At 59.3% G+C, this 125,583-nt stretch overlaps 6 protein-coding genes across 11 annotated transcripts; 4 read left to right on the forward strand and 2 right to left on the reverse strand.

The window, feature by feature from the left end:
* The first annotated feature begins 6,445 nt into the window (after positions 1-6,445).
* Positions 6,446-36,533, forward strand: SLC38A10 (solute carrier family 38 member 10). Of its 2 annotated transcripts, XM_083874646.1 has the most exons (16): positions 6,446-6,669; positions 7,528-7,645; positions 10,669-10,714; positions 11,773-11,866; positions 12,926-13,069; positions 13,998-14,122; positions 17,104-17,206; positions 17,867-18,049; positions 19,726-19,837; positions 20,016-20,122; positions 24,938-25,091; positions 31,305-31,475; positions 31,768-32,226; positions 32,758-32,832; positions 33,428-33,607; positions 33,841-36,533. In XM_083874646.1, exons 1-16 carry the CDS (start codon positions 6,571-6,573, stop codon positions 34,962-34,964), a joined length of 3,294 nt encoding a protein of 1,097 aa, XP_083730772.1. In that variant the 5' UTR covers positions 6,446-6,570; the 3' UTR covers positions 34,965-36,533. The 2 variants fall into 2 exon arrangements, with proteins under 2 accessions (XP_083730772.1, XP_083730773.1); XM_083874647.1 differs by lacking the exons at positions 6,446-6,669; positions 7,528-7,645; positions 10,669-10,714; ... (1 more) ...; positions 12,926-13,069; positions 13,998-14,122 and adding an exon at positions 16,927-17,022.
* An 8-nt stretch (positions 36,534-36,541) lies between these two features.
* On the reverse strand, positions 36,542-37,131 carry NDUFAF8 (NADH:ubiquinone oxidoreductase complex assembly factor 8). Of its 2 annotated transcripts, XM_083874649.1 has the most exons (3): positions 37,031-37,131; positions 36,801-36,911; positions 36,567-36,714 (listed from the first exon to the last, which is right to left on the reverse strand). In XM_083874649.1, the coding sequence occupies exons 1-3, from the start codon at positions 37,109-37,111 to the stop codon at positions 36,694-36,696; spliced, it is 213 nt and encodes a 70-aa protein (XP_083730775.1). In that variant the 5' UTR covers positions 37,112-37,131; the 3' UTR covers positions 36,567-36,693. The 2 variants fall into 2 exon arrangements, with proteins under 2 accessions (XP_083730774.1, XP_083730775.1); XM_083874648.1 differs by having other exon boundaries at positions 36,542-36,911.
* Positions 37,132-37,446: 315 nt separating this feature from the next.
* Positions 37,447-41,281, forward strand: TEPSIN (TEPSIN adaptor related protein complex 4 accessory protein). Its single transcript, XM_083874485.1, has 13 exons — positions 37,447-37,499; positions 37,714-37,786; positions 38,010-38,101; positions 38,188-38,281; positions 38,420-38,487; positions 38,578-38,656; positions 38,761-38,832; positions 38,998-39,198; positions 39,285-39,456; positions 39,689-39,802; positions 39,918-39,996; positions 40,079-40,213; positions 40,494-41,281. Exons 1-13 carry the CDS (start codon positions 37,458-37,460, stop codon positions 40,950-40,952), a joined length of 1,680 nt encoding a protein of 559 aa, XP_083730611.1. The 5' UTR covers positions 37,447-37,457; the 3' UTR covers positions 40,953-41,281.
* A 2,117-nt stretch (positions 41,282-43,398) lies between these two features.
* Positions 43,399-54,105, forward strand: CEP131 (centrosomal protein 131). The gene is made up of 26 exons (XM_083874756.1): positions 43,399-43,584; positions 44,193-44,278; positions 45,071-45,185; positions 45,300-45,418; positions 45,522-45,635; positions 45,731-45,904; positions 46,095-46,212; positions 46,970-47,086; positions 47,705-47,873; positions 48,006-48,106; positions 48,217-48,399; positions 48,720-48,914; positions 49,022-49,159; positions 49,417-49,542; positions 49,620-49,736; positions 50,576-50,605; positions 51,021-51,123; positions 51,338-51,539; positions 51,759-51,866; positions 51,965-52,082; positions 52,209-52,283; positions 52,368-52,510; positions 52,794-52,971; positions 53,060-53,202; positions 53,779-53,839; positions 53,926-54,105. The coding sequence occupies exons 1-26, from the start codon at positions 43,414-43,416 to the stop codon at positions 53,992-53,994; spliced, it is 3,273 nt and encodes a 1,090-aa protein (XP_083730882.1). The 5' UTR covers positions 43,399-43,413; the 3' UTR covers positions 53,995-54,105.
* Positions 54,106-57,549: 3,444 nt separating this feature from the next.
* AATK (apoptosis associated tyrosine kinase) lies at positions 57,550-76,291 on the forward strand (the record flags this gene model as incomplete). Its single annotated transcript, XM_083874795.1, has 14 exons — positions 57,550-57,634; positions 67,594-67,727; positions 68,604-68,745; positions 69,632-69,711; positions 69,824-69,942; positions 70,392-70,479; positions 70,555-70,688; positions 71,210-71,294; positions 71,908-72,029; positions 72,135-72,284; positions 72,370-75,349; positions 75,468-75,636; positions 75,827-76,054; positions 76,219-76,291. The coding sequence occupies 14 exons, from the start codon at positions 57,550-57,552 to the stop codon at positions 76,245-76,247; spliced, it is 4,545 nt and encodes a 1,514-aa protein (XP_083730921.1). The 3' UTR covers positions 76,248-76,291.
* A 1,384-nt stretch (positions 76,292-77,675) lies between these two features.
* On the reverse strand, positions 77,676-117,897 carry BAIAP2 (BAR/IMD domain containing adaptor protein 2). Of its 4 annotated transcripts, XM_083874460.1 has the most exons (15): positions 117,793-117,897; positions 109,891-109,966; positions 107,658-107,744; positions 100,114-100,175; positions 99,800-99,871; positions 99,385-99,522; positions 89,918-90,070; positions 88,258-88,485; positions 87,403-87,604; positions 86,673-86,874; positions 86,510-86,578; positions 86,164-86,326; positions 84,504-84,538; positions 82,137-82,186; positions 77,678-80,288 (listed from the first exon to the last, which is right to left on the reverse strand). In XM_083874460.1, the coding sequence occupies exons 1-14, from the start codon at positions 117,862-117,864 to the stop codon at positions 82,159-82,161; spliced, it is 1,587 nt and encodes a 528-aa protein (XP_083730586.1). In that variant the 5' UTR covers positions 117,865-117,897; the 3' UTR covers positions 77,678-80,288; positions 82,137-82,158. The 4 variants fall into 4 exon arrangements, with proteins under 4 accessions (XP_083730587.1, XP_083730586.1, XP_083730584.1 ...); XM_083874461.1 differs by lacking the exon at positions 82,137-82,186 and having other exon boundaries at positions 77,676-80,288; positions 87,403-87,484; XM_083874458.1 differs by lacking the exon at positions 82,137-82,186.
* Positions 117,898-125,583: the final 7,686 nt, after the last annotated feature.

Here is a 125,583-nt window from a genome sequence, read left to right on the forward strand (position 1 = left end):
TTTGGGGCTCTGCGAGGTGGGGGTGTAAGTGTTGTTGGGGGATGTGCAGTGAAAAATTGGGGGTCTGTGCAATGTTGGGGGGGCTGTGCAATGTTGGGGGGGCTGTGCAGAGAGATATGTGGGGCTGTGCAGTGTTGTGGGGCCATGCAGAGCAATGCGTGGGGCTGTGCTGTGTTGGGGGGCTGTGCAGCATTGGGGGGGCCATGTAGTGCAATGTGTGGGGTGCCTCTGCAATGTGGGAAAGGGACACCGTGGGAGGGGACAGAGCCATCCGAGGGGCTGTGTGATGTGGGGGGGCTGCACAGAGCAAGGGGAGCCCGTACCCAGGACCACACAGCGGGAACGGGAGCAGGAGCAGCACCGGGGGGTACCGGGAGCACAGGCCTGGCAGCAGCTGCCGCCGGGGGGTCCCTGCCGGGGCACCGCGGGGTTTGGCCTTTTTCGGTTTTTTTTCTTTTTTTTTTTTTTTCCTTTTTTTGCAATAAATGGGTGTAATTGATTGAAAACGCTGAAATAAATCCCAATCACTCGTAACCGCGATTAGATTACGGGCGGGCGATTCATTAGCGGGACGGCAATCGAATTAGGGGGGAATGGCTGGGGGGACCCTCTGGCACCGCAGGGACAGAGCTGGGACACACGGAAACGCCACGGGGACAGACAGACAGACAGACAAGGACACGGCCCAGCACAGGCGCTGGTGCAGCAGGACGTGTGGCGGCAGCACGGAGGGGACACACGGACACAGAAGGACACAGGATGGCACACACAGCCTCCTCATCCCTGTCCACCTGGAAAAGGCCAGGAATGGGCCGTTATGGGTTATCCCAGTGCATGGAATTGGTGCTGAACAGGAGCACTGTGCAGGTCCCCGTGTGTGGCTGCTGGTGGTCTGGGAGCGCTGGGAAAGAGTTTTCTAATTGAAAAAGAAAAGCAAAAAAACCTCACCAAAAAGCGGCTCTCAGGCTCTTCCTCCCCGCAGTGACGCTGGTGGGAGTGGGAGTGGGAAGGGGCTGGGGGAACCCCCTGGTGCTGGGTGGGAAAGGGTTGAGTCCAGGGGGTGTGGAGGCACCAGAGTTGTGTCCCTGGGCACGGTGGGCAGATCTCCAGTGGGTAAACATCAAACCTGGGCAAGGCCTTTCCCTGGGCACTCATGAGTTGGCATCCCTGGGGGCAGAGCCCCCTCCCCATGGGCGGACCCCCCACCTTGGGCAGACCCTCTCCTGTGGCTCCATTCCCTCGGGAAGACCCTCTCCTGTGGGTCCATTCCCCCTGGGCAGCCCCCAGTGGGTACAGACCCCGCTGTGGGTGTGTAAACCCCGTGTGCAGCCCCCCCACCCCGTGGGGATAACTCTGCTCTGCGAGCTTGATCAATGAAGTGAGGCCAAACGAGCACAATTAAAGTCAGTTTAATGAGGATCCCCCCACATGCAGCCCCCAGCCCTGCAGCTGCCTTTGTCCACCGCTGCTGCTGCTGCTCTCACGGTGCCTGTCCCCCCCCTCAGCTGGGGCTGGGCCACCTCAGAGCCCCCTGAGCACCGCGTCCCCCTTGAGGGGACCAAAGGGGACCTTGAGGATGGGATGTGGTAGCAGAGGGCACAGCACAGGGGACACATTTTGGGGGTGCAACCCCGGCAGTTTTCCTGAGCTTTATCCTCCCAGGAGCTGCTGCACCCCCTTGGAAGGGAAAGGAGGGTCCCTGGGGCAGGAGCTGGGAACAACCCCTGGCTCTCTATAGACCCCCAGCCTGGAGTGTCCCCTCTGCCGCCCTTCACGGCTCATCCCAGGGCTCCCCACGGCTCAGCACAGCACAGCTCCGGGGCCAGGCGCTTTTCCAGCTGGCCACAGCCTTCCCGGCGCGTCTCAAGGCCGTCTATGTCCAAGGGTCGTGTTTTCCAGGCGGAGGGACGAGGTGGCTCCGCAGCGCTGTCCCCTCCTCTCCCAGCCCGGGGATGGTGGGGACAGTGGGGGGCACGGAGCCGCAGCCGCTCGGGGGTCCGAAGGAAAAAGGCAGGAACTTAACTCCCATTAACCATCCCATTGTACCGGCCGTGGGAATAATCGGGTTTGCTAATGCAATTGCTGCCGCGATGCGAAAATCCGACTGGAAAATGTATTAGAGCAATTATCCGCCTCCCTCCGCAGCCGGAGGAGCATTAATATTCAATTTTGATGTGGAAGCCCTATTATGTTAATGACTTTGGTGACAAAAGTCGTTAATGTAAAGTCGGGTCCTTTATGGCGCGGCATCAGCGGGGCGGGATGGAACGGGGGGCAGGGGGCGAGGAGCCGGGATTGGGCTGCGAGGGGAGCCGGGATGAGCCTCCTCCTCACCCTGAACAAGCCTCACAGCCCGGGCCGAGCCGCCGGGGCTCCCCAGGCTGAGCCGGGGCGGATTATCCGCGCTGCAGCGCATCCGGCAGCGCCGCTCCCTCCGCCGCAGCTGCCCTCCTTTGTTCTCTCCCCGGGCCCCGGGAGATGCACCGGTGTTTCCCTTCCTGCCGGGCTGGGCTGGGCGCTGTCCCGGCCATCGGGTGACACCGGGGCTGTGTCCCCGCCCGGTGGGTTGCAGAGCCCTGGGCAGGCCTGGCTGGATGGGAGGATGGAGCCTGAGCTGTGGGATGGGGATGGGAGATGTGGGGAGGGGGATGAGGAGCAACCAGCAGCAGAATCAGCACCCCCAGGCCTGACCATCAGCAGCCACCACCGTGGCTCCCAGTGGGGAATGTCAGTGCCAGGGCCAGTGTGACACTGAGCTGAGCTGTGATGGTGTCCTGGAGCTCTGGAAGGATTGGGGACCAACAAACATGGAGCTGGGAGCTGCCTGTGACCAAGAAAACAACTGTGACCTTCACCTCTCCAGCAAAGAACTCATCCTGCTGCTGTGGGCTGGGAGTGCCTGGTTTGCCACGAGCGTGGCCATGGCAGGGGCTGGCCTGGAGCTTGGGACAATTGGGGACCAGGATATTTCTCACCAAGGAGGGGACAGCAGATCCCAGACACAACCCAGGCACAGGGTGGGATTTCCCCGTGGTCCTTTCCTGGACCCCTTGGGAGGCTCCTGCTCAGTGCAGTCCCCTCCGTGTAGTCGGTGCTGGGCACGGCCCTGTCCCTACACATGGCTCTGTCCCAGCCCTGCAGTTTCCCATCTGCACAGGGGCTGCAGCAGTCGGGATTTGCTGCCCCGAGCCCCCAGGACGATGCCCCCACCCCAGAACGGGCGAGTACCCCCAGGCATCCAATACAAAACAACCCCGCTGCCACCTCTGTCTGTCAGGGCCAGCCCTGACCCACAACACAGCCCGGACAGGGGTTTGCAGCCGGGGCTGGGGCCGCTCCACCGTGTTCCCCGGGGCTCTACCGGGGCAGGAAGGTCCCCTCGCTGTCCCTGGTCTCCTCGCTGTCCCCTCGCTGTCCCCTCGCACGTGGCCGGGCCGGGCCGTGCCCCGCGCTCCGCCCCGCGCCCCCCCCGCGCTCCCATTGGCCCGACGCCCTCCGTCCCGCGCTCCCATTGGCCCGGCGCCCCCCGTCCCGCGCTCCCATTGGCCCCGGAGCCCTCCACAAACAAAGGCCGGTGCCCGGCGGGGGGCCCGGCGCGCCGCTCTCATTGGCGGGGCGAGGGGGCGTGGCTTCCCAGCCAGGCCACGCCCCGGGAGCAGCGCCGGGTGTCCTAATATGGAGGTGGGCGGGGCGCGCTCATTCATGCGCGCGGGGAGGGGGCGTGGCCAGCGCGGGGCTGCGCTTCCCGCCCGCGGCGCGCGCGGCTCGTTCCCACGGCGCGGGTGGGGAAATGAATGAATGAATGAACGAGCGGGAGCGCGCGCGGGGGCACCGCGCCCCGGTAAGGTCCGGTAAGGCTCCGTACGGCTCGGTAAAGACACCGTGCGGCTCGGAACGGCTCGGTAAGGCCCGGTGCCTGTGTTAGGCGCGGGGAGGTGCAGGTGCGGAGCGTGTCCACGCGCGGCTGTGGCGGTGGCGGGGCTCGCGTGGGGCGGGCGCGGTCGTGGTCGGGTTCTGGGTGTGCGCGTGGATGTCCCCTGGGTTGTGTCCCCGGTGCTGTGCCCGCCCGCACGCCCCTCTGTGCCTGGCACACCCACGCGTGCTTTGTTGTGAGGAGCGAAGGGGGATTTCCGGGGCTCCCTGTGGCTCTGCATCGCTCCAGCCCAGCCCCTGTGGCAGCACCGGCGTCCCAAATGCTTGGGGACCTCCCATCCCAAAATCTGTCCCATGGTGAGTACCCATGGCTGACAATGGATGGACACCAGGGTTTTTCACCTCTCCCTCCAGCACAGGTTGTTCTGTTTGTCCCACGCTGCTTCAACTCCCCCACATGGGTTCAGCCCCTTGCCTCCATCCTCCTCATCATACCCATAAATTAATTCCCGATCCCATTCCCAACCTGCCAGGCCCTCGTGGGACATGCAGTGGCTCCCAGCCCGTGCTGCAGATACGTTCTGAACTTTGGTCCCTGAGCAATTAAGGTGCCTGAAACTGCACTTCATTAATGGTTGTTCCGCAATAAAACCCATCAAACTGCCCTTATTTGCAATATAAAACTGCAATTTGTTTTAATTTATGTTTTTCAATCCCTGCCGGGTGGTTCCTGGGATCTTCCAGGCATCTGTCACTGGAACCAATCGTTGGGAGTGGGGTGGCCCTGGGTGCTGCTTCCTGGGTGAAAGGGGGGAAAAGGAGTGGGGTGTGGGTGGGTTTATCCCAGATCTGGAGAGGGGGATCCCATTCCTTCCCATTCCCCGTGTCCCCCACAAAGGGAGGGCAGAGATGCTCCTGTGGTTCCAGGAAAGAAGAGCATCCCTGTGCCATGGGAGGTTCACAGGTGCCCCCTGAGCTGCCACTGAGTCAAATTCCTGAACAAGAGTGGGGTGGGTGGGAGCAGAGGTGGGCCCAGCTGCTTACCTGGGGCAGCATCACCAGTGGGAGGTGGGAATGTGGCTGAGCTGAGCTCTGAGTGTGCCAGCACATCCCTGCGGAGAGAATGGGACACAGCAGCGGCCCCTGGACATCCCCAGCGATTTGTCCTCCCATAAAGCAGCTCAGGATCCCCGCGGGATCAGCCAGCCCCGAGCCCCCGTTTCTAATTACAGTAATTGTGGCTCTGGAGTCCTCCGGGGCTGCTTGTTCTCCGTGGCTCCAAATCCAGCAGGGAGGAATCTGGGCCATGGGGCAGGACTGGGAAGGGCTCTGAGCCACGCGGGATTCCCAGCGGATCCTGTGGTGGGAACTGAACTCTCCCAAAGGCAGCAGGGCCCTTTGCCGGGTCTCAGTGTCCTCTGCTGGCAGAGCAGGCTCGGGGTCCTTCGTGCTGGTGGTTGGAGCTTTCCAGAGAATTCTCCTTGCTCTCTGCAGGTTTGTGATGGGAAACTGGTGCTGCTGGGACAGAGCTCAGCTCCTGCTGGAAGCAGATTTGGGATGTTTGGGGCTGCCGATGATACCTGAGGAGCTGCAGGAAACTCCATTTCCTGGGGATGGACATGGACAAGCCCTGGGACTGTGACACAGGAGCGTGGGGCGGCTCTTTTGGTGTCCCCATCCAATGTCACAGCGACTCTGCACATTACCCAAACCCCCTGCTCCCAACTCAGACATGGAGAACCCACCAGAGGCCTTTTCCTGACCCTCAATGACATTCCCGAGGAGATCTCACATCCCACCCCGAGGACACGCACGGACACAGCCACCGCTCTGGCACAAGAGCCTGGAAAAAGAATAAAATAAAAAAAAAAAAAAAAAACAAGCAGCCGGAGCTACCGATCCCGCGCCACACCTGGAGGGAATTAAGCCGCCTGTTCACCTCCCTGCAAACCTTTTGTAGAGCGAATTCCTGCGGTTTCCCATCGCAATTTGCTGCAAATTATACGAGCGCCGCGTTCCGTTCCGACAGGAACGCTCCCTTGGCGTGTGCCACACTGAGCCCACTGCATCTTTCCTTCTTTTTTCCCTTATCCTGTGGGATGCGGGGGGCACGTCCGTGCCCCCCGCATCCCACAGGATAAGGGAAAAAAGCTGGGGAGGGCTCCTGTTAGGATGGGGAGCAGATGTGTGAGCACAGCTGGATGTGTGGCCAGATGTGCACACAGGAGGGGATGCTGGGCTGCCCTCGAGGGGGTCTTTTAGGTGTACCCCATCACCCCCTCTTCAGGTGGCAGCGCTGCTGTGAGATGCTCGGTGATGGATGTATATATACACATATCTCCGTGCTTTTTCCACGCGTGGAGCGTGTCCTGGTGCATTCCCGCATCGCCCTGGCCGTGCTCAGCTCTCCAGGGGTGCCCCCAGCCATGGGGACCCCCCTTTATCCTCCAGCACCAGCGAGTTCAGACCTCCAGGGCGGCCAGAGCGTCCCCTGCTCCGCCACAAGGACACGTCACTTCCTGCGGCGGCGGCGGAAGCCGGAAGTGCCGCTGTGGCCGGTGCCGGGTCGGGGCGGGCCCGGTGGGGCCATGGCGGGCACGGCCGGCTGAGGGGGACCGGGGGCACCGGGCGCTCCGAGCCGGCCGTGGGGCTCGGGGAACGGCCACAAACCGGGTTCCCCCGCCGCGGGGTGGAGCCATGGCGGCGGCGGCGGGGTCCAACTGGGGCCTGATCATGAACGTGGTGAACAGCATCGTGGGCGTGAGCGTGCTCACCGTGCCCTTCTGCTTCCGACAGGTGAGGGGCCGCCCGCCGGGCCGCCGTGTCCCAGCGGGGTCCTGCCGGTGTCCCCCGGGCTGGGGCGGGGGGTCAGTCCGTGCCCCGGCAGCCTAAAGCCCCTGCGAGCTCCTCCAGCCCCGGGGGAGCCCCTGCCGGCTCCTCCTTCTGCTCCGAATTTGGGGGTTGGTTCCCTGGTTGGAAAGGAAAGTCAGTTGGAAGGAATCGTTTCCCCCAGCTCGGGTGTCTCGTGTCCCAAACACTGTTTTTCTTAGTCGTGAAGTCTCCAGCTCAAAGCTTCTGCAGCAAACTCTGGTTTTTTTTCCCTGTCCTGTGGTTTCCAGCTGATCCTTTCTGCCTGTCATGTAAGGAGAAGGGAAAAATTAAATCAAAGGATTTAGCCACACCATAAAAGTGAGTTGATTTGGAGGCTTTTCCAGCCCCCAGCTGTGCCCCCACAGCCCTCCCTGGGATCTGGGGCTGGTCCAAATCACCTGCTCGGTGCCCTGTGGTTCCCAGCCCTGGGAACAGGGAAGGCAGCCAGGCAGGAGCCGGGTTGGTGCTGCCAGGTGGTTGTTGATAAACAAACCTGCAGCAGAGGTGGCACCTCGGGCTCTGTCTGTGCTCCCTGAACCCACCAGGGGCTGTGGAGGGATGAGCCAGGCTGGAAATTCTGCTCCCAGTTCACTCCTCGCTGCTTGGACTGGGAGCTGTGGGGAGCAGGAGTGTGTTCCACATGTGGAACTGGCAGGAATGGGACAGAACTTACTGAAAGAGGAAAAAAATGTGGCTGGAACAGCTGGGGGGAGCTGAGGGAGGCTGGCTGGGCTGTGAGGAGGGGCCTGACCCCCCATCTCCTGCTGTGCTCCGTTGTTGCAGTGTGGGATCCTCCTGGGGGCCGTGCTGCTGATCTTCTGCTCGTGGATGACTCACCAGTCCTGCATGTTCCTGGTGAAATCAGCCAACCTCAGCAAGCGCAGGACCTACCCCGGCCTCGGTGAGATCCCAGCTCTGGGGCTGCCTCCCAGCCCTCCTGCTCTTCTGACAGCACTGTGGCCTCCCAGCTCACATCTCTCCTCAGTGCTGCTGTTGGAACAACAAATGTTTTCTTGCTGCAGTTCCCAGTTTCCCCTTGTTCTGCCTCAGCCTCTCCCCGGGGCAGTGCTGGGGTTGGATCCTGCTCCTCCCCACAGCCCTGTTGTTAATGGGTGCTGAGTTGTTTTGACTCCTCAGGGCAGGGGAGGAGGAGGTGATCCAAACCCCAGCTCCTGGGAGCCATCTGGGATGAATTGTGGCTCTGGGATGAATTAATGATGGGTCTGGGCACGAGTTTCCCCACCCAGCGCTGCCGGGACGGCGGGTCCTGCCAGCCTGGCACGGAGCTGGGAGCTCCTTTATGGCTCAGCAGAGAGGAAACCGAGCGAGGTTCCAAAGGGCTGAGAAAATAAAAACATCTGGAAGATCCCTGGGTGGGTTTTGGCAGAGCCTGGCCGCCCTCAGAGCTCGGCGCTGGCGCCGGGATTGGCCTCTCTGCTCGTGGCCTCTCTTGGGATTCTGACTGACTTGGGGAGCAGGGGGGGAGGTGTTTGGGTTCCAGTCCTTGCTGCTGGCGTATGGAGCAGCAGGAAAAGTCACCTTTTCCTCGTCCTGCCTCACTTTTCTGCGGGAGGAGGGAGCAGGTTGGCGCTGCCCTGGCACAAGGGCTCGCACCATCTGCTGCCAGATGGGTTCGCTCCTCCCTCGGAGCGCCCGAGGTGCTGCTCCCAGGAAGCACCTCCCGGCTTCTGCCGACTTGTATCTGCTAGAAACTGAAAAGATGGAGAAGCTCCGTGGTCTGGGAGCTCATTTTGGTGCCAGAGGGAAGGGGGAGCCCCCGGCCCAGCTGCCGGAGCCGGTGCTCCCCGCCCCTCACAAGCCGCCTTTGTGCGCCGCTTCCCGGAGGACACGGAGTCCCCTCCACCTTGGAGCGTGTCCCGGGGGGAAAGGGATGCTCTGCCCGCCCCGGAGCCAAGGGGCTGCAATACAGAGAGGGCCAGTAATGCTCTCCAGCAGGAAGGAGGGCTGGCAGCAGCGTTCCCAGTGCCCTGGGAGAGGTGCCACGGGCCGGGAGCGCTCCCACGCCGCATCCCAATGCTGCGAGGTCGGGCAGCTCCACACAGACCCCCTTTGTCCCCACAGGCTGGGCTTGGGGACATCTGCGGGCGCTCCTGGGAGGCTTTGGCAGCGCTGAGCTGCTGAGGAGGGTTGTGAGGGCTGTGCACATTCCCTGCAGGCAGACAGTGCCTTCCGGAGGAACGCTGGGCACAAAGGGTGTCCCAGGCTGGGGCTGGCGCTGGCTGGGAAGGGGAAGGGCTGCAGGGAGATTTGTGGGTGAGGAGGGAAGTGGGAGGCAGTTCCCAGACGGATTTTAACCAGGAGATGAGTGAATCCTTTCCCTTCCAGCAGCACTTGGGTTGTGCTGGGGCAGCTCCTGGGGGGCAGCTCAGCCCCGCAGGGCAAGGGGCTGGAGCTCTGTCCCAGGAACCACACTGGGTTTAAAAGGCTTCTCCAGGTACTGAGCAAGCTCTGCCCAGTTTGGGGCATTCCAAGATCTTATTCCAAGGATTTGACTGTACCGTTTATTTTACAGTCGTCACCTCCTAAAGAATCCCATTTTTCCATTGTCCCCAGGTGGTGACACCTGCCCACAGTGTTTTGAGGCTTTTTCTCATTGAACATCAATTCCAAAGAGCCGGGGAGATGGGCTGTGTCCATATCCAGAGGCTGGAATGTGCTCTGGAAGGATCGGCAGCACCATTCCTGCATTCCCCCCCACCCCGAGCTCAGCCTGTTGCTGTCCCATCTCCAGCAGGGACGTTTTCCTCTTGCTGGCTCTTCTTTCTCCTCCCAGACCCTTCGTCTGTGGGCCTGACCCCCCCCAGGGCTGTTGCCTTTTCCCTCATGGTTGTGAATTCCCAGCGGAGTGGCCGCTCCCTGTGCCCGGGCACGGTGCCTGGTGGCTGCTGTCCCGCTGCCCTGTCACTGATCCAGCAGCTATTTTGGGTGCTCCCCCACATCTCTGCTCCAGGCTGTGGGTCCCTGCCGTGCCTTTTGCTCATTCTGTGGGAGAACATCTCGTTTCCTGAAATTTTAGCTCGAGCGGAGTCCAAGGAAATCAAGAGTTGAGGCTAATATTTAAAATAGCAGAAGAAGCTTCCAGAAAGGATTCGAGTTTTGTTTTCTGGCGGGCGCTGGGAATGTTGGGCTGTGCCTGGAGGGAAGGCAGGGGGGACTCCAGGGTGGTGGGTTCATGCTGGACCTCACTGGCAGATTTGGGCACTTGTGGTCTGGGTTTGGCACCGGAGCTCCTCATTCCCGTTCTGCCCAGTAAGAGCTAAAAATAGAAGTCAACTTTTCTTGGCATTGTCTTTTTAAGAGAAAACCCAGTGATTTGAGGACTACTGAGCATTTTCTGCTCCAACCCAAGGATGGGAGGGGGGAAGGCAAAGCCTTGGCAGCAGCCCTTTGGTGTGGGTTGGGAGCACTGGGTATTCTGGGAATGGGATTGAACGTTCTGGGCACCAGCTCAGCTCTCCCAGCCAGCCATGTCGGGCAGCCCAGTTCGAGGGGGAAGATAAAAATAAAAAGGGGACTTGGATTGGAATTCTGCACCACTTTAACTTTCGCCACACACACAATCTTGTACAGGAATATTTTCTCTCCCATTGCCTTTAATGGCTGCCATGTGTGGCTGCTGCTTCACACCACTTCTGGTTTTAAATAGAAAAAAAAAAAAAAAAAGAACCTGCTTGCTGGCTTTCCCTCATCCCTGTTCCTGTCTTATGTGGTTTTCAGTTTCCAAAGGGAAAGGCTGAAAAAGAAAGTGGGAGGGTGAGGGAAACAGCCCCAAAATACCAGTGGTGGGTTCCTGCTGCACTGCCCTGTGTCACTGTTAGTGTCTAATTGTGAACTGACATCTCGCCCTGTTCTGGACCTTTCTTTGACTAACTTCCACTCTTTTTTTTTTCCCTTTTATGCCAGCATTTCATGCCTATGGAAAAGCAGGAAAAATGCTGGTGGAAACAAGGTAAATCTGCTGCAGATTCAAAGTGTGAACAGTTTGGGTGCCTTTGGTGAAAACTTTCCTGAGCCTTGCTGTGCTCTGCTGGGATTCCACAGGAGGCTGAGTGAGATGCTCTGAGCACAGCTCACAGGTGTCACCTCCGTCCCACCCATTCCCTGGCACTGGGAGCACAGGAGGTGGGGATGAGCTGCTCTCCTGCTCTGCTGTGAAATCACAGCCCTGTCACTGGTGGCAGCTTTCCAGGGGTGACATCCCTGCTGTCGAGTCAGTGGGAGGGAGCGTTTCCTTCCTTGGATCCCAGGATCTGCTCTGCTCCTGCCCTCTGTGCTCCCTTCCCTGCCAGGTGCCTTGAGGGGGAATCCTGCTTCCATCTCTGCTTCCTCCCATGACCCCAGTGCAGATGTCAGGAGGTGGCACAGTGCTCCCAGCCCTGTTTTTTCCAGCAGGGATTCTTTTCCAGGCACGTTGAGCCCTGGGCCGGCAGCGGTGCCGGCTCCTTCGCTCTCCCCAGCTGCAAACTTCTGCACAGCACTAAAAATAAACAGAATATTCCTCAGATGTTACTTGTCCATGAAGGCAGAGGCTGTAATTGCCACAGGGATGTTCTATAATTGGAACTGGGAAGGAAAGTGGTCCAGGAGTGGGAGGAGAAGCAGTTCATGGACAATCTTTTCATTAAAGTGCGGTCCATTGTGTGGAGTGATGTTGGAGAGCCCACTAGATACTGAGGCTCCTGCATCAAGGTCCTGCTGTGGGTGTGGGGCTCTGAGAGCCTCGTGCTGATTCTTTTGAATTTTTCCAGGAGTTCAAGGAGTTCTTGTTATCTCCAAGATTAGTTTTCCTTGGGTTTTTTTTTTTTTCTTTTTTCCCCTGTGGCTCCCAACAGGAGTTAAACCCCTGCATGGATTGTGGGCAGGGCTGCATCTCCGAGTGTTTGGTGTGGATGGAGGTTCTCTGGTGGCTGTTTTGATTGGGATGGAGTGCACAAGGGGTGTCCTGCTCTTCCCAACGCTGAGGATGGAAGTGTTGCCCTCCTAACCCATCTCTGTTTGTGTTTGCAGCATGATTGGGCTGATGCTGGGCACTTGCATCGCTTTCTACGTCGTCATTGGCGATTTGGGCTCCAACTTCTTTGCCCAGATGCTCGGACTGCAGGTGAATGAATCACTCCTGCCCTGCTCCCAGACCGTGCCCTGAGCCCTGTGTTCCCTGGATACAGCAGAGCTCCTGCCTCAGAGTGTGCCCAGGGAGTCCTGGGGGGCTTTGTGGGGTCCCCTCAGGGAGAGATCCTGGTGCATGGAGCCTGCAGCTCTGGGAACTCTGGGGAGCTCCAGACATATGGCAAACAATCAGCTGTGTAAAACTCCAATAAGGCATTTCCATCAAAGGAATTCTTTTAAACTTGGTCCCTTATTAATTCTGGAGCAGATTCCTGGGGGAGATAACGCTTCCTGCCTTAATTCCTGCCCCAGTGGGTAGTGACAGGCAGTTCCTCTGCCTGAGCTCTCCTCCCTGTAGCTCAGGAGAGATTTTTGTCCTGTCCCTGGCTGTTTTTGTGGCCAAAGTCTCTGTGTTCCTGCCTCCTCAGCCGTGTGATGAGCTTGCTGCTGGCTCAGGATGCTCAGAGGCAAGAGGTGCTCCTCGGAGCCGGCACGAGGGCCGTGCAGGGAAGCAAAAGGATTTTTGGTAGAGTGTTATCTGTGCTGCCTGATGCTCCTAAGCTCAGATTAAGGGGCTGTGAAGTTAAAAAAGATGCGTTGAGGCTGCAGCCAAATTAGGTATTAAATATTTCCAAGCATTCCAGAGTGTTCTGCTATAATAAATACCAGTGTGAGGCTTTGATTAATTTTCTGGATTGGAGTTTCCAACACTTTCAATTTCTCGTCTCCCCGAGTAAATTTAGGTTTTATTTAATTGCATGAAAATGCCTAAATAGCTTGTGCTGGATTAGCATTTAACCCCCCCAGCCACCCCCCAAATTCTCCCAACTCGGACCTGTCACACACTGCAGAGCAACAGTGGCACCCAGTGACTGTCTCAGCTCAGCACAGACAGAGCCCACAGAGCTGAGCCTGCAGCATCTTCAAACACCTCCAGATTCAGAATTGCATTGTTTAAAGTTGCTTTTTACCCTGGAAAGATGAACCATGGCAGGGTTTGCAGGTTGGGTGGGTGTGTTGAGTCCCCAGGTGTTTATGGAGGTCTCTTTTGCAGGTGTCAGGTGCGTTTAGGATTGTCCTGCTCTTTGCTGTTTCCCTGTGCATTGTCCTCCCCCTGAGCCTCCAGAGGAACATGATGGCCTCCATTCAGTCCTTCAGTGCCATGGCTCTCATCTTCTACAGCGTGTTCATGTTCGTGGTGGGTACGGACACCGGCCATCCCCTTTTCCTGTTGTTTTTTAATGAGCAGTTTCACCTCCCAGATTCTCCTGTGATTCCCTCATGAAGCCTCAGCCCTGTCTCAACCAAATTTCAGGACTGGAAGAAAAGGGAGCTGTGGGAATTTTTTCCATGTAACTTTTCTGGTAGGCTGTGCAGGGTCCCACCTCAGAGCTGCCTCCTCAGGGAGGTGTGGAGCCTCCCAGGAGCTGTGCCTTTAAGAAACCACAACATTCACGAGAGTTGGCTGCACTGAGACATCTCTGGGGATTAGAAACCCCATCCAAGGATATTATAAACAGACATTCAGACATATTTACCTTCTGCTTCCTGTGCAACCCAACTCCTGGCAATTCTTGTGTCCATGGCAAGAGAGCAGCTCCCTGGCCTCAGCTCCTCCCCCTTTCCATAAAGTTTTTCCTTCTCTTTGGTGAGCTGGTGTTGTTAAATGGCCCTGGAGCAGCAGGTGGGATCCTGTTTTAGGACCCTTTGTCTCTCTCTGCTGAACAGGATTTTCTAAGGCCAACGGTGCTTCCTGTTTGGATTTAAAAACACATTTAAAAAAAACACATTTTAAAAAGTGCAGAAGAGGTTGCTTTGAGCAATAATTCTCACAGTTAATGTGTCGGTGGAAAGTGTCCCACCCTGGTGTGTGCTGTGATGTCTGATGGCATCAAATGAGGGAGAAATGTCATAGATCCCTTGAAATCCTCCCTGGGGTGCTTGGTGGGCTTGGGAGATGTGTGAGGGGGATGTGGAGCTGGGGGATTGGGATGGGGCTGTGCTGGCAGCTCAGGCTGCTCTGGGCAAAGCCATCACACGCTGCCTCTTATCCCAGCCTGGCATTGCTGCTGCCCTGGGGCTGTTTGGGGCTGGCTCCTCACCCCTGCTCTCTGTCCTGGCTGCAGGTTGTGGTGTCCTCCTTCAACCACGGGCTCTTCAGCGGGCAGTGGCTGCAGAGAGTGAGTTACATGCGCTGGGAGGGCATTTTCCGCTGCATCCCCATCTTTGGAATGTCTTTTGCCTGTCAGTCGTAAGTACCTGCCCTTCCCAGCCCTGGCAGTTGTTCCTGCAGCGAGTTTGTGTGTGAGGGCACAGGGTCAGGAGGATCTGTAAGGGATAGATACCATCTGCTTTGGTAGTTTGTTTTCATCGGAGTATTTTACAGCTCGCAGAAGTTCAGCCTCTCATTCACTGTGACCCTTTTGTTACCCGGACCCTTTTGTTATTTCATTTCACCTGGGAATTCTTGTAATGGAGCAACATGAGACCACTGGAACCAAACAGCTCCTTGTGAGCTTCTGGTGCAGCTGCAGGAGGGATGAAATTCCCTTGGTTCTTGCAGGGAATGCTGGAGCACCAGGAAAGGCTGTGTCACCCCCACAGGACCTCCCCTGAGTACTGAATGCTGGGGGTTGCTCTGCTTCCCCAAATTTCCTGAAAAACGCTCCAAAGATCACACAGTTTTTGACTTTGGAGTGTTTTTCCTCCATTTCTAGTTCCCTGGGTTTAGTGGCACATGGAAGGAGGTGAGAGCAGACCAGGCTATTTCCACCTTTCCACTTCCCTGTTTTTGTGAGGGTTTCTGCTGCCAAGTGGAGGAAGGTGAGGGCAGGCCAGGCTGTTCCAGGTTTCCAGCAGCATTCCCTGCTGCACCAGGACAGCTCATGAGGGCTACATGCCTGCCCAGAGCTGTGACAGCTCCAACCAGAGCAGATCCAGCCCTGGACACGGGAAGGACTGGCTTCCTCTGGAAGAGCTGGGCTTCCCCTGTGTAGTTCCAGCAAACGGGTCTCGTGCCAGCAGTAAATGAATGTGACAGATAAAATTTGCTCAGACTGCTGTGTTTACACCCACTCCAAGATCCAAATCATCATTTCCCACTTACTGGCTCTCTTGGCAGCTCAGATCCTACCCCGACACGCTCCAGGCTTGCTGTTTAATGTCTCCATTACAACTGGCAAAGGGAATTGTGTTCTCTTGCAGCTTTACCTTGTTAACAAATCCCTTTAATTTTTTTTTTCCTTATGGAAGCCACACAGTACCCAGCACAATTTTCCTGGGAGTTGGAAATGCAGGGAAATGATTTAGTCTGGACCTGTGTGTGCTTAAATATGGGCTCCATGGCAGCACTTTGGTGGGAAACCCAATCTAAAGCTGTATTTTTTCAAACATCAGGAAAATACACTGTCCCCAGCCCAGGCAATATATAAATATTTATATTATATATATATATAAAATTATGCATATTTTTTTTAACATTTCTTTCCATCTGTGTATTCTCTCTCTACCTGCCCTCTATATATTTTATTCTCTTCTTTTTATGTAGTTTATCTATATAGTCTCAGCTGGGCAGATTTAATTTTGCTCTGAATCACCTTTTTAACCATCCCACACACTGCAGAGCCTCCGTTTCCCTCTTTTATCCTTACCAAGCCTGAATGTTTGGCTTGACCCTTCTCTTGGGGGCTGAAGGCCAGAACGTAGCTGGAGGTGGCTGTGGAGAGAGCAGGGAGAAATCCCAAATGGAAGCTCCAAGGGAAGCCAATCTCCTCACTCCCAGGGAGGAATCCCAAATGGAAGCTCCAAGGAAAGCCAGTCTCCTCATTCCCAAAGAGGAATCCCAAATGGAGGGATTCCCAGGGAAGCCAGTCTCCTCATTCCCAAGGAGAAATCCCAAATGGAAACTCCCAGGGAAGCCAGTCTCTTCACTCCTAAGGAGAAATCCCAAATGGAAGCTCCAAGGGAAGCCAGTCTCTTCACTCCCAAGGAGAAATCCCAAATAGAGAGACCCAGGGAAGCCAGTCTCCTTTCTCCCAGGGAGGAATCCCAAATGGAGAGATTTCCCAGGGAAGCCAGTCTCCTCATTCCCAAGGAGGAATCCCAAATGGAGGGATTCCCAGGGAAGCCAGTCTCCTCACTCCCAAAGAGGAATCCCAAATGGAAACTCCCAGGGAAGCCAGTTTTTTCACTCCCAAGGAGAAATCCCAAATGGAGGGATTCCCAGGGAAGCCAGTCTCCTTTCTCCCAGGGAGAAATCTTGAATGGAGGTACTTTGGGAAGCCAGTCTCCTCATTCCCAAGGAGAAATCCCAAATGGAGACTCCCAGGGAAGCCAGTCTCCTCACTCCCAAAGAGGAATCCCAAATGGAGACTCCCAGGGACGCTGGCCGTGCTCCCTGCCGGTACCTCCAGCCCTGTCGTGTCCCATAGCCAATATACTCAGCCTCCTTTGACATTCAGGGATTAAGGGTTAAAGGTTAAGGATCTTTCTGCTTGGCCTCAGCCTGACACACTTCCTGGGAATGGCTTGGTGCCCACTGGAGCTGGGGATACCCCTTTCCCACCTCCCTGCACGCTCCCCTCCTTCTCCAGAGAGTTCCCGGATGTAGCCGCTAAGAATTAAAGTAACAAGAGGTTAATGAGTTGCTAAAATATGCACCTGATGTCAAAAAGGACATTCCCCACGCTTCCCAAGGCTGTAAATACCCCAAATCCCAGGGAATTGGCACTCCACGAGGCAAGCTTGAAGCGGGACAGGCGCTGCTGCGCCGGGGTTTGTTTGTTTAACTTTTCCTTCAGACAGTGGGATGCTCCAACCTTCTTCCCGCTTTTCCTCTGTAAACACTGTGTTGCTTTAATTATCAGCACGGAGAGCTCCAAGAACAATAATCTCTGGCGCTGGGGCTGGCCCCGAGCCATGTGCAGCCCCGGGAACAAACGGTCATTCATTTTGCAACCCTCCCTGAACCCGAGTGTTTACATCACACGTTTCTCTCCACGTGGTGGGGTGGGGAGAGCGGGAATATTTTTGCAACACTTAAAAGTTATGAGTGTTCTGAAATCTCTTGGCATTAGCAGTATAAATTGTGGAATAGCAGCAGGTGTTTATGCTCCAGAGGGGGGAAGGTGTCGGGGATTCGTTGCTGCTGGGGTGAGGCAGAAGAATGGGTTGGGATTGGGGGTTTTCTCCTGTTTTCTGCAGGTTTCCTGAAATATTTTATCCTTTTTACAGTCAGGTCTTGCCTACTTACGACAGCTTGGATGAGCCGTCTGTCAAAATCATGAGCTCCATATTTGCTTCTTCCCTAAACGTGGTCACCACCTTTTACATCATGGTAGGAACTTCCCCTTCTCTTCCCTTGCCAGAAATCTGGAGGGGCCACAGGGATGAGGATTTATCTACAGCTGGGGCTGGTTTCTGCTTATCTGTGTTTATTCTGACAGATAAGTCGTTGTGCTGAAAGCAGGGTTAGGTGGGAGGTGATGAACCCAAGAGCACAGGGGGCACTGGGAGAATCCAGGTTTTCAGAGTAACACATTTCTTTGGATGGAGGCAGAGTGGAGGCCCAGCTATTCCTGAGCCCAGCCTGGAGCTGCTCCACAGAGTTTGGGAGAGCTTTTTCCAGTCTGTTGTGAGGGAAGTTATGCCTCATAAGGCAGCAGGTAATAAAACTGGGTTAATAATTCCTGAGGAGAGCTTTGGCCCATGAGCCAGGCTGCTGCAGGGAATAGTGACAGCCCCTCTGTTGGAGAGGGACAATCCATGGGCCTGGTGTGTCTCTAGGAAAACCCCTGGATTTGATGAGAAACTTGCTTTTAGGCAGTTCCCACTCTTGATTAACGACCTATCCCAGGTTTTGGGGTGCTGGGGCAGGTTGCCCATGGAAGTGACCTCACGCTGCCACTTGGCTGCTCCAATGGGAGATCACTGTCCTGTCCCCTCTGTGAGGAGCAGGAGTGAAGTGTTGGGAATCCAGCCCCTCTCCCCTCCCCAGGTGGGCTTCTTTGGCTACGTGAGTTACACCGAGGCCATTGCTGGGAACGTGCTGATGAACTTCCCCTCCAACGTGGTGACGGAGATGATCCGGGTGGGATTCATGATGTCGGTGGCCGTGGGGTTCCCCATGATGATCCTGCCCTGCAGACAGGCACTGAACACCCTGCTCTTTGAGCAGCAGGTAAGATCTCAGGGCTGCCTCACTGGGAAACTTGGTTTTTGAAGGGTTTTTGTGACTTTTTGGTGTCTGACGGGCCCAAACCTGCCTTGGCTCTGTGAGACTCTGGTGATAATGGTCTCTTTGCTATCCAGAGGGCAAAGCCTCAACTCCCATCAAATCCTCAGTGCCCAGGGTGTGGTGACAGTGCAGCAGGGGCCTGTGGCCATCTCTAAATCCTGCTCTGCTCAGTGGTTAATCCCTGGCACTTGGAGGTTTGTGTCCTCTCTGCAGAGGAATTCCATGGGCTGGAGTTCCCAGTGTAAAGCCCATGTCCCGTGGCTGCAGCTTCCTGCTCTGCTGGGGATTCCAGCTCTGGCACAGGCATGTTACACAGCTCAGAGCCGAGGTGGGTCTTCCCCTCCGAAAGAGGGAGAAATGTGCTTTTGGAAGCAGTAGAGCCTCCTCATTTCCTGCTGCTCCAGCTGCTGTCCTTTTGCTGGCCAACTCACTGAGCTCAAGCTCCTGTTCCTGTCCTCAGAGCCCAGCCCAGCCCCGTTTCTTCTCGCTTCCTTGTGTGCCTGCTCCTTCCTGCTCTGTTATTGTCACCCAGCACCTTTGTCAGCAGCCTGGGGCAGCCCTTTCCGCCCTGGGCTCGGATGTCCCCTTCCTCCAGCACCTCCTGGGGCCGGCCCGGTGCGGGGGCGGGCAGTGGGATAAGGGATACAACCCTCTCCCACACGTTCCACCTTTCCCAGGGCCAGCTCCTCAGCCAGCCTTTGTGACTGAAGCTGGTCTGTCTGCTGGAGACTGTGAGTCCCTTGTGGCAGCGGCGCGTTCTCCTCTGTGCATTGTGCGCGCGGAACGCGCCGATGGGATTCAGCAAATAACAGTGAGAGATTGTGGGAATGTTCTGAGGCCTTTGTGTAGCCGCATAAATAGAAACCTCTTAGGCAGGAAATAAAACTTGAGCAATTTATAGCTCTAAATCCTGCCACTTCTGCCTGTGAGAAGCCCCCGGCTCTTTTCTCACGTTGGGAGGGCCCGAGGATGGGGGGCAGACGGTCGGTGAGAGGCAGCGGGTGCAGAGGAGGAAGCGCTGGAAACACTTGGGAACACTTTGGATCTCGCCTGGGCTCAGCTCGTGGCTGGCTGGGCTCTGAAGGTGTCGCTTTGCCTTCCTCTCCCATCTGTGCAGCAGCGGAGCTGGGACTTGCTGGGGCTGCAGGGAACACTGGGGCCTTGCCTTCCACACCTCCCACCCAGGAGGTGGGATGGGAAGCAGAGAGTCTCTGGGATTCCTCCACAGCTGCCCAGCAGCACCATCTCCCTGCGGTGTTTCCCAGTCGGAGGAGCTGCTCTCATGGCATAGCACAGCAGGAGTAGCCCTGCTCCCAGAGCTGTTGGGGAACACCTCTCCCTAGCACAGCCAGAGCTCTTCCCCTGTGATTTCTTCCTCCTGCTGCACCCCTGAGCTCCTTCCCCCTGCCCTTGGCCTTGGGCTGCTCTCTGAGTTCCCTGCACAGGGGTTGGGGCACAGCTGAGGGGATCACACTTGGGATGGGCTGGAGCTGCAGGGAGCATTGCTGACAGAATTTCTGTGAGGCTGAGAGAATTTCTGGAGGGCTGAGGGGATTGCTGAGGGTCTGGGGACTGCAATAGCAGAACTAAACTCTTCCCCTCCACCCTTGCCCTCCCAGCAGAAGGACGGCACCTTCGCTGCCGGGGGCTACATGCCCCCGCTCCGGTTCAAAGCCCTGACGTTGGCTGTTGTGTTTGGAACCATGGTCGGAGGCATCATGATCCCAAACGGTGAGTGAGGAGCTGGGAACAAGGGCTGGCTGCTTGCTCTGCTCTCTGTTATTTGTTTTCCTGGCTGGGGTGACCAGACTCACACCCCATCCTGCCCGGGGGCTCTGGCAGCCATCCTGTGCTGCTGCTCTGGCACTCCTGGAAAAGACCTTTGCTGACTTTTCCTCTTCTTCCCCAGTGGAAACAGTCCTGGGCCTGACAGGTGCGACCATGGGAAGCCTCATTTGTTTCATCTGCCCAGCTCTTATTTACAAGAAGATCCACAAGAATGCGCTTTGTTCACAGGTCAGTGCTGATGCTGCTTGACATCCCCCTAAGCCCTGTGCAGAGCCTGGGAACGTGCTTCATTTGGCTGCAGCACAGAAAAACTGCTCAGCACCTCCTCCAGCCCCCGCTCCAGTCTGCCCAGTGCAGGTGGGAGCTGTTCTGGGTGGGTGTCCACCATTTAGGGATGCACAGACAGTGGCAGAGGTGCTGGCCCAAGCTGGAACACCAGCTCTTTTTGTCCCTCCAGCAGCAAGTGAAATAAGTAATTTTATGCATAAAATGCTGCTTCTAGTCCTCCTTCTGGTGGGATTCAGGTTTTGGATCCTCAGAACAGGAAATCCAGGCAGCCTGTAAAACCTTAAAGCCTCACATCCCGACCTGCCCGGGCTGCGTAAAACAAACAGGGCTCCACGATGTGGTTTGTGCTGCCGACCCTCAGCTTTCTGCTTTCAACCAAAATAATAGTAAAAAGGAACACACACATAGAGGTGTTGCTTCAGGAATTGATTTTCTGAGGGATTGGGGTCGTTGAGAGGCTGTTAGAAGTTTAACTTTTCCTTTTGCTCCAGTTTGAATTGGCCTCCTCAGGGACCGAAACAAAGTGGCTTTTTGCTGGGCTTGATCTCTCTGCTCCTGCAAATACCGTGGGCTGAAATTAACAGGTTTTGAGGTTTTTTTCCCTAACAATAATTTAATCCACTGCCTTTTTCACAGGCCTCTGCCCCCAGCATTCCCAGTCAGGACAGTGCTGGGCTGGGAATAAGGTTTTGGGCGCAGTGTGGAGTCAGCAAGGGAGGGCAGCATGTTTTCCTGGGGCCCACAGAACTGGTGGCTTGTTCTGTGCTTAATGACTTGTGGCTTTGCAAACCTACGTGAATTTTTTAAGCAGGGTGTGTATTTTTTTTTCTTCCCCGTGCTTTCCCTGACACAAGGAAATAGTCCAACTTTCCAGCTTTCACTCTGAATTCTGACACTTAGCTCCGAACTTCTTTGAGTGAAACCCCGAGCAGGAGTCTGAATGCCAGCCTGGGTTTTTCAGGGAAACAAAGAGCACTTTCAAGAATTGCTTTCTATTCCGGCTGAGCCAGAGTGTTTCCCTGCAGTGCCTCGAGGCTGCACTCAGGACAGGCTGAGCTCTCAGCCCGGCTGCTCGGGTGGGACACTGGGGCCCTCACGATGCCTGACCCCAAACCCGGTCACGAGGCTGAGGGAGATGTTTGTCCTGCAGAAATCCCCACAAAAGAGGAAGGGCTTATCTAAAGCATCAGGCCCCAGGTTACCTCTCAAGGGGCTGGCAGCGAGCTGTCCAGCCTTTCCTGAGTGATCCATTGCCTGTCAGGTTTGCATTCCTGCTCGGAGCGAGGACACACCTGCCTGCTCTGCTCAGCACCTCCCCACCTCCACAGCCCAACTCCGAGCCCACCCTCTCCTCCTCCCTCCAGGTCTTTGCAAAGGCTCATTTATTCTTTCCCTGGAGCTCTGTCTTTGGTCTCCTCCTTCATTCCTGCTCTCCTTTGATCAGGTGCTCCACTCCATCAAAGTCAGCTCCTGAGGAAGGTGGTGAGTGGGGGGAGAGGAGCCAGCCCTGGGCTCAGCTGTCCTTCCCTCCCTGTCCCTGTCCAAACAGAGTACATGGACCTTCTCCCTCCTTCAGAGCAGCAAGCCTCAGTGCCAGCTTTTACACTTCTCTGGGTTATCTTGGCTCTTGTGCTGCTGAGAACTGGCTGCTTTTATCAGGCCACTTCTGGCACCCAGTAGCATCCAGTGTCAGGCAGGTGGTGACATGGAAGGCCAGGTTTTTACAGGAGATGGTGCAAACTGAGGCTGCAAAACAGGGATTTTGCACTAAAAGCAGTGAAGAGGATTTCAGATGGAGGAGGGAAATGGGGAGATGTTTGCTGGCCAGCAAAGGCCTTCTGCTGGGGAGCTGGGAAGGATTTGGAGCTGCTGCTCAGCCAGGCTGGGCTGTGAGTGCCCTGGCTGGAAGGGTTAGGCTGGAAAGGCAGGTCCCAGAGCAGTTAAAAAACTGAGAGTCAGGCACACAGTGCTGTGAGTGAAGCAGGGAGAGTGTTCCTTTCTTGTGGTTAAGCATCTGTTCCTGTAAAGGTCCGCATCCCGCTGCTCCCCGGGAGCCCCGGGTTTGGCAGAGCTGCTGCAGGGCGTGTGAGGGTCTGTGAACAGAGACTGTAGCTGCCAACAGGAAGGTGTTGCCTTCCCCGTGTTGACACAAGCTTGTCCGAGAGGCCCCTCCTAGGGAGGCCGGAGTTGCTGTTGTCCCAGTTGGGGAAGAGGAGCTGCCGGAGGTCAGGAAGTGACCCCTTGGCTCGCTCCTGTGCGGGTGGAAAAGAGATTCCCTCTGCCCTTCCTTGGCAGCACAGAGATCATCAGCAGGCTTTCCCCAGCAGCACATGCAGGGGTACAGCCCCCCAAACACAGCATCTCTGAGGAGGGGCCCTGCAGTGACCGGGGCTCTGCATTCCTTCTCCATGACTCCGTTCCTCGGAACGCTCGGTGTCCAGGAGGACGGCGATGGCGTCACGCCACACAAATGCAGCATGTTTGCTTCCCGGGGCTGCAGGAGAAGGGCTGAGCTAATGGCTCTGCTGTGCAGAGCTGGAGTCATCTTCTGGAGGAAGGAGGGCAGAGGGAGCGCGACCGGCCGAGGAAACGGCAGCGTAAACTTCCTCTCCTGAATTCCCGTCTGTGCTCAGAGCGTGGCTCCCGGGAGATGAGCCTTGGCCATGCCGACCTGCCCCAGGGCTTTCCACAACCTCTCACCGTGTCCATGCTGAGAGGGGCTCCTGCAGAAAGCTCGGTGGGATTGGTGGGTCTAGGGGAGATCATTCTCATGGGACCAGACCTTGGCTCAGAAGTGCTGTGCAGTGCTGAGCCTCCCCTGGCTCCAGGATCTCTGGATGCTCTGGGGATTGGTGGCTCCTCTGCCTGGATTGGTTCCTCGAGCACCCGAGTCCTTGCAGCCCTCACTCCTGTTCCTCCAATTGCTTTAGTGGTCCCCTGAGCACAAACTGCTTTTCCATGTCATAAGCATCTCCATGGAATTAAGCCAAATCCTGGCCCTCTTTATTCTGGTCTTCATTTGGGGAGGGGGTAGGTGAGGAGGAGGGGGGAGCTGGGTGAGGGCGGCTCAGGGCCAGCCCAGCCTGTCTCAGGCTGCCACGTGTGCCCGTACCCGCAGCTCGGGGAGCTCGCAGCTGAACTCCAAATGTGCAACAATCAAAGGGGTTTCAACCCGAGGCATTTGAGCCCCTGGTTCCCCACTAAGATAAGAAACAACAAAAATCCTTTTAAAGCATTTAATGTTTTCAGCCGTTTCCTACAGTTCCCTCCTCTCCCACGTTGCTCCTGGTTCCTGTGGCACCAGAATAGATCTTCTTTGTGGAAAAGCTCTTCCTCTCCGCTGTTGTTTCTGGAAGGTGCCAGAACAGCCTCTCCAGGCACAAAATGCATTTGTGCCGGGGCTGTGGATTGTGGGAGGGGAGGAAGTGGAGCAGCTCGAGCCCAGGGCAGCAGTGCAGGACCTGCTGACTCTGCGTTTGCCCCAGGGGGGTGGACGACAGGATATCTGCTCTTTGTGCACCCCGGGCAAGGCAGGCAGCGCATTCTGCTCCTGTTTCCTCTGCAGCAGCTCTAAGGTCTGGCCTCTGCTCCCTGGCCACGCTGCCCCTGGTGCAGAGCAGCTCCACGTCCCGCCAGCCTTTTCCTTCCGAAGGCGTCGGGCTGTCTGCGGGGTGTGCTGGGAACGGGCCCTGCGGGGTCTCCTGGGCCTGCTCTGACCACGCTGCTCCGTCTTTCTGGGTGACCTCCCTCAGCATCTGCTCCTCCTCCCCCTCTGGAAGTGCCAATGTTTTAATTCCTCCTTCCAGTTTCACCTCTCCCCTTGATTCGCAGTTTTCTGGCAGTTTTAGTGGTAGAAGTGCTCCTTGTGGCTGTTCCTGGTTTTCCTCATGCTGAGAATCATCTTTTTGTTGTGCTTTTTGTGGACTGGGATGTAAATCTGCACAGTGAGGATTGGGAGTCATGGAATCAGGGAATGGTTTGGGCTGGGAGGGACCTTAAAGCTCAGGGACATCTTCTACTAGACCAAGTTGTCCAAGTGCCATCCAACTCTTCCTATGAGTCATGTGGAATTAGATCCCTTTTAGACCAATTTGTCATCACATAACAAGCTGTAAAAATTCTTTTGCTGCTCATCACTTTCTCCTTTTTGAGGTAGAGAAATTCCAAGAGCCCTTCCCTCCACGGGGTCCAGATTCCATCCTTCTATTTTTATCCTGTTTGATCCTTAGCTTTCTGGGAATCAGGGAGTCATTTCTCAGCAGCTTCTTGAGCCCTGTGACCAGGACCTGTGTGTGGTTACTCTTTCTTTCAAACCCAAGGGTTTTTAAGCAGCTCTCTGGAATGGCTGGGGGCTGTAACCAGGCCAGGCTCCTCTGTGCTCAGCCAGAGCTGATTTCATGAAGTTCTCATGCTGGGAATACCAGGGAATAATGAGTCTTTGCAGCAGGACTTGTGTCTGCCACATGCATTCTCCTATCCTGTGTCTTGTCCACTCACTCCACTCACTTTTGAGCCCTTCCAAAGCCCTTCCAACAGCTTCCAGCCTCTGAAGTTCCCATTTCCATGGCTCTGCACCCAAATATGAACCTCAGCCAGGAGCAACTAGTTTTCCTGTTTCTCTCTGACATTTCTCTCCTCTCCCTAACATGTGTCACTGTGCTGAGCTTGGAATTCTGTGGAGGCACCGTGGGAATGCTGTGGGGAGCAGTCCCCTTGGATTTCCTGTGCTCACTGTCCCTCTGGCACTCTGTGCAGATTATCCTGTGGATTGGGCTGGGAATGCTGGTGATCAGCACCTACACCACCCTGTCTGCCACCGAGGACACCCCAGTGAGGACAGAAACAGTGAGACTGGAGCACCTGGACAAAGAGGAGAGCAGAATTGACCAGGATTTGGTCAAACTTCCAGGTATGTGGTTGCTGCAGTTGGATTTCCCAGCCCTGTCCCCTCTTAAATAGGAGAAGGGTTTTTTTTTTTAAAGTGTGGCAGAAGCAGGGTAATTTCCAGGCAGCTCTGTGCATCTCCCCAGCTTCCTGGGGCCTTTTCCCAAGAAAAGCTGCACTTTTCTCTGCTGGAAAAGCAGCTGTGACCTCCAATGGTACTTTGTGGGAGTTGTTACTTTGGGAAGGGAAAGGTGTGGTGCAGTTCTGCGATCCCCTGGAGGGACAGAGCAGGGATCCCAATTTGGGATGAGCACCACAGGACTGTTCTCCCCCTCTGCCAGCCCAAGGACCAGCCCATCCATCACCCTCGAAGGTAAGAGAAATTTACAGGAGCTGCCTCTTTTTTTTGGTGCCGAGGGTATAAATTTCAACTCAGCTCTCTCTCTGACAAAGCCCATGATTATGCCTCAGCTTTGTTTACTGGTTCTTGTTATTTATTATTTGTTTGCTGGGGCTGCTGATGGAATTACGGCCGCTCCTCCCTTCCCCAGCTGCTCCGGAGCGAGGCCGTGGCGCGCAGGTGCCGCCTGACCCCGCTCTGCCCCTCGGCCCTGCCACGTCCTGTTCCTTCGCTTCACTTTTGTTTTCTTCTGCTCCTGCGGGGTTGTTTTCCTTTTTTTTTTTTTTTTGTTCTTTGGAGGCCTTGAAATATCCTCGCAGAGATTGAGAGCGGAAGGGAGAAAAGGGGCTGGCTCTTCTTGGAGATTATCCTCCCTCCTGGTTCTTGGCTGGGTTCCTGCCCGGCAGCTTGGAGCGTCTCCCACACCGGTGCTGCTGCCGATAACATTCACTCTGGGCTTGCTCCGTGGTGGAGTTTACTTGTGGTTTACTCGTGGCTTACTCAAGGCTGTGTGTGTGCCTTCCCAGCCATGGGGATGTCGGTGAACTCCGAGCAAAAGACGCTCCCAATCCCTTAATGGAGCCCTCAGCAGGGCCTGGAGGAGGGATGCGATTGAATTCTTCCGTCTTGGTTAATTTTGGAGCAGTAATGGCCAAAGAACAGCTGCTCCTTTCAGGAGGAATCGCTAATGACACGTGTTCTGACTGGGAAAATAAAAAATCCCATAAAACGCGGTGTCCGCTGGAGGAGTTTGCTGAATCTTCTCCCTTTCTCGGCGTGAGCTGGGGCGGTGGAGGGGGATGCCAGGCTCTGATCAACCGAGCGATCCCGAGCCCCAGCAGCAGCTCTCAGTGCTGCTGGATTAAATAATCCCACCCGGGAGGAAGGCGGGTTTAGTGCTCCTGGGTCATAAACTTCCCAGGGAGGAGCCGAGGGAAAGCTCAGCTGTCCCCTGAGCTCCCTTTGCCGGTGGGGGAAGAGGAAGGGGGAGATGGAGCCGAGGAGAGAAGAGGGACAAGGACCTGCAGGGTGGACGTGGGGCTGCCCCGGGAGAGCCACCGCTGCGATTCCTTGGATCTGTGCCTCCCTGTGCCTCTGCAGGATGTCGGCTTGACTAGCAATGAGAGGCGTTAAATGGTGCCCTTCATCCCCCGCCGCGGCTCCCCCTCTGTCCTCACCCGCCTTGTTTTGCAGAGCAGGAGCTGCCGCCTGGAACGCGCCTGCAGCAGCTGCATCCTGTCCTTGCAGGGGCGCAGGATGCGGGCTGGGCCGCCCCCGGCACCTGGGTGCCCTCCGGATGGGCCGAATTCCGCCCTCGGGGCTGCAGCAGGATCCCACGGCTTCTCCCTGGGCTTCTCCCTGGGCTTCTCCCTGGGCTTCTCCCTGGGCTTCTCCCTGGGCTTCTCCCTGGGCTTCTCCCTGGGCACTGCTGCTGGGGGCTTATCCCCTTCCCCAGGGCACAGAGTGTCTCATGTCCCTCCCCTGGCTGCAGGGTGCTGCTCCCAGCCCTTTTCCTGGGCTGAGAGCACCACTTTTCCTTTTCCAGACCCCTTCTTCCAGGCACAATTTTCTGGGTCAGAAGGTGCTCAGCCCCTTCCCCGGGCACAGGCTTGCTCTGTGCCCTTCCCAGTGCTGCCCCATCCAAGGCAAAACCACAGGGCCTTTCCCCAGCGTTGCCTTCCCCGTCTGCCTCCCGCCTGTCAGCGTGTGAGAGGAGTTTTATTGGCCTCTTTGATGTTGTGGAGCCCAGAACTGGAGAGACTTTCATTAAAGCCCTGCCCCGTGGGCCCGGGGATTATGAATATTAGAACATTGGCCTTTTATGTGAACACGTATTGACCAGCGGCCTCGGAATCGTGTTTTTCCTAACGACACCCAAGTGCCCATTACAGCCCCAGCCCGTGGTGCTGGAGGTTTTACTGTCAGCAGCTCTTCGGGAAAGGGATAAAACCCCTTCCAGCCCCGTCCTGCCGCGGCTGCGCCTCTGTTAAAAGGTTGCTAAGCTGCCTCTGAAAGCTCAGGAAGGCAATTATCCGTTTAAAAAAAAAAAAAAAAAAAGCTAATTAGGCAATTTCTCTCCATATTTAAAGCACCCTCGAGGGTCTCGGGGGGGATTAAGATTTTGTAATATTTTTCAGCTCCTCACTTGATCGTTGCTGCTTCATCTTTCTCCCTGGCGTTGTGCAATGTTGGGTAACAAAGCCCTGATTCAGGCTCCTTGTGCAAGAGCCCTTTTCCCGGTGTGCTGGGCACTGCACTACGGCCATCCCGCTGTCCTATGGGATGGAATGGGCTATATTAAATAGATTGGGGCAAAATTTGGAGACTTATTTGTTGTGCAGCATCCCTGCATCCTCTATATCCCTGCATCAGTGTGTTTTGACCCCCTAAAGCAACCTGCCTGAGCCAGGCTGGGTCCCTGCCGGCATTCCCAGCCGGAGCAGCCCTGGAGATGTGTGGAACGTGGCTCCTGCATCCTGCTTAGCTGCAGGAACAGCTTGGCTCCGCGGCGGCTCTCCCTGGTGCTTTGTGCGAGTGAGCTTTTAATAGTGCCTGTGACACAGAAAAGGAACCAGCAGCCTCTGGTAATTTGGGTTGGTTTTTACTGCTGGTGCGTCAGGAGACAACTGTGAACTAATTTCAGGGATGCCATTCCATAACCTTGTGAAATCTGGACCCGTTTCTGGGGGAGGAAGGCGCAGCTGGGCTGGGGGCTCCCCGGGGAGGGCCTGGCCCTGCCCTGCTCCTGCTGTGGGGCTGCTCTGCACGTCCGAGGGCAGAGTTTGCCCCCGACCCTCTGCCCTGCTTGTTCGGCTCCGCTTTCCTTGGCACGAGCTCCTGGATCTTGCTCCATATCGTGCCACGGAGGAATTTCAGCAGATCTGGAGCTGCACTGGCACAAGCAAATCCTGATCCTCGTGTCCCTGGTCAGCCCTGGGGTGACGCCCTGGTGTGGGTGGTGTGTCCCAAAGCTCCTCGTGCTGTCCCTAAGGCTCTCCCTGGATTTAGGGCGAGCACAGCGGGGCCCATCCCGCTGCCTCTGCCCAGGGCTGGGGCTGTGGAGGAACATTTCAGCTCCAAGGGGCTGCAAAAGCGTGTGAGGAGGGATTTAGTGCCTGCCTGGGACCATTGCAACGATCCCAACCAGGAGCGAGGGGGGAGAAGGGAAGCTTTTAGGTTGCTAATCATGAAATTTTACGGCAGCCTGGAGAGGCTGTTGGCAAACCACAACACACCCAGGCACGCACACACACAAATCAGCTGCAGGACTGCCCCGGCTTCCCCTCGTGTGAGCGGAGCTGCCGGAGAGCCGGGGGGTCAGAGCGAACCCTCTCGGTGCTGCCTCACACCCCGGGCTCTCCTTGGGAGCCAAAAAGCTTTTACAGCCTCTCAGGCCTTGCCTGTAAAGTCCAAGGCCGCTCATAAAACATGACGAGGCGCAGCGTTACTGGAAGACGCTCCAAAGGGACCTGGAGGGCAAGAAGACAGGCAGAGCCCCAGCAAAACTCTTCCCTGCAAAGCACCTGGAGCCCCGGATGGATTTCCAGGCAGCCTGAGAGGTTGTTAATTCACGCCCTGATGATGAACTTAATTTTGTCTCCCGCTGAGCAAATGATGGCTTAGAGGCAGCTTGGCCTTATTGCGGCGTGGAGACTTTTGGGTTTTGTGTTTTGTTTGTGTTTTGGGCTTTTCCTGCATTGTTTGCAGAGCGGGGAACGTGCCTCTGCCTGATTTATGATGGAAGCTGCCAGGGACACTCCCGGAGCAGAGCGGGGCCTCCCCCGGCCCCTCGGGCTGCCCTGGGCCCACAGGGGGTTCACCTGCTGCTCTGGGCTGGTTTAACTCCTCAGGTTCCTGCTGGCAAGGAAGGCTTCCCCTTATTTCCTCCTCTCTTCCTTTTTTAATTCCCCCTCCCTCCTTTTTATTTCCCCTTGAACATCATCTGGCTGCCTCGGCTCGCCGTTCCCATCCGCTGTGGGGTTCTCTGGATCCTCCAGTCCTCTCTGGCCAGAGCCATCTCCCGCCTCCACGAACCAATTAACGAGAAACTTTCCTCCAATAGAGTAAATAATTTCTTGCATCGAGGCCAGGGCTGAGCTGGGAACATCCGCAGCCGTGCCGAGCGCTCCCCTCCCCGGCCTCGGCCTCCCTCTTCCCAGGGCCCCTGGCCAGGGCTGGGCACTGGTTCCTGCAGCCCAGTTTTTCCTCAAGAGGAGGAGGAGTGTCCTGCCCTGACTTGCTGAACCCTGGGAAGTCCCTCAATGGAGAAGGGGGGACCCTTGGGTACTAGATTTGAATTTCTCAGAAAATCCGAGTCTTTTTTCCCCTCCCACCATCATTCCTGAAGCGAAGGAACGTGGAACATCAGCCAGCCCCACACACACGTCCCTCCTCTGGGTGTGGAGCTCTGGGCTGCAGTCCGGGTTTCTGGAGAGGCTCAAGGTCCTGCTGGCACAGATCCCTCTGGGCCAGGAGTTTGTACTTAATTTTTTTGTGAATTTTTTGTTGTTTCCCCCCACTCCATTCCTCCCCTCCCCAGCTCAGGCAAGGCCCACGCAGCTGAAGTTGTGGCAATCCCTTCTTTCCCATGAGTTCATCTCGTAATAAATCGCACCAGCCCTGCGGAGGGGGAGGAGAAAATGGAAAGATGTTTATAGAATTAATTCCCCAAAGGAAATCACACGGGGGAGGGCGAAGGGGGGAAGAGTTGGGAATTTTATTTTTTTTTTGTTACGGAAGATAGATTTTTTTTTTTTTAAAGAGTTTGTTGGATGGAAAAAAATCTGCAGAACAACTTCACTGCTGGGAAACAATTTGATTTTCTTCTCTGCTGCTCTCCAGAGGAAGAGTTCACTCCCTGTGTGGGTTTTCTGCCATGCTGGGGGTGGAAGGGACCCTTCCCATCCCATGGAATCTGCAAAAGATTCCATATGGAATATGGTCATACCAGTGCTGAACACAGTGACTGGTTTGACTGGGATGTGTCTTCCAAAAACATTCCATCTCTTTGAGGTCAAGGTAGAGGGGAAACTCCCCCGTCTCCCTTAGGAGTTTCCCCTAATTAATGCCTGTTTAATCCCCCTCCTCAACACATCTGCGGGAAAAGGAAACCTCCCCAACGCTCCTCCAAGGGACTGTGGGAACATTTGGGTACTAAAAGAGGAGGAAAATTAAAAAAAGAGGAAGTTTTAAGAGGTTTCACAAAAAAACAAAAACGGCAGGGGCCGGGACCTGGGCTGGACCCCACCTTATGTTGTGGTGTTGGGGGGTTCGGGGCTGGATCGTGGCTCTGTCTCCTGCAATGCCGGGAGATCCGGGTCTGGATTCCAGCTCAGTTCTCCCGGAGCCGGGGGTCTGGGGCAGGGAGCTGGGGGGATGCTACCATCTGGTGGCACTGCCTCGCACCAGCAGCCGGCTCCATCCCTGCTCCATTCCGGCTCTGTCTCTGCTCCATCCCGGCTCCATCCCTGCTCCATTCCTACTCTATTCCTGCTCTATTCCGGCTCTATTCCTGCTCTATCCCTGCTCCATTCCTGCTCCATCTCAGCTCCATCCCAGCTCCATTCCTGCTCTATCCCTGCTCCATCCCTGCTTCATCCCGTCTCTATCCCTGTTCCATCCCAGCTCCATCCCAGCCATGCTTCCCTTCTGGCAGCTCCCTAAAAACCCACAACAGGGAAAACACCCAAGTGACCCCAGAATAAAAGCTCCCCCAGCCCCACCATGCTGCAGCAGGAGGGAAATCAGTGTCTGGGCTGGGTGGGTGAAGGGGAACAGGACAGACACAGCAATTCCCAGATCCCACACCTCATCCCTGTCCCCATCCTGTGCCTGCAGAGCAGAACCCGGTGGTGGAGGAGCCTGAGGATGACCGTGATAAACCCAAAGTGCCTGAGGAGAAGGAGGAGATGGAGCAGCCACAGATCAAGGTGCCTGTGCAGGTGCCCAAGAGGGAGGAGGAGAGAGAAAAGGTGGAAGAGAAAGTGCAGCTGGACCGTCCTGATCAAGGTAAAGGTGATCCTGGGAAAGGGAGCTGGATTGGGAGCTGGGGGTGTGTGTTGTGGGACTCTGATATGGAGATTCTGAACTCTGCTCTTTACCCTCCTCTCAGTCCACCTCTGTGCTGGTATTGGTGGATTGAAGATGATTTAGTGTTCCATGCTCTGGAGGCTTGTTGGGAATGTAACCTCCAGATGAGGGAGAAAAGGCAGGACTGGACTAGGGCAGCATGGAACTGGGTGTACTGGGAGTACTGGGTGTACTGGGAGCCTGCTGCCTCTGACCCTGCCTGTCCCCCCAGGGATTGCCCTGCCCGTGGGGGAAGCCCATCGCCACGAGCCCCCTGTGCCTCACGACGAGGTGGTCGTGGACATGGGCCGGGAGCGGGAGGAATCCGACGAGAACAAAGCGGCTCCCGGAGCAGCCAACGACCCTCTGCTGGAAGAGCCAGCCAGGCTAAAGCCCCAGAAGGAGGCACTGGGCCCAAAACAAGGGAAAGAAGTGGCTGCCGAGAACCAGCAGCGGGGAGGGACTGGTGGCCCCGTCCCAAATCTGGAGAAGGTCCTGGAGGCAGCGGTGCAGGGTGGAAGGGCGCCCTACAAGGAGCTGGAGCCAGGGGGAGCCAAGCTGGAAGCCAAGGCACAGGCAGCTGTGCTGGATGGTGACCCTGCTGAAGCTGCTGACGGGGACAAGCCACAGCTCCAGCTCCCCAGGAAAGCAGAGGAGGCTGCAAAGCCCATGGAAAAGGAAGCAGACCCTGGTAAGCTCCTTTCACGGGCAGCTCATCTGAGCAATCTCTTCTGGGACTGTAATACCCCCAGAGATGGGACAATTTGGTCATTCCCATCTCCATCCTGGTGCTTCCTTTTAACTCCACGAGTGGAGCACATGAGTGTGCACAGCCCCTCCGGCAGCTGCTGAGGGAAGGGAGGAATCTGGTGGCTTTGACAGCTACTGCAAGAGCTGTCAAACAGTTGTTCGCTACCCGCCAAAATGTCAGGTGCCGTGCTGTTCCTGCACGGCTCCCAAATCACCGGGGACACGGAGCCGGGAGATCTTGACAGGGAACACATTGCCAAGTGCCCGTCTAAAAGCCAGTTAGAGCTGTTCTTGCATGTTAATTGGCCGAGGTAGTTAGTGCTGGCTGGCTGCCACCAGGCATGGGATTGTTAAATATTGGGTTTATTACTTCCCTCGCAGCCGTCGGGTTGGATGCAAACGGTGCCGGGACGACGTGGAGGCGTTTTAGGGAACATCTGCACTGACAGCAAAGCTCTGTCGTCCTTTGCAGGTGAAAAGCAGGAGCTGCCCCTCCCAGAGAGAGCGGAACCGCTGGAGAACCGGAACACGGAGGAGAAGGCGGGGGGTGAGCATGTTCCCGGGGCAGGCAGGGACAGGGATGGATCTCCCCGGTTTTCTCTCTGTGGGAGGAGGGTGTCTTGAGGCCACAGCCCCTGCAGAGCATCAGGTGGTGCCTGTCCCATCTCTGGCACACCAGGCAGGGCCACTCGGGGCTCTGGGTCATGCTGGCACTTGGGCCTGGCTGCTCCTCGATGTCAGAGCCCTGGGAAGAGAGACAGGAGTGAAACAGCTCTGGCAGCACGGCAGGAGGGGTGTGGGAAGGGGCACCAGGGACACCTGAACACATCACAGGGAAAAGCTCCTTCCCCTCAAGGCCCCAGCTGCTCTGTCCCTGGGGCATCAGAGCTGGAGCTGCAAAGCCCTTCTTCCCTCCAACCTCTGCCTGGCAAGGAGGTGTCAGAGCCTGAGCTTGGATTTGTGTGCAGGTCTCTTGCTCTCATCCCATCCTCTTCCAGCTCTCTTCTTTCTCTCCTGGCAGGGTTTGTGGAGTTGGATCTTCCTGCCAAGGAGAGCCCTTGCAGGCCATGCAGAGCTGACATAGTTCTGAGGGCTTTGGGTCACAGGGGTTTTATTTCCTCTATCTTTTTACCCTTTTCCAGAAGCAGGGCCAGCAAAGCTGCTGGACCACAACGTGCTGCTGCAGATGATCAAGGAGCAGCAGGTGCAGCACAAGCAGCTCCTGGACCAGCAGGCAAAGCTGCTGGCAGTGATCGAGGAGCAGCACAAGGAGATCCACCAGCAGCGGCAGGAGGAGGGGGCAGAGGAGAAGCTAAAGCCAGGTATGGACATGGCCAGGGAGCAGGACCCCTCCACAGGGGCTCAGAGGGGCTCTAAAATCAAGCTGGGAGAGATCTGAGTTCCTTTGGCACAAGGCAAAGTCCACTTTGCACAGCCATTTCTGTAGGGATAACCCACAGCTCTGCTCATCCTTATCTCATGTCTCACAGAACGTGGTGACAGGAGAAGGGAATGTCCTGAGAAAAGCCTTTTCCATGTTGGTTTTGTCCTGCAGCAGAAGCACAGCCAGAGCCTGCCATGCCCCTCTCCAGGAGCAGGGAGGACGAGGGGCTTGGAGCCAAGGGAGACCCGGCTGGGAAGGTGCTGAGCAAGGAGCAGCCAGAGCAACACCCAGCACAGCAGCTCTCTGATTTCACCAAACAGCACAGGGACATCGTGGGGAAGCTGGAAGAGGCTGGGCACAAGCGTGACATTCCTGTGGCTCCTCCCAAGGAGTGGAAGGTGCCGGTGCAAGAGAATGACAGAGCTGTTAAGAATCCCGTGGAGAACCGGGATCTCCTCCACGGGGATGCCCAGCGTGTTCCAGCAGCCAGAAACAACCTGGAGAAAAAGCCCTTGGCGGAGGATTTGGGAGGAGAACGTGAAGCCAAAGCTGGAAGAGATGTCCACCAGCAGAAGAATTTCCTGAAAGCCGTGGAAGCAGCTACAGCTCCCATCCAAAGAGAACAGCCGGGGGCTGCCAAAGTTCAGGGAGTAGCAGGAAAGAGTTTGGAAAGAGACTCAGGAACAGACCTTAAAGCCAAAACTCTGAGTCAGGTGGAGCCCAAGGACCTGGCAGTGGTGCCGGACTCTTCCAGTAACAGGAATGTGGCAGTGAGGGAGCAGCACCCCCGGGAACGGGAGTGGCAGAGAGGGGCGCCGGCCGAGGGAGTGGGCGGGCGGCAGCGGGACCCGCCCGGCCACGGGCACAGGAAGGAGGAGGATCCCCGGGAGGGCCGTGGGGGTCCCTCCAACGGCGCCGACAGGAAACCCGGCCCTCAGGATGCTCCAGCACAGAGGGCTGAGAACGGAGCTGCCGCCCCCAGGGATCAGCAACAAGAGCACGACATCAAACCCAATCGGGAGCTGAAGCTGCAGGGGGGACTCGACCTGCGCCGCCGGAGACGGGACCTGCTGCCTCCCGACCAGGAGGAGGATGGCGAGGAGGAGGAGGGTGAGGAGGAGGAGGCTGCACCGGGAGCTGGGGGGGTCCTGATCGGGCTGAACCCCCTCCCTGACGTGAAGGTGAACGACCTGCGGAGCGCGCTGGAGACGCGGCTGAGCCAGGTGGCCGAGGGCGCGCAGCACCTGGGGCACAGCCGCCACATCCAGCAGGTGACACAGGACAGGAGCCCCTGACTGCTCGGCCTCGCCGGTGGGGCTCAGGCACAGAGAGAGGGATCTAAGGCAGCAGCACATTGCAGGATCTGCAGGATCTCCCCGGATCCCTGAGCACCACCCTGGGGGTTTCCACAGCAGCACCCCCAGTTGTGCCTGTGCATGGCTGAGGATGTGACATTCCTGCTGTCCCCTGCCTTCCAGAGCTGCCATCAGCTCCCTGCCAGGCCGCTGCTCCAAGGACCTTCTCCAGCATCTCATTCATATCAAATTGCCTTCTCCAACCATCTCCCAGCTCCTCTCAGAACCAGGAAGGGGCTGCATTGCCCCGGCTGTGCCGAGGGGACCTGGGATCCACACCTTGGGAAGGGCTTTACCCCAGAGAAACCGTGAGCTGAGACCAGTGGAGCCAATGCCCCAGTGCTGGACTGGGGGCAGAGCCTCATTTGTTTGGGACACAGTGGTGGTTTAGGAACCTCATTTAGTAGAAATGCTGCCTTAACTGGGCACAACTCGTGTTGTGCTGCCTCTCTCCCAGGGATGGGATTCCTTGGCCACACACTGGGATCATACAGAGCTCTGTCCCCGCTGCCCTCCCTGGGTGCTCCTCTCCGTGCTCTCCAGCTCCACTTCCCCTCTCAAAAGTGCATTAAGAAGCTCAACTTTACCCCAGCCCTTCCCAACCCAGCTTAGATTCTTCTGCCAGAGGTGAGTGGTTTGGGAAAAAAACGTGGCAGAGCCAGGTGGATCCATGGGCTCCACCTCCCTCTTCTCGTGTTCCGTGTGCTCTTCCCAGCCTCCTCCCGCCCTGTTCTGCATCCAGACAGGTCCCTGCTCCTCCTCTGGGAATTTGGTGAGTGAGGAAGGGAAGAGCTTCCCCAAGAGCTCTGTGTTGTTTCAGGCTCCCAGTGATTCATCCCTTGGGTTTTTTTTTGGGGTTTTGTGTTTTTACGTTCTGACCCACGAATGTACGGAATTCAATCCCAAAGCTCTCCCTGGACTGGCTGAGAATTCCCAGCCTGGAGCCCTCAGACCTCATCACTGTGGTGGGTTTTATATCCCGACCTCCAAATGTCTTTGGCGACCTCGAGTCTGTGTCCAGTGGAACCCTGCAGAGCTGGGGCGGGGTGGGACTGTCCCTGCCTGGTGCTCCCAGGGTGTCACAGCCCAGAGTGACAGGGGAGCGACCTCGGGAAGACCCCCCGGAACACTGTGGCCTTAAACCCCCTGAAGCTTCTCCATTAACGCTGTCGTCAAGCACAAGCACCGCGGCCGGGAGCCAGGGGCGGGCTCCGGGTCTGCCCTGGGGAGATGGATCCGGGCTGTGGCTCCACCAGCCTTCCCCAAGTGAGAGGGAACCGGAGCCGGATCGGCTCCTTCACCCCCGCGGGGCCAGACCCGCCTGTTTGTTGTTCTCTGTGTGAACATAAAGGGACCAAAGATGCTCCTGACATTCCCGCTCCTGGGAATGGCGTGGGCACCCCGAGCTGGGCTGGGGAGGCTGGCGGGAGCGGGTGGAACGAGAGCCCGGAGCGCGGGCTGAGCCCATCAATAAAATAAGCTGAAGCATTCTGATCTCAATTATTTTCTTTTTTTTAATAAATAAAAATAGAATCTGTGACCCTCACCCAGCACCTCCTCCGAGCCGGGGAGCGGGTGGGCAGCGCCGGGACCGGGGGGGTTCCGTCATTTGAGGACAATTGAGGGTTTTATTCCCCCCGAGCATCTCCGGGCGGGGGCGGCTCCGGGGTCACTTGGATGTCGCCTTTGCCTGCAAAGAGCCGCGGTCAGGACGGGCCGGGGCCGCCTCCCTCCGCCAGCACCGGGATGGGATCGGGGACTGGGACAGAGCCGTACCGCCCGGGCGAAGCACTCCCGCAGCGCCTGGAACTCCTCCAGACACGCGTCCCGCCGCAGCTCCGCCGGGCCCGCCGCCGCCGCCGCCACGCACCGCCCGTAGGCCGCGGCCTGCGGGAACCACACGGGACGGGAGCGGGAGCGGGGGCCGCCGGGACCCGCCGTCCCCGGGGCCGCCCCCCGGTGCTCCCCTCCGCCCCCCGGTCCCACCTGGTCCCCGCAGGCCCCACCTGGTCCCCGCAGGCCGCCAGCGCCGCCGGGAAGCGCCGCAGCCGCGCCCGCGCCCGCAGCCACACTCCGCGCCCCGACATCGCCTCACCGCACGGGCGCCGCCATGCCCGCGGCGCCGCCATTGGCTGCCCGCCCCGCTCGTCACACACCGCGCTCTCCTATTGGGTGGTGCCGCCCCAACCAAACCACGCCCCTTCTCATTGGTTATTCAGTGCGGGCGGCTCTGATTGGTGGAAATGCCCGTTGTTTATTTCCCGCCTCCTTCAGGCGTCAACATAATGAGGCCCTTCCGCCTGGAGCCCTGCCCTCTCCCGGCGCTGATTGGTTGAGTGGCAGAAATTCGTGCCCTCATTGGTGTAAAATAACTTCCGGGGGCGGTTCCTTGACGCCGCCGAAGGACCGGGCAGCGCCGGTACCGGCAGTGTCATGGCGGCGCCGCTGCGGGACCGGCTGAGTTTCCTGAGCCGGGTACGGACCGGGGCTTTTGGGGGGCGGGGGGGCACTGCCGGGGCGTGACGTCACTGCTCACCCGCGACGTCATCGCTGCACCCCCCCACTCGCTTCTACAGCGGCCTCGCACAGCCCTGACGGGGCCGGGCCTGCCCCGGGGCCTCGGTCCAGGCCCCAGCACCGGCGTCCGGGGCGGGTCCGCCCCCTCTCACGCCGCCCCCTCCTCCTCCAGCTGCCGGTGTTACTGCGGGGCACGGCCGACGACGACACGCCCTGCCCCGGGTACCTGTTCGAGGAGATCGCCAGTATCCTTCGGGGGGGCCCAGGGCAGGGGGTTCCCGGGACAGGGAAGGGATCCCGGGGCAGGGGGAGCTCCCCGGGGTTGCCCCAGGCCGTGGTGGGTGTTGGGGGCCTGCGGGGCTGTGGGATCGCGGGTCTGGCTGGGACCCTGTGGAGGGGCTGAATTCCCGGCACTGAGGGAGCTGCTGCCGCCCTCCCATCCCGGCTGGATCCCTAACCCGGCCCCAGAGATCTCCCACGAGTCCCCCGGGAGCAGCCAGTGCCTGCTGGAGCATCTCCTGACGCGGCTGCAGAGCAGCTCCTGCCACGTTAAGCTGAAGGTGGGTTCACGCTGGGGAGGTGATGGGGTGGAAGCCCCTCGCTCCAGGGAGGGGCAGCTGTGACTTGTCCCTGTCCCCTGAGGCAGGTGCTGAAGATCCTGCTGCACACCTGCTCCCAGGGCTCCCCCCAGTTTGTCCTGCAGCTGAAGAGGAACGCCAGCTTCATCCGGGAGGCCGCAGGTAACGGGCTGGGGGGACACGGGAGAGCAGCAACAGCCCCATGGGAACCCCAAAACGGCTCCTGCTGCGGGGGCTGTGCCAGGAACAGGGTCCTGCCCCACCTGGAGCAACCCCACCGTCCCCTCTGTGTGTCTGCAGTGTTCTCCGGGCCCCCAGACCCCCTCCACGGCAACAGCTTGAACCAGAAGGTGCGGGCAGCCGCACAGGTGGGTGCTGCGGGGACAGGGCAGCCCTCAGCCCTCTGCTCTGGGGACTCAGGTTCTCAGCACTCCTCTCTCCCTCTCTGAACCCCACAGGACCTGGCCAGCATTCTGTTCTCAGATGCACCGTTGCCACAGCCCCTGGCACTGCCCGCCCGGCCCCCGGCCCCGGCTGGTGAGCACAGCACCCCAGGGTGGGCCCTCTGGGGGGCAGGGAAACAGCAGGGAAGGGGACCCCCGAGTGCCTGTGCTCCCTCTGACATTCCCTGTCCCCCCCAGGGATGGGCTCCAGCCCCAGCCCCTGTGGCTCCCTGCAGGGATTTGGCTTCAGCAGTGACAGGAGCGGTTCTGGTGAGTCCTGGCCGGGTCTTTTCCTGCTGGGAGCTGGGGTAGGGCCAGGGGGTCTCTTTGTGCCTCGTCCCCTGAGCTCCCTGAATTCCCTCACCCCCTTTTCCCAGCCTGGGACTCAGTGTTGGGGTGATCCCGGGATTCTCCCAACATCCCAACCCCTCTCAGCTTCCACAGGAGAGGCTCTGCTGAGCAGCCTCCAGCGAGCGGCCGAGGCCGTGGCCCAGGCCGTGCTCCCGGCACCGGGGGGGCCCCGGCGGCTCCGCGGGGACCTCCCCGAGGACACCTACGAGCCCGTCCGAGCTCCATCCCCCGCCAGCAGCCCGGCCGTGCCGCCCCCGACTCCTCCCGCGCCGCGCGGGGCCCGAGGTGGGTCCTGCCGGGGCTCTCTGGGGGCTCCCCGCCCGTCTGGGGGGTCTGGGGAGGAGCCCAGCTGAGCCCCGCTGTCCCTGCAGTGAGCCACCAGCCCGGGCTGCCCGGGGGCGGCTGGGAGGAGGCGGACAGCGGGCACAGCTCCCGGGAATCCTCGCAGGGCAATGAGAGGAGCCGCGCCTCGGACTCGGGCAGCAAATCCGGCAGCGACAGCCGCTCCGGGGCCAGCCGGGAGCTGAGCCACGGGGCCGACAGGTGAGAGGGGCCCGGGGGGCTCCCCAGCCCTGGGACTGTCCCAGCTGCATTCCCAGGAGTGCTGCCTTCATTTTCCACACCGTGGATCCAGAGTGTCCCGGCGTTCCGGGGGTGTTTGTTCTGCTGGCCATGGGCTGCTCGGGGTGGGGGTCCCTGTCTGCCAGGGGGTGTGCAGGGACCCCAGGAGGGGTAAAGAGGTGGCCCCTGTCCCCACAAGGTGTGTCCCCAGCAGGGTGGATGCTGACAGCCCGGGTGACTGCCGGAGGGAGCTGAGCCTGGTGTCGGGACTGACGCGTGGGGCCAGGGTCTTCCTCACCAGGGAGGAGGCTCAGCACTTCCTCAAGGAGTAAGTGTCAGAGGCTCCCTGGGGCTGGGGCTGCTTCTGGGACAGTCTGAGCCCTTCCCTGGACTCTGGGGATGGGAAGGTGCTGCAGGTGACTGTGACCCCTGTCCCTGTGCAGGTGTGGGCTCCTGAACTGTGAGGTGGTGCTGGAGCTGCTGGTCCGGGCGCTGGAGGATCCCAGTGACAGCGTCCGCATGGTGAGCACGGGGGGCTCCCCTGGGAGGGCTGGGGGGTGTCTGGGGGCCTGCCTGGCTCAGCCACCCCCCCCTTTCCCCACAGAGGTCCATGTGTGCCATCTCTGCCCTCGGCTGCTCCGACCTGCTCTCCCCAGAGCAGATCTTTGCCGTGACCCGGCAGCGCCTGCAGCACCTCAGCCAAGGCAGCCCTGGGCCTGTGGCCAACCGAGCAACAAAGGTGACTCTGGGGACATCCCTGTGCCAAATCCCCAGGGTGGGGGGCTCCTGGCACATGTTTGACAGCCCCTGGGGACACACAGCTTTTGGGAATGGCTCTGTGTATGTCCCAGAGGGATGGGTTTGGCTGCCTTTCCCAGGAGCAGGGAGCCTGGGCGGGGTGATGCTCCCTCTGAGCCCTGGGAGGGGACACTGGGGACAGTCCCTCTGCCTGGGAAAAGGTGCCAGGGCCAAGCCCTTTTTGCTGATGCTGCTCTCACTCTGCCCATCCCTTGTCCCAGATGCTGCGGCAGTTCGAGGCCCTGTGCCGGGCCCAGCCCTCCCCGAGGGCCCCACGCCCACCCTCGGCCCCCTCGGTGGGCTCAGCCGGGGACCTGCTCATGGACATCCCCGCCCTGCCCAGCGAGACCTTCCTGACCCCCCTGAGCCCGGCCCCGACCCCTGCGGCCCCCACGGCCCCCGGTGAGGAGCCAGGAGTGGCTTTGGAGCCCCCAGGACAGCCCGGGGCTGCAGTGCCAGCCTGTCCCTGCGAGCAGGACGGGGGGAACAGGCTGGCAGGGGACACGGCAGCCCCCAGCCTGTCCCTGTTTGCTGGCATGGAGCTGGTGGCCCGTCCTGGCGCAGTGCTCCGGCCTCAGTCCCCGCCCGTGGAGCCACAGACACTGTCCCAGCCCCAGGACGGGGGGACAGGCACGGAGGGGACCCTGCAGCCGTCAGCCTTCGCCTTCCTCAACATGTAGCTGCTGTCGGGCCCCGGGGGCTGCGGGGGCTCTGCCCCACCTCCCTGCGGGGCCTGCCTGTCCTGGTGCCTCAGGGGGACACGGTGTGAAATGGCCTCAAGGGCCAGGGCTTCCATCAGGGGACAGTGTCCCTCCTGCTGTCCACGGTGCTCCAGGGCCCGCAGAGGGGCACGCCCTTTGCTCTTCTGAGCTGGACAGGGGTGTGGGACCCCTGAGCTGGACAAGGGTGTGGAATCCACGGGGACTGAGCTGGGGGTGCTCTGGGGACCCCAGCACGGCTATGGGTGCTCTTGGATGGCCCCCAGCTGCAGCCTGGGCTCTGTGGGGCTGGGGTGGGGGAAGGGGCTGTCCCCATGGGGCCGGGACCCACCAATAAACCCCACTCGGGTCTGGGAATGTGTGACTTCTTCCTGCGCCGCTGATGGAGCCTGGCCCATGGCTCCTCCTGGCCTGCAGCCCCACATTTTCCATGGTTCCCCACTCTTCCTCCCCATCTGCCCCCAAACCCCCAATAGCTCCACTTTTTCCTATGGCCCCCAATAATCCCATGAGCCCCCCTGGCCCATAGTTCCCCCTCCTCAACCCACCTTCCCCAATGGCCCTATGACTACCCCATCTTTCTCACGGCTCCCCCGCAGCCCCAGTTCCCATCTCAGGTCTCCAAAATCCCCATTTTCCCCCCAAAATCCCCATGGCGTCCCCCGCCCACGTGGGTCAAACCCCGCCCATTTATCCCGCCCTCTGAAGCCACGCCCATCTCAGAACTGTTCCCATTGGTTCGCACCCTTTAAAGCCCCGCCCCATCACAGACCACGCCTCCCTCATCCATCCTGCCCTTATTCCCGCCCCCTTCCTTCCCCTCAGTCAATCGCGTCTCTTCTCCCGCCCTTTCCTCCCTTCTCATTGGTCGCCCGCCGCCAGCCCCGCCCAATGGCTGTGGCCGGAGCGCGGCCGTAGGTGAGGGGATGGGGGCGTTTAATGGCGGCTGAGGGGGGTCCAGGGGAGCAAAGGCAGTTCCAGGGGAGCGAGCACAGGGTCAGGGCCTCGCTCTCGGCATCATCCCCCGAGCGCAGGGGTCTCACCCGCCTGTGGGTGCGTGGGGCCCATTACGGTGGTCCTGAGGGGTTTGGGTCTGGGGGCTTGGGGTTGTGGGGGGCTTGGTGGGTTTGGGGTCCGGGCTGGGGGTCTGCGGGGATGGGGAACTGGGGGGTCCTGGAGGGATCTGGGTCATGAGGGGCTCAGGGCCTGGGGATGTGGTCTGGGGTCATGGGGGGCTTGGGGCTGGGTTTTCTGGGGGTCCTGGGGAGGGGTGTGGGGCTTAGGAGTCATGGGGGTCTTAGAGGCCCTGGGGCTCTTGGGGGGGGCGTCTGGAACTTGGAGGGTTTGTGACCCGGGATGGGTGTCCTGGGAGATCCTGGGGGCATCTGGGAACTGGGAGCTTGGCTTGGCTGCAGTCCTGGACCTGTGGCTGCAGTCCTGGGCCTTGGGAATAGAGGAATTTGGGGGGTCTGGGTTAGAGGAATAGATGTGGGTGATCCTGAGGGGCTCAGGGATTTGGGAGCTTCAGGCCAGGGCTTGCTTCAGGGTCACAGGGAGGGCTGGGGCCATGGGGGCTTTAAAGCTCAGGAGTCTGAGCATCAGGGATTTGAGGGGCTGGGGGCTCAGGGTGCTGTGCTGGGCCTGGGCTCCTGAGCCTGTTTTCCTGCCCTGAGCCCGGCGGTTTCCATGGGAGCTGTTTGTTTCCCCAGGCTGTGGAGCCCGAGGCATTGCCAAGGGCTGTGGTGGAGCCCTGAGAGGGGAAGCCAGAGCTGCCAGGGGAGAGGGTTTAGGGACAGTGTGGGTAATAAAGGTAAAGGAATAAAGGATCTGGTCTTTTCCTGGATCAGCACTGGGGCTGGGAGAGTGCAGAGGGGAAAAGGTGGGGGAATGTGCTGCCCCAAACTGGGAGGGGCCCAGCTCTTCCTGTGCCCCCTGAGAGGGCACAGACACTTCTGAATGAACTCTTGGCAGGGATTGGGAGCTTGTGGTGAGGATCCCTTGGGAACTGCTCAGGTGGTTGGTTCTTGAGCATCCCAGCCTGATGTGGGGTGAGCTGAACCTCCAGCCTGCACAGATTGGGCTGTCCTGGGCCTGTGTGATCCTCTGGCTGCCGTGGGCTGTGTGGAGTGAAGGAGCCAGGGATGGGGAGCAGGGCTTTTCCCTTTCTTTAATCCTCTGCTGGAATCCCAGCCCATAAATGTGACAGCACCTCATAGGGTTGGGTGAAAACAGTGAGGAGTTCACCTGGAGCCTCTCCAGGGCTGTGCTTGGGGTTATTTACCAGGTGGCAATTGGCAGGAGGGTGTTTTGCCCTGTTGGGAAGCAGTTCCAGCTCCGTGTGCCGATGTTTGCCGGAGTACCTGCTCCATGCCTTCCCATCTCTCTGCCCTCTGCTTCCAGGGCTCCTTTCTCCTGCTCCAGCATGAAGAGCACCCGGAGCTGCTGCTCCGTGCAGAGCTCTGAGGTGGCAGACCTGGTCCTGACGGGGCTCCCGGCGCCGGTGTCGCGGCGCCCCGGCAGCGCCTCCCCCGCCAAGCTCATGGCGCGCTCTGTGTCCGTGGCTGCTGATGGCAAAGCCAAGAGGAACGCCCCGGTGAGCCCCTGTCCTTCTGTCCTTCCCCCTCCTGTGCCAGGGATATGGGATGGCTCCAGGAATGCCCACGTCCCCCTCGCTGTGGTTCCCCCAGCACCAGCCTGGCTCTGTTGTGGCACTGCCCTCGGTGGTCACTACTCGATGCAGGAGTAGGGAGCATCAGGATTCCATCTTTTCCTTTCCTTGCCCTTCACCTCCCTGCACCAATTTCCATCTGGAAACTCCCGATTTCCTGCTGTCTCCTGCTGGGATGTCAGGCCCAGCCTGCCCCTCGTGCAGCACCCCCTGTTCCTGCCACACCAGGGGTTCCACAGAGGGAACAAGCCCCAGGTGCTTGCTGGGCTCTGTCAGGATCCAGCAGCCGACAGTCTGAGCTCTGTGCTGAGTAATCCCTTGGCAGCATTCCCTTGTTCCCAGGAGCTTGTGCTAAGGAACGTGTTCCTGCTGGCTCAGCAGTGCCCAGGAGAGGCGGCATTGCCCGCTGCCTCAAGGAGAGCTTGGCAGCCCTGGGGTGGTGGGAACTCCGTGTCCTGCTGGGTGAGAGAGTGGGGGAGCCTTCCCGAGCTCCTCCTGGACGTGGCTGCTGGATTTATCCCTGTTCTCTGCAGGAGGATGCAGGATCCAGGGCCATGAACAACCTGCGCAGATCCAACAGCACCACCCAGGTGAACCAGCGGGTGAACAGCTCACACAGGTACAGCTCCAGCCACGGACAGGTGTCTGTCTGTCTGTCTGTCCTGTGGGTGGCACTGGGGACACACCACCCATGTGTCCAACCTCCCTGCTCCTGTGGGGGAATGGGAGCCTTTCCAGAATACCCTGAGCTTTGTTGTGCACATCAAGAGTTAAAACCTAGCCTGGAAAACCAAGATCTGGTGCTTTGGTTGTTTTTTTGATGAGGAGGTCCCTTGTTTAGGGTTTCATAGGATCACAGAACAGCCTGACCTTAAAGTCCCATGCAGGATCACCTTCCATGAGCCCAGGTTGCTCCAAGGCCCATCCAGTCTGGACTGGGACATTTCTCTGTCAGGGTAGTGCCCAGTTTCTTCTGTGGGCAGCCTGTGCCAAGGCCTCACTGCCATCACAGGCAAGAATTTCTATTTGGGGAAATGGAATATATTTCTGTGGCTGTGACAAAAAACATTCCATTTGATTCCAGCAGCCCTCATGGACCCTCCAGGCCGTGACTGGGCTGTGTGAGGAGACAAAAGTTCTCTGTTTCCAGTGTCCTCTGAGTTGGGATTTTCCATTTTCCTGTTGTTCTGTGGCCATCCCTATCACCACACACCACCCTGGAACCCAAAGCTCTGTGTAAAAACAAGTCATTTGTGGATTTTGTGGCCATGTAGTGATTCTCCAGCCCCTTTCTCCCCTGTGTCACACTGGAGCATCCAAGTGCCCTGCATAGCCAGAGTGTGTCCTGTGGCTGTGAGTTATCCCACAACCCCTGTTCTCTCCTCTCTGCCTTCCCTGGGTCTGGATAAAGCTCGGAGCAGACAGAAGATTTCCTGGCTTTCTTTGAGGCCGATCCAGGAGGAAGGAAGAAACTGGCAACTCTGAGCAAAACCTCCCCGGAAAAGAAAACCACATGGAATATCCTGGTGAGGTTGGCAGGCTGTGGGAGTGGGCGGGCCAGGTCAGCTCTGTGCTCCTGGTGGGGTTTGAGGAGGAGGGTTTGGTGCCTTTATCCTTTATCCCTGCTGATTCCATGGCAGGATGACCAGCCCCGGGCATTCCCAGGCCCCTCTGGCTCCCACAGCCTGGAGCCACCCTCGGGCATGAGGAGGAAAGAGGCCACAGTGCTCCTGGCTGCCAACTTCACTGCCAACAACAGGTAGGACAGAGGGTCCTGAGGGGTAGGGTGGGCAGAACTGCATGGAGAAAACACCCAGGGAGGGAAGGTGCTGTTTCTGACACTCCTGGTCTCTCCACACAAGGAGCAACAAGGGTGCAATGGGCAACTGCGTCACCACCATGGTGCACAACAACTACTCCACTGCTGAGAAAGGCCCTGCTCCCAAGAGCTCCAACCAGGCTCCCAGTTCCCTCAAGTGAGTGTGGGGGGTGTCCTGGCTCTGCAGCTGGGCTGGCCCTGGGGTCGTGTGTGACTCTGGGCAGGGCTGAGTGGCTTCATCTTCTGTCCCAGCAATGTTGTCAAAGCGACCTCCAACGAGGACGGGGAAGGCGGCAGCAGCTTCGTGAAGTCTCAGAAGAATTTCTCCAGCAACAACATCATGACCCACAACAACAACAGCAGCAGCAGCAGCAGTGGCAGCAGCGCTCCCCGGAGAAGGGAGGTGACCGAGGAGGAGGCTGAGAGGTGAGGGAAGGGGCAGGAGGACGGTGCCAGGAGGTGTGAGGAGCTCCAGGGGAGTTTGTTCTTGCCCTGTGGGATTTCACCCTGGGGAAAGGCCACTCTCAGTGCACCTGCAGGTCCTGGTGCTGTGGGGAAGCTGTCTGGGCTCTGCTGCACCCGGGGCAGTGCTGACCCTCCCTCCCTGTGCCCACAGGTTCATCCAGCAGGTGAACCTGGCTGCTGTCACCATCCAGCGCTGGTACCGGCGGCACTCGCAGCGCCACAGGACGGCGGCTGCGGCTCTGGGGCGCCTCATGGCTGCCAAGAGAGAGGTTGGTCCTGTCCCCTGCTCTGTATCCCAGACCACCCCACACCTGTGTCCCTCTGGCCATGCAGTTGGGGTCCCTTTAGTCCCCAAACCTGGGCTGTGAGAGTCCAGGGAGGTCTGGCTTTGCATCCAACCAGCCCCCCATGGTCCAGAGAGGTGAGGAGGGTCCGGTTCCCTCAGAGCTGTGCTGGCTGTGTCCAGGGATTAGCCTGGGCTGGGTTCCAGGCCCAAAGGCTCAGCACTACACAGCTCCAGTTTCCCCAGCCCCCTGACTGGGAGCAGTCAGACACGGGCAGTAGCAGCACAAGTCTCCCTGGATTGGCATTATCTGGGCCACACTGGTGGCCAGAGAAGGGATGCCCCATCTTGGCACATCCTAATGAATCCCTAATGAGGTGACTTGTTAGAGTGACGAGGTTTCGCAGCTATTTGTGTTTCTTTGTGTTCAATTATTTATCCCAGTAATGAAAAGCTCCGTTGCTCTTGCGTGTGATTCTATTTTTAAGCCTTGTCTCCTCGGTGGTTGCAGAACCAGATGATGACATAATAGTAATAATAATAATAATAATAATAATAATTGCATTGAGGAACTGAAGAAAATGAGCTGCTCCAAATGAGCTGTGCCAAGGGCTCCTCACCTGCACAGAGGGGAGGATGGAAAGCCTGGATATGGACTGAACCAGGTGTGGGTGCCCCTCACACTTCTCTGTGATGGATGCTGGAGAACTCTCAGTAACATTTCTGACCCTCCTCTCTGGAAGGAAAGGCAGCAGTGGATGGAGGAGGGGAATATCCTGGATCTGCAGGAGAGGAAGGACGAGGAACGCCGGAAGATCCGAGAGGAGAAGGCGCGCCTGGCCCGGCACGCTGCCATCCAGGTAGGGCCAGGCCCAGGCCTGTGTCACACCATTTATTGGCAGTGAGAGACCTCTCTGCATCTCCAGAGCCTTGGCACGGGGCAGGATCAGAGCCAGCCTTGGAAATGGAGTGCTCCCTGCGGAGATGGAGGTGCCACAGAGCGGTTTCCTGCTGTGCTCCTGCCAAGCCTTGGCAGCTCGTTCTGAGTTTGTGAAGACAGTGCTGGTTTCTGTGCAGTTCTCAGGAAAACGGTGACCACCATTGAGACAGGGAGATTCCAGGCTCCATGGTGTGCCCTGGGAATGGGACCCTCCTCAGGAGCAGGGTCCCTCTGGGGAGGGCTGAGTACCACTCCATGTCCCTTGGCAGGAAGCAACACGTCATTGTCACCCTGCTCTTGCAGCTGGTGGTGCAGATGGGGTTGGCACAGGCTGCAGGAGTTGGCAGTAGAGCTGGAGATGTTTAAAACCCCAAATTTTCTTTGCCCTAATTGGAACCATGTTCCATCAGGGAGGGGGGGTTGGGGGTGACACATCAGTGAGCAGCTGGAGGATGCAAAAATGCTGCCACAGCCTTGCAAACACAGGCTTGTGCCTTCCCAAAACTTGAGGACATCCATGGCTGCTATGTCCCCGCAGGAGCTGCAGCAGAAAAGGGCCCAAAAGGCCTTGGAGACAAAGCACTCAGCAGAAGAGGTGGTGCTGGTGAAGGAGAGCAGGAGGGTGCCCAAGAAGAAACCTAGTGCCAAACCTGCCTCAGCCAGGAATGTCAGCCCGGCCGGCAGCCTCACCAAAGCCAACAACGCTGGTGAGTCCCTCTGCTGTGTCCCCAGAGCTTTGGAACTGAGGGGAAGGAGAGGTCAAGGAGCTGTTGGCCCTGAGGAGCTGCTCCCCAGGGGCTGGCTGGGGTGAGTGCCTGAGAACAGTCTGGTTCCTGCAGAGGCCAATTCCCCCTCGGCAGCCGCGGAGCTGGAAGGAAGCAGCCTGGGAGCTCTTGGCTCTGTGCCCTCGCTGGACCCTGGGGCAGAGGACAAACTGCAGGTGGGTCTGGCTGTGCCTCCTGGGGGCTCAGCTGCTGTGCCAGGGCGACATCAGAGCTTCTGCTGGCTTCTGGGGAGACCCAGGAAACTCTCTTTCATCTTCTCCCTTAGGATGTGAGCTCCAAGGGGACGGGTAACGAGGACCTGGAGACAGCAGTGGGTGCTGGCAGCAGAGCTCCCTCCAAGGTCACACTCAATGAGCTGCTGGACACACTCCGGCTGCTGGAGGAGGAGCCAGAGCTGCTGCCCCCACCCAAACTCCTCAAGAAGGACAGATGTGCCTGGATGGACAGGGTGAGCTGGGGGATGAGACTGCTGTGTCCATCCTTGGGCAGTGTCGGCTGCCTGGTGAGAAACAGCTGGGCACTGCCAGGGAAGGTGGTGGAGGAGCTTGGAGTGGGTGATGGAGAGTTTGGAGGTGGTAGAGGAATTGTTTGGTGCATTGAGGGCTTGGACATTTGCAAGGAGCAGCAACCCTGGTGGTGGGACAGGGTTTAGCCCAGAGGATCAGGCTGGTTATGGGGTGCAGTGAGTGGACTGGGCTCCAGTGATGGGGAAAAGCCAGCACCTCTTCTCCCGAGCCTGGGTGCTCATTCCCCATGGTGAATTCCCAGCAGGAGCCCAGCTCCAACTCCCTGACTGCTGATAACCTGGAGAAGTTTGGGAAGCTGAACCACCCTCCAGGGGTCCCTGAGGACGGGGCTCTGCTCTCAGAGGCCAAGCTCCAAAGCATCATCAGCTTCCTGGATGAGATGGAGAAGTCAGAGCAGGAGAGGCCCAGGTCAGCTGCCTCAGCCACACAGAGGGAGGTGAGTCCACCTGTGCTCTGGGAATCCATTCCTGGTGGGAATCATCCCCCGTCCTCATTCTGAGTGGTTTCCACCACCTTTTCATCATGTTTTTTCTGCTGTGGCAGGGCTTTCTCTTGGAAGAGGAGCTGGCTCACGTGGAGCAGGTGTCAGCTGTTGCCACGGAGGTGACAAGCTCCATGATGAGGCTGAAGCTGGAAGTGGAGGAGAAGAAGAGAGCCATCAGCCTGCTGCAGACTGCTCTGGTGTGTCAGCCTCACGTGTGGTTCTTGGGGCTGTGAAGCACATGGTCAGGACTGTCCCTTGGTTTTACAGAATCAGGGAATTGTTTGGGTTGGAGGGGACCTGGGCTGACCTCCCTTCTCTTCCATTCTGAGGGCTGGGTATTTCTGCTGGCAGGGGTGGGAGATGTGAGCACCTCCTTTAAAGGGCTTTCCTTTAGCTCTGTCTCTTGTTTTCCTGGCCTGATGGTGATTTCCGTGTTGTGTTTGATTCCCCACAGACTCAGCAGCGGGAACTGACCGACAGACACGTCAAACAGACCGAGAAGGAGCTCAGCCAGCAGCTCAGGCTGCAGAGGGAGCAGTATGAGGCAGCTATCCAGAGGCACCTGGCCTTCATTGACCAGGTAATCCCTCATCCCAGCTCCTGCAGGCAGGCTGAGGTGGCTGCAGCTGCCTGACGCTGGCTCCTCACCCTGCCCAGCTCCTCGACGACAAGAAGGTGCTGAGTGAGAAGTGTGAGGCCGTGGTGGCAGAGCTGAAACAAGTGGACCACAAATATGGCCAGAAGATCACCCAGATGCAGGAGCAGCACGAGCTGGTGAGGGGACAGGGAAGGTGGGGGGACACGTGCATGCTGATTTTGCTCAAATGGGACCAGTACAGTCTGTCACCTTGGTGGGACCTGGACACTCCAAGGAGCTCTTCCCTGTGCACAGAAGGTCCTTGTCACCACAGAGCTTTGTCCTGGCTCCCCAAAAGGCTCCTGTTCTCTGCACTGACCAAGGGACAGTGTAAACTCCCAGGCTCTGCTTGGAGAGACCCTTCCCCAACACCTGGCACAGATTGCCCAGAGAAGCTGTGACTGTGTCCAAGTGTCCAAGGCCAGGTTGGAGAGGGCTTGGAGCAACCTGGGATAGTGGAAGGTGTCTCTGGCCATGGCAGGGTTTGGAACTGGATGAGCTTTAAAGTCCCTTCCAACCCAAACCTTTCCATGATTCCTTGATCCTGCTGGAGGCAGAGCTCTCCCAGGGTGTGGTGCTGGAACAAACCCAATGCCATGGAGGAATTTTGCTTCTCCTCCAGATGGAGAGAGCTCAGCTCACCCTGTGCCAGGCCTGGCAGGAAGGCAGCACCACTGGGCTCATCCCAGCTCAGCCATCCCAGTCTCTGCTTGTCCTTGACCTTGAGGGGAGCTTGAGCTCATGCCTGGCCACACTGTGGGGGTCCCTTGGTCTCTGGAGCAGGCTCCAACCACAGAGACTCCTGGCCAGTCCCTTGGCTTGTGCCTGTCCTTGTCCCTTGTGCTGTCACCCCTCACCCCCATGGGCTCCTGCCCAGCTCTGCCCTGCCCGTGGCTCCCACAGACACAGCTGTGTGGATTTGCCTCTCCCCCACCATTCCCCTTCTCTCTCCATCCCCTCCTTTCTTTCTCCCCAGGTCTGGCGCACTTTGGGCCCCTTTTGTGAGGTAAATGTGGTCTTTGCTCTCTTTTGTGCCTTGCCCTCTCCTCACCTGCCCTGCCCTGCTCTGGCCCTGCTCCAGCCCCTGCCAGAGGGTTTTCCATGGCGGGGAGAGGGAAGGCTGGAGAGGAAAGCACCATCACACAGGGACAGATGGGCTGCCCTGCATGCAGGGACCCTCGGCAGCCCCCAGCTCCCCTTCCCCCTCCATCAGTGCTCTCGTGTCTTGGCAGTGAGCACTTTGCCAAGGGGATAGAGGAGAAGGCACTGGGAGAGTGTGTGGCCACCACTTCTCTGGGCTGGAAGAGCACACCTGGCCAGGGCTGTGCATGTATCCGTGTGCAGCTCCACAGCTTCCTTCCCAGCTCCCAGGGCTTTTCTCTCCCAGCTCCTCTGAGGTTTTCCCTTTTGCTTCCAAACAGGAGATTAAGAAGCTGAAGGAACTCATGAGCGCAACTGAGAAAGTCCGACGGGAGAAGTGGATTGAGGAGAAAACCAAAAAGATCAAAGAAATCACGGTGAAAGGTACGGGCAGGTTCCCTCAGCAGCAGCTGGAGCTGGGACTGTGCCAGGAGAGATTGGGAAGAGCTCCTTGATGTGGGCAGCGTTTGCTTCCTGTTTCTGGTGGAGCAGATGCCAGAGGGCAGGAAAAGCTCTCTGTGCTCATCCCCCTGAGCCAGCCAAGGGCTCCAGGGGTGGGATCCAGGCCGAGCCGTGCCCGTCCTTCCCTCTGTGGCAGGGCTGGAGCCGGAGATCCAGAAGCTGGTGGCCAAGCACTGCGAGGACATCAGGCAGCTGAAGCTGCTGCACGAGGCGGAGCTGCTGCGGTCGGACGAGCGGGCGGCGCAGCACTACGGGCGGCAGGCGCAGGAGCTGCGGGGGCTGCTGGAGCGGGAGAGGGAGGAGCAGAGCCAGAGGGAGCGGGAGAGGGCCCGGCAGAGGTGTGTCACCCCGGGGGATCACCTTTCTGGGGTGCTGTGCTCATCCCAAATATCCGGATCCCAGTATTTGTAGCTCTGTGAGGAGCAGCCTCTTTCTCTCCACCAGCCTCAGGCGGGCGATGCCACTGAGCTGGGAGTGTACTCTGGCATCACGAAGGGCAGGGTGGAGGAGAGGCTGAGTGCTCGAAGGCACATCCCTGCAGTGTCTGTGTCCCACAGGTGTGAGCAGCAGCTGGAGCAGGAGGAGCAGGCGCTGGAGCTGCAGCGGCGCCGGCTCTACGTCGAGGTGGCCGAGGAGAAGGAGCGGCTGAGCCAGCAAGCAGCCAGGTGGGCAGGCTGGGGCAGCCCTGGAGCTGTGGGCTCCCTGGGCCAGGCTCCCGTGGGAAGAGGTGCTGGTGTGGATGCTGGGAGCTGTGTCTGTGCAGGCAGCGAGCAGAGGCAGAGGAGCTGCGGCGGCAGCTGGAGGCCAGCAGCTCTGCCCTCACCCGGGCGCTGCGGGACGAGTACGCCAAGGAGAAGGAGGACCAGGAGAGGCGGCACCAGGTCTGCTTTCCCCTCACCTCCAGCCCTTTGGGTGCTGCACCACCCAGCCTCGGACCCCACAGGGGCAGCCCCAGCCAGCACAGGAGGGTCCCAGGGCTGAGCTGTTGTTTTTCCTTCTCCTCACAGACAGAACTGAAGGTGCTGAAGGACCAGCTGGAGCTGGAGAAGCAGGCCTGGGAGGCCAACTATGTGAAGAAGGAGGTAATGGCAAGAGCTGTCCTCCAAAGGAGCCACCCATGGGCTCTGAGGAGAATTTGAGGGCCATGTTTGCTGTCTCCATTGCAGGAAGCCTGGCTGCTCTCTCGGGAGCGGGAGCTGCGGGAGGAGATGAGGAAGGAGAGGGACAAAGAGATCGAGCTGGTGATCCAGCGCCTGGAGGCCGACACGTCCTTGGCCAAGGAGGAGTGTGAGAGGGCAGCAGAGAACAGGTGAGGGGGAAACAGAGGACAGAGGTCCCAGGTCCTCCAGGTGCTGGTCCCTTTTCCCTGTCCCCTGGACATCTCTCCAGTGACCTCTGGAGCAGTGTTTGTGCAGGAAGGAGCAGCTCACAGGGACAGAGTTTACCTCTCACCTGAGGAAACAGCCCTGGATCCCTTGTGGGGCAGCTCTGCCCTTGCTGCTGTGCCCTGATCCCTCCTGCAGCCAGAATGGGGCTGGGCTGAGCCAGGCAGCAGCAGGATGAGCCAGACTCTTTGTCCTTCCTGCCCACAGGATCAAGAGGATCCGAGACAAGTACGAGGTGGAGCTGCAGGAGCTGGAGCTGTCAGAGAGGAAGCTGCAGGAGCGCTGCAATGAGCTCAAGGGGCGCCTGGCCGAGCTGGAAGGGGAGAGCATCCGGCTGCAGGGGCTGCTGAAGCACAAGGAGCAGGAGCTGGAGGAGATCCGGAAGGTGAGCCAGGAGCAGAGCCTGGCCCGTGTCTGGGTGTGCAGGCCCAGCTGTCCCAGGGGCACAGAGCCTGACTGGGGTGGTCTGGCAGGAGTTTGCAGACAGGCTGGTGGGGACGGAGGAGGAGAGCGCGCGGCTGAAGGCGGAGCTGGCGGAGCTGAGGGCCAGGCAGCACCTGGAGCTGGACAGGCTCCTGCGGGAGAAGGACCAGGAGCTGGAGGAGGTGCACAGGAGGTGAGGGAGCCCAGGTGTGGCCCAGGAGCTCAGTGCTGCATCCTCAGGAACAGCTTCCAGCCCTGTCCAGGCAAACCGGGAAAAGGAGCCTTGCCCGAGCTGGCTGCAGCTCAGCCACCCTGAATCCTCTGCCTTTGTCCACTGCTGGCCTGCTCTGTGCCATCCCATCCCCAGGGCTGCTCCTGTGCCTGCATGGGGGACATGAGTGCCAGGAGAGGCCAGTGGAGCACAGCTCTGGGTTCATCCCTGGCAGGAGCCCTGGCCACGATCACTGTCACCTCCTGGGGGCTCTCACACATGATACCTGTGACTGCAGCCACGTTATCTTCTCCAGAGGGGCAGGGCACAGCCACAGAGGCTGAGAGCAGCTGGGACATCCCCCAAAATCTGTGATAATTAAACCTTAGCAAGCTCATGTGGCATTTTTCCTGTAGACAATTCAGTCCACACTACACAGCACACACCAATGGCATAAAGGTGTTGCCGCTGTGTGATGAGAGGGAGAGGGAATGAAATCCCCCCTGGGGCAGGGCCCTGTTTGGCACTGGGGTGCTCAGCCCCCCATATCCATGTCAGGGTGAAGGCAGCAGTGCTGAGGAAGGAGGAGAGCATGAGCAGCCTGCGGAGGCAGTACGAGGTGAGCGAGGGCTGCCTGGCCCTGCCCTGGCCGTGCCTGTGTGGGGCACTGTGAGCTCTCTGTGCCCTGTGCTGTGCTCCTTGCAGGCAGCCGTGCAGAGAGCCAACCTGCTGGAGTCCCTGCTGGAGCAGCAGCGGCAGCTGGCCGCGGAGTGACCGTCCTGGGGGCTGGGAGTGCACTCAGCCTCTCCCTTCCCTCTTCCCTTCCTCTGCACAGCCTGGTCCCAGTGCCCTGGCCGTGCTGGGACACTTGGTGGCCTTTAGATGTTCAGGAGTTTTGTTCTGATAATAAATCTCTGCTGGTTTCTACAAACAGCTGTTTCTGTACTTGTGCACAGCAGTGGCTCTTCCATGAGGTCCTGGCTCACTCCCACCTTCCCAACCCCATTCCTGCATCCCAAAACCCTCCCTTTGCTCTGAGGGTCCCCAGCACCCCAATCCATGCCTTGCTCCTGTTGTAAACTGGAATAGCCAGTAGGATGGAGGGAGGGCAGGATGTGATCCCACAGCCTCTGCTACCTGCAGATTCCTCCCCACCCCCTGCCAGGGCCGGGAAATGCCTGGGCTGGGCCGGTGGCATCTGTTTCCTCTGGGCCGGGCGTGGGCAGCCGCTCTGCTCCCTCCCCCGGGCAGATGTTTTCTCAGCCGAGTCCCTGGTGTTTCCCATCCCTCCTGCTGGTCCCTGCGCTGGGCTGGAGCCTCCCCCTGCCCCAGGGCAGCACTGCCGGAGCCCCCACGGCCACATGGGGCCGCAGAGGGACCCTTTGTCACCCCGGGAAGCTGCACAGGGGCTCTGGAGTTTGTCCCAGAGACATCCGGCATCTCCCCGGCCCCTCCCGCCACCGCCCGGGCTAATTTCTAGGCCAGTGCCCGGTTCAGGCATGAATAAATCAGCGCCGTTGCATAACGGGGATGCGGATTTTCACCGCCTGGCTGCCCGTGCCCCCCGCCCGCATCCTGGGGGTGCCACCAGCGTGTCCCTTGTCGCTGTCCCCGGCGCTCAGCCAGGCTCCAAACATCCCCAATTAGGGATCCCTTCTCTCTCTCTCCCCCCCCGGCTGTCCCGGGATTAGGCGGATGAGCGGGGCCCGTTGGCCGCCCCGGGCAGGGCAGGGCAGGGAAGGGAAGGAGGTCAGGAGGAGCACAGGGGGCTTTTGGCAGCCGCCGAGCGGGAATCGCGGCTCAATCTGGTGTCTGCCCGGCAGGGGATTAACTGCAGCCCCAGACAAATCAGCCCGAGCGAGTGGCAGGATCCGAGCAGGGTAATCTCCCCTCGGGGAGGATCTGTAATCTCCCCCGCTAATTGGGGCGGCGGCGGCGGCACAGGGAGGGGACAGCAGGGGACAGCAGGGGACAGGTGCCACCCTGTGCCTCTGCCGGGGCTGGACCAGCCCTGCCACAGCCCCGACCTCAGGGCTGCACCTGGGGGGCTCCCGGGATTTTCCCTTCGGGATTTTCCCTTCTACAGCCTCGTTGGAAATCTGGAGGGAAACAGGACAAGGGCAGGAGATGGGTTTGGGTGACCATGATAGAGCTCAACCCTCCTCCTGGATGTGTCAAATGGGGCCTGGATGTGTCACCTGGGCACGGAGGTTGCTGGGGCTTGGTGTCCCAGCTGGGCTGGGGATTCCTGGTTTTCCCAAGGAGGGCGGGGTGGCACAGCAGGGCTGGGCAGGCACACACTCCATAACCCACCCCTGTGCCAGTGTCATCCCCAGTCCATCCCTGTCCTGTCTTCTTTCCCATCTCATCCTCAGTCTCATCCCCTCAATCCTAGTTCTCATCCTCATCCTCATTTTCCTCCCCGTCGCACCCTCTCCCAGACACAGGAGGGAAGGGGCACAGGGCACAACACTGAATTGTGTGATTTGATCCCCTCCCACTCACCAAAGCCCCCCGTCCCTTCCCAGCACCGGGAAAGGCTCAGCTCATCCCTGTCCCACCCACACTGGGGCCAGCTGGGTGTGCAGGGGGTGGCTGGGCCCGGTGGGTGCCCCCTCCCACCTTGCCATGACACAGCACAGAGAGTGGGGCTGGCCCTACAAACCACCCCATGGCACAAGGCCACCCGCTCCCATGGGGCTGTGGCTGGTCCAGAGGGCACCAACGGCGCTCTGGGAGACTCCAAATGCTGCTGGCACGGGCACTGTGCCGGGCCAGGGCCACCTTTGGCTGCTCCGAGGCCCAGGAAGGCTCATGGAGAAGCTCAGGGTGTCCCACATTTGGGTCACAACCATTTGCACACCCAGAAAGGACCAGGGACCTGGGGGTAGGAGGCCCATAAGCTTCACCCCATCTGGGGGTCTCCAAAATGAGTGATGAGGCATCAACAGTCGCCTGGTACCCCTTTCAGAGGGGCTGAGGAGGGTCCCATGGGGCAGAGCTGCTCCAGAGCAGAGAAATGCGGAGGCAAGGGAGAAACTGGCTCCAACGTGTTTATTCTCCCAGCAGCCGGTAATTTTTCCAGGCCTGTATCTATTTGTGGCAACGTGACATGTGCAAGCGTGGTGCTGTTCTGTGTGCAAGGCTTGAAAGGCTTGTAAAAAATTAATCGTGTATACGCAAAAAAAATTTTGGCTTTTAAAATATTCAAAGTGACGGTGGTGGGGATGTGAGAGCCCCGTGCTCAGAGCTGGGCCCAGCCAGGGCTGGGACAAGGGATGGGATGGGACAGGATGGGTCAGGATGGCCACCATGACCCTGAAGGAAAGTCCAGCCTGGTTCTCAGTGGGCTCAGTGACCAGCAGCACCCACAGCTTTGTCAGGGTCAGGCTGGGAGCTGCTGGGGGTGTGAAGGTGAAGCTGCGGGATGTTCCCTGCCAAGGAATTGGGACTGTTGGGTTTTGGAGCATCCCATGTTTGGAGGGCACATTCCCATGTGCTGGGGCTGGGGTGTCGAGCAGACGAGGCCGAGCTGTGACCCCGCATGGGGCAGCACAAGGGGGACCCCACACCACGGGCCTGGGGCTGCTGGGGGGGCTCTGCTCCCCCTGGGATGGGACTGGGGGGCTCTGCTCCCCCTGGGGTGGGACTGGGGGGTTCTGCTCCCCCTGAGATGGGACTGGGGGGCTCTGCTCCCCCTGGGATGGGACTGGGGGGGCTCTGCTCCCCCTGGGATGGGACTGGGGGCTGCAGGGTGAGGCTGTGCTGGGGCAGAGATGGGTGCAGGGTGTGTGTGTGTGTGAGAGGGGCTGGTTGGGGGTTGAGGGGCTGGCAGGGGGCACAGGTGCCCATCCCATCCCTGTTTCCCATTCCTGACCCCATTCCTGGCCGCGGGAAGCCGGCAGTGCCTGGTATGGGTCAACACCGGAGCAGTTCCCTATTTGAGGGATCCCAGCCCCTTCCTGGGGGTCCCATCCCCTCTCTGGGGGGCGGCTTCCCCTCGGGGGTCCCATCCCATCCAGGACCCCCCTGGACCCCCCAATCCATCCCGGCGGGACCGCGCGGGGGCGGCGGCGGCGCATCCCGGGGCTGGAGGGGGGGAGGACACAGATCCCGGTGCGGTCCCGGCTCCTCCACCTGCCGCCCCCGCCCGCCCGGCCGGTCCCGCTGCTCGGCGGCGGCGCGGCCCCTCCCCGGGGCACGGGGCGCGGGGCCGCGGGGCCGCCATGGAGGAGGAGCCGCCGCCGCCGCCGCCGCCGCCGCCGCCGTGCCCAGCGCGGGGCCAGCGGCAGCCGGCGGCCCTGGGGCTCCCGCCGCCGCCGCCCAGCCATGGGCCGCTTCCCCGCCGCCGCCGCTGCCATGGCGGCCGCCTTCCTCAGCCCCAGCCTCGCCTTCAGCTCCCACTTCGACCCCGGTAAGTGCCGCAGCGCCGGGGATCGGGGACCCGCCGCCTTCCCCCGGTGGTTCCGCCGTGCGCTGATCTCCCGGTGCGCCGGGACCGAGCATCATCCATCCCCGCCAGCCGAGCACCATCCCCTCCAGCAGGGCACCATCCCCCCCGACAGAGCATCATCCCCGCCAGCCGAGCATCCCCGAGCCCCCAGCGCCGGGAATTCACCGCGCGGGCTCTGACAGCCCCAGCCGAGCCGGGGTGGCGATGTGACAGCCCTGTGCGGTGCTGGGACACGCCGGGGTGGCGATGGGACATCCCCAGTGTGACCGTGGGACACCCCGGTGTGGCCATGGGACATCCCCAGTGTGACCGTGGGACACCCCGGTGTGGCCATGGGACATCCCGGTGTGGCCGTGGGACATCCCGGTGTGGTGGCACCGCTGCCGCAGCCCGGGCGGCGTTCTGTTCCCCGGGCTGGAGCGCGGAGGAATCCCGGGGCTGCCTCTGAAGGCATCTCCGCGATTGAAAAGGGAATAATAACAACAGGGAGGAAGGATGGGGATGGGGAGAAGGGGGAAGACGGAGCCGGGGCTGAGACACGCCGGGGGCTGGATTGGGGGTCCCTGGTGGGGCTGGGGGTCCCCGGTGGGGCTGGGGGTCCCCGGTGGGGCTCGGGGGGATCCCAGGGCACGGCGTTTTGGGGCTCGGCCGTTATGTAAGCGCCGTGTTCCGGCCGCGGCGCAGCTGCAGGAAGATGCTGCAGCCGCCGAGCAGCGACTGCGGTGCGTTTTTTGGGGCTGCGGCCGCCGCAGCCGCCCCTTCACCGCCGCCCCCGGTCCCCGCAGCGCCCCGTGTCCCCTCCCGGTGCACCGGGAGCTCTCGGGGGAGCGTCCGGCGGGCCCGGGGAGCGCTCGCTCCCGGCCCTTTGTTTACCAGCCCGGGATAACGCGTCTCAGCCCGGAGGCTCCCGGCGCCTCCTCCGGCACCGCGAAGGCGGAGAAAAGGTGCCCGTGGTGGTGCTGTTTGCTCCGGTTGTCGGTGCCTGGATCCCGCATCCCTCCCCATCCCTCCTTCCCCCGCCGCTCCCGCTCTCCCGATGCGAATCCGTGCGGGGATTTGGAGATGAGCCTCACCAGGACTCACCGAGCGGGGAATTCGTCCCCCACCGCTCGTTATTGGCTTCGAAAATCTCGTTATTTACATCCAAAATGCGGCACTGCCGGGATGGAGCCCGGCTCAGCCCTTGAGGAGATTTTTGCTTTGGTTTTTTTTTGGTTTTTTTTTTTTTTTTTTTTTTTTTGGTGTGGCCCCTTCTCCAGGCGAATCCTGCCAGCCTGAGGCTTCTCGAGGCAGGTTTTGGTTTGAAAAGCCTCCAGCCCTGTTTCCATCCCTGTCGTTGTGCTGCCAGGCCCAGGCTCGGCGCTGCCACTCACCAGAGAGCAATTCGAGGGGGGAAAAACACCAGATCCTGCCTTTGCACGGCTTTGTGGATCTGCTCCATGTGGCAGCAGCTCCTGTGCCAGCCTGGCTCCCCGGGGCTGGCTTGTGCCAGGGAGGAATTAATTGGGGAAAGCAGTTTGTAGGGCAGGATGGCACCACATGGGACAGGACAGGAGGGCCCAGGGGCTGCTGAGGGGAGCATCTCCTGCTGAGGGGAGCATCTCCTGCTGAGGGGAGCATCTCTTTCCAGCCCTGCATTCCCTGGAAATGCTCTATTGGAAGCAACTGCTGTTGCAGCTGGGCCATAGGTGGCCCTGGTGGTGTGGAGCAGTGACAGTGGTGTCACCTGGGGTGGAGGTGCCAGTGCAGCTGCCCGTGTTTTCTGGCCTCACCTGCTGGTTTTGGCTTGTCCCAACATCCCGACACAGCTGGCTGGGGAGTCATTCCCTCCCAGGTGCTGGGGGCTCTGGGGGCTCTGGGGGAGGGTCCCAGCCCTGCAGCCTCGTGGTTCCCATCTCACTTCAGCCATTCCTGGGCCAGGCCTGGAGATGCTCCTGCACGACCCCAGTGACCACCCCACATCCCCTGGGCTTCCACCCCACTCCCCACCCTGGAGAATCAGGGAAAAGGAGGGCAGAGGGTCCCCCCAGCCCCGTGTTTTTGGGTCCACCTGGCACCTGCTGCCACCCACTGCCCCAGGCCACGCAGTGACAACACAGTGACAGTGCTGGTGTCCCACGTCCAGTGCCTCTGGCTGCTCCTGGCACAAGGATGGGAAAGGACTGTGGTGGCAAAGGCAGAAAGACCCTGGCAACCCAAATCAGGGCCAGGCACGCCCTGTACAGGGGGAAAGGTGCTGTTGGGACTGGACACACAGAGGGGATTTGGGGCAGGGCAGCGGGAGGTGACAGTGGTGGCAGCACTGTGCCCGGTGTCCTGTCTTGCCACATGTTTCCCGCTGGGGGTGGCACTCCGGGCTGGAGGGCAGCAGGAGCTGGGCACACAGCACAGGCAGGAGGTGACTCCCAGTGCCCACAGGGATGCCAGGGGCAGGCAGCGTGGGGTGGCATGTGTCAAATCCCCCTGTCCTGGCACAGGGAATGACATTGGCACAGCGCAACAAGGCAGCCAGGCCCCACCTGGCTCAGTGAGGCGACAGAGCCAGGATCCCATTCCCTGCGGGTGCCACTTTGCTCCCCCGTTCTCCTCTCCTTCCTCCTGCCCCACGCACACGGGTGTGTTCTGGAACGTTGACACCGATCCCTGTCAAAGCCAATTAGGAGCAATTAATATGCCGGGGTTGAAAGGGGCCGGCTGTGAGTCACGGGCTCCCTGCCCGGCCCTGCCTGGGACACCCTGTGCCGGGGCAGCCTGGGGCTCTGCCCTCCCAGGGTTCTGGTGCTCCCCTCGCCGTGAGCTGTGGCACCCTGGTGACAGCAGGGGATGTGGGGCAGCAATGGCACTGCCAGCCCGGTGCCAGGTGTGGGTTAAAACAGGGGTCTGTGTTTAGCGTTTGGTGCCCGTAGCCAGGCAGCATCCCGGGTTTTGCCTTGCTGTGACGTCACCTCCTCGCCATCCCACTGCTGGGCTGGAAAATCCCAGGATTTGGGTCAAAGGGGCAGTTGGGCTGCTCTGGTGCCATGGCTGAGCCTGTTCCCACCCTGTGCTGCAGCGACCCGGCAAGTGAAGAGGTGCTGGGGGCCACGGCCTGGGGTGGTGGGAGGGGGGCACGGTGGGATCCAGGGATGGTGGGATCCAGGGATAGTGGGATGCAGGGATGGTGAGATCAGGGATGGTGGGATCCAGGGATGGTGGGATCCAGGGATGGTGAGATCAGGGAAGGTGGGATTCAGGGAGGGTGGGATGCAGGGATAATGGTCCTGACCTCGCACTGCAGCCACTCCAGATGCTCTCCCGCCCCAGCAAGTGGCCCCTCACCTCTGCAGTGGGAATTTTCTCCCAAGGGTGGGCTGAGCCAGAGGGACCCCACGGGGCTGTGTTGTGGGGCTGGAGGGTGACAGGGCTGGCCCACAGAGGAGGAGCTGCTCTGTGCTGACTCAGCGTGCCCAGTGGCAGGAAAATAAATCTCCTGTGGGCATTAATCCCCCCCTGGCAGCCCGGGAAGCACCATCAGAGCGTGGTGCAGCTGTCTCAGGGCTGCCACTGCCATCGCTGCCCTTGGCCAAGCCCCAAGAGCTGCCCCATGACCAGGGATACTGGGGGGACACGGAGCACCCTGGGGTGCTCCAGAGGTGGCACCAGGCTCGTGGTGGAGCTCAGAACCAGCCAAGGGACAGTGAGGGTGTGAGGATCATGGGTTTGGGACGGCTGAGCACTGGAGGAACGGGAACAGGCCTGGGATTTCCTGCAGAGCCACTGTCCCACAGCCCAACTGGGGGGGATCCTGGTTCCCAGCCCTTCCCCTGTGCCAGCCACGTCCTCCCTCCCTGCAGCCCGGTGCCAGCAGCGGGGTGAACGCCGTTTGTTTTAATTACTGGAGCGAAGGAAAATTCCAGTGTGGGCAAAGGCACTAAGTGGAACAGCACTGCCCGCCTGGCTGGGCAGGGCATCCACCAGCTCCCAGGCTCCTGTCCCAGCTGTGCCAGGGTGTCCCACTGCCAGGGTGTCCCACTGCCAGGCCACCCCTGGAGACCTTCCCAAAACACCCCTGTGGTTGTGTGCAGCCGCTGTGCCCACGCTCAGCCAGCCCTGCTGCCAGCCCTGTGGCAAAGGAGGGATTTTCCAGCCGCCCTGCTCTGCAGGTGATTTGGGCACCACGCACTGACCTGAGGGTGGACATGAGGTATAGAAGTACCAGGCATTCCCCAGCTCAATTCCCTGAGCATCCCTGATGCCCAGCCCTGCTCCCTGCAGCGCCAGGGGCTGGGGCAGCACTATATGGGCTGTGCTGGGGGGGCAGAGCCAGATTATGACCCCAAGTTCCTCCCTGTGCCATGGGACACCCCCTGCCCGCTGTCCCCTCGGCCCCGTCCTGCTCGGCAGCCGGAGCTCCTGGTTTCATAACGGCGCTGAGCATTTTGGATATAAATAGGCTGCCCCGCTGTTACGTAAACGCTGCTCGGCTCTGCCAGAGCCCCGGCGTGGCCACTGCCATGGGCCCCACACTGCCTCGGGGTGCCACTGTCCCTTGGGGTGGCACTGTCCCCTGGGGTGGCATTGTCCCCAGGGTGGCACTGTCCCCAAGGGTGGTGGCACTGTCCCCGGGTGTAGCACTGTCCCCTGGGGTGGCACTGTCCCCAGGGGTGGTGGCACTGTCCCCAGGGTGGTGGCACTGTCCCCTGAGGTGGTGACACTGTCCCCAGGGTGGTGGCATTTTCCCCAGGGGTGCCACTGTCCCCTGGGGTGGCATTGTCCCCAGGGTGGCACTGTGCCCTCAGGGTGGCACTGTCCCCAAGGGTGGTGGCACTGTCCCCAGGGTGGCACTGTCCCCTGGGGTGGCATTGTCCCCAAGGGTGGTGGCACTGTCCCCTGGGGTGCCACTGTCCTGGGGCTGCACTGTCCCCAGGGGTGGCACTGTCCCCAAGGGTGGTGGCACTGTCCCCAGGGTGGCACTGTCCCCTGGGGTGGCATTGTCCCCAAGGGTGGTGGCACTGTCCCCTGGGGTGGCATTGTCCCCAGGGGTGATGGTACTGCCCCCAGGGTGGTGGCATTGTCCCCAAGGGTGGTGGCACTGTCCCCAGGGTGGTGGCGCTGTCCCCAGGGGGTGGCATTGTCCCCAAGGGTGGCACTGTCCCCAGGGTAGTGGCACCGTCCCTTGGGGTGGTGGCACTGTCCCCAAGGGTGACACTGTCCTGGGGGTGGCACTCACTTAGAACACCAAGCATGAGAGTTCAGTTTAAATAATCAATTTGACTTTGTTTTCCATGCCTTTTACAGTATTTTTTTTAGTATTTATTACAATATGCTATTAAAATCCTAATAATTCCATAATCCAGCAAGACTATATAATTATATTTAAAAATACATATATTTATATATACATTATATATAAAATATACATATATTTATATATACATTATATATAAAAATACATATAATTCTATGTATAATTCTATAAATAACTCCACACACAACTCTAATATACTATATATAATAACAACATAATATTACTATATATTATTATAATATAGACCATTATTAGAATTACATTATAGTAATTATATTAGCATAATAATATTACTATTATTTGCCGTGGAAACAGAGGGAATTGTTGGCTCTTGGCCCTGCATCTGGGCGGGCTTTGATGGAGAAACTTGATTTTTTTGTCCCTAATCAGGCTGACACGCGTGGTGTGTGCACAGCAAAGCCCGAGCCCGGCCTGTCCCTTGCACACTCCTTATTTTTATTTCATTTCTTCACAAAATGATGGATGATTTTCTGTTATTTTCCACCTACTTATTGTTTGCCGCCGCTCCAGCCCGAGACGGTAAAAACCAGAATTAAAAAGGGCAGAATCAATCCTTTTTTTGGTGAAATACGCCGCCTTAAAAAGATAGAGAAGGGGAAGGGATTAGCCAGGCGTGCCTGGAATTCACAATTAACAGATCTATTAATCACCAGAGAGGCTGCCCGAATGCCTCTGGCTCTTCCTGGTGGGAAAGGGCTCCAGTAATGGGGATGAAGGATGGGGATGAAGGATGGGGATGAAGGATGGGGATGAAGGATGGGGATGAAGGATGGGGATGAAGGATGGGGATGGGGATGCTGTTCCTGTTTTTGGAGAAGGGATCCCTGGATCCTACAGGAGGAGGAGGAGGCTCTGGGTACCACTGCCAGGGATGCAGGACCCTGAGGCCTCCCAGGGGAGGATGCTGTGGGTACCACCAACCCCAATCCTGCCCCATGGCTGTTCCCTGGCTCAGGGGGTCCATCCCAGCCCCTGCTGCTGCCTCAGTTTCCCCCCCGAGCTGCAGAGTCCCCAGGCCCAGCCTTGTGCTCCCAGCTCAAAGGGCAGCGGGGGTTTTGTGCCGCCGGGGGGGTGTGGGGGTGAGCAGAGCAGAGCAGAGCTCCTGCGGGCTGTGAAATTGCTTCCCTGGAAGCTGCCCATGGACACGGGGATTAGTGTGAGGCCGGGGCTGTGCCTGCACCGGGGGAGTGGAGGGGAGTGAGCAGCCCGGGCCTGGAGGGGCTGAGGGACATGAGGGTTTGATGCTGCACAAATCCCATCCTGATCCTGCCCCAATCCCATCCCAATCCTGCCCCAATCCTGCCCTGCTCCCTCTCCAAATCCTGCCCCGCTCCCTCTCCAAATCCTGCCCCAATCCTGCCCCAATCCCATCCCAATCCTGCCCCAATCCTGCCCCAATCCTGCCCTGCCCCTCTCCAAATCCTGCCCCGCTCCCTCTCCAAATCCTGCCCCATTTCCTGCCCCAATCCTGCCCAAATCCTGCCTTGCTCCCTGCCCCAATCCTGCCCCAATTGTGCCCCAATCCTGCCCTGCTCCCTGTCCAAATCCTGCCCAGCTCCCTGTGCAAATCCTGCCCCAATCCTGCCCTGCTCCCTGCCCCAATCCTGTCCAAATCCTGCCCTGCTTCTGTCCAAACCCTGTCCCATTTCCTGCCCCATTTCCTGCCCCATTTCCTGCCCATATCCTGCCCTTCTCCCTGCCCAAATCCAACCTTTCCCAGCAGGATCTGGCACGTCTCCAGGCTGGAATCCGCGGTGGGCAGCGAGAGGGGATGTATGGACCATTCCCCTCAGGCGCCAAAGCATCCACCCCCTCCTGGCTGACTCTCCTAGGCCAGTGGGGAAACTGAGGCACGGGCTGTCCTGCAGCGAGGGTGCCCGGGCTGTGCCGTGTCCCGGAGCCTGGGGCAGCGCCTGTGTGCCCGAGCGGCTCTGCGGGAGCCCCGGCTCGGCCCTTCCGCACACGTCAGCCGCTCTGGCCCCGCCGGAATCGCCGGGCGGCCGCAGCATCGCCCCGCCGGCCGCACCGGGGCCATGGCCGGACCGCCGCCCGCGGCCACCCCGGGGCCGTGAGTCAGCACAGGCGGCGGGCACGGAGCGGCACCGGCACCGGCACCGGGACACCCCGGCCGCGCCCGGCCCCGCTGGAGCCGCCGGTGGGGCCGCGACCTGCGCGGGGTGGGCGATGCAACAGGCGGGGGGGGGGGCAGAGCGGGCGGGGCTGTGCCCTCTGTGGGTGCGCGGTGCCTTCAGTGGGGTGGGAGGGCGACTGCTGCACCCCACTGCACCCCACTGCACCCCATTGCATCCCATTACAATCCCATTACATCCCACTGCACTCCATTGCAGCCTATTGCACCCCATTGCATCCCATTGCATCCCACTGCACTCCATTGCATCCTATTGCACCCCATTGCATCCCACTGCACTCCATTGCATCCCATTGCATCCCACTGCACCCTGCTGCATCCCATTACATCCCACTGCACTCCATTGCAGCCTATTGCACCCCATTGCATCCCATTGCATCCCATTACATCCCACTGCATCCCATTGCACCCCATTGCATCCCACTGCATCCTATTACATCCCACTGCATTCCATTGCACCCCACTGCACCCCATTACACCCCACATCCCTCCTCTTCCTCCATGTCCCTCCTGCTCCTGTTTCCCAGGGCTGGGTGTGAGGCTAGGGCAGGTGTCCCTGGAGCTGTGGCCTGTCTGGTGCCACCAGCCCCTGGAGGGTGAGGGTGGGTGATCCCTGGCTCGGTAGGCCAGGTTCGCTGGGTGTTGCATTTTTGGGGGATGCACCGAGCTGGCTGTTCTCAGCCTGACCCCTGTGGCGAGGAAGGCCAGGGGAGGGCTTTGGTGGCTTCAGTGCCAGGGGACCTCACTCCTGCTGGGAGAGTGGGAGGCAGAGCCTGGGAATGGAGGGCAGTTTGTGCTGGTTTCTCTTGAAGTCCTGGGGTACTTCAGGGTGAGTGCAGCCCTGTGCCCCAGTGTCCCTTGTGTCCCTTGTGTCCTGACATCCCTTGTGTTCTAGTGCCTCCTTGTCCTGGTGCTCCCTGCACTCCGGTGCTCCAGCAGCAGCTGCTGCTGCAGGTGCATCTGACCTGGTTTGGGGATAATCTGGCATCTGAGATGATGCCACACTTCCCATCACTGTTGGTACAGGGAGGGAAGGTGCCATAGGTCACGGCAGTGGTGGTGTCCCTGCCCAGGCTGGGCTGGTCACGGCTGGCAGGTCTCTGGTTGTGCAGGTGGGGAAACTGAGGCAGGGCCAGCTGGATCTCACTGGCCTGTTGTTCTCCAGTTCCCCAGCTGAGGGGCAGCTCAGCTGACGGTCCCCTCGGACGGGCTCCCGTCCCCGTGCTCTGCTCCCCGTTGCCGTTCAAAGGCTCTTTTCAGTGAGTCATTTTCTCTTTTGCTGTCCCACTATCCAGGGAAAATGGTGACGTTGGCGGTACAAAGTGTGTTCACCATGGAAACCAGCTGGAAGGGGGGGGCACGCCGCCCCCTGCTCCTCCCAGGTTGGGCTTTGCATCCCAAGCTTCAGAAGATGGCTCTGGAGCTCCTTCCCTGCTCCCTGGGGCCCGTGGGGGCACTCCCTGGGAGCCGGGGTGCCCTGTGCCCACCCTGCGTGGTGCTGGGCAGTGTCTGGGAGCAGAGGGTGCTGCTGGTGCCCACCAGGGCAGCAGAACATCCCCCAGCCCCCTGTGCCCTTCAGGTGCTGGTCTCAAGGACACAGGGGAGCCCGTGGTGGAGCTCCAGGGCAGGGCAGTGTGGTCAGGGCACAGGGACAGGGATGCTCCATGTGCTGGAGCCATGTGTGTGCTATGAGCATCCCCGAGGGGCTCGGTGAGCCAAGGAGGGACCACTGGGGGTCTGTGCCAGGCTCATGGCTGAGCACAGGGCACCTGTGGGGCTGTGGGGGTCTCTGGTGACGGGCTCCGCTGGCAGTGCCACGACCATCCGGCTGCTCCCACCACAACGGCGCCGGTTGTTTGGGCAGGCTCCGGGCAGAATAGTAATGTGGCAGCTGCAGCTGGCAGCGGGGCCTGCCGGGGATGGGCAGCTGTCACACGGCCACCTCTGCTGCCACCGTGGCCACCGTGTGCCCTGCCAGCCCACGGGACAGTGCACAGCTGGAGTGGGGTGGGTGGTGTGCTGGGATTTGGGGTGTGCTGGTGCCCAGAGGATGTGGTGCCCAGCCAGTGCATCTATGTCCCTTCCCCATGCCCAGTGGCCTGGGGTGCAGTGTGGGGCTCATGGGATCAAATTCCTGTCCTTCCTGCTCCCACAGGTGTGGTGTCCCACCAGGCTTGGGATGCCACCATGCTGTGTACAAACCCACTGTGGGGCAAACCCAAGAGCTGGGGCTCAGCTGGGTGGGGGTGCCTGGGACGCTTGAGCTGGTACAGCCCCTCTGCACGGGATGTCATTGCCCTCCTGCATCCATGGGGACAATGCACCCCCCATGCCAGTCCTGCCTGGGCTCTGGGGACACACTGGGACCCTCCTCCCACTGACTGCTCCGTGCCCAAGCCCCCATGAGCCCCACCAAGACTCCTCCCCGGTGCCCCCAGCCCTGACCAGCTCGTGTCCCCACAGACGGCACCCCCCTTAGTGAGCTCTCCTGGTCCTCCTCGCTGGCCGTGGTGGCCGTTTCCTTCTCGGGGCTCTTCACCTTCATCTTCCTCATGTTGGCCTGTCTGTGCTGCAAGAAGGGGGACATTGGCTTCAAGGTGAGCTGAGGGGCCGGGGTGGGGTGTTCTTCATCCCAGGGATCCAGCGTGGGATGGAGGTGTCTGGAGGTTCCTGGTGCAGAATTCTCTGCCCCAGAGCCAGGGCTGGATGTGTCCTGGCTCAGGATAGCAGTGGTTCAGGAGGGGTTCAGCACGCTGGGGGTTGTTATCCTGGATCCCAACTCCACAGAGAGAGGATCTGTGGGATTCAGGATCCTCGGGGTCATATCCTGACCCCTCTGTGCTCCCGGCTCCGTGCGGGGCCAGGCCACTCCACGGTTAAGGGCCGTGTCCCACCCGCACGCCCCCGAGGGTGGGAGGCACCCTGACCTCACAGGCACAGAATGTGCCGAGAAAACGCTTTTTCTCTAATTGCTGAGATTTTTGTGGAGGCTTGAGGCGCCCGCAGCGGGAGGGGGTCAGGCTGGAGGGGGGACACGCCGGGTGCTGTGTAACGTCCCACACCACCAGAGCACCTCACTGTGCCGGGAGAGGGGGGACAGTGACCCCCTGGTGCCCCCGCACCGGGTATTTATTTAGGGCCGTGCGGCCGGGCCGGTGTCCGGCTCATGGCACATGGCACATGGCACACGGCGCGGTGCCGGGGGTGTCGGCAGAGCCATGAGGCACAGCCTGGCACGGAGAGATGTTCACCGTGGCCTACCTGCTCGCCCGGGCAGCTTTTGGGAGCCGGGGGCTGCCGGGGTGGCACAGCCAGGTAATGGGATGGGTGGTGGGGAGGGAGGGAGGGTGGGATTTTTGGGCCCCCCATGAGCCTGTCGGGGCAGAGGGGTGTGCAGGGCACTGCCAGCAATGGGGAGCCCATGGGGTGAGTTGTCTCTGCTCGGTGTGTCACCCTCCTGCACCCTGAACCAGGAGTTTGAGAATGCCGAGGGCGACGACTACGTGACAGAGCTGTCGGCCCAGGGCTCGCCTGCCCCCCAGCATGGCCCCGAGGTCTATGTCCTGCCCCTCACCAAGGTGTCCCTGCCCATGGCCAAGCAGCCGGGGCGCTCAGGTAAGCCAGGCTGGGGGCAGGAACCTCTGCAGGGTGTGCTTGGGGGTCCCTCATCGCTGGGCACAGGGTGATGTGGGGATGCTGGGGATCCCTCCCTGCTGTGGAGGGACAGCTCCAGCAGACAGGCAGCTGAGGTCCCTGGGGAGCACTGCAGGGTCCCCCTGTGCGAGGGTCTCTTGTCCCTGTCTCCAGCACTGCGTGTCCCAGCCCAGGGGAGCAGCACTGGGGTGGGACAGGACATGGTCACCCTGAACGGTGACACCCCTGAGTCCTGATCCCATGTGAACAAGCCCATGAGTGGGAAAGGAATGTGGGGGGTGCCCGGCTGTGCCCCCTCCCACCCCGTGTCACTCCCTGCCCAAAGAATGGCCACAGTGGGGGGGGCAGAGAGGACCAACAATGGCCCCATTGCTGCCTGCCCTTGGCACGGGCTCCCGAGGGGCCGGGCTGTGCCTGGGGGGCGGGAAGGGGCTAAATGCCAGCGCTGTGCCGGGCTGGGCTCTGCACACCCTGCGGAGGAGAAGGGGCAGGGAGCCAGCTCTGCTGCCATCCCGGTTGGGGACACTGATAGCCCACCTCCCCTGGCTCGTGGGAGGATGCCCAGAGAAGAGGATGCTTGGGATGCAGCATTCCTGGGGATGGATGCTCCGGAGCATCGTGGGGTGGCAGAGGGCCTGGCACCGGGGGGCACGGTGAGGACAGCAGGGCTTGGGTGGGGGGCACAGGCAGGGGGACAGGGGATGTGTGGGCAGGGGGACAGGGGGTGTATGGGCAGGGGGACAGGGGGTGTATGGGCAGGGGGACAGGGGTGTGTGGGTAGGGGGACAGGGATGTGTGGGCAGGGGGACAGGGGGACATGCAGGCAGCTGGATGGGCTCTGTTACAGTGCAGCTCCTCAAGTCGGCGGACCTGGGGCGGCAGAGCCTGCTGTACCTGAAGGAGATTGGGCATGGCTGGTTTGGCAAGGTGAGCCCAGGAACCCCCAGACACCCCACCCTGGTGGGACACGGGGCTCTGGATGTGCCAGGGGGGGTTGGGGGTTGTGTGGATGGAGGGATGAGCCTGTTCCTCACCCCAGGTGTTCCTGGGGGAGGTGAACTCGGGCATCAGCAGCACCCAGGTGGTGGTGAAGGAGCTGAAGGCGAGTGCCAGTGTGCAGGACCAGATGCAGTTCCTGGAAGAAGCGCAGCCCTACAGGTACCTCTGGGGTCACTGCACACTGCTGGGAGTGGGGATGCTGAGGCATGGGGGCAGGTCCACGCTGTGTCCCTTGCTCTGGGGCAGCACAGTTCTGTCCCTACACTGTAGCAGGACCAGGGCTGTGAGGAGCCACTGGCCATGGCATGGGGCAGCAGTGAGGTCATGGGCAGAGCTGGGCCAGGCAGGGGGGCCACGGGGCTGCTCCTGCCCCAGCACAGCTGAACAAATGTCCCTTTGTGACACATCCTGGGCGCTGGGACGTGCTGGTACCCGCTCCCTGTGGCTGCCCCGGCGCAGGCAGGACGATGGTTCCTGGGGCCTGGTGCCATCCCCCTGGCACTGGAAGGGCAATGGCTCCCAGAGGGCTGCCACCAACCCCCCCAGGCCAGTCCCAGCACAGGCAGGGCCGTGGTGCACAAACCCCCCCGTTGCTGTGCCCCACACAGAGCCCTCCAGCACACCAACCTGCTGCAATGCCTGGCCCAGTGCGCTGAGGTCACCCCGTACCTGCTGGTGATGGAGTTCTGCCCGCTGGTGAGTCCCTGTGCCCTCTCCCCACTGCGTCCCAGGGGTGCTGGGCACGGAGGGTGACAGTGGCACTGCCCACAGGGTGACCTGAAGGGGTACCTGAGGAGCTGCCGGGGGGCCGAGGCCATGACCCCTGACCTGCTGACCCTGCAGAGGATGGCGTGTGAGGTGGCCTGTGGGGTTCTGCACCTGCACAGGAACAACTACATCCACAGGTAGGCTGGCCTGGTGTTCTGCGGGGGGAGCAGGGGGGTTCCCAAAGTGCCAGTGCTCCTGCCCCACCACTGCTCCTCCTGCCCAACAATATCCTGGTGCTGAGTGAGTTGCAGACGGAGACTCCAGCATCAGTGATTTTGTTGAGGAGGGGGCTGCACTGCCATCGGGGGCCACCGGAGCGTCTCCACCCGAGGTGGGTCCCCACGGGGGTGGCTGGAGCTGTGGGAGGGGGACATGGGGCTGGAGAGGGACTGTTGTCTGTGCCCCGCCCAGTGCCCCAGCAGCCGCCCAGGAGCCCGGCCCCATGCCAGGCTCACACTGCCCGGGAACACCCGGGTTTTCTGCTTGGCTCGGCGTGTGACGGATGGACGGACGGACAGCCGTGCACACATTCCTGCTGTGCACTGAGAGCCGCGCCATGGGCACGCCCGGAGCCGGGCGGGGAACAGCCCCAGCCGCCTTCCCGGTGGGTGCTGCCCGAGCTCTCGGTGCCGGTGACAGCTCCGGCTTTGCTTGGCAGCGACCTGGCCCTGCGGAACTGCCTCCTCACCGCCGACCTCACCGTGAAGATCGGGGACTACGGGCTGTCGCACTGCAAGTACAAAGTAAGGCTGGTTGGAGGGAGGAGGGGGCTGGCTGGGATCCCATGGTACCCCCCTGTGCACCCACCGGGTGTACCGACCCCACTGAGCTTCCCCTCACTCTCATACACCCCCCCCCACCCCTCCCCAGCAGTGTCAGGGCACCCCTGCATTTCCTGGGGTGCAGGGGGGGTCCAGACCACCCTCAGTGCCAGCTGGTGTGGGCCCCTAAGCATGAAAGAGGCTTCTCCCCGCCCTGAGAGCCCCAGCACTACCCAGCGGGGTGGCACTGCCTGGGCTGGTCCAGACGTGCCCCTGTGCCAGGCACAGGCCCCTGCAGGCGGCTGCCAGCACAGCCTGGGGTGGCTCATTTGTCTCTCTGGCCTGCTCCAGTTTGCCCAGAGCTCCTGCAAGGCTGGGATTGCCAAACTGGGGGTCTGGAGGGGCTCAGGTGGGAGAACAGAGGGGGAAGGAGGGGAGGCAACAAGGCACAGGAGCAGAGTAGGATGGGCTGGGGGAACAAGGGGGGCAGAGATGGAGGCTGGGGAGGCTGGGGGATGGCAGAGCCATGGTTTGGCCGGTCCCTGACGCCCTGGATTGACGTTCTTTTCTCGTACTGACCCTGCACACTTGGCAGGACGACTACTTCGTGACGGCCGACCAGCTGTGGGTGCCGCTGCGCTGGATCGCGCCCGAGCTCATCGATGAGGTGCACGGCAACCTGCTCGTGGTGGACCAGACCAAGGCCAGCAACGTCTGGTGAGCGGCTCTGGGGGTGCACAGCCTCACGGGGCGGTTTTGGGGCTGTAGATTGGGGTGGAAGGAGGGTCTCCCTGCACCCCCAGCACGGTGCCGTGCCCGCAGGTCGCTGGGCGTCACCATCTGGGAGCTGTTTGAGCTGGGCAGCCAGCCCTACGACCACTACTCCGACCGCCAAGTGCTGGCCTACGCCATCAAGGAGCAGCAGCTGAAGCTGCCCAAGCCCCAGCTGAAGCTGTCGCTGTCGGAGCGCTGGTGAGGAGCCCGAGCCGCCCCCTCTGCCCTGGCCCTGGGACAGGGGTGGGGGCCGGGCTGACGCTGCCCACTCCCCACATTGCAGGTACGAGGTGATGCAGTTCTGCTGGCTGCAGCCCGAGCAGCGCCCCACGGCCGAGGAGGTGCACCTGCTGCTGTCCTACCTGTGCGCCAAAGGCGCCACCGAGGCCGAGGAGGACTTCGAGAAGCGCTGGAATTCCATGAAACCCAACGGCAGCGGCAGCGGCGGCCACCACGGCCCCGAGCTCTCGTCCTTCCCTCTCCTGGAGCAATTCTCTGCCGACGGCTTCCCCTCCGACGGGGACGACATCCTCACCGTCATGGAGACCAGCCACGGCCTCAACTTCGAGTACAAGTGGGAACACACCAAGACAGAGCATTTCCAAGCCCCGCTGGGCTCTCTGAGCCCCAGCAGCGCCGCTCGCTACCACGACCTCTATTACCCGGCCACCACGGCGGGGCTCAGCCTGGGGGTGTCCCCGTCCTGCTACGAGTGCAAGGCCTCGGGGTGCCCCGGGGTGCCGGCGCCGGGCGTGGTGCCCATCCTGGGGGCGCACAGCCCCTCTCTGGGCAGCGAGTATTACATCCGCATCGAGGGCCCCGGCGAGGGCGGCGCGGAGCTGGACTATGCCATGTGCAGCTACAGCCCGGCGGGGGAGAGCGGAGCCCCCAGGCCCTGCTGGAGAGCCCAGGGAGGCACCTACGACTCTGACGGCAGCCCCGCCGTGTCGCTGAGCATGGAGCCGCTGCTGGGACACGCTCCCGCGGCTGAGGGTTCGTGGGAATGCGCTGAGTATTATCCCTACCCGTGCCCCGGGCAGGAGGCGAGGGGCTACGAGGCGCCCCCCAGGCAGGGGGCAGAGGGGTATCTGCTGGAGGAGGAGCCCCCCGAGGCGGGCAGCCAGGACTGGCCCGTCCCCGCCTTCCAGCCGGCTGTTTTTGCCGACCCTCTGGGCGTCTCGCCGTCGGGGAACTGCTCCTACAGCCCGGCGGGGTTCGGGGGCACGGCGGGGCCGAGCGCGGCCCCTCCGGAGTGCGTGGCGCTGGAGCTGGGCCAGGACAGCCCCCCCCCGGGCGCGGGCAGCCCCTCGCCCCCCCAGCGCCGCCCCTGGGCCTCCAACAGCTCCTCCAACAACAACATCGAGGCGGCGGGCCCCGGGGACAGCTGGTGCTACCGCCGCATGATCACCTTCCGCGGGCTGATGGCCAAACCGCTGGGCAGCGTGCCCCGGGGGCAGCCCCAGCCCGGGGGGTCCCCGCCGGGCCGCGAGTTCCTCCGCCCGCGGCAGGATCAGCCGGGCGGCTCCTCGGGCTCCTCCTCCCCGCGGCGGCAGGCCCGGCACGGCCGTGACTCATCACCGCCCTCGCCCCGCGGCCCCGCCGAGCTGGCCCAGAGCCCCGCCGCGCCCCGCGGCCCCTCCGCCGCCCCGCCACCCGCGCCCGGGGCCCCGCGCGATGCCGAGGGCTCAGCCGGGGGGGACGGCCCTGCCCCGGTGCCCCCCAGCACCGCCCCGGGGCCGGGAGAGGCCGCTCCCCCCGCGGCTGGCGCGGCCGCCCCGAGCCCCGGGCGCGGAGAGGAGCGAGCCCAGCCCGCAGAGCCGCCCCAGCCCGGGGCCGGGCCCCAGAGCGCCGCCCGTGCCGCCAGCGACCCCGACAGGACGCCCGACAAGAGCTTCCCCAGCAGCAGCTTCCCCGGCGCGGCGGACGAGGGCAGCGACGAGGACACGGCCGGGCTGAGCTCGGGAGCGTTCACAGACCTGTCCGGGGAGCTGGCGGAGCGGGCGGAGGCGGCCCCGGCGCTCCGGGCCCTGCAGAAGCAGGTGGGGACTCCGGACTCGCTGGAGTCGCTGGACATCCCCTCCACCGGCAGCTCCTGCGAGGGGCTCAGCCCCGGCGCCTTCGCCCCCGCCGGCCACGGCCGGGCGCTGGACAGCGGCTACGACACCGAGAACAACGAGTCCCCCGAGTTCGTCCTCAAGGAGCCCCACGAGCCCCGGGAGCCCGAGGGGTTCTCCCAGCTGGGGAAGGCGCCCCCGGGGCTGCCGGGGGGCGAGGGCGAGGCTGCGGCCCCCGAAACGCGGCTGCCCGGGGCTGCCCCGGGGGCTGAACTGCCCGGCCTGGCCGAGAAGAGCCCCTACCGCGACTCTGCCTATTTCTCCGACTGCGACGCCGAGGCCGAGCGCGGCCACAAGGACGAGGGGGACAGCGATGGGTCCCGCAGCCCCGAGGCGGAGGAGGGTCCCCGCTCCCCCGTGCAGGACTCAGGGCGAGGAGAGGACCCGCTGCACCCGCCGGGGGCACCCGGCAGCCCCCCTGGCATTGCGGTGGCGGTGCCCGCGCCAGCGGTGGTGGCTTTGGAAGGGGACTGGGTGGGCACAGAGGCCGGGAGCTCAGCGGAACAGGCCCCTGGCACCGAGCAGAGCCCCGCTGGCACGGGGCTGGGGCTGGGGCCGGGCAGCCCCCCGCGCCCCGACACAGACACCTGTCCCCCCGGCTCTGTGACCCCCAAGACTTTCCTGCTGACCCCGGTGCCGCTGGGCCCTGGGGAACCATCAGCTCTTGGAGGGACCCGCCTGCCCGAGGGCGTCCCTGGACTTGGGGGAGCCACAGCGGGGGACAAACAGACTGTGACCCCCGCGCTGGGGCTGGGGGAGCTGGGGCTGCCCCTGGAGGGGACTGGGGTGGGCGATGCTCCGGGGGGTCCCAGCACGCCGCTCCCGGGGGGAGAGTCACCCCCGGGCCTGTCCCCAACCCCGGCTGCCCCCGAGCGCCGCGAGGAGCCAGAGGAGGAGGAGGAGGACACGGAAGACAGCGACGAGTCGGACGAGGAGCTGCGCTGCTACAACATCCAGGAGCAGAGCGAGGAGAGCGAGGAGGAGCCGGCGGCCGTGCCCATCGTGGTGGCCGAGAGCCAGAGCGGCCGGAACCTGCGCAGCCTCCTCAAGATGCCCAGCCTGCTGTCAGAGTCCTTCTGCGAGGACCTGGAGCGCAAGAAAAAGGCCGTCTCCTTCTACGATGATGTGACCATCTACCTCTTCGACCAGGTGGGTGCCCTGGAGGACAGAGCTGGGTGCTGGGCCTGGCTCCATGGTGTTTTGGTGGTGGGAACCATCTCCAGCCGAGCCTCCAATGAGGTTCCTTCCCGCTCTTTTCCCATCCCAGGAAAGCCCCACGCGGGAGCTGGCTGAGCAGAGCTTCCCAGAGCCCACCCTGCCTTCGGGGCAGCCCCCCTCGCCTTCGGGGCAGCCCCCTGCCAGTGGCAGCCCCCCCAGCCCCACCGACAGGCTCGGGGCCTCCGATGACTCTTCGGATGGTAACGCCTCGGAAGAGAGTAAGAGACTCATGGGGCTGGTGGTTGTGGGGTGGTGGGAGGGCAGTGGGTGTGGGATGATGGGGAGGCCGTTATAGGGTCATGGGGATAGCAGTTATTAGGATGATGAGGGGCTAGTTATGGGGTGATGGGGTCAGAGGTTATGGTGGAACCCTCCCAGTGGGCTCAGCCCACTCACTTTGTATCCCAGGCGGCGGCTTCGAGTGGGACGACGACTTCCCCCTGATGCCAGTGAAGCCGTCCCTGGTGGCCTCGCTGCCGGGGACGCCGGCGGAGCCCCCCGCGGCCGTGCCCGCCCTGGTGCCGGCGCAGAAACAGGTGCTGCCCATCCAGTTCTCCCGGTTCACGGTGTCCCCTGCCCCGGTGTCCCGGTTCTCCATCACCCACGTCTCCGACTCGGACATGGACTCCATAGGAGGTGAGTCCCCATTGCGATGTTGCTCCATTGGGTGCCCAGAACTGCCTGGAACTGCCATGTCCCAGTTTCCACCTGCACTGGGACACCCTGTGAGCATCCCATGTGGGCCCCATGGGCCGGGTGGGGGTTTGGGACACTCTCATGGCTCTCTCCACTCATTGCAGGCAGCAGCGAAGACGGTGACCGGGAGTGACCCGCCGGGACACAGCCGGCATTGCCCCGGCACCGGGGCGGCGCAGGATGGCGGGGCTGGCGTGGGGGGCCGCCCGTGGGGACCCCCAGACCCCTCCCGGCAATTTTTTTAGGCAGATTTTATCGGAAGGAACTCGTTTGCTGCTTCGAGTGGGAGCGGGGCCGGTGCGGCCCCCGCGGGGCCAGGCGGTGGGTGACGGTGACGGCCGTGCGCGCGTGCGGGTGGCCGCGAGCTGCGTGTAAAATAGACACTTATATATATATATATACATATATATATATAAATTATAGCGTTTCAAGGGTAGCGCCCTGACCTTGCTAACATTTGCGGAGTGTTCTCCCCAGTGAAGTTCCCCCTTGGCTTTCTTGCCCACATGTGCTCCCCCAGACCGAGGCGGTTTGTCCCCACACCCCTTCTCCCCCGGGCTGTCCCCTCCCTGTGCCCTGTGCTCAGTCTTGCACCTTGTGGCAGCTTGGCTGTCCCACAGCTGTCCCACAGCGGCCCCACAGCTGCGCCACACGACATTCCTGACCAAGGGGCCACTGGCTGCTGCCACTCTGGATGTCCCTCCCTGTGCCAGGAGTGCCACCAGCTACCCAGAGCGGTCCCCATGGCTTTGGAGCTCCCCTCCCTTGGTTTGCAGGGATCAGTCCCAGCTGGGGACCCTGAGGACTGTTGGGATCCTTGCCCATTGCAGTGGGGAGCAACATGTGGAGGGTCGGTTTTGGGGGGAATATCCCCCACCAGGACCCGCCAGCCTGACTATTTTTGTATTTAAACAAAATTATTAAAAAAGCCCAACCCCAGACCCACCCCAAAACCAAAACTTGCTGTTGACTGAACCCACATTGATGCGATTTTAAGTTATTGCTGCCAAAGAGACGTAATTGGGGAGGGGGGGGGAGGGGGGCGCGCTCGTGGTTCTTTGTTCCGTTTTGGTTTGGGTTTTTTTTTTGTTTGTTTGTTTCTTTGTTTTGTTTCTTTTTAAATTCATTCGAGGCTTAGGATAATTGTGCAATTCCAGCTTCCGGAAGGAAATAGAAGTAAGCGGAGCTGAGCGAAACCTTGAATTCAGGGCTGGTTCCTTTTGGGGTCTATAGACCAAACCCTGAGGTGAGAAATGTCCCCGCTGAGCCCCCGCCCCTGTCCTGGCTGCTGTGGAGGGGGATGAGGGACACTGTGCACTGACAGCACCCAGGTGGGATGGGGCTGGTGCCAGGGGCTCTGCTCCGTGCCACAGGATGGTCCCATCCTGGGCTGGACACAGCTCAGTGGGGGTGAGCCTGTCCCCACGCCGGCCTGGCACTGCCATGGAGGTGTCCCCATCCCCACCCCAGCCTGGCACTGCCATGGAGGTGTCCCCATCCCCATCCCCACCCCAGGCTGACACTGCCGTGGAGGTGTCCCCATCCTCACCCCAGCCTGGCACTGCCATGGAGGTGTCCCCATCCCCACACCAGCCTGGCACTGCCATGGAGGTGTCCTCATCCTCACCTTCCTTTCCCCCACCTTCTCCCCCGGCCAGCCCAGCCTGCAGCTGTATCCCAGCTGGAGCGCCCTCGGTGCTCAGGAGGCTGTTGTGGGGGCCAGGGGCTGTTCCCCAGTCCAGGTGACAGCCAGGGCATGGGGGACCCCACTTTGATCCCCAGGGTGGCCATGCCACCCCACACCCCCACTGCTGGTTCCTCCCCCCCTTACTAAGCAATTAGTGCTTATCCAAGTGTTTTATTTAAGCCCCCACCTGGCCTGTAACCCCCACCCCAATTCTCCCAAGCTTTTTCCTTATCCTTTCCAACAGGGGGCCACTCCCTGCACTGACCGGGGGTGCAGCACCCAGGGGTGCTGCCCATGCAGGACTGGGATGCTCTCGGGATTCTCTTCCCACAGCACCCACCCTCTTACCCCCTGATCCCCCCTTCCCTGCAGCCCCCCAACACCACGGGGAGGGTTTGCTCAGCCCCCACTCCCCCTGGCACCCAGGGGTGCTGGCCAAGCCCCCACCCCACTCCCCAGGTTTGGTCTATGGCGCCGCAGGTCCCGGCTCCGGAGGGCGGATGAGGACAGAGCTGTGGCTTGGGTAACTTTTTTAATAGAAAGGCTCTTCTTACACGGTCTATTTTCTCAATACGGGTCATAATTGCTGTATTTTTTATCAGTGCTGATTTCCATACAGCTCCCAGCATGTGTGTCAAATCTCATCGGGCCAATAATAAAGTTTTTAAAATATCTTAAGCCGTTTCCTGCCCCGATCATTGCCCAGCACCCAGGATGGAGCCAGCTTGGGAAGGCCACACTCCAGGGCCAGGCAGGAGCCTCTGGCCAGGGAAAGCACTGCAGGAGGGAGGGCTGAGGGAGGTTGAGTTGCTCATAAATTACGTTTTCTCATAAAAAATTATTTCAGGTTACGTCTTACAGGTGCCACCGAGCCAGGAGGTGCAGCGAGGCCCCCGGGGGCTGGCTGGAGCCAGGGTGGCAGCTTGGGGGTCCTGTCCTTGGGGGACAGCCCCTGGCACGGGGGTGGAAGAGGACACCGCAGTGGCCGAGGGGACCCCAGGCCTGTCCCCACCCCGGGCTGTGACCACCAGCCCCTCTCCCACCCACTGCCCCACCCCTCAGCAGAGCCCTTTCCCTCGCCCCTGTCCTGTCTGGCCCCCACCCATCTGCTCCAGCCCTGGAGAGGAAGAGGAGGCTCATCATGGAGCAGGGAAGCCTCGTGCAGAGCTGGAGCCCGGGCGGTCACAGGAGAAGCTGTTTTCCTGCAGTGGAGCTGGACACAGGAGAGATGAGCCACTGCATCCAACTGGGACTGAGCCCCCCTGGGCTGGGGGACACTCTGTGCCTGGTCAAGTGTCCAGCCAAGCACCCACTGCCCGGGCTGTGGGGACCAGGACGTGCTGCACCAGCGATCAGAAAGTGCAAAAAGGAGAAATACAACGGAAAAAAGCGAAAACTCTGGGTTCAACCCCTCACCCATGGGAGACACAGTTCCTGCCTGGAAAGCCTCTTCTCCCTGTTTTTGGAGCAAGGATGTGACCCTGGGCACTCAGGAGCTGCGGGAAGGGCTGCGGGAGCCACCTCGCTCGTGGGCACCCCCAGCAATAAGCTTAGCAAGTGTGTGTATATATATATATTTATACATATTTATCTCTATCTCTCTCTCTCTCTCTCATGCAGCCCTAGGAACAGAGGAAGAGCAAACAGCCAAGCAAGAGGTCCGGATGGGAGCTCCTGTCTGCAGGGAGAGCAGGGGCACCCCGAGGCTCACTCACACACTGCCCTCGCCTCCTCAAGTGGTTTTTTCCTAGCTTATATTTTACAGCAGTACCGTAATTCCCTACAATGTCCCGAGCCCTGGCGCAGCAGGAGCTCTGGGACAGGAGCTGACCCCGTCCCAGCGGGGGCTGCAGTGCTGGCACACACTGCCCTGTCCCAGCCTGGAGCACGGGGGGGGGCACCCGGGGGGTCTGGTGGGAGTCTGGGAGCTGCCCACACCTCCCACCCTCCCTTGGCTTGCAGGGGGTGTCCTGGTGTCCTGCCTGGCCTGGGGGTCTCCTATCTGGGCAGGGAGAGCAGGGGGACGTGTCCTCTCTGCCATTGCTGCCCTGCTGGAGCACTGTGAGCTCACAGAGAGTTGTTCTCCAGCTGAGCCCATTTCCCCACCCACAGCAAGCTGCTGCTGGGCCTGGGAGCCACCCCAGCTCTGGGACGTGCTGCTCTGACTCCGGGAAGTGCCACCGTTAGCACAGGCACAGGACAGGTGACATGGCAGCGCCGTGACCCCTCTGCCACCGAGGGAGTCTAGAGAAGAGAGAACTAGGGCACTAGCTTGAGCCTTTGGCTTTCAAAAGCAGCAGGATTAATTAAATTCCGCCTAAAAACGGAGTCCTGGGAAGCCGGACATGCAGCGGCGAGGAGGATGAGGAGGATGAGGATGAGGTGGCGAGTGCCACGCGGGCTCCAGCGCTCCCGGATCAGCTGATGAGCGGAGCCGAGCGGTCGTTGGTCACCGTTGGCTTCAGCTGGACGTTGGCAAAGGGGTTCCTGTGCAGAAGAGGAAGAGGAAGGAAGCGTTAACGGGGGGTGGAGGCCTGGGGAGGACGGGGCACCGGCACAGCGAGCGGCGACTGGCGACACCCCAGGACCAGCAGCGCTTGGGAAGGGGTTAAACTGGAAAAGCTCTGCCTTGGGGAGCCCCCAGCCCAGCTGTCTCCTCTCCTTGAGCTGCCCCTTCTCCATGAGCTGCCCCCGCTCCTCAGCTCCTCTCCCAGCTAAGCCTGGTGGGTCAGAGATGAGCCAAGCGCAGCTGTGCAGGGGAATATTCTCCTATGTCACCCTCCTTCAGCCTAAAGCTGGGGGTGCCACTGGGGGCCAGGGCTGATGGAGCTGCTCCAGCCTCCTCCAAGGCTGGACTTGCCACAGATGGGAGCACTGTGGGATCACCCAGGCCCCGAGCAGGAGGTTATGGCCTCACCTCCTGGCCAAGGACAGAGCTCCCTGCAGAGCCCTTGTGCTGCCTCTGGAGAAGTTCATATGCAAGAGGAAGACTGTGGGAGACTAAGGACACCTGGATGAGCTTGTCAGAGTCCAGAGCCCAGACCGGCTGACCTTGGTTTTCACCTACCTGGGGTGTCCCCAGCACCCTCCTGCTGCCATCGTCACTTGGCCAGGGCAGGGTACAAGGACTACCTTGGCATGGGGAGCATCCTCACCCCTTCTCCAGGAGCTCCCCTCTGTCGTCTCCCAGCAGGAGTTAATTCCCAGGGGGTGTGGGCAGCTCTGGGGGTCCCTCTGGCTGCCTGGGGAGCCACCAGGCACCCCCTGTCCTCCCTGCAGCCCCTCTGTCTGACCTGCCCACTGCCCCCAGGAATCCTCCTGACCCCAGTGGGAGCAGTGGCCACAGCCCCCCACGCCAGGCCCCACAGCTGGGGAGGGGTCACCCACCGTGGAGACACAGCCCTGCTACCCCTGACGTGGGTTCAGGTAAAGTTACCATGTGCACCAGGACTGAGCAGCTTTGGGATGTCCCCAGAAGCTCTGGGGTGTCCCCAGCCATCTCCCAGAGCAGGAGGAAGATGCTGGGACCTGCACCCCTCTGGGACAGGCACTCAGTGTCAGCCCCAGGCCCCCTCTGTGCCATCCCTCACCTCTCCACGTTCGCTTTTTCTTTCCTTAAAAGACAAATGACTTGCTTAAAAATAGGGTAATTAATTTCACACCTAATTAATGCAGATGCTTAGATCACTTTCCCTCCCAGGATGCCAAAATAGATTCTCAGGACTGGAGGGAGAGGAAAAGTTGCTTTGATGAGTCACCCGAGGCTCATTTAACTATTTCTGCACTGGCAAAAAAAAGAGCCACTGGGCTGGAGCCTGCAACTCCAGGGAAAACAACTCATGGATCAAAGAGAAATGGGGAAGGGGCTCTCCAGGCTCTGCAGTGCCAGCGAGGAGGGTCTCGACTCCTGGGGGAGGCTCCTGCATCCCGTCCCTGGGGCCAGGACCAGGAGGAGGCTCCTGGGACGAGTCTACAACAACAACAACAAAAAAAAAGCTGCTCAAAAAACTTTTGGTTAGTGTGGACGTGCCCTGCCTCGCTGGAGGAGGAGAGCTGGGGCCAGCAGTGGACACTGGACACACCTACAACCAAAAAGTTGGTTATGGGGAGTGGGGAAAGCGCAGGAGCAGCTCAGCACCCCGGGGTGGGGGAAGCACAGCCGCGGCAGCCGGGACGAGCAGCAGAGGCAGCCGGGGAGCCCCGGAGCTCAGCTGGGGACAGTGACAAGCTGTGACAGCAGGAGGGGACAGCGGGAAGCAGAGCGGTGGCACCGTCCCCGCGTAGCCCCCGGTGCCCAGCGCGCACACCCAGCGCTCGGCCCCGCGACAGCGTCACTTACTAACGGGCAGGGGCCACCTCAAAACCTGGCCACTTCAACATCGGGGCTGCAAGGGAAAACAGAAGGCAGGTTGGAGGACGCTGGGACGGCTTGATGGGAATAGAAGGTGGTGGTTAAAGGAGAGGCTTTAAGGCCACGAGCCGGTGGCCACCCAGCCCGAGAGCTCGCTGGTCAAACCGCACGCAGCGCCGGAGGGCAGAGGAAAACAGGAGGAAAAAAAGAAGAGAAAGGAGGAAAAGTTGTGTTTATTGAGTGGCTGGTGCTGTGAGGACGGGAAGGAAGGGCACGGCCAGCTGGGAGCATTGGGAGTACAGCAGCCGGGCACGGCGGGGGCTGCGGAAGGGAGGGGGTGGCTTCCTTCCCACCCTGTGCCGGCCATCGGTGCTTTCCCAGCGCCGGGAAAGCGCAGCCGGAGCCTTGGCATGCGGGACGGGAATGGCATCACCCCCTCAATGCTCAGGGAGAGGGGACCCGGCTCTAAAGCAGCTGTCGCTGCTCCCGCTCAGCGAAGCTGTTTAGTGCTGAGCATCCCCAGGGATGGAGCAGGGAACAAAAACACGGCCTGGGAATGCGCGGTGCAGGCGGGGAGGGCAGCACGCAGGCACGGCAGCCGAAAAAGACACCGAGGCCCAGCTCAATGCAATAAATAAAACTTTTATTCAAACAATAACTCAGTACAGGGCACAATTCTCTCTGGCTTTTTAAAAAAAGGGGTTTTTTTCAGCACTTTACAATCTCCACACAGGCTTTGCTAGGCTGGGTTTGTGGTTTTGTTTTTTTTTGTTTGTTTTTTTTTTTTTTTTGTGTTTCCCCCTCTACATTCAGTCACTCATCGTGAAATATCCTGGGTTAAAAATCCTTAGCAAAATTCGGACATCGGTGCAGGAGGGGCTCAGAACAGTGTGCCCATAGGCGAGGAGATAACCCAAAAACTGGTCCGGGTGGAAGGGAGGGGGGAGGTCTATTGCCAGCAATGTCCCAGTAAACAGGCAATGTCAGAGGTCTTAAAAATCACATCAGAAAAAAAAGCGTGAACAGCTTTGCAGTGGAGACGGCCACGGGCACTGGGAGGGCTTTGGCCGGGCTAGTGCAGGAGCAGGACCCCCAGTGTGGGGTGGGAGCCCCCTGGGCACTGCCCCTGACTCCAGCCTGGTTTGGGGATGCGAGCAATCCCCGGAGCCCCAGCCCTAACGTGAGGTAACAATACCTTGCTACAAAAAATATATATATATATATTTATAAAACAACCAGGAGTAACCCTTCCGGGGGTAGGGGGTTCCCACGGCCGGCGGGACCCCAGGCCAGAAGCAGCCCTTTCCCCGGGGCGGGGGGAGCTCCGTGCCATCCGCTTCTCCCAAAGCCACCGCGGTGGGATGGAAGCGGATCGGGCTGAGAGGGGAGGACTGAGGACAGTGCCGCCCCTCCGGGCACGGCATCCCGGGCATCCCGGATGCTCAATAACAGTACGGACACCAGAGGCCATGCATATGTGATCCAGTCTGGGAGTTTGGTCCAGGCTCGTGCGGGGCGGCTGGCGCGGCCCCTGGGGGGGACAGTGCATCGCTAACATCACACGGGAGGACAAACACCGGGTCCCACTAAGTGACAACTGCGCCTGGGGCTGTGGGCACACAGACCTGGCAGCAGTTTCTGCTCCAAAAAGGCTTCAGAAACAAGGGCACTGTGAACACCGGGGAGGGGTGAGAAGCACCATGGTTTCCTTGAAGATCACAAGAGTTTCAAATCCAAAAAAGAAGTAAGAGAAAGAGAAACGAAAGGGAAAGGAAGGGGAAAAAAAAGAGGAGGGAAAAGAAGCAGAAAGCTCTTCCAAGCAGCAAGGGGCCGCTGAGAGGCCAGGTGTCCTCACACCGTTGATACCAAACTGCCACTGCCGCTGCGGAACAAAGCACAGAGATGCCCGAGTGGCCGCGGGGCAGCACCGAGCCGGGGGCACAGCTCCCCTCCCGGCACCGCGGGACCCCGCATGGACACGGATGGGTCAGGACGAGCTCCACCCAGCCATGGACTTGGCTTGGCCCCCAGAGCGAGGCAGGGCAGCCTCAGGCACAGAGGATGGAGAAGGTGATGAGGAAAGACCCCAGGGGCTCTCCATGGCTTCACTATCCAGGTGTGAGGCCAGAGGAGGTTGGGAGATGCGACTCTCTGGAGGAGCATGAGCTGACCCTGGGACTTGCCCTCCCTGGGTCCCCCCCACTGTCACAGATGAGACCTGACCCCATCCCAGCCACTGCCAGTCCCCAGGGAGCCCATGCAGGGACCCCTGTGGGGGCACAGCTGCATGGCTTTGCCCACAGCCAACGCCACCAGTTCGCAGGGAATGTGACAGGAAGATGACATCTTACCTGCTGACAGACCTCGTCCCGTAGTCATCGAGACCCTGTGGAGAGGAGGGAGGAAGAACAGTGAGGGACCTGTGGGCTGTGCCTGCTCAGGGGCCACCAGAGGGTCACACGGACAAACCAAAGTGCATCAGGAGCCAGGGCCAAGAGCTGATGCATTTGGAGAGGAAAGATATGGAGATGGTTGGAGTGGGATTCAGACAGCAGGGAGTGAAGTTGCACCACTCTGTAGAATTGATCTGGCCAGACATGGAAAGGGAACTGCTGGGAGAGCTCTGCTCTGCCCTGCCCCTCTGAGGAACAGAGCTCTGCTGCTCTGAGATGCTGACACTGTTGGAAAGAGACTGCACGACTGAGAGACACCAGTGAAATGTTCTGTGGAAAGGGGGGCTGCCTGTATTCACTCCCACCAGAAAGCCACAGGGTTTTGGACCATTTTCTCCTTTAGCCGGTGCTGAGCAGGCCCTGCAGGGAGGGACTGAGGGGCAGACGGGGACCAGGCCCAGAGAACACCCCTCAAGGACATCCCTCCCTGAGCAAGGGCCTGCCCTGGGATACAACTGGAGCAGCTCTGCTCTCCAAGACAAACATGGGACTACTCCAGGAAAGAAGGGGAGTCTCTGGCCTTTGAGCTGGCCATGCAGCAGAGACCAGAAACCCACATTCCCACCTTGCTAGGAATGCTCCCAGTCACAAAATACCAACCCCAGCAGCAAATCCTGCTGGAAAACCCCAACAAGGCAGCAAGAAGTGGGGCTGTGCTTCCACCCTACTCCCTGCAGGGAGGAGCAGAGCCCAGCTGATGTGCCCTGTCAGAGGGTCAGTGCTGACTGCCCTTCTCTCTCTCTCTCTCTCTCCTCATCCTCTCCCCATCAGCCAGCACAGCTCATCCCACTGTGCTCATTCTGCTGGGAGAGCTCCACTACACCAGTAGCTCCTGGGTTAGGCTGATCCCATCTCTGCTCGTGTATCCTCCCTGGCTCGTTATCCAAGAAGCCCTGGGCTTGCTTTGGACACTCTGGAATCCTGTCCAGGATCTGCCCCAGTGTCCCCACGGGACTGTCACCGGCTTGAATTGGCACGTGCCAGAGAAAACACTTCCAGCTGCCTGTGAGCAGCCTGTTTCTGGTGGGAGACTCCCATGGAGTCAGCAAATGTTGTCCTTTGGGGGTTTACGGGGCTGTTTTGTGCCACTGCCCCTCGTGCCTTGCCCGTTCCTCCCCATCCATCATCTCCCTGCAGCCCTTCACCCCAGGAGAGGTGCTGGGCAGGAGGCAGGGTCCGGGCAAGGCACGTGGATCACCAGGCACAAACCAGCCAAACTTCCATAAATCCCAAGGGAAACATTGCAAGCGTCGGACTTACAGCTGTCGACCTAGTGTAAGGCTTGTAGTGAGCGGAGGGTACTTGGCAGAGGCCACTGGAATAGTCTTTAATTGCACACCCATAGGGCATTAGGTAGTCCTAAAACAACGAACAGAGGTTGGAGAGCCGCCCTTGGCACCCCCAGGTATCCACAGCACGCCGGGAACACTCCCACTCATCCCATCCTGGGACAGGGAGCTGCAGATCCCCGGCCCCCACAGCCCAGGGAGCTGCTCCAGCATCCCCCATTCCTCAGACATCCCCCCTGGAGCAGGAGGAGGCAGCGGGAGAGGCTCACCTGGGAGAAGGCGGGCACGGCCACGCTGTATGGCCGCTGCTTGAAGGTGTTGCCGCCCTGTGCTGGGAAGGCCTGGGAGGCCATGCCATAGTCTGGCGGCGGGATGGAGATGTCATCCTTGTCCAGGAGGTTGCCAGTGCTGCTGCTCTTCCCTTGCTGCAGGCTGGGGGGGCCCAGAGTAGAAGTGTCAGCTCCATGTGGAGACCCCCAGGCTACCCATGAACTGGGTGGCAAAAGCCACCCTGAAGCAGCAACCACCTCCCTGTGCTGTTATTCCTAATAGGAATTCCTAATTCTCATCCCAAAGACACAGACTCCCTCCTGTCACCCTGCACGATGTTCCTACCTGGTGTGGACCCTCTCGCTGCCATCATTGTCAAGGACCCGTGTGTAGGAGAAAGGAAACCAGCCCCTCCTGAAAAAGGCAAAGGCGAGGATGAAGCCAAACCCAGGGTTTGCCCAGGGAGCCTCCAGGCCAGGCCACTCCTGAGCACACTCAGCACACTCACATTTTGGTTTTCTCGCTCTCTCCGTAGTGCCAGCCGTCCCTGGCCTCGGGCACCAGCAGTGTGATGAGGTCTCCCTCCTTGAAGCTCAGGAGGGTGCTGTTATCCCCAGCAGCGTGTGAGAAAATCGCCTGCACCCTCGTCCGGCCGTTCCTCTCGAGCCCGGCAGCCATGGAGCTGGAGCGTGGCAGTGTCTTGTTTTCAGCTGGGGGAACAGAGACCAGTGGGTGCCCCGAGTCCTTGACCCCAAAGCCATCCCCAGGCACAGGACAGGCCCCCATCCTTCCTTATTTCAGCCCTAAAACTTTCAGTGCAACTCACGCCTTCCCCCTCAACAAGCAGGATCAGACTCTCAGCATCACCCACCAGCCACAGCAAAGGGAGCAGGTTCCCTGTGCCAGATTCCACAAGATTTTCCTCTTGGAAATCCTGTGAAACCCCAGGGCAGAGCCCTGCTCCAGCATTTCCTAACGCCCAGGCCAAGAGGCACGAGCAGCACTGACACCGAGGGGATGCTGTTGGTCTCTGTCTCCCCACACTCAGCACCCCAATAACCATCCTCAGCCAGACCCCTGGAGTTCTCCTGTGGGCACTGCTTGGCACAGCCCCTGGCACACCAGGACCCCTGGAGCTCTCCTGTGGGCACTGCCTGGCACAGCCCCTGGCACAGCCCCTGGCACAGCCCCTGGCACAGCCCCTGGCACAGCCCCTGGCAGCAGGGCCAGGGCCTCACCTGAGGCGTAGCTGTTTTTCGGTGTCACGTTTTTGCGAACTGGGAGTGTATTGGAGTAAGAGTCACTCAGCTGCTTCTGAGGCTGGGGAGGAGATAAAGATTTGGGCTGTGCTGGCTTCATCTCAGACCAGTGGTTGTACCCGTCGCTGTCAGAGCCCGAGACTCCGTTCATCACTGGCATGGCCTCCTGTGCTGACATGCGCTGCGAGAGAGGAGGGGAGGGGGACACGGGGGTGGCTTCATTAGGGCATCATCCCCCTGCAGCTCCAGGGCCATCCCCCTGCAGCTCCCCAGGGGGACACAGCTCCAGGGAGAGAGGCAAATTGGAGCTTTGTCCTCTTGGGTTTAGTTCCCACCCAAACCAAACTGCTCTGCAGGGAGCAGTGGGGTCACGTCTATGGTATTTTACTGCTCTGAGCTCCCCTGCACCTGCCAATTCCCTGCTGAGCTCTGCTGCTCAGTTCATGCCCCCACATCAGGGGGACACCCTCTTCTGAAGGGTCCTTCATCCCACGGGTCACTCCAGGCCTTTCTCCCACAGTTACTGGGGTACCTGGGTTCAGCCCCACAGCTTGGGGTCCAAGCTCCAGTTTGTGGGTTCCCCAAACAGCCCCTGGGAGCCCCAGCTCTGTCAGAGCTCAGTGTCTCCAGCAGGATGAGGTGGGACAGGCTGCTGTCCCCAGGCCAGGCTCTTTCCCACACCCCAGGATGGCCCAGCACGGAGCTGCCCATCCCTGCCATCAGTGACAGTCCCTCCAGGGGCCACTTGCCGAGGACAGCGGTGACACCGGCCTGGGCTCGTCCCTCCGGCTTTGCTCAGAAGGGCAGCACAGCTTCCACCACGGAGATACTTACTCCTACAAAAGGTGCCAGCTCCGGGGGGACAGGGAGAGGTTTGGCACCAGGGATGGGGTCAGAGATGATGAGGTTGGACTTGGATGTGGACAGAGGGCTGGGCATAATGGTGCCATTGCTGCTGGCAGCCATCTGCTGCATCAGCTGTATGGCGCGGTCCGGGATCTTGTTGGGATCCGAGCAGGATTGCTGCCACAGGGGCAGCTTCTGTGTCAGCATCTCCTTCCCCTGCAGGAGAAAAATGAGTCGTGAGGACACAGGGGTGCAGGTGGTCAGCCCTCCCCTCCCTGGGCAGCACCACATGGATCCAGGGCTGAGCTGCTCTGGGATTGATCAATGGCTCTGTGCACAGCTGAGATAACACACAGGGGCATCCTGCTGCCAGGCTCTGATGGCAGCACAGCCAGGGAGGTATCATGAAAAATGGGAATGAGGGAAGGAAAAGGTAATCTATCTTCCCAGTGTATTCCAAGATAATCTGGGTGCAGCATCTCCAGGCTGCAGGGAGGGAGCTGGTCCCAACGTGGAGCAGAGAAATAAAACCAGCCTGAAAGCTTGGCAGGGCACAGCCCGTGCTCCAGGCTGTCCCCACATCCCGAGGGATGAGCTGCTTCCTCTGGGTGCTCTGCCCCAACAGCCTCCAAGCCCCAGTGCTCCCTGCCTGCAGGACTGCCAGCCACCTGCTACCACGCTCCAAGGGGGAAATAGATGGAGCCAAACTTGTCCTTATTTACCCAGAATGTACCAGCATCCCGTTGTGTGACTCAGGGGCAAAGATGTCTCAACCCCCTCGAGGTCACTCCCAGTACAGCCAAGGGTGACCTGATGTCTCTGCTGTGCCTCATCTGGAGATAAAATGCACTTCAGTGTATCAAAACCCCTCTAAATCTAATTTCAAAGTCCCTGCATATTTCCCCAACATCAACCTCCTGATCTTGTGGAGCATCCTGCAGGAGCCACAGGCAGCAGCAAGATGGAGTTTTTAACAGGACACCCACCACGCTCTGGACAAGCCCCCTGCAAAGTCCCTCCTGCAAAATCCCCCCCTGTGTGTGCTGCTGCAGCAAGGTTTTGGTTTGCTCCTGCTGACCACCAGCCCTGAGGGGTATTTTTCCCCTCCTGCACTAAACTCACCAAGCCAAGCGTGGATCCACGCTGTGGATGTGCCAGGACAGAACTGACTAATCCCAACTCCCTCTGCTGCTCCAGTGCCAAGCGTGGCGGTGACAGATGGCTGCTGTGAGCCACGGAGGGCGGTGGTGGGGAACAACCAGAACGGGAGCACGAGGCTGCGGGAGCAGCGCCGGCGCTCCCAGCCCTCGTCTGCATGGATTCTGCTCCAGACCCATGCAGGTGGTGCTGCAGCATCCCAGGCGGGCAGGGGGCAGCTCCAGCCCTGCTCCAGGACATGTGGGCAGCCACAGGCAGCAGGGATGTGGAGCTGCCACAGGCAGGAGGGATTTGGAGCAGCTGCTCCTGCTGGGGCGTCTTCCCTGGAGTCAGCTGCTGGTCCATTAACCCCTCTCTGCCTCCCGAGCTGCAGGGGCCACACCAACTGTGATTTTTGGGATATCAGGGTGTTCTATGGGATGCAGCTTGAGCTGGGAGCATCCACCCAGTGATGGGGCAGCCAGGACCGGCTGGGGTGTGTCCCACTCACCTTGGCGTGGTAGGTGATGGCGCTCTTGGCCACCGCGCACTGTTTCTCCACCAGGAAGCAGAACCGTCTCCTCTCTTCCGTCAGAGCTGTCTTGTAACCATCCGAGACGTAGTTTTCCAGCTCGCCTTGCTTGTTGCTGATGGCTTCGATGTACTGGAAGAGAGAGAGGAGCAGGGAGGGGGCTGCCGGCAGCGCTGCCCACCGGCACGGGGCAGGGGGTGCCGTGAGAGGGGCGGGCGGCGCGGGCGGGGACCCCGGCACGGGACACACACGTGTGCCTGCACAGCCCCCCCAGCCCGCCCTTACTCATCGCAGCCCCCCACGCAGAGGAGCTGACTCAGCCCGTGGGCTGCACGGGACGAGCTGTACCCGGCGGCCGCCCGCTCACCACCCGGGCTGGGAGGCGCTGCTGGGGGCCGGGGGCTGCCCCCATGGCCCGGGACAGGCAGTGGTCCCCGCAGCCCTGGCTCAGCCCTGCCCTGCCAGCACAGCTCCCAGCTCACCCCAGCATCTCCCCTGCTGCCTGAGCTGTGCGAAATCCCTGCCCAGGATGGCACAGGGACCCTGTCACACACAGGGCCACCAGCACCTCTCAAACTCCCGGCAGTGCCTCCAGTCTGTATTTACCACAGGGGACACAGAGCTGGTGCCAGGGCAGGGCCACACACTGGCACAGGAGCCCCTGGTTGTTCCCTGGTGCTGCACCCTGCACTGGCAGACACTGTGGCTCTGCCAGTGGCAGCAGCTGGAGGCTCCTCTGGTGGCTCCTGCTCTCCTGATGTCATGGCTGTGCCACGCTGGGCTCTGCCAGCACCACACAGGCTGTACTGGGGGAGCACGGCTGCTTTGCCCTGTGTGATGGAAATGTGGCACAGGGAACTCCAGGGACCCCAGGGCAGCACCAGCCTCCCTAAACACAGAACACACCAGGTGCCTCCAACTCCCTGACCCAGCCACCTTCTCCTCCCTCCATCCCTTTGGATGGTCCCAGCTTCCACCTGCATGTGGCACCAGGGGAGCAGCCACCAAGGCTCTGAGAGCAGCACCTCTCACCCACTGCTGTCCCACACTGTGACACCTCCTTGCCACAATCTCTTCTCTAGGACAGTGGCATCATGACACTGAAAAGCCACAACATCCCCAGCCCAGGCAGGGCTGGACTTGCTTCAGGCAGCCCAAGCTTCTCTGAGATGGGAATTAAACTGGAAATTCAGGGCCCAAAGCAGCTTTGCTGCTTCTTCACGGTTATCAGTTATTTTTAGCATGCTACAATATTTATTAGAAGATACACAAAATGGAGCAAACCAACAAAAGGAGCAAGATTCAGTGACATCCCAAGACTTCAAAGGGGGATTATTTTGGGGCTGGACCTGCTCCTGGCTCCTACCCTGCTCTGAGCACCCCCTGAGAGCAAACCCTCATGCCAGAGCCAGCAAGTTTTGGGTCTCCCCACATTGCACCAGCTTAAGTGAGGGAAAGGGGGTCAGTGAGAAATGGATTCAAAACCCGATTTGCAACCAACAACTCTATTTCAAAGAGAATTTTTTCCTCCAAAATGAGAAAATCGAGAACAAATGCCTGCAGTCACGAGAAGAAATAAATGAAGAGAACCGAACTGATGCCACTGGGCACACAAGTGGAAGTGGTGGAGGTTTTGGCATCACCCTGAAGCAAAGATACAGGGCACAGCACTTGGAGAGCCGGGCAGCAGGCAGGCTGTGCCAGCACAGAGGGGCACTGGGGCCAGCCTGGCACAGCAGGAGGAGGCAGCAGCAGCCCCTGGGCACACAAAGCCCCCCGAGCAGCGATGCAGGAGGAGGATGCGCTGGGGAAGGCAGAACACCGCCTCCTCCCGGGTATTATTAGCCTGGGAACAGCACAGGGACGGAGCCCAGAGGCAGCAGCCTGGCAGCGGTGATGGGAGCTGGGGAATGGATGCCTCAGTGGCAGCCTGGATGCCCAGGATGGACCGAGCCCTGCTGCAACACCCATCTGAATTAGGGCAGCCCCACAAAAAGCTTCTATCCGAGGGGAAGGGGCAGAGCCCCATTTCTGGAAGGAAAGCACAACCCTGAAATATCAGGAGCACACACAGACCCCGATCCCCAAAACTCATCCTGCTTAATTTACTAAACTGGGCCATCAAGAACAGGAAGGTGAGGAGCAAAAAGAGCTCAGCTCCAGCTAATTGGGTTCAGCAGCACGAGGCCCATCCCGCCCCGAGTCCCTGCGGGATCCCCATCCCCGGCTCGGGCAGCGCCGTGCCCCGGCAGGCACAGCTCCAGCCCAGACACACCACAACACAGGCAGGAAAAAACCCTGATGTGAGCAGCGGGAGAGCTCCAGCTCTCAGCAGGATTTAAATACGCAGGTACAAGCCTTATTTACACCCCTGCTCCCAGGCTGGTTTTGCAAGGCTCCTGCTAATTCCTGCGCTGGGGAAAGGCTTGTCTCAGCCAGTCGGAACACGCCGCTCCGCGAGCGCAGAGCCCACGCTCTAAACTTAGTACTCAGAGCTTTATATACTTTATGTAAATATGCTCCGTGTGCCATTGATTTATCCAGAGCTTTGGATTTTACACGTTAATTCCATCGCAAAATGGCGAGCGACACTCCTTGTTCGCGAGGTGGTTTTCAGTTTGGGTTCGCTCAAGAATGACAGTGGGCTTTCAGATAACGCCCAGAATGGCAAATTTAAATTAAAAAAAAAGCCTGTTAAATATGCCAGATGCACGGGGGGAAGAGTAACACACACAAAGCACAGTGTAAGATTTTGGGACTGCACGCCAAGGAGAAGCTCTGCCTTACCCAGGTGCCCACCAGGACCTCAGGGCTGCTGCTCTCATCTCACTCCCCAGAAATGGGGGAAATCTCAGCCACTCCACACTCTAAATCACAGCGTTTCTCATGGTGTTTGGCTTTCTTTGGCATGATCTGATCCCCTATAATGCCTGGCTCAGCAGCTTCCCCACGACCCCACCGACAAGCACAATCCACTCAAGCACTGCATTGTAAATTGAAACCTTGATCGAGGTCATCAGCTTCAAATCCACATTTTCAGAATTGTCTAAATAAAACCCCCAGTTCAAAGGAGGGAAAATAAACCCCATTTGTGACCCAAGCAGGCGGGGAGAGGCAGCCAGGCCGGTGGTCGCACCCAAAGCCACAACACACACCAGAGCCACCCAACAGCTCCAGAAAAATCTTTTCTGGGTTTCTAGGTTGGAGAGGCCTCAAATAACTCCCCCGTGCCACCCCCCCGTGCTGCCTCCCGCATCCACTTCCAATTCACCGGGAGCCGCTGACCTAATTAGCGGTGTCAGCACGCGGCGGCGCCGGGCACAGGCTTTGGCACAGCCTTTGGCACAGGCTGCTGCCGTGGGGCTGGGCTGGCACAGCCAAGGCTCCTGGGGCACTCCTGGGTGTGGGGGCCCAGCCTGGCACCCCCCAGAGCTGGGCACACGAGCATTGATGGAGCCAAGCCGGGCTGAGCATCCCCCAGGGTCAGACAGAGAATTAGGAACACGAGCAGATGAAAAGGGAACGGAGCTGCTGCCAAGTCCCAGCTCGAGCTTTCTGTTGTCCCGCACAGAAAGCCAGGGCAGGCAGTCCCTGCCACTTCCCCAACGCCACGGTGACAAGAGATCAAAGAGCAGCTGAGAAATGTCAAGGCCTGGAGTCGTGTGGAGCACACGGCGCTGTCGGCGCAGGTGGAGCAGCACCGAGCTCCAGCAGAGCCTTTGATAACCACAGCCTCGCTGGGAAATGAGTTCAAACCTCCCAGCCCAGCCAGGAACGTGCAAACACAGGGAATGTGAGCCAAGGGCAGCGCTGAGCTCCACCACAGAAATCATCTTCATTCTTAGATCCTTCAGGGATCCTGACCAGGCTGAGCCCCAGGGACAAGAGGGGATGCCCAGCAGGCAGCAGGAGCTGCTTTGGGGTCACCAGCACAGCCCAGCCGTGAGTTTTGGGAGCAGAAAGGCAAAGGGAACACATGGCAGGCACGATTCCATCCAGCACCAGGAGGGATGCAGAAAAGGAGGGGTTGTGCCAATTCCAGCTCTCATCCCCAAAGAGGGATTGGTCAGGGCCAGCAGCACAGCAGGATGTGTGGGAAAAGAGAAAGGAAAGGTCAGGGAAGAGAGAGGACTGTGCTGGATCGATGCAGCAGGCTGAAATACCTGGAAGGAGTAAACACACAGAGAAGGGAGGATTTGTTTAGGCAACCACCAGGGACAATAGCTAGAAATGGGATAAGATAAAAAAGAAGTTAGGCTGATTAGCAAGGGAAGAGCATCTGAGCCAGAGAACAGACTCAAGGCAAATCTGCTGAAACCCCAGCACAGCACAGAGGCAAAATGAGCAGAGCAAACACCAAGGGATCCTCAGCCCGGGCAGCTTTTCCTCATTCCCAGAAATTGCTCCTTGGGAGGCAGCTGGCAGACCCTGGAGCAGCCCCGGGGGAGGCACCGTCCCCTCCTGGCTGCTGCAGCTCCCACACACCACCCAAGTGTGCCAGAGGGAGAGAGGGAGGGCGGTGTGTCCAGCCAGGCACAGCAATGCTGGATCCCAGCCCGGGGCTATCCGAGGCTCTCCCACAGCGGGAAGCAGAGCAGAGCTCGGGATGAGCCCTGACCCAACCTCTCCTGTAATATGGGACATAAAACACCAGCCCCACAGCAAGGAACGGCCATCACTGAGCATTGCAGGACCCCAAACACATTTCCCTGCATTCTATGGGGACACTGACCCTCCAAAGCCACAGGAGCCCCCCAGAACCACAGCAGAGCCCTGCACATTTCCCAGGGAGAGGACAACCCTGCACAGCACAGGCACCCCCCAGGCAGGAGAAGGGAAGGTTCTGGCCCCTGTTGTGCTGCCCATCAGCCTCCCCCGCTTGGCTGCAGCTCTGCAGGGGCGCCGGGACAGGGCTGCTGATGGTTATCCAAGGTGATGGAGGAGGCAGAGCACATCCAGGGGAGCCAACCCCAAGAGCCTTCCCGCTCCAGGGACGCCAGGCTGCCTCTCCCTCCCCCAGGAAAGGCTGTCTCCCCTCGTTATGGTCACATCTGCAGCAGCCCCAGCCCTGCCCCAGCCATGTGCTGTTACATAAAATTCAGAGAGCAAAGCAGCCGGGGGGGTGCAGGCTCCAGCCAGCTCTGCACCTTCTCCTGCCTAGAACGTTCCCTCCATGCAGGAACACCCCAGACCAGCACCTCAATGCACAGGTTTGGTACCCAAATGCTCCTGACACAGCTCTGAGCTGCACAGGCACGTCCAGGAACGCTTCCAGGGATGGGGCAGCCACACAGGGAAGAATTTCTCCCCAATATTCCATCTAACCCTGCCCTCTGGCAGTGGGAATTCCCTGCCATCCTGTCACTCCATCCCTTGTCCAAAGTCCTTCTCCACCTCCCCTGGAGCCTTTTTAGATGCTGGAAGGGGCTTTTCTTCTCTTGCTGGGTTTGGGCACACATCCTCCCTCAGCCTAAATCCCAATCAAACCTGGAGAGAGTCACCTGGAGTCTCTGAGCTTTGAGTCCTTCCCTCTTTGACTTTCACATAAACTCGTAACCTGGTTTGTGCAAACTCCCTGTCATCTGGAGCTTCCTGACCTACACCTAAAATTATTTCTCCTGATGGGAATATCCCAAATGAGGTTTCAATGACAAAAGTTTATAGAACCCCACAGGTTATTTGGCACAGTGGTACTTAATGCTTAAAGCATTCCCCTGGGAGCAGGGGGGGGTGAAGGCAGAGGCTGAGCTTGGCCCTCATTGCCCACCCAGGGTCACCCACTGTCACCTGGGTCAGGCACAGCCTTTCAAGACAAACACCCAGCCCCAGCATTGCTATTTAGGCTGAATTACAGCCAGTTTTGTCTCAGCCCGATGCAGAAATCCAATTGCTCACAGTGCTAATATGATTTGATAAATACTTTGAACCAACATAACTTCATTGCTGAGCTGCTGATTCAATCCAGGTCCCAAACCCATCATGACCTTGATTTTACGGCCTGATCACAACCAGCCTTTAATGGAATTACAGCACTTGAGCTTCCGTGGTGATTGTTTAATCTTAATATTGTTTTCATTCTTCTTCATCAGGGATGTGGAGTGAGCGGAATTGGTTTGTTCTCCTGGTTTTCAACACGGGTCAAACCCCATCTCAGCCACTCCAGGAGGAAGATGAGCCACGTGAGGCTCTCAGCCCTCACTCCTGGTGTGGAACAGCAGCTCGGGACTGATTCATAAGGAATAAAAGGCTGGCTCAACGTGACACTCAGCAGCAAGAATCCCCAAGCACAGCATCGCTCCTGACCACGGCAGGCAGGGTTTGGGAGCTGGGAAACCACTCCTGCAGCCTGGTGGCACTTGGAGCTGCTTTGGGCTGCAAACCACGAGGTGTTTTAACTCCTCAGCCACTTCATGCTGCAACGCTCATCCCTGTCTGGAAAACTCCATAAAACCAGCAGCAGACAGTGCCCAGGGGATGTGGGGCTTGCAGACAAACCTGGAGCAGCTCCATGCAACCAGGGGCTGTGCAGCTCAGGAGGAGCCTCCTGCAAGAGCATCACACCCCCTCAACTCCCTGTTCCACAGCTACTGCTGTGTGCACTCCCTGCTGAACTCCAGGATTTATTGCTGCTTTATAAAGGGGGAACAGCTGAATTAAACAGGTGAGAGGTCTGGGCTGTTGTACTGGGCTTTATGATGATTTAGCAATGTGGAAACACAACCACGCTGGTGTCCCTGCCCAAGGCAGAGCCTGGGTGGCCCCAAACCTGCTCCCACTCTGACCAACGTTACATAAACCCCGAGGTCCCTGCAGGACAGTCCTGCTGCCACCACCCCGTGTCTCACCCACATCTCCCTGGCAGGTGATGACAAGATGTGGTCACTCCACAAGTGGTGAAGAGGCAGAGAGAGGAGCAGTTCTGCTTCCCGGAGCATTAAATATGAAGGAAGATGATGACAGAGCATCAGACTCCTGGCTGGCAGCTGCCCCAGCAGCTTCACGGGATGTGCCTTCAGCAGAGCAAGATGTTGCTGCTGCCTCCAAGGAGGTGACACTTCCATCAACAGCAGCTTCTCCCACGAGGAGAGGAGGAACCAGCCACAGCCCATTAGGAGACTCCAGGCAGCCCTGGCTGATGGGTCTGTGGTCCCCAGGCTCCAGCCTGGCGCAGCTGTCAGCATCCCAAAGCCATCCCCAGGTGCTTGAGCAGCTCCGAGGAGACCACCAGAGGTTTGGCAAGTGGCCACAGGGGTGGCTCTGGGCCAGCTCAACAAACCAGCCTGCCTGTGGCTCTGCTTTAACCAGGCTGAGGAAAGCAAAGCCCCACAAGGCTCTGTAGATGCTCCTGATCCACTCAAACCTGGTTTCACATCCCCAAAGCCCATTTTCACCACCTCAAAGCCCATTTTCAGCTCCCCAAAGCCCAAAACAAGGCTGTCTCCTCAGCACCAACACCCACACACTTCCAAGGCTGGACCCACTCCCTGCAGTCCCCCCTCTCTCCAATGCCCAGGCAGAGGTAAAACAGCATCGAGGGTGGCCCCAAACTTTTTTTTTTTGTTTTTTTCTGCTGAGGGAACACCAGCTCTGCAGTCAGCAGAGAAGAGAGGGGAAGTGCCCTCTTGGCTGCGTTCTGCAATTTTAACTTTGTGTTTAGATCTAAGGCAAAGCAAACCCCCACCGAGTGCAGCAGAGCAGTCACAGAATCACAGAATATTCTGAGCTGGAAGGGTCTCATAGCACCGTAAGCTCAAAAGCCAACAGAAGGCTTTTTTGGAGATAAGTACTTCCTAAATACTTACTGCTGGAAGATTAAAGGGAATGAGTGTCTGATCCTGTTTCCCTGCCCGGAGAGCTGTGCTAACAGGGCTGCCCCATCCCTGCCACATCACAGCGGGAGGCTCAGCCCACCCTGCAGCCCAGCTGGGATGGATTCCCACCTCCTCCCAGCCCTGTGGGATGGGGATCCCTGCCCCGGGGTTTGGCAGGACACGGCTGGCTCTGGCAGCAGTTCCCTGCTGTTGTCCCTGTCAGCAGCTCTGGCAGGTGAGGGGGAGCTGAGGTTTGATCCCCGTGTCCCCCCACGCTGGGCTCGGGGCCTGGCAGGGCTTTTCTGGCTCAGCAGGAATTGCAAAGCTGGGACTTTGTGGAGACACCACGCTCAGAAGTGGTTTCAGCTGCTCAGCTCTGAGAACACGGCAGAGCCCCCACCACAGTGGGCTGGATGTGGAGGAGTGTGCTGGGACCTTCCAGCACCTCCCAGCCCTGCTCCAGCCCTGCTCCAGCACATCCCAGCCCTGCTCCAGCACCTCCCAGCCCCACTCTGGCTGTGCCTCCTCGGCACCTCTGGCTCCACACAGGACCCACGGGCCAAGCCACAGTGGGTGATGGTGGCTGCATCCTTCTCCTTCTGATCCACGCCACCACTTCCCAAATTTCAGTGCAGTTAAGGGTGTCACTTCCCCAGCACAAGCCTCACTGTATCTCTCTCTGCTGGACACCAAATGCCACTAAATGCCATCAAATTCACCCTCATGAGTAAAGTGCCACCGGAGTCCAGGTCTCCCTCAGCAGACACAGATCTCTGATGTGTGAAGAAACAGACTCTGGCCCCAACATAACACACACACTCCTGCCTTGGAGACAAGACTAAATAATTCCTGCCTTCAGGAATTCATCCTCCCCTTTCCAAGCACCACTTGTGCCACCATCATTCTGAAGCTCCTGCAGCAGCACTGCACTGTCAGCCAGGACGTGTTGGTGCAAACCCCTGAAGGTTTGCTTGGATCAGTCATGCTCAGGGCAAAGCTCACAGAGAAGTCTGCAGAGTGCAGAGGACACAAATTCCTGCTGTGGATCCATCGGTGACCCGAGTGGGATCGGATCCATCAGTGACCCAAGTGCCACAACCCCCTGGCACTACCAGGACATGCCCTGGGTGCTCCTCGGTGAGACCCAGCCCTGCCTCCCCCTCTCTGGGGAGCTCTGACTACCCCCGTGCCCACCCCCAGGAAGGACCCCAGCCCACAGACATCACCCCCACACGGTGACACCCACAGTGTCACACCCACAGTGTCACCCACACGGTGACACACCGCTCTGATTCACTGCAGCCACCCCCGGGAAAAGGGGCTCAGGCACACAAAATCCACCAGCAAACACCCTCCCAGGGACAAGAGATCAGGCAGGGCAGGAATCCCTGTGGGCCACTGGTGAAGGCAAAGGCAGCGGTGGATGGAGCGGGGTCAGGCAGCAGCTCCAGCCCCACTCTGTGCTGTGCCATGGGAACAGCCCTTTCCCAATGCTGGCTGCCACCTCCTCCCACCCACAGAAGCTCCTCTTCCTCTAAAGAGAGCAGCAAATCCTTCCCCAGGGGTTTGCACAGCCCGGCCACCCCCACTGGACAGCACCAAACAGCCCCTGGTGTCCCCAGGCCGGGCTCTTACCTGCAGCTCCTTGTCCGAGTATTTCTGCGGGTTCTTGCTGCCCTGGCTCTTCTTGCGGAGCTTCTTCAGCTCTGCCTGGCACTTGTCAAGGGAGTCCCCCTTGCTCCTCTGCTCTGTCTGGTATTTCTTCAGCGCAGCCTGGATGCCACAGGAGAGAGTTCTGAGCCTTGGCTGCAGCTCCTGCTGCCAGGGGGTGACAGAAACAAGCAGAGGCCCCCAGGAAATTCCAGTGGAGGCCCAGAGAGCAAACAGGGGACAACTGTCCTATGTGTGGTGACACGGGTGACACCAGGGACCTGTCTGTAACCAGGAGCTGGGGCAGGATGTGATGACCCCCATCACATGGGGGAGACCCAGGGACCCCCAGGGCTGTGCCAGACTCACACACACACACACACACACACACAGAACTCACACTCAGGTACCGGGAGTCCAGCTCCACCTTCTGCTCCAGCTGCGTCAGGAGCTCGTTGTGGAAGGACTTGAGCTGCAGGGAGAGAGAAAACACTCAGTGCCTGGGGAGGGCTGGCAGAGCCTGCCTGGGGAGCAGCAGGGAGGGCACAGGAGCAGGGCTGCACAGGCTGAGAGGGCCCAGCAGGGCTGAAGAGGATGCCCAAGCAATGCAGACCCTTTGGAGCTCAGCAAATCCATGTCAGAGGGGCTGGTGTCATCTGGGCAAGGCACAGAAAAGCATTTTCCACTGACAGGGATGCTGGGCTGGGCACTCACCATCTCCTCCAGCTGGTTCTGGATCTGCCTGTGCACCTCTGCCATCTGGAAGAGCACATCCCCTGCAGAGACAGGACAGGGAGGGTTTGAGGGGGAGCCCAGGGGTTACCATGGGGCTGGGGGAGGCAGAAGGAGGGGTCCCCAGCCAGAGCCAGGGGGGCTCCTGGGGTACCAACCCCTGTGCCCACCTTTGGGCAGCCCCTGTTCCCCAGCACAGGGACAGACACAGCCCTGGCACTCAGTGCAGGCCACAGGACACAGGGCTGAGCCCCCACTGCAGCCAAGGAATCCCAGCCTTGTTCTGCCACTTCCTTTCATTTTTCTTTTCCAAAGCAGGGCTGCAGCCCCACCCCCAGCGCTGTTCCTGGAGGAAGGGCTGTGGCCTGGCTCAGCAGAAGCCCCAGCGTGGCTGGAGCCAGACTCACACACAGGAGCATCTCTTAGGAAGGGAGCCAGCACTAAGAGCCCTGACTCTGTACCAGAGGAGCCTTGGGGCCAGCCCAGCTTTGTCAGCTCTTTTCAGGGCTCAGAGTGGAGCTTTGGAAGCTTTCCCTTCCAGCACGGCAGGTTGGAGCTTCCCAAGAGGCTCTCAACCTCTGTGGAGCCATTTGTAAATGAAATCCAGTGTCTCACTGGGGCAAGGGAAGGAGTGGGACCCTCTCCCAGCACAGCTGGTGCACGCAGGGCCAGCCCCAGCCTGTCCCCCACATCCCTGGGGCCATGAGCCAGCTGAGTGCCACCACCCCCAGCTGACCAGAACAACCTGCCTCAAACATTGCTTTGCTCTCCTGGCTGGAGCAATTTGTACTTTGCACCACACACGGCATCCCAAACCCTTCTGCAAATACTGAAATCCCATCCCTTGGTGGGCACAGGGCCCTCCCTGCAGTGACAGAACAGGCTGTGGCAGTGCCACTGTCCCTCTGTGTCCCCTGGGGGAGCAGCAACGCCCAGGGTGTCCCACAAAGCCAGAGGTGACCAGATGGCAGCTCTGCTCCTTCCCCAGGAGGAAATGCTGCTGAGATTTCCAGCGGGTTCTGAGTCCAGCACACACCTCTGCAGTGTCACACTGAGCAGGGAGGGCCAGGCAAGGGGCCACCCCCACCCCAGCAGAGCCAGGAAATCCCTCCACAGCTCAATGGTGGGAAGTGCCTGAATTCCCACTGCAGGGAGGCCCCGGTGTCACTCTGAGGTGGCTTTGTCAGGGCAGTGCTGGCAGTGCAAGGGGGGCTCTGTCATTAATCCCAGAGCTCGCACCACCCCTCTGTCCCTGTTCCTTCCCATTTGGCTGGAGGGGAATCCCAGGAGTGCTGGTGTGGGGCTGGCTGGGGACTCTGCCCACAGAGCTCCTGAGCACCCAGAAATAACAGCCATGTCCCCAAATCCAGCCCTGCTTTGGGACAAGAGGGCTCTGCCCCCTCCCACACTCCCCTGGCAGGGAATTGGCCCATTCCCAGCACTGGGGTGGCTCGTGGTGCTCTCTCAGCACTGATATCCATCTTTGGGCTTTGACTTTTTCCTGCACCACCAGCAGCCCTGGGTTCCAGCCCCACATCAAAGGCAGCAGGGGATGGAGCCTTCCCCAGAGCAAAGCCCCACTCTGCTGTCCCCCCCTCAGCCCAGCACCTCGAGGGGGCAGGAAGGCAGCTGGACACCTTCACCCTCTTGAGCTCCCTCCAGAGCTTTTCTCTCCTTGGCTGCCCCCAAAGGAACCAGCCCCAGGCTTCCCCTGCCCTCTGCCACCACTGGGAGCCCAGATGGGCAGCAGGATTTGAACCAAACCCCCTAAAAGCAGCAGCAGCAGGGTGTGAATTCTCACAGAGCACCCCAACAACTGCTTCCCCAAAACCTACAGACTGTGTGAGACTGTCCCAAACACCTCACCCCAAACCCAGCCCGGAGCTGCAAAGGGAGGGGAAGTTAAACTGTGACTAAGGGACAGCACAGTGGCTGCAAAACTTAAATATCCCAAAATTCGGCTTGGAAAACCACTGTGCCAGGGGTACCAGGATGAAATTCTGAGTGGGGCAGCCCAGGGGAGGTGGGTGGCTGGGCTGGGACAGGCTCAGGGCACAGCCCTGGCAGCAGCAGAGCCGCCCACGCCCTGACCAGCTGCCAGGAGGGATTTGTAAACCAAACACCAGCACTCCCAGCGAGCAGCAGGACAGAGCAGAGTGTGCCAAAACACACCTCCCTCCTCCTCCTCCTCCAGGTGAGGAACCCCCCCCTGTGCAGCATCTCAGCTACACCCAGAGGCACCAGGGGAGGTGGGGAAGGGCAGGAGGAGCTGCTGCTGCTGAAGTGACTCACAGTATCGTTCTGGGAGAAGAACTATAGCAGCCTTTGTGGGCCCTTCCCTTCCACACCCAGCCCACAGGAGGCGAACAGGTTGTTCCACATCTCTGCCCCTGCGGGAGGTGGGGCAGGGGGAACCCGCCTCTCCAGGGTTTGCTTTGGAGCTGTCACACACTCAGGGTTGTTTTCTGACCCTCCCTTTAGAACAGGATACGGGCCATTTCTAATAAAAATATTGACTATTAATCGAAGAGCCAGATTGCTCAGAGGCAGAACACGTTGATATTTGTGCAGGGCTGCAGCAGCCCAGGCTGTCCTGCAAGGGCACCAGGAGATGGGGGCCAGGGACCACCTCCCACCAGCAGCACCGTGGCTGCCCCAGCTCCTGGGACCAAGATTTGGGCACATCCCCCTAAAAACCAGCCAGCACCAACCCTGCTCACACAACACCCCAGTGCTGCAGGTCTGAGGCAGCCAAATTTCAGGCCAAACCCAGTGTAGGCAGAGGTGACACTTGGGGGACTTGGGTCAGCGACTTTGAGGCATTTCCCAGCCTGAACAATCCCACTGGAAACTTCTGCAATTTTTTTTTTTTTTTTTTTTTTTTTGCTGTTCCCCCCCAGCAGCTCCCCAGAGCAGTCCCAGCCCAGCCAAGGCTCTGACTCCACCAGGGACAGCTGGGAAGGAAGATCCGAAGGAGATTGAGTGTGGGGAAACAATCAGCTCCTCCACGCTGACTCATCCCTTTCCTCTCCACAAGGGTTTCACTTCTGCCAGCCCCAGAGGACGGGGAGATGTGCTGATAACTCATCAGCCACTCTGCGCTGCTCCAGCCCTGCCTGGCACAGCTCGAGTTGTTTGTTAAGGGACCAGGTGAAGGGAAAAGCAGAAGATTCCCAAAACACCCTGGTTTGGGTTCCCAGTAACTGGGGACCGGCTCTCTCAGCCTGGGCAGTTGGCACTGAGCCTTTCAATCAGATATTGGGATGTTCTGGATGGGGCCAGCTCTGGATCTGCACCAGGATTCACAGCCCAGTGAGTGCCCAGTGCTGTGGCACTGGTTAATTAAACACCCTGACATTGCCCAGCCACACACAATCCCATCAGAGGGGAAACAAACACTTCCAGAACCTGGAACCAGCCACAAACCCAACCAAAACCTCTCCCCAAATCTCCCCGGTGCTGGTGGATGGCAAAAATCAGCTCATGGACACACTCCACACCCCCAGGAGGATGGAGCATCCCTGCAGGATCCCTCCCGGGCACAGAGCAGGTGGAAATCCTGGAAATTGTCACCACCAGTGGGGAAGGTGAGACCCAGACGTTGCTCACATCTGCCACTCGCTGGGATCCCACCTGGTCCTCACAGACGCTCATTCCCAGCCCTCCATCGCCTCTACCAAACACAGGTGGGCGAGAATGAGCTTTGCCAGTCTGCTCCCCCCGGCCTGAGGCAGCACAAGGCTTTGAGAGGACAGTTTTGTGTCTCTGCACCCTCAGCAAGCCCATTCCTGCAGCTGCTTTTCTTCTCTGTCACCCACAAGGTGTTAAAGTGCATTGTTAAACCCAAATTTAAAAGCTCGACAGGAAGATCTCGGCTCCCAGCCAGGAGCTCACCTCCACAAATCACAGGAAAACATTTCCTGGAGTTGTGTGTCACCCTCTGAGCGGCTCCCAGGGGACACCAGCAGTGCCTGACCCCTCTGGGGGCTCCAGGGCGACCTTTGGGATCCCCATCCTCACCTCCACCACTGCAGGAAACCCAAAAACAAGCACCAACCCAATTAACAAATTAATCCCCATTCCCAGAGGATTTGGTGCAGCACAAAGTCTCTGACCCGCCAGGAGCTGAGCCTGAACTCAGGAATATCCCTGGAAATGTCCAAGGCCAGGCTGGACAGGGCTGGGAGCCCCCTGGGGCAGGGGAAGGTGTCCAGGGGTGGGAATGGAGGAGCTTTTACAGCTCATCGAAACCACCAAGGTGCCACGTCCCGATTTCATTGTGGAAATGAAAAAGCCATTTATGTGCCAGGGGTTCCTTTCAGCTCAACAATGGTTGAGCAATCACTGCCTGTGCTGCCCTGTCACAGCCTGGTGTGTCACCCCAGCAGCTCCACTCACCAAGAGCCCTCCCAGAACCCCAAATCCACCTCCAGCCCTGCAGGGGCTGCCCAGAGCCCCGGGGGAAATATCTCCAGCAGAAGAAAAACCCCTTTCCATGACTTTGTCACGGCCTAGTTTTCAAGAAGGACAAAATAAAGGACATTTTGAGCAGCAACAAGGGAGCCAGGCAGGAGCTGGACAGGGGCCAGAGTTACCTGAGGACTCAGGTGTGAGGCTGAGCTGCTTGGAAGGGACTACAAACCTTTATAGGGCTCCTCACACCAGCTTATCCCCCCTAAAACCTCTGCCACAACCACCCAGGGGGGGAAGAACAGCCTGAGGAGCCTCTCAAGGCTCAAAATCCCAAATGCCAGAGCAGGGAACTGCACAGAGCAAAGTGACTCCTCTACTCCTGAGGCAGTGACAGCTCAGAGGAACTTTGGGGTTTTAGGAACACCCCAAACCTCAGACAGGCCCCACCAGACACTTGCACCTGAAAACTGAGCCCCCAGAGCCGATTACAGCTCGAGGGCATTATTATTGTGCATTATTATTGTTATTATGGGCCCCTTGTCCTTTCCCACGCGGGATTATCCCGTCTACACAATCTGATGGGGAATTCAGGAAAAATGCCCAGAGCTAAGCAGCCCCAGGGGCAGGCAGGAGCTGAGGGCAGAGAAATGCTCCAGAGGGCTCTGTGCTCCATGAGACAGCTGGGATTGGGACACCAGGAAAGCACCGAGGTTAAGAAAGAAAAGTATCTGGAGGGAAAAAAATTCACTCAGATTTTTGCCCATGGAGGGCAAGAGCATCCCATCTTGGAGCAGTTTTCCCTATAAACTCATGGAATAAAATCCCACTCAGAGAGGGGAGCTGGGGGCACAACATTAATGGAAGCAGCAATTGAGAGAATTCCTGTTTACTGCTCTAAAATCAATTCCTCATCCCTGGCAGTGCCCAAGGCCAGGCTGGATGAGGTTTGGGATGGTGGAAGATGTCCCTGCCCATGGCACTGGAGGGGCTTTAGGGCCCCTTGCAGCCCAAAGCAGTGTGGGATCCTATGAAATAACCCCGAGCCCCTTTTGGGCACTCTCAGCATTCCCAGGCCAGGCAGCGATAAGGCAAAGGTGTTCCCAGGAAAAGCTGACCCAGAAGAGCTCCCAGCCCCTGTTTACACATCTGCTGGGAGGGGGTTGTGTCCCAGCTGTTATCAGCTCCACTGAGCTGCAGCCAGAAATTTCATCTCAACTTTCTCCTGCCCAGAGCAGCTGCCACAGCAAATATCAGCAGGATCAGCAGAGCACGAGGCTGAGGAGCTGCAGGAGCCTCCCTGGGATGTGGCCACACCAGCAGGGGAAGGAGCAGTGATTTGGAAACCTTTTAAACCCCAAAAAATACTCGAGCCACACAAGGAGAGACAACACCAAGGACACCAAACCCTTGTCCTTCAGTGAGGAACCAGGGCCACAAGTCCCCAAGCCCAGGTCTGAAGTGTCCCTCAGCCCCAGAGAGGCAGCAGCAGCTCCCTGCAGGCTCTGCACAGCCCTCGGCACACAGGGCTCTTTGTTTTATTTATTAAACAGAAGCAGATTGCTCCAGGCAGCTTTAATCCACCACTCGGTTTCCATAGACACTTGCTGCTTTCCCAGCACAATTCCCAGGCAGCAGCAGCAGCAGGGCTCGGGGGGAGCAGGGCCTGACACCAAATCCTGAGCCCAGGGGCTGCTCCCCGACTCCTCCGAGCCTTTATAGAGTCGTTTCAGCTCAACCTCCCTGTTAATTGCCTGCCCCGGAGAGATGCTTTAATGAGCACTTTGCCAAAGCCTCGGAGCCTGAGCTGCAGGAGGGATGGAGGAGGAGGAGGAGGAAGGGCTCACCTGGGACTGCACAGACTCATATGAGACCAAAGCACATCTCACTCTGTGAGAGCCTCAACAAGGTGCAGCATCCCAGGGGGAGCTGTGAGAGTCACCTCAAACCATGGGGGGAGATGGGATTGTCACCCTAAACCATGGGGAGAGTTGAGAGAGTCATCCCAAACCATGGAGAGAGCTGGGATTGTCACCCCAAACCAAGTGGGGAGCTGAGAGGGTCACCTTAAAACATGAGATGAACTGGGACTGTCACGTCAAACCACAGGGGGAGATGAGATTGTCACCTCAAACCATGAGAAGAGCTGAGAGAGGCACCTTAAACCAAGGGAGGAGCTGGAATTGTCACCTTAAACCATAGGGGGAGTTGAGAGGGTCACCCTAAACCAAGTGGGGAGCTGGGGGAGTCACCTTGAAATACGAGAGGAACTGGGATTGTCACCTCAAACCATGAGAGAGGCACCTTAAACCATGGGGGAAGATGGGATTGTCACCCCCAAACCATGGGGGAAGATGAGAGAGGCACCTTAAACCAAGGGGAGAGTTGGGAATGTCACCTCAAACCATGAGAGGAGCTGGGAGAGTCACCTCAAATCATGGAGGGAGCTGGGATTGTCACCCCAAACCAAGTAGGGAGCTGGGATTGTCACCTTAAAACACAAGAGGAACTGGGATTGTCACCTCAAACCATGGGGGGAGCTGAGATTGTCACCTCAAGCCACGGCTGTGAGGAGGGAGGACACAGGAGCATGTCTGGGCAATAGGGGGGACTGGAAAAAAGCAGCTCCCAAAGGATTTGCTGGGGAAATAAATGTGAGAAAGGGGAAGGAGCAGCAAACAGCCCAGGCAGTGACGTCTGCCATCGATTGGGCAAACAGCAGGGCCTGGCAGTGGCACAGGGAGGCTCCAGCAGGGCACAAACCCAGCCCAGGGCACAAACCCAGCCCAGGGCACAAACCCAGCCCTACCAGCACAGGGTGACCTCCACCCTGCCCCTCCCCACATCCCTCCCTCTCCCCTTGCCCTCCAGAGGCTCCTGATGGGCCAAAATCTGTTCATTCTCCTTCACCAGGTGAGAAAAAACCACCTCAAAGCTGCTCTCCAGAAACACCCTGACCCTGAGAGCATCAGGGGCTTTTCCAAACTGCACAGACACTGCTACACTGAGACAAGGCAGGACCAGCTCCACTCTGAGCCTGCTCTCCCCCAAAGATCCTGGGCTGGGAATCTGTAATTCCATTTAGCAGCAAAAAAAACCCAAAACTGGGGACTTACCCAATTCTTTGGATCCCTGGCTTTCACTGGCCAGCTCTCCCATCTTCACCAGAGCATCAAAGTACCCTTTTGCTGCGTAGGTCATGCCTAAAAAGCACCAAAAAAAAAAAAAAAAAAAAAAAAATAGAGGTTGTGTTCTCCTAAATGGCTGTTGGAACTTCTGGGGCACCAAGGAGATGCAAGACACTAAAATAGGTATTACCTCAAAGGGCTGAGCCCCACGGGGGAGGGAGCACACAACAAACAGAGGAAAGCAAGCTGGAGCAGTGAGATTACAGGGTAATTTAGGATTAGAAAAGGGACGTGCAGGACCGGGGTGGTTTTCATTGCAGCCCAAGCATCAGGCTGCTAATGCCGCTCGGAGAAATCACTGCGGAATAATTGAATATCACAGACTTTCATTATAGTTCAAGCCTTGTTTGTTGACATTCCAGCGACACACTTGACTCTAATCAGATAAGCAGGGGGTTTCCTCTAATCACAGAACACGCTGTACAGCCCCAGCTCCAGCCTTCCAACGCTGCCTCTGCTCTGCCTCCTGGGCCCTGCACTTCCTCCAGCTCGGAAGGATGACCCAAACCAAGGTAAAAAAAAAAAATTACAGGAAGGTCTTTGGCTGCACAGAGTTTGCACAGCAGGGATGTGGGAACAGCACAAACCCAGGGATCACACTGAGTTGTTTTGTTTTTTTTTCTTATCCTGAGTGCCATGGCTTGGTGGCACAGGATAAACAGATCCTCTTCCCGGGTTATTAAAGATGAGTTGTCAGGTGAATATTTAAATAATAAATAATTAAAATAAAGAAAGAAATGGAGTCCCAAGGGGGTAAGCAGCTCTTCTCCCTGTCACACCCTGCTCCCAGCAGGGAAAATCACCCCCAAACCATGAGCCCCACTCTGCTGGCAAACCCAGGAATTTCTGGGAAAGCTGCTGCTCCTGAGGGTGCCCTGTGCCCCCCTTTCCCTGGGGATCAGAGTCCAGAGCCCCAGGGCTGGACATGGCTGGGTGAGCCATTAAACCCCAGTTCAAACCAGTGCAGGACGCGGCGTCCGGGGCACCTGGGAACAGGGGGAGGGCTGAAAATTCCTCCTGGAAACAGCCAGGAGTCCCAACTTGACTTGTGGGAAAAGAAATGTGCTGCAGGCACAGGAGCAGGAGCAGAAATCCTTCCCCAAGGTCAGGACACAAAACTCCAGCACTTCAGAACAGGAGACACCAAAGTGGTTTTTTTCCCCTCTGGGTGAAGGTGATGACAGAGTTTCCCCCCCAAGGGCATTTTTCACTGGGGTTATGCAAAAATAAAACCCAGGGGACAAAAATTATTCAAAAATAAAATCCAGGGGACAAAAAATGATTCAAAAATAAAATCCAGGGGATAAAAATTATTCAAAAATAAAATCCAGGGGACAAAAATTTATTCAAAAATAAAATCCGGGGGACAAAAATTATTCAAAAAATAAAATCCAGGGGACAAAAATTATTCAAAAAATAAAAACCGGGGGACAAAAATTATTCAAAAATAAAATCCAGGGGACACAAATTATTCAAAAATAAAATCCAGGGGACACAAACTATTCAAAAATAAAATCCAGGGGACAAAAATTATTCAAAAAATAAAATCCAGGGGACAAAAATTATTCAAAAATAAAATCCAGGGGATACACGTGCAGCTCTGGAGAGGCTCCTCCCTAGAAAAACACAGCTTGGGGTTGAGTAAAGCTTAAACTTCTTTAAAACCCAGCTGAGGAGGGCCCAGCAGTGCACACAAAGCCAGTTTAAGTCAAAACAGTCCATTTTTTTGAGTTTAATCAATTCCTAGCTTTCTTTTGATCACTTAAATCTACACCTCCCTAATGGCTCCCCAAAGGATCCTGCACTCCCAATCAAGAGCTGCCATCAGGATTTTTCCCCTTCTCTTCATTCTTCTGGGCCAATTCAAACATTTCAATAACACCTCTTTAAACAAAGCTTCGAATCTCAATTCTCAATATTTTAAACAAACGTTTAGAGATGAACTGTTTGGAGATGTGGTTTGTTATCCTGCTGTGCCTCCCAACATTTTCCCCCTGGAATCTCTTGCACATCCCAACCTGGTCCAAGAACCATCCTGCCAGTCCCTTCCCCACGGGAACAAGGAACTTTTCAACAAAACCCCAAAGATTTTCAATAAAAATCAAAGGTTTTCTCAGCTTTCCCCCCTCCCCAAAGCCTGGCAGATCCCAGTGTCACTTACTTGCTAAGGCTTTTTCATAGGTCTTCCCCATAGAAATGAAATTCCTGAGGCTGGGGTTGAACTGCTCCATGATGGTCTAAAGGGAACAGAACACGGCTGGGATTAGCAGGGATGATGGGCAGTGGGGTGAACAGCTCCGTGCTCAACTCAGTCCTGATTAACACAAAATGAGAGCAGAAAAAACCCCCTCCCAACCCCCTGTGAGATGCCCCAGGACCCTCCCTCATCCTGCAGCTTCACTGAGGAAAACCAAGAACGAGGGGGCTCTGCAGTGCCCCAGCACAAGATGCTTCCCCAGGAGAGGAAAATGAATACCCCAACCAGAAAATTATCAGATATGGCAAAAATAACCATAATACTGTTTTATGCATAACTGTAAGGGGCTGTTTGGGGCAGCACCAGGCAGGGAGGTGACTGTCCCTGGGGATGGTGACAGGTGATGTCCCCACTCCTGGAATGGTCACAGAGAGCAGCACCAGGCAGGGAGGTGACTCTGTCCCTGGGGATGGTGACAGGTTAATGTCCCATTCCCAGGATGGTCACAGAGAGCAGCACCAGGCAGGGAGGTGACTCTGTCCTGGGGATGGTGGCAGTGATGTCCCACTCCCGGGATGGTCAGCACCAGGCAGGGAGGTGACTCTGTCCCTGGGGATGGTGACAGGTGATGTCCCCACTCCTGGAATGGTCACAGAGAGCAGCACCAGGCAGGGAGGTGACTGTCCCTGGGGATGGTGGCAGGTTAATGTCCCCCTCCCAGGATGGTCACAGAGCAGCACCAGCCCAGCCCATCACAGACAAACAGAATTAAGAGCAGAATTCCAAAGGTGCAGGCAGGAGTGAGGCAGAGCACCCCCTGAGCTGTGCCAGGAGCCACCCCTGTGTCCCTCACCTGGGGGGCTGGACGTGGGCAGCGCTGCCTGAGCTTTCCCTGCCTCGCTCCAAGGCTCTCAGTTGAGATGGGGGAAGGAATAATCGGATCAGGGAGAAGGAGAAGAAGAAGAAGAAGGGCTCTTTGTGTGTGTGCTTGGCCCCGCAGGCACAGCCCTCACCCCGACACTGATCCCAGCCCTGGGAGAGGCACAGCTCCATTCCCTGCTGGGGAAACTCTGGATGGAGCTCAGAGCTGGTCCCAATCCCCTGCACCACCTTGGGGACACTCTCCCACCAGAAAATAGAGCTGAGAATGGCCCTGAGGAGGGAGGGAGCACCAGGATCATTCCTGCTGGGAACAGGGCTCTGCACCCCCAGGCTGCTGGCAGAGCCCCATCCCGGGCAGGGGAGGGAAGACAGGCAGACACTTACGGGGAATAAGCTGATTAAGCATCTGTCACCTCGAATGAGGCTGCCCGAACACTATAAAGCTTATTTTCTGCCTGAGGCATTTTTATCCCAGTTCCTGCTGCCCGGCCCTTGAGTCTGACAGCTGAATTTCCTCCACACGTGTGCAGGGCTCAGCCAGAGCCTTTTTGGCTCCAGACTGTCCTTTTTTTGGGTTCCTCTGGGCAGGACTCTGTGTGTGTGTGGGGCACCTGTCAGAGGGGTGGCATCACCCCAGTGTTGGTATTTCAGGAGAAATCCTGTTAATCCTGGCAAGCTGAGTGTCCCCAAAGCCTGTCCCCAACAGCTCCCAGCTCCTCACAGCACCAGCCACAACTGCAAAGGGCAGAAAAAATGATTGACGAGGCTAATGAGGAGCTGCCCCACTAATTAAAGCTGCAGGCCAACAAGACAGAGCCCCCGGAAGGTGTTTTTGGGGCAGCTCAGGGCAGTTTGGTGGATGTGCTCAGCGTGAGAGGAGAAAAAATGAACCTGTAGCAACAAGCCAGGTGTTCTCCAACGTGTAGGAGAGAATTGCACAGGAGTTAATTACCACTGGGGAGGATTGCCCCATCCTGCCCACATCACATTGAACTCCAGTCCAAAAATCTACCTGGGTCACCCCACAGAGGTGTGGGATCAGTGCCCAGGGCAGGGACAGGGACAATTCCCCCTGCCCACAGCAGGGACAGGCACATCCCCACTCCTGGCACAGCCCCAGCCACGCTCAAGCTCAGCCTGAGCACTCTGAGCCTGAACAATATTTAAGCAGCAGCAGCAGCAATGTTTGGCAGGGTTTCTGCAGGGAGGAGATTTTTTTTTTTTTTGGCGGTTTGCAGGTTCAGAGCAGTGTTTGTGTACGTGGAGGTGCACAGGGATATGTAAATAGTGTGATTTTCTCAGCAGTGCCCGTGTAAACACATCGTCCTGAGCACCAAACCCGGGGAATTAATGATGGAACAGGATCCCCAGACGAAGCATCCTCTGAAATTCAGCCCGTCTTGTCCAAACCAGAGGGAATCAAAGCACAGCCCAGCAGCCCTGGCATTGCTCAGGGCAGGTCCTGCTCCCCACTGATCCACAAACAACATTTTAAAGCAACAAATAAAGAGATAAAAGCCCCCAAAGGGTCTCTTGGAGCGGCTGGAAGGTGACTCTGTGCTGGCCAAATAAAATTCACCAACCCCCCAGGAGGAAGTTTGCTGAAAGTGAATGTTTTTAAAACATTGTCTGGAGCCTCCAACAAAAACAGCCTGGCAGGATGAGAAAAGGGGAAAAGGGCTCCTCACCCCAGAGATAAAAATAGCCTTTCCCAAGCCTTCCTCTCACTGCCAGGGTGGGAAGGGAAGGGAAGGTGACTCCAGAGCCTTCACACCCCCCTCCAGGTGAGAACCTCAGACTTGCCCAGGTGAAATGATGGGAAATTAACAGATTTATGCCATGGAATAAATCAGCAGCATCACCTCTCACAGCCAGGGATGTGCTGGAGCTGCTCCCCTGGTGAAAAAGGTTCATTCCCCTCCATGGGGGGACCAGGGGCTCTGGCAGGGCTGTGCCCACACAGGAGAGATAAATCCAGCTTTGCAGGACACCACCAGCAAAGCAAATATTCATTAACACCGTGGCAATGAAAGCAAATCTCATTCTCCCCCCAGATTTTTTTGCCCCCCTCAGCAGCACCCACAAGTTGTTTTTGCCTTCCACGGGCTGCCTGGGCAGGGTTCAGAAAAACACAGACACAAAACCTGGCAGCCAAGGGTTGAAAGGGCTTTGCTTTGTTCCACTGAGCTGAATTCCCTGGGTAATACCACTCAGCTCCCCGGGATTGGCACGGCTTTATTCAGCTGCCAAAAAATCAAACTAATGCAAAGCACAAGGTCTCCAGGACACGGCCCTGCTGCCTTTGCTGGGGGAGAAGAGGCAGCACAAACAAGGTCCCTTTTCTCCCCTCTGAGCACACTCCAGTTACAACCAGGGATGCTCCAAACCCATAAATCAACCCATAAGGAAGAGTTTAGAATCATGGAAAAGAATAAAAATATCCCCAGATGGAAGGAGCCTGCAAGGATCATGGAAGTCCAGCTCCTAAATCCTAAATTTAAGTCCTGCTCAAGCTGCAAGTGGATGTGGCTCAGACTTCTCCTGCTCAGGCAAATCCTGCACAACAGCTGAAGGGCCCCATCCCTGGAAGGGCTCAAAACCCTCATGGATGAGGCACCTGGGAAGGCTCAAAACCACCTGGATGGGCTCAAAACCCACCTGGATGTGGCACCTGGGAAGGCTCAAAACCGATGGGCTCAAAACCCACCTGGATGGGCTCAAAACCCACCTGGATTTGGCACCTGGATGGGCTCAAAACCCACCTGGCTGTGGCACCTGGGAGGGCTCAAAACCCTCATGGATGTGGCACCTGGAAAGGCTCAAAACCCACCTGGGAGGGCTCAAAACCCACCTGGATGGGGCACCTGGAAGGGCTCAAAACCCACCTGGGAGGGCTCAAAACCCACCTGGCTGTGGCACCTGGGAGGGCTCAAAACCCTCATGGATGTGGCACCTGGAAAGGCTCAAAACCCACCTGGATGTGGCACCTGGGGATGTGGCTCAGTGGCCTGGGCAGTGCTGAGGGAATGGTTGGATCTGATGGTCTCAGAGGACTTTTCCAACCTTCCCAAGGATTTTGTGGCTCCCTGCAGCACTGACACTGCACAGGGACCTGGGGTGGCTTCTCTGGGTGACCGTGACAAGCAGGACAGAGGGGTGACAGGGGACACTCCACTGTCACTGTCACACTGCAGAAGCAGCTCAGCTCTGAGGAAGTTTTGTGTCTAAATGGGTCAGCCCCGCTCCAGGAGCACCTTCATCATTTCACTATCAATATTTAATGCCCAGCAAAGCCCAGTGCTGCCTCCTCCATCACAGCCTGTCCTGCCCGGCGCCATCAGGACCAGCCCTGGGGGTTTCAAGAGCCAAGTTTCTGTCAGGAAAGAGCCCAGTTGGTAAAATTAGGAAAAAAACAAAACAACAACAAAACACCAGTCCTCATCTAAAGGCATTTAGTTTCTCCTGGTGGTCACACCAGAGGATGAGGAGACTCCAGACTCAGGGGAAGAGCTTTGAACATTTTTTGGGGGGGGTCTGGGGTTGAAAAGAACTGGGATGAGGATCCACACGGGGCACAGAGCACCCCAAAACTCTGGGAACACCCATCAGTGACCTCCTCCCTGCAGGGCAGGGCCATCCTCAGGTCCTGGAGGTTGGGATCTGCATTGAGGAGCCACAAGGGTCCCCCAGTCCTCTCCCCACAGATGTGGCACCGAGGGCTGAGCCCCAGAGGAGCTGGAGCAGCCCTGTGCCCTGCCCTGCAACACGAGCAGCGCCACTGAAACCTTAACCAGGAGCAGGTTCAGCTCAGGAGAGCAGCGAGGGCAGAGCCTGCAGAGCCTGGGACTCACTGCGGGGAGACAGCAGGTACTGCTCCCCAACACCTGGGGGGACACAACACCCCCAACACCTGGGGGGACACACCCCCAACACCTGGGGGGACACACCCCCCAACACCTGGGGGGACACACCTGTCCCCTGTGCAGGGAGGCCAGGAAGGCTCCCCCAGCCCCACAGGGGATGGAGCAGCATCCCCAGGCCCCTCGGTAGCAGGGATAGGAGCAGTGGGATGCTCAGGAATCTCCCAGGGCTGGCTGCAGGGAGCACAGGGCATGGAATTCAGGATGCCACAGGATCTCCTTCCTCCTGAGCCACACTCATCATCCCTCCTGTGCCAGACACACCAAACCAGGCACAGCTCCCCTGCTGAACCTCTGGAGGAGGAGGAATCTCTGCCATCCCCCTGGACAGAAGGAGGAATATCGATCACAGCTGATAAGGTGTGATAAGGTGCAAACGACCCTCAGGAATTCTGCCCACGTTCCTGCAGGACAATTGAGCTCAGAGTTTCGGGGTGTCTTTAGGCAAACACCTCCTCAAATCAAACACGAGCACCACTGCAAAAACCCCCATCTCCAGCATGCAAAAAAAAAAAAAAAAAAAAAAAAAAAAAAAAAAAAAAAAGAAGCCTTTAAAATGAAACGAAATGGAGGTTGGGCTGTAAACGGCAATAATCTCATCTGGCAGGAGGAGAGACAGAGCTGTCTTCGGGGGAAGGAAGAATTGCCAGTCCCTGCTTTTTGCAAAAAAAAAAAAAAAAAAAAAAAAAAAAAAGAATTCGGAGCAAGGGCTGAGAGGGGAAGGAACTGCCCAGCCCGGCCGCTACTCCGGGGTCCCAGGAGTGAATCAGCAGCAGCAAAGGTGGGATTACGTTGGCGGAAGGTGCCAGCAGCCTCCGTCTCCCTCTGTAATTACTCCCCGTGTAGGCAGCTGCCTGTAGTGGCAGCATCGGCTCGGGGGCGGCTGACAGCTCCTCCAGCAGCTCATTAGCACAGTCACTCCCAGGGCGAGAGCTGCTGCTGCTGCTGGAAAACCATGACAATGGGCTTCCCGAGCCCTGCGCCTCGGGGGAAGCCGCTGCGGGAGAGGGGAGAGGGTGCCGGGCATGGGGAGTGATGCTCCAGCTCCAGCCAAACCCGCCCAGACCATCCAGGGCTCAGCATCCCACCCCGGCTCATTGTCCACCCCCCTCCTGGGGGTTGTTTCCGGGACTGGGTTTGGGTTCAGTGACTCCAAAGCTTAAGGAGATCCAGGAGATCCCAGTCCCAGCTGTCCCGCTGGGCTCAGGGTGGTGGAGTCCTCAATGGAACAGGGACACGCCGGGTTCTTGCAGCCACAGCATCTCCAGAGGCCGGGAAAAGCATCCTGGGCTTCAGAGGAGCCTCTGCTCAGCACGGGGAACACAAGTGAGCCAGGACCATCCTCCTCCAGCTCCCAGCACGGATACACCGGTTTGGGGTGAGCCCATGGGACCCTCACCAGCTCCATCCTCCCATTTCCAGCACTGACACACTGATCTGGGGTGAGCCCATGGGATCCTTCACAGCTCCATCCTCCCATTCCCAGCCTCTGGCTGCTCCAAACACCGACACACGGGTTTGGGGTGAGCCCATGGGATCCTTCTCAGCTCCATCCCCCCATTCCCAGCCTCTGGCTGCTCCCAGCACCGACACATTGATCTGGGGTGAGCCCAAACCTCACCAGCTCCATCCTCCCATTCCCTGCACTGACACACTGATCTGGGGTGAGCCCATGAGGTCCTCACCAGCTCCATCCTCCCATTCCCTGCCTCTGGCTGCTCCCAGCCCTGACACACCGATTTGGGGTGAGCCCAGGGGATCCTCACCAGCTCCATCCTCCCATTCCCTGCACCGACACACCGGTTTGGGGTGAGCCCATGGGATCCTCACCAGCTCCATCCTCCCATTCCCAGCCTCTGGCTGCTCCCAGCACTGATACACTGATTTGGGGTGAGCCCATGGGACCCTCACCAGCTCCATCCTCCCATTCCCAGGATCCCAAAGAACTTGAGGTGTTCAATAAGCGATGGGGACCTGGGTGCTCCTCCTGGGCCAAAGGGGCCAAAGCACGCCCTGCCCTTGGGCCAGCCAGGTGCTGATGGCCCATCAGGACTGAGGACTCTGCTCTGGCCACACCAGGACTCTCAGCCTTGTTTATTTTTGGGGAATGGACTCCACGTGTTGGGCAGCACGAACTGCCCCCCTCCCTCCTGTCCCCAAGGGCCGTGCCCGGGGTGACCCGCTCCCCAAAGCCCTCATTAGCCCCTCATTAACACCTCAAACAACACCTGAGTCACGGCTGCCCCTGGCCCCTGTTTGCCCAGGCGGTGCCAAAGCACAAACACCGGGAGCACCCCAGAGCCAGCCCTGCCCCAAACCCTGCACAGAGGCTACAGGAGCCCCAGAAACCACAGCAAAATCTCACCAGAATTCAGAACAGCCAAGATTTTTGGGGTGTTACATCTCTGCCTGAACCAGCTGCGACACCCCAAAAATCTCCAAGATTTCAAAACTTCACCGCCCCGCTACTTTTTTGTACTTCATTCTTCTATTTTTTTTTTAATTTTTTTTTTTCCTGCTCTGGGTTCTCAGGTAACTCAATCCAAGCCCATAAATGACAGGAAACCGTGCGAGCTTCCCAGTTTAACAATCGACATCCTGCGTTACACGGCTGGGTTGAGCAGTTTGATCAGTCTCTCGCTCTCAAGACGCGGCAGAGCAGAAAGGGAGGGAGGGGAGGGAAATTAAACCGCACAAATTGGTGCGTTTTCCGAGGAGCAGAAAAGCAGAGATTGCCACAACTCCAGGGGATGGGGAAAGGCTCTGGAGGGGGGTAGAGCAGCGAGGGGTGGTCTCGCTTTGGGGTGATGCGGGGACAGCGCTGCCCATCCCCAGGAAGGGCGATTTCCCCCAAGGGTGTCCCTGGTAAAGCTCGGGGTGTCCAGGGAAGGCTCACCCCGAAAAAAGGGCTGATATCGCCCCAAACCGGCTCCAGGCACATCCCAGCGCCGAGCCCGCTCTGCCCCCGCGCGTCCCGGGGAAAGGAAATCCAACAATTCAAATAACTCAACAGGAAAAAAAAGGGGAGAGAGAGGCGGCGCCGGGCACCTGTTGGCACACTCACCTTGTAGACATTCTCGGTGAGGCGGTGAACCTCCTCGGAGCGGGCCATGCCGGGCGGGCCGGGCAGCACCATGGGCGGCGGGGATGCGGGCGGAGCCGGGCGCGGGCGCGGGGACAGCGCGGAGCGGCGGCCGCGGGGCCTTTTATCGGCTCCAGGAGGCCGGGCCCGCACAGCACCGCCCCGAAACGCCCCGGGAGGAGGAGCAGGGACGGGCCGGGCCGGGCCGGGCTCCGCGGGGCTGGGAGTGAAGGGAGGGATGGATGGATGGAGGGAGGGATGGATGGATGGATGGATGGATGGATGGATGGATGGATGGATGGATGGATGGATGGATGGATGGATGGATGGATGGATGGATGGATGGATGGATGGATGGATGGATGGATGGATGGATGGATGGATGGATGGATGGATGGATGGATGGATGGAGGGATGGATGGACGGACGGACGGAGGGATGGATGGATGGATGGAGGGATGGATGGATGGATGGATGGATGGAGGGATGGATGGATGGATGGATGGATGGATGGATGGAGGGAGGGATGGATGGAGGGATGGAGGGATGGATGGAGGGATGGGTCTACCACACTGTGTCCCGTCCCATGCCCATTCCCCATCCACATCCCCATGTTGTACCCCATTCCGTGGCCCTTCCTCCACCCCATTCCCCATCCCACACCCCATTCCCACATCCCACTCCCTACCCTCCACTCCTGCCATGCCCACGACCCCACACTATCCCTGTACTTTACTCCAGCCCCAGCTCTGGCTGTGCCCCACACCCCTGAGCTGTCCCACACTGCAGCCCCGCTGTGCCCCCAGCCTTGCTGTACCCCCACTCTGGGCCTGTGCCCCCCACCCCGGGGCTGTGCTCCATCCCCAGCTGGGCACAGGGGAGTGGATGGGTGAGGAACAGTTGGAAAAGGAAGAGCAGCCCGTGGTTTGTGGGTGTTGGGAAGGAGGATGCACATTGCCCAGGGAGAGCAGAGGTGGGTGAGCATTAACATGATGTTGTACAGTTTGGGATGCTCAGCCCAAGGGACACCAGCCCTGGCTGTCACCTCATGTCCCCAGGCTGTGCCACCAGCCAGGACAACCAGGATTCCCATGGGAGGCTCCTGCCAGAGCTCCCAGGTCCCTGTGGGACATCCCAGCCCTGCATCCCCATCCTTCCCATCCCTCGGGCCAACAGCAGTGACTCTCACCAGGCCCTGAGGGGCACGAGGAGCAGGTCTGTGCCCTGGAGCCAGTGTCCCCAGCCCTGTCCCGGTGTCCCCAGCCCTGTCCCAGTGTCCCCAGCCCTGTCCCGGTGTCCCAGCCCTATCCCAGTGTCCCCAGCCCTGTCCCGGTGTCCCAGCCCTGTCCCAGTGTCCCCAGCCCTGCCCCAGTGTCCCCAGCCCTATCCCAGTGTCCCCAGCCCTGTCCCAGTGTCCCAGCTCTATCCCAGTGTCCCCAGCCCTGTCCCAGTGTCCCCAGCCCTGTCCCAGTGTCCCCAGCCCTGTCCCAGCCCTGTCTCAGTGTCCCCAGCCCTGCCCCAGTGTCCCCTGCCCTGTCTCAGTGTCCCTAGCCCTGTCCCAGTGTCCCCAGCCCTGTCCCGGTGTCCCCAGCCCTGTCTCAGTGTCCCCAGCCCTATCCCAGTGTCCCCAGCCCTGTCCCAGTGTCCCCTGCCCTATCCCAGTGTCCCCAGCCCTGTCCCAGTGTCCCCAGCCCTGTCTCAGTGTCCCCAGCCCTGTCCCAGTGTCCCCTGCCCTATCCCAGTGTCCCCAGCCCTGTCCCAGTGTCCCCAGCCCTGTCCCCTGCCCTGTCCCGGTGTCCCCAGCCCTGTCCCAGTGTCCCCAGCCCTGTCCCAGTGTCCCCTGCCCTGTTCCAGTGTCCCCAGCCCTATCCCAGTGTCCTCTGCCCTGTCCCAGTGTCCTCTGCCCTGTCCCAGTGTCCCCAGCCCTGTCCCGGTGTCCCCAGCCCTGTCTCAGTGTCCCCTGCCCTGTTCCAGTGTCCCCAGCCCTGTCCCAGTGTCCCAGCCCTGTCCCCAGCCCTGCCCCAGTGTCCCCTGCCCTGTCCCAGTGTCCCCTGCCTTGTCCCAGTGTCCCCAGCCCTGTCCCGGTGTCCCCAGCACTGTCCCAGTGTCCCCAGCCCTGTCCCAGTGTCCCCTGCCCTGTCCCAGTGTCCCAGCCCTATCCCAGTGTCCCCAGCACTGTCCCCTGCCCTGTCCCAGTGTCCCCAGCACTGTCCCAGTGTTCCCAGCCCTGTCCCAGTGTCCCCAGCCCTGTCCCCAGCCCTGTCCCAGTGTCCCCAGCCCTGTCTCAGTGTCCCCAGCCCTGTCCTCAGCCCTGTCCCAGTGTCCCCAGCCCTGTCCCAGTGTCCCAGCCCTATCCCAGTGTCCCCTGCCCTGTCTCAGTGTCCCCAGCCCTATCCTAGTGTCTCCAGCCCTCTCCCAGTGTCCCCGGCCCTGCCTCAGTGTCCCCAGCCTTGTCCCGGTGTCCCCAGCCCTGTCCCAGTGTCCCCAGCCCTGTCTCAGTGTCCCCAGCCCTGTCCCCTGCCCTGTCCCGGTGTCCCCAGCCCTGTCTCAGTGTCCCCAGCCCTATCCTAGTGTCCCCAGCCCTGTCCCAGTGTCCCCAGCCCTGTCCCCTGCCCTGCTTTTTGCAGAGTGGTTAAACAGAGCCTCAGGGCCAGGCCATGCCCGTGGGCCGAGCCCTCCTCTCCTCCTCCCGCTGTCACAAGCAGTGAAACAGTTAAGCAGCCGTGTTATTTTCCATCCCATCCATCAATTCCGAGAACAAGGATCCCAGGTCAATATCTCGGTCCCAAACCTCCCGGAGCTGTTCCCGCTCTCCCCCCCAGCCCTGGCCAGGACCAGGAGGGCACCACCACCACCAGCTGCTCCCTCTGCCTGCACTTGGCTCTCATTTTGGCTTCTGCCTCAGAGCTTCCACCCTCCAGGGCACGGCAAAGAATTTACAGCCCCCCGAGAAGGATTTTTCTGGTGTTTCTGGAGTGACCAGTTAACCCTTTCTGCCCTGGGCCTGGGGGGAATGGGAGAACAGCAGTGCCCTGAGAGATGTTCCCAAGGAAATTCTGACTGCCTTCAGCACTGCTGGGACACCACAGTGACACTTTTCCTCTCCATCCCAGAGCACAGCTGGCTCTGGGGATGCCAATCCCTCAGCCAGACAGCAGCACCAGCGTCGGGGAAGGCTTGAGGATGGAGCAGCCAGGAGTAGAGTGCCTCTCCCTGCATCTCCATCACCTTATTTTTAGTTACGTTATGTAAGTTCTTCGCGACGTCATGGATGTGGGGGGTTCTTGCATCTAATTCCAGTGTGACAGCCCAGCAATTCAAACAAGCTGTTCCTCTGGTGAGCAAGATAAAAGGATTTGTAATTTCTGATAATAAAAGAGGCCTTTTGGGACAGCCCTCAGAGAATCTCTCCCATCTAGGCCTGCTCGCAGACAGCCCAGCCGCTCCACTTTCTTTCCCATGCTCTGCTTCTCCTTATCCCTTGGAATTTGAGTGTTGAAAAGCCTTTCTCCCTCCAATCTCTCTGCTCCATGGGCTGGGAGTGAATTTCCCCACAATCAGAGGCACAAGGGAGGAAATTATCCTGGTCCCTGCCATGTGTCCCCACGAGCATCCTATCACATCCTCCTGGGAATTCTCAGCAGGAAAAAAACCTGCCTCTGCCTCGTGCCGTAGCGTTCGCTTTTTGATCGCCTTTTTATTTATTTATTTTTTAATTTTTTTTTTTTTTTTCTCCTCCTCCTCCCGGTTTGCCTCTCGCCGCCTTTTTTTTTTTTTTTTGTCGGGGTGATTCACTCGGCGGCAGCTGGAGTAACCATGGTGCCAGAGTCCCCTCGTGGGTTATACCTGAATTCTCCTTCTCCCTGTGCCCTTTGGGGAGGTGGCACCGTCTCCCCCAGCGTGGGGAAGCACCAGGACAGAGCAGAACAGCGGTGGGATGAGCAGGCAGAGGCCCCAGCCCTCCCCGGGGTGATGCTGCACAGGCCACCTCCAGCCCTCCCAGGGTGGAGCGAAGTTGCTGTGGCAACAACAACAAAAAAAATCCTTATGTAATCCATCCCCGCTCGGCTGCAGGTGTGGGGAGGAAATTGTGCTATTTTCGAAGTTTCATTAGGTTCCTTCTTAATTATCAGCGGTGGCATCATGCCAGAGAACCCGGCCGGGTGAGGAGACCGGTACAGAGATGGGAGGGTGGGGACAGGGACAGTGGTGGCTGGGACGGTGACAACTGAGAGTAGGGACAGCCGAGAGTGGGGACAGCGAGGGCAGTGATGTCCGAGGGCAGTGATGTCCAGGACAGTGATGGTCAGGGCAGTGATGGCAGAGCAGTGATGGTCAGGGCAGTGATGGCCAGGGAAGTGATGGGCAGGGCGGTGATGGCCAGGGCAGTGATGGTCAGGGGCAGTGATGGCCAGGGCAGTGATGGTCAGGGCAGTGATGTCCAGAGCAGTGATGTCCCAGGGCAGTGATGGCCAGGGCAGTGATGACCAGAGCAGTGATGTCCAGGACAGTGATGGCCAGGGCAGTGATGGTCAGAGCAGTGATGACCAGAGCAGTGATGTCCAGGACAGTGATGGTCAGGGCAGTGATGTCCAGGACAGTGATGGTCAGGGCAGTGATGGTCAGAGCAGTGATGACCAGAGCAGTGATGTCCAGGACAGTGATGGTCAGGGCAGTGATGTCCAGGACAGTGATGGTCAGGGCAGTGATGACCAGAGCAGTGATGTCCAGGACAGTGATGGCCAGGGCAGTGATGGCCAGGGCAGTGATGACCAGAGCAGTGATGTCCAGGGCAGTGATGACCAGAGCAGTGATGTCCAGGACAGTGATGGCCAGGGCAGTGATGGTCAGGGCAGTGATGGCAGAGCAGTGATGGCCAGGGCAGTGATGGCCAGGGAAGTGATGGGCAGGGCGGTGATGTCCCAGGGCAGTGACCACTGAGGGCAGTGATGGCCAGGGCAGCAGTGGCTGCAGCAGTGATGTCCCAGGGCAGTGACAGCAGCTGCACCAAGGGACAGCTCTGCCCAGCTGCCCCTCCGTGTTCCCAGCCTGGGGACACTGTCCCTGCCGCCCCGGTGGGTGTGGTGGCTGCCAGGGAGGGACACGGGAGGTGCTGCAGGGCAGCATAACTGCCCAGGGAGGGGAACGTGGCACTGCAGGGTCACCCTGAGGAGCTGCCACATCCTCAGCCACTCGGGAAGCCTCAGTGACACGGAGAGAGGAGAAATAAAGGAGGTTTGGAATCCCTGGTTCGTTTGAGGGGGATGTGTCACTGGCCAGCACAGAGAGGAGGAAGCAGAGGGACCATCATGGCACCAGTGCTGGGTTTTTTTCACAATCCTTGAGAAAATGCTTGGAGTTTCCTGAGGAAGATCCAACCCCAGCTGCTCCAGGTGGTCACTGGGTTCTCCTGGCACTGCCAGAGTAGGAGGGATCAGGCAGGGAACTGGACCAGGCAAAGAAGCCACCTCCATCATCTCCACCTCCATCATCTCCATCATCTCCATCTCCATCATCTCCACCTCCATCATCTCCACCTCCATCATCTCCATCATCTCCATCTCCATCATCTCCACCTCCATCATCTCCATCATCTCCAACATCTCCATCTCCATCATCTCCACCATCTCCATCATCTCCATCTCCATCATCTCCACCATCTCCATCATCTCCATCATCTCCACCATCTCCATCTCCCGTTTGCCCACTCAGCCCCTCTGGCAGCCCTTGGCTCTGTGTTCCTCCTTTCCAGAGTGTGTGAAGGGGGAGGCTGAGCCCACCCACCCCTGGGTGCCCAGCCCGAGTGTCAGGGTGTTAATGAGATTCCCAGGAAGTGCCAGTCCTGTGGTTCTGGGGCAGATGGATTCTCCATCGGAGCCCTGACATCACTGCCAGCCCTCCCTGTGCTGTGTCAAGAAGTTTTTGTTTCTAAAATAATCTAAACGTGATTTTTTTTCTGACATCTGGGGGGTCACTGGGGAATTGGCCAGGTGAGTTTGAGCCAAACCAACCCCTCGTGAGTCCGGGATGTGTTTTCCATGAACACCTCACCCAGTTCTGCCTCCTGCCCTCCTCGGGGGCCTCTCCTCAACCCCAGGCTGTGTCCACACTTCCTTTGGGGCACCTCAATAAGGAGCTGGGCCAGAAAACCCCACACAGGACCCAGGTCTTGGAGCATCCCCCCAAACTCTGTCTCAGCCTCCCCTTTGCAGCGCAGCCACCACTCACCAGGATTCCAGCAGGTGCCTCAAACTGACTGTCAGTAGGTTTAGGTCAAATATTGGGAATAAATTCCTCCCTGTGAGGGTGGGGAGGCCCTGGGATGGATGTCCCAGAGAAGCTCTGGATCCCTGGAAATGCTCCAGGACAGGGCTTGGAGCAGCCTGGGATAGCAGAGTGTCCCATGGGCTTTAAAGTCCCTTCCAACCCGGCCCATTCCATGATTCTGTCACTGTTGGTGGATTCAGGTTGGTCCCTGAATCATCAGAGGGTCAGGACTCAGCAGCTGTCCCGGCTTGGGGATGTCCCCCTGTGCCAGCAGCTCCCAGCAGGTAAATCCTGCCCAGAGCCACCGGCAAACCCAACAAAGCCATTTATTGGGGATTAGCCAGGGATGACCAATTCAGGGTGGACGCTGCAGTGCTGGATCCAGCCATTCCCAGCTCCCACCTCACACCCAGGGACTCACAAAGTGGGGTGGGGTGATTTCACCGAGGGGGAAACTGAGGCACAACAAAGTTCCTGGGCTCTCTCCATCCCAGGATTTCCCTGATTCCATTGGAGCATCTTCTGGGCAAGACTCCCAGCAGTGCAGTGCAGTGTCCAGGGGCTGGGGACAGTTCTGCTCCCTGGTGTGACACCAGTGTCACTCTGTGCCTGGGAACACCCGGCCCTGCCCATGGCGAGGACTGGGGCTGTGTGTCACCCCTGGGGACACTGGTGACAACCCCTGGAGGTCCCCCAGTCCCTCATCCCAGGGCCAGGTGGGCTGCGTGTCCCCAGCGTGTCCCCAGGGTGTCCCCAGTGTGTCCCCAGTGTGTCCCCAGGGTGTTCCCAGCGTGTCCCCAGTGTGTCCCCGGCGTGTCCCCAGCATGTCCCTAGGATGTCCCCAGCGTGTCCCCATTGTGTCCCCAGTGTGTCCCCAGTGTGTCCCCGACGTGTCCCCAGCATGTCCCTAGGGTGTCCCCAGCGTGTCCCCAGTGTGTCCCCAGCGTGTCCCCAGCCTGTCCCATTGTGTCCCCAGCATGTCCCCATTGTGTCCCCAGGGTGTCCCCAGGGTGACCCCAGGGTGTCCCCAGGGTGTCCCCAGGGTGTCCCCAGGGTGTCCCCAGGGTGTGCCCAGACAGCGGGGTGGGACAGCGGGACACATCCCTGGGGGCTGGGCAGGCTTGGGAAGGCTCCACAACAAACCCAAACTCTGCCATGCCCCGCTGGGGGAGCAGAATTCTGTATTCTGGGCACTCCCAAAACCTGCTGGGTCCTCCTCAGTGCCAGGCCGAGCCCTGCCCCTCCTCACCTGGCCCAGCGCCTGTTCCAGCAGTGAGTAATGCTGAATTACAGCGCTAAGGAGCTCTCTGGGGATCCTTCGGAATAACAGGAATAGTTTATGCGATTTGCATAATTGGCATGATGGGATTTGGCATCACGTTGCTGAGCTCGGGGAAGAGTCCGGGGCAGAGCTGGGATGGTGCTGGGGGCTCTGGGCACCTTGGGGGGCTCTGGGGGGCTCTGGGCACCTCCTGGGGGGCTCTGGGCACCTTGGGGGGCTCTGGG

This window comes from Zosterops lateralis (assembly GCF_965231275.1).
Source record: "Zosterops lateralis genome assembly, chromosome: 18".
NCBI lineage: Eukaryota > Metazoa > Chordata > Aves > Passeriformes > Zosteropidae > Zosterops > Zosterops lateralis.

Bases quoted from the DNA above. Each gene is read 5' to 3' on its own strand.
- TEPSIN (XM_083874485.1), top strand. From the start codon at position 37,458: ATGGCGGCGCCGCTGCGGGACCGGCTGAGTTTCCTGAGCCGG. The intron at 38,657-38,760 runs GTGAGCACAGCA...TGTCCCCCCCAG, and splicing joins CCGGCCCCCGGCCCCGGCTG to GGATGGGCTCCAGCCCCAGC. The intron at 38,833-38,997 runs GTGAGTCCTGGC...AACCCCTCTCAG, and splicing joins CAGTGACAGGAGCGGTTCTG to CTTCCACAGGAGAGGCTCTG.
- BAIAP2 (XM_083874458.1), bottom strand. From the start codon at position 117,864: ATGGTGCTGCCCGGCCCGCCCGGCATGGCCCGCTCCGAGGAGGTTCAC. The intron at 107,745-109,890 runs GTAAGTGACACT...GGTGCTTTTTAG, and splicing joins CTATGAAAAAGCCTTAGCAA to GCATGACCTACGCAGCAAAA. The intron at 86,327-86,509 runs GTAGGAACATCG...GGGCCCCCCCAG, and splicing joins AGCGAGAGGGTCCACACCAG to CCTGCAGCAAGGGAAGAGCA.
- NDUFAF8 (XM_083874648.1), bottom strand. From the start codon at position 37,111: ATGTCGGGGCGCGGAGTGTGGCTGCGGGCGCGGGCGCGGCTGCGGCGC. The intron at 36,912-37,030 runs GTGGGGCCTGCG...TGGTTCCCGCAG, and splicing joins TGGCGGCCTGCGGGGACCAG to GCCGCGGCCTACGGGCGGTG.
- SLC38A10 (XM_083874646.1), top strand. From the start codon at position 6,571: ATGGCGGCGGCGGCGGGGTCCAACTGGGGCCTGATCATGAACGTGGTG. The intron at 19,838-20,015 runs GTGAGTGAGGAG...CTTCTTCCCCAG, and splicing joins AGGCATCATGATCCCAAACG to TGGAAACAGTCCTGGGCCTG. The intron at 25,092-31,304 runs GTATGTGGTTGC...CTGTGCCTGCAG, and splicing joins GGATTTGGTCAAACTTCCAG to AGCAGAACCCGGTGGTGGAG.
- CEP131 (XM_083874756.1), top strand. From the start codon at position 43,414: ATGAAGAGCACCCGGAGCTGCTGCTCCGTGCAGAGCTCTGAGGTGGCA. The intron at 45,636-45,730 runs GTGAGTGTGGGG...CTTCTGTCCCAG, and splicing joins CAGGCTCCCAGTTCCCTCAA to CAATGTTGTCAAAGCGACCT. The intron at 47,874-48,005 runs GTGAGTCCCTCT...TGGTTCCTGCAG, and splicing joins CACCAAAGCCAACAACGCTG to AGGCCAATTCCCCCTCGGCA.